This window comes from Protopterus annectens, chromosome 1.part0, assembly GCF_019279795.1.
Source record: "Protopterus annectens isolate FY-2018-M chromosome 1.part0, PAN1.0, whole genome shotgun sequence".
Lineage (NCBI taxonomy): Eukaryota > Metazoa > Chordata > Ceratodontiformes > Protopteridae > Protopterus > Protopterus annectens.
Window position 1 is genome coordinate 731,758,855 of NC_056725.1, and position 144,179 is coordinate 731,903,033.

A 144,179-nucleotide genomic window follows, 5' to 3' on the forward strand; every position below is an offset into this window, starting at 1 on the left:
GTAGGATCTAGTGTCTGTAGGTCCCCAATGTCTTTGTTTATGAGCTCCATGATGATCCTCTCCATAGACTTGCAGACTAAGCTAGTCAGGCTTATGGGGCTATAGTTTCCAGGGTCCGTAGAGGCTCCATCTTTGTGGAGTGGGACCACTGTTGCTGTACGCCATTCTGTGGGCACATATCCTGTAGTGAGGCTGAGATTGTATAGCTGTTTTATTTGAGGGATTAGTTCCTCTTGTAGTTCATGTAGGATGCAACCTGGGACACCATCTGGTCCCATGGAAGCAGTGTTTTTTGCTTTGGAGAGGGCAGCCTTCACCTAAGCATCTGAGATGTTTGGGAGGCAGCCCTCTGCTGGGATAGATACTTACTCTTTTGGGGGGGAGGGGGTGGAGAAGTTTGCACTGAACCTGTCTGCCAGGATATTGGCAATGTCTGTGGGTTCAGTGTATTTTTTGTTGTTTAGAATCAACTCAGAACAAGTCTGGGAGTTGCATCCCAGGTTTCTAACATAACTGAAAAAAGCCTTATGATTGTCTTTGGTGTCCTGTGCAATTTTTCTCTCGAAGCTGGCCTTGGAGGATTTTATGAGGGATCGTAATTTTTTGCTTGTACTGATCAGAGATGCCTTCCCTATTAGGGATTTTGCTCTATCATGTAGTAGCTTCCTCCTTCTGTTGTACAGTTTATTTATGGCAGGGGTCCACCAGACTGGATGCCTGCCTTTGGATGATTGGGTCTTGGTTTTGTTTGGGATAGCATGATCCATGCATTCCTGGAGATGTCCATAGAATGCATTTATATAGGATTCTGCAGTTTGGGCTGTAGTTTCCACTGGCCCTGGGGCCTTGAAGGATTCCACTTCAGTTTTGAGAAGTGAGAAGTTCGCTTTTGAGAAGTTTTTCACTGTGGTTTTCTGGGCTGGGGGTGGGGTCGGGATGTGGACATCCAGTGAAATTAATGATATACTTCTGGTGTGGAGCATAGAGTCCCCATGTTGGTAATGATCAGGTCTAGTATGTTGTCCCCTCTTGTGGGAGTGGTGACTAGTTGTTCCATAGCATTTGAGTTTATAATTTCCAGGAATCTTTGGGTAAGGTGCTGGGGCTTGAGTAGTGCTTCCAGTCAATGTTTGGGTAGTTGAAGTCACCCAATATAATGGTGTTCGTAGAGCTCTTCATGTTCTCCAATGTTTTCAGGAAAGCCAAATGGGATTCCTGACTTTGAGAGGGTGGTCTGTAGGATGCTGTAAACTGAAAAGCAGTCTTGCCCACTGTTAGTTGCACATGGATGGTCTCCGATACTTAGTGCAATGCCACTAACCTGGAGGTGTGGATATCCTTGATAAATGACCGACCATGCTCACCTCAGAACCTTCACTCCTACAATTCAAAAAAAGCTTAAACCCCATCTCAATACTCTCTGGCAATGTCCCTGTTCCAAACCTGATTAACCACTATCATTTACCCTTCTCTTACCTTACTATCCTTAACCGCTTTTTAACAAGGCGCCTCGCCTTTGTAACTGACCTATGTTTTTTTTTTTATATGCTGCTGTTATTTTTTCCCAAGATGTAATGTATCTTTATATTGTGTTTAGAACTCAACTATCTTCCTTTTTTGCATTAACAATGTTCATATGTCTGTTATGTACCTGGAGCTTTTCTCCCCGGGCCTCCGCTGAAAATGGACATGTATCCAGTCGGACTCTCCCGGTTAACAAATGTAAAATAAAAAAAAAATAAATAAAATAAATATGGAAACTCCCCCTCCTTTTGTGGTTTGGTCCAGGTTTTGGGGCCGAAGCGCATGATATGAAGTATAGCCTGGTAGTGCTGGGGTGCTCTCTGGAGCCTTGAACCAGGTTTCTGTCACTGCACAGATATCGATGTTCTCCATACTGAGAAGAGCTTTGAGTGCGTGCATCTTGAGGTTAAGACTTCTGGCGTTTAGCAGCATTACCCTTAGTTTCTTGTTCCTTGTGCTGTCTATGGGGGTGGGTTTGACTTTTGAGCCTTGCCTAAAAAAGGCACTATGGTGGTGGCAAGAGCCTTTGCCAATATACAAAAGCCCAGTGTCGCCAGCTGCAAGCCGTCCCTAGCGAGCTAACGTGGCTTGTCGAGCATGTCATCCCAGGCTGACAGACACTGGATCCCCTTTGAATGACACCAAAATTTTAGCCAATTGTTAAAATCGATCATTTTGTCTTTGTACTGTGGCATCATTCTAGGTGAGGGTAAGATGCTGCCCAAGGTCAGGGTCATACCAGCCTGGGCTACATGATCAGAGAGCTCCTGTATGTCTCTTTTCATGTAGTCCAGGGAGGTACGTGTCAGGTCATTCACACCAGCATGTACAATGACTGAGTCATATTTGTATTTGCTTTGGAGTGACCTGAGTGCTTGCGTTATGTGTCGGATCCTAGCACCCGACAGGCAGCTCACTGTGACCTTCTCTTTTTTCAGCCTGGTGAGCGGGACGTCAGTGTGTCTGACAATAGAGTCACCTATAACAAGAGTATCAGGTGTGTTATTCAGCCTTAAGGGCTGTGGCTGCTTGGCACACTGACTTTGTGGGTTATGTGTTGTATGTGTTTTGTTTTGAGGTAGCGTTTGCTTGGATGTCTGCTTTGGAGGTCTCTGTTGCTTAGGTAGATTTTTATTTAGAGCCTCCGAGTATGTTTTTGTGTATTTATGTGTTTGGTTCGCTGATGTGGTGGGGCTATGTGATACTGGAATTGTGTTGTGTGAGGTTACCTTCTCCTCCTGACTGGTTACACCAGTTTTGAGATGAGAGAGCTCAGCCTCCAGTTTGGCTAAATAGTTGCATCTCTCACATATATTTGAACCTGTTTGGAGGAGGGAGAGGGTTGTTCGTGTACATGAGACAGTTGTAACATTGCCTCAAAATTCCCATATTCACCAGCTGGACTGGAGAGGAAACCATTATATATACACCCACACACATATATATATATATATATATATATATATATATATATATATATATATATATATAAAACAGAGAGAGAGGAAAAGATAGTGAGGTATTTATATAAAGGCCTTTTTGCATAGGAACACCACAGATAGTAAAATTATACACAAACATCAACGATGCTGCACCACAAGGAAGGGCCATGGCTTCATCCAAAGGAAAGGGTACAGAATATGAAATTTTGACTATTTTGCAAACTGTCGCAAACATTTTTCCAGCAGATTATTCCACATAAGATTCTAAAAAAAGCCATTACATATTCCCTAAAAGGATATTACCCATGTTCCTCAGCCAAACTCTACTCACAATACAGTCACATCCATGCCCAATACAGGCATTGATAACCCCATGATTGCCTTCACTTGTTGCAACCATCCATCTGGATGCAAACCAATCCATTCACCACCCATGTTGCTGCCATTTCTGCTTTGCAGCATAGCTCAGTGAAATACCCTACCAATGGAATTGGTCCCCACTGTCAGTGTCACTCCAATATATTATACATACGAAAACATATATATATTTATTACAGATACCCCGGCACTATATGCACAAATTGTATGTAGATATATATATATATATATATATATATATATATATATATTTGTATGTATATATATATATATATATATATATATATATATATATATATATATATAAAACAGAGAGAGGAAAAGATAGAGGTATTTATATAAAAGCCTTTTTGCATAGGGACACCACACATAGTAGGATTATACACAGACTTCATCGATGCTGCACCCCAAAGAAGGTCCATGGCATCATCCAAAGGAAAGGGTACAGAATGTAAAATTTTTACTTTAAACAACTTCAAAGTACAGTCAAGACAGCAAATGCACAAATTGCCCTTGGCAACAGCAATGCACAAAGACACAACATCATAATGCATTCTTCCATGAGAAGGACAGATCAGTTATGCAGATAAGAGCGCTTTCATGTGTCTCAGCATCTACAGGTGGCTAACCTGTGAAGCAAGATAAATAACAAAGACTGATGCTCAGAACAGGAAAGGGTAAGCTGAGCAAACAGGCATCATGCTGAGAAGGTGAGTTGACTATGCAGACATCACGACTCCTCAGTATAACTTCAACTCACTACTCATCCACAAAAAAATAAGGAGGTCTTATGCATATTCATGTGAACTGTAAGTGAGAACTGATTAGCACATTCACAGGAATCAAAACAATAGCATCAGATGAGACATGAGAAGTACCACAGATGAAAGCATATTTTTAAAATAAAAACACAGATTTATTTTCAAGTCATACTTGGTTCACAATACATTATTTTCCACAGGCCTACATAACAGCCATGTTTCCCACAAGGACATGTGACATTGTTCTGAGATCCAGAAGTGATCTCTAGGTAAACTACTTTTTTGGGATGTTATTTTTTTCACAATGGGTAAAGAGAACTAGTCATATAAGCACTCCCAAAGAGAAGTGTTTAAGGACAGTAGGGAACACAGGGGTTATATCCCTGGATGTGGAATATGGTACTTTACAAGACTAATCTCTTAACACTGAGTCACTCTCAAGCAAGTTGTGTGAAACAATCGGTTGCCAAAAACCCCCTCATTGCAAAAACTGCTTCAACCCTACTCTAGCAACAGGTCTCTCCATTCTAGTACTAAATTCTTTCTTAAAGTACCGACAGTCAATAATGCACCAGGGGGATCACTCTACTCCAACTACTTGTCCAAAATATAGAACTCACTACCTGCCCACATATCCTCCATTTCTTCCTTAACACAGTTTAAAAAAAATCAGTAAAACTGACCTCAATACTACTTGGCTATATTCCAGTTCTAACCCAGGATACTCCCCACCTGCCCAATACTCAGATAGCTACCTTCCTTCATTTTGTTTTTCTGATATTAATATTCCATGCGTTATAGTACTTGTGACTTCTTTATTCATCTGTATGTACATAAACGTTTTAACTATGTATCATCCAGAATATGATGTATTTTCAGTTACCAGCATAATTATAATTATTTCATGTATATTTTTTAAATCTATTGTGCACTGTTACAATTACCTATGGAGGTTTGCTCCCCGGGCTTCCACTGAAAAAGGACATGCTTGCAGTGGACTTTCCCAGTTAACAAATGTAAAATAAAATAAATAAATATTCAAAATAGGAGAAGCCACCTCATGCAGTTGACTCATCATGAGTGATGGACCCCAGGGATCATTTCCGCGGTGGTTGGAATATACTTTTCTGAAATGCAGGCCAAAACCAGTGGGCTATGGCTCACCAAGTTTGCAGATATCAGGAAGCTGCGCACTGTCAACAATGCCCCTAGTGATGTCGACATCTTCCTAGACGGTCTTCCTCAAACAAATAACTGGTGCTAGAAACATGATCTCAAACTGAATGCCCAAAAATGCATCATTGTACCCACACATTTGCACATTGATTACAAGGTGATAAGTACACAGTTAGTTATGAGGAACTTGGTCACCAGCTTGACAGCAAACTGACTTTTTGACCACCATATTGCCTCCATTGTACGGACAGCTTTCCACATGGCCCTCCTTATTAGGAAGAGTATCTCATGCAGGAACAAGGAGGTCATAATGTCCCTGTAATCTTCCCTTATAAGAACCATTATTGAGTACAACGCCCCTTTCGGCATGTACCTCAGAAAGCACATGCAGCAGTTGGGGAGACCACAGCGGTTACTGACCAGGAAAATTCAGGGTCTGAAACACCTCACATATACAGATAGGCTAAAAGCACTGTCCCACTACTTAGTCTCATACATACTCCTCAGAGGTGACCTCTGTGTGGCATACCAAGCAATCTGACCAGCCTGCCTTGATGGTACTGCTGCATATCCGCAAGTCAAGCTCCACTCGGGTAAACCATATGTGTGATCTCAACCTGCTCTTTGACATCAATAGGACTTGTTTGCCTGACAGATTTGTGTGCCACAGACTCCCCCTTCTATGGAATAGGCTCCCTCTTCATGTAAAGCAGAGTGCCTCATTAATCCCTTTTTTAAGCACAACCGAGATAACTGAGATAATGTGATGGGGATCAGAAAATACACCCTGGGATTCCACCTGTGTCCCTGCTGACCAGGGCCATCGGGTGCTGACATTTGATAAATTCTTGCCTATGGCCCAATAGGTTAGTAACTTCCTATGATCCTAAATATAAAGAACTGTTAATTTGTAATAAAAATACAGCAATCAAGACCTTCCACTTACAATAGGTTGTAATACTTCTGCATATCCTAGCGGAGCTATTATTAAACACATATTATGTTCTCAGGTGAGGAAAAACATTTTGGTTATGCTTCTAGAGTGCTCTTTCCCAGCTGACAGGAAGTAGTCACAAATTAGAGACTCTTGCTATGATTTCTGCAATAAAGACATTTTTTTCATAACCCGATGAATAGAAATTTAATGTTAGTGATGGATTATAATCCATAGTTAATATTGTTTGCTTTTCTCAAGTTTTTGCCCACAGCGGCTACAGCACATATGCAGAGATGGGAAGTTATCTTATGTTAAATTATTATAAAATAGAGTACAGAGTGTTGAAATCACACATTAATGTGGATGACCTGTCAGGGATTCCTTTACCAGAAATTACTGATGAACTAACTGAAGGATTGTATAGGGAAGTCCATAAGTACTCTTACAGATGAGCCTTTTCAAGGAAATGTAGCAAAAGCAAAAATGATATCCGGAGTGATAAAGAACAACAAGGACATGTTCAGAATACTACATTCTGTGACTGAAGGATGGCTTCATATGGCAGATGCCACTTGAAATGTGCTTGTAACACAAGTGCTTAACAAATGTAAAATAAATGTAAAATAAATAATAAATAAAATTGTACAAGAGAGAAGATATGAAATCAATTCCATGGAGACTGAATCAAAAAACAGTGCTAGAGGATTTATTATTTTTAGACTCTTTAGTGTTGTGAAAATTAAGTCTTGGCACAAAAAGTTTATCTGGTAGCCAAAGTTACATAACAGTGGTGTAATTAGAAGGCATCTGAGGGTTACTGTTATGTCACTAAACTTAGTTTGCTCAGAAAACCAACTCATGCACATACCTTCCCTACTGTCTTGGTTCAGATGTAAGGCTAGACTTGAATGTGAGTTGATATGTCTGATAATCATACCTCTGAACTGTACAGTATTTTGCTGAATGTCCAATTTTTTTGCCCTATATTTTTGGTCATTTTTTGATATAGTTGTAGTTTTCCGGCCAATTAGTGGCAAATCATTAAGGACTGAGATTTTCTGGCAAATTACATTAGAAAATAAATGACAGATATTTGAGTGTCAGACTTCATACCCTTCATAAAATTTATGCCAATGTAAAATCTGTTTTTGTATCATCTTTCTAAGCTTATAAAAGCAATACTTAAAGTCACTATTTCTGTGGCTTTGTCCCACTTTTATTAATGACTTTGTCCAGAATTCATCCTGTAAGAGGTTGAAAGGCATGCTGTTAATGACACTAAGTCTGCTCCAAACACATACCAAAATATTCAGCAGCTGTACATTCAGTCTTGTGTCCAGTATCTAACTGCCTCTTTGGATACTGTATGTCCTGCTAATCATGAAACAGAACATTACCAGCATACCAGGATAGTGACAGAAGGCGGCCTGTGTCAATATTGGTGCTAGTTCCTATTAGCGGTCTCTGTCCTACCCAGTACACATGCCTTCCTCCATGTGACCTTGCCATCTATGAACCATCTCAACGGAGTCTATAATTGCTGCTGATAGTATGATCCATGGCCCACTGCCATCAATGTGGAACAGTATTTCTTTAAATCAACCTCATATTATTCCCTTGCAGTGTCATACATCACTTTTGCCCCTCTGTCTTTACTCTCCAGCTACATTCCACCCTTATGACTCCTGATAATACAATACACATATAAAATATTCCCGTGTCCCATCTGTTTGTTTATGCTGTTTTTTTTTTTTTTTAGCACTTCCCCTATCCATTGGTAACTCTTCAAGAATACATAAGTTGACCAAGTCTTTTCATAATATGGCTGACACATGTAAATACAGTACTTCAGATGTGCCCTTACCACCTGTCCAGGGAGAGAATAGTTCAGTATCTGTATAGGCATCCATACCTCAACATAAAGATAAGCATCTCAGCATTCTGTCGGAGCTGCCTATTAACCTTTCACACTGGTCTGCATGCTTTAGCCTTTGTTTGTAATGCACAGTCCCTGTTAAACTATACTGCATGATTTAACGTATGATAAAGTACACCACCAGTGCCTTTTCACACAGTACTGTGTACTTTAGCCTAGAGCTGTAAAGCTAAGCTTATAATTTGCTATTACTATCTATGCAGTGAATTGGAATAGAAGACAAGTTTATGGATTATGACATATTAAAAATATGTCTTATTTGTATACACAATCCAATATATAGAGATGGGAAAACCTAAAGTAAGCAGCGATTAAGGTTACTAACTTCCAAATGCAAAGACAAAATTAAGACCGAGTTTCACAACTGTAGCACTGAAGTCAAATTTTAATTGTAAAAGATCCTGCAGTAACTGATATAGTGTTCCTAGAAAAGTCTGCATGTTGGCACTCCTCCTTCAGATTATTCACTGCTCTCTCTACAAATACGTGCAGAAAGACATACAGATAACAAGGAAACTGTGCAGACATACAGAGCAAGAAAAATCAACAGGACATGCATATGCCCTAAATCAGTCCAGAAAATGACAAAAGTCCAATAAAATTTAGCAGGAATACACACTGCAACACAACTTGCTTAGCAACCACCTGAGCTCCAAGTCGACCCCTCAACATTCAGAAACAATTAACAAGGTCATGGAGCACCAAGGTACAAGACTCAGTTTTCACCCTTACAAAAATGCATACTATTTATCCATCTATTCTTGATCACAGCACTTCTGCGGTTTCCATACAGAACCCCAACCTAATAGCATCTGCTTTCAGATTCCAATGCATTTCTGTAGAGTAACTACAAAGCTCAAGCAGGGAAACAAAATAATGGCACTAACCTACTAACTACCTACCAACATCTATGACTTATAGCAGCTGCAGGATCAATGGATGTCTAATGACCCTTATGCACAAGAACCACAAAGTAGCATAAATCAGAAAGACTCACTGTCAATTTCCCTGTTTAAGAGTGTTGACTTATCAGCTCCGTGCAACAAATTTCAACTAGACGATATTGGGAACAGTACAGATGAAGGGCATGTCATGCACTTTGAAAAACTACACAAATGTATCATTTGCCTTATAAGGATACATAACTTGTTCAAATAATGAAGAGGGCATTCCGGCTACAAGTGTGTATTTGACACTTGTAACTGCTACAGCTACTACTACTCTCGAAAATAATTGCCCGCACACTTTAAACTCTGGGAAACCTCCTTATATGTAATATAGAAAAAAAATCAATAAACGATTGAAACATTAGGCAGCGGCACATTTTCACTCATGCATCATTGGTTAAAACAGAAAGAAATTGTCAGAAATTATATATAATATTGCCACGATCGTAGCTCCATAACAGAGTGGCTACTGAAACAGCGCTATCTCAAATCGGCAACCTGTGCATCGGAGGTGTTACTAAGCAGAATACCAGCACATAACCTCTTCAAAGTTTAATTAGTCACAGCAAGACAATGCCCAAAGTTTACTTTGCTTGCAGACTCAGACATTTATAGGTTCATAGGTGTGTACTAGGCTAATGGCCCTGGAGCCTTTACAAGCCTAACCCATAGGATTACCCAGGCATCGTGCCACCCGACCTTAGTTCCTAGTGCCTCTGTCAAGTAGAGCCACTGGAGTGATCCCTGGGGTGAATTTTCTATTTCCCATCCACTCATCAAGACTTCTCTTGAAGAGGGCCAGTGAGGTTCTCTGCTAGAGGTGTATGGGAAGTCTATTCCATAGCATGGGTAGTCTTTGTGTTATGAACCTGTCCCTCAAGCATGTTCCTTCTCCAGTTCACATGCCTGCATCACACTCCCTCATTAAAGCTTATCCCCTAAGCATTATATAGTTAATACTTATATTAAAGAATTTCCATACAGACCCATATCACCTTTAATATTTCTTGTTGCTTTTCAGGAAAATTTTTAGCTGTGAAAAAAAGAAAAAATGCAAGTCCACTACACCTTGAGTGCAACTTGAACATCCTCTGTATGGAAACAGCAACAGATATCAATACAAAACTAAAACCACAGCAGCAAAGAATCTAAAGAACATAAGGAAAATGCAGGACTGTTATTTAAACAGTTTCACAATTAACCTGCAATTTAAAGTGAAAAAAAAATCCAGTATTGCTAAACATCTCACCTACCAATCATGCCAGGCTGTTCACCAACCACCCAGTGGTACCAAAGAAGTCACGCACACAGTGATGTGACACTGTATCTTATGGTACACAGCTTTTGACCAAAACACTAAAAAAGCTGTGTCAACATGACTAAATTCTAGTACGACACACTAGCAAACAGCTGAACAACACAAAAGTATACACAATTCTCAAATCACCTTAAGTAACTTTTACTGCTTTATTTACGGTAGATACCTACTGCCTATTAGATATCTGCCAGCACTGGCTCTTCAAATGGTACTACCACAGACACAAAGTGTTTTGCAGACCTATTTTTAGCTCCTGCAAACCCATTGTATGTAGGTTATTTTTAACACATTTTGCTACTAATCTATGTCATCGCAGCCTTCTCCATATATTATTAGACATCACACACCAATAATTCCACCAGACACTGAAGACGTTTCTAGTGCGGCTTTTTTTCACCATCCATACGCCAAGCATATGTTTTATTCATTTACATAGCCCAATACTGTTCTATATAGCGTAATCTGCTAAGTAAATGTTTACACTCATACATGTCAGTAAAAGAAAACTGATGGCAGTAATACAAACTGTAATACACATGCCCAAAGCAACTTTTTTACAGAAAAAACTCTTTAAAATTAGAGAGAGACCAATACAGGCTGCTACACAACTAATGAAGATTGACAGCTGGCAAGCAAGGTAATGCCGTTACTTTGCAACCCTTTTAAATAAGACATCATGCACAAGAGCATCTTGATTAAAATATTAAGCCATTGCATCGCTCTGGCACGTCCAGCTAGTTCCTGGGTACAGCTACATAATGACAAGACTAAACAATTCAATTTACAAGCAACACTGTGCACTCTGATGCATTCTAGGTCCAGAATTTCCGAACCTCACTAAACCAAGGCTATGACCATGCAAACACCTCGCAAACCTTTCACAACCCCAGGAACCATCATTGCTTTTCTCATACAAGCAAATCTTCAGTCTCAAGTCTTAAAAACCCATTCGCCATCATTTTACAGGTAACTGACTGTATTCTGCAACCACAAACCACATACAAAAGTAAAAAAAAAATAGATTTTTTGAAACCCGGAATTGCTACCCACTATTAGGTGCAAATGGTAATACACACTAAGCTTCAAATGTCAGCTGCATTTACACTCAACTCAGCCCGCCTTATTTGGTGAAAGGTATAGCCTCTCTCTATAATATGAAAATAACCGTGTTTGATCTGGGCTATGCTTAAGTAAACAAAACTTCTAAACAACAGACATCTACAGCAGCAAACTATTGTGATGACTTAACGCGATGAATTAGCAACAGTTTAAAAACCTTATCAACTAGAATTAAATTAAAATGTAAAAATGAGTGAGGACATCGATAAATATAAGATATAGCAGCTGGTTAATTCACATACCTGAATTAAAGAAAAGTAAATACAACCGCAGCTGCAAACGTAAATCCTCTGCTTGGGAAGGACTAGTGCGTCAAAAAAACAGATGCTTCCAGCAACTCGATAAAGAAGAAAAGTTCCTAAGCGTTGTACAACTTTTTTATTCCAGGCACAGGAGGAGTTGAACTAAACGTCATGCATATTTAATTAAAATGGGCGTGTTTTTTTGTTTCGTGGAGGAGGGCTGTCGTAGATACAGACTGAAAACAGAGGGCGTTATTAGTAATCCCTTACAGCACCCACACTGTGTATATGGTGGCGCGAGACTGTTTTTAGGCAGGAAGATGGAACCCAGTAACGGAACTGCGGATAGTAGGATGTCCGAAAATGTAAAAATTAGACTTCCTAAGTGCAGTATGGCTGTTTAGTGATGCAAATATCAACTGATAGGGGAGAAAGAGATGAGGAAAATGAGGAAATTTAGAGACAAGCACGTAGTGGTCCTTTAAAAACCCCATGCACAAATTGTAAAGAGTGCTGAATTAACGTTGAGTGGTAGGATTGGTTGTTATTGTAATGAATTAAAGTATTTAAGTTCTGTTGCTGTTTGAATGAACTGTCTGATGAAGCAATGGTTACCACTGTGAAAGCGCTCACCATTTTGTATTGAAAAGAAGATTTTACTTTGTCATGGTTCAGCTTCTTTATTCCCGCTACCTTCCTACTGGGCACCTGTGTTCCAAGATTTCAAAAGACATGAAAAATTGAAAGAAATTAGAATGGTGGGTGAAATGAAAATAGAGAAAAAGAAACATTTTACAGAGGCAAGAATAAATATAAACTTGTCTTTTCCTGATACTATGGAAGAAATTAAAGGAGGGAGAATTATATCAGTATGTATGGATAATGAAAATATGTGGGTAATAGTAAGAGTAAATGCTAAGCAAAGTAAAGGCTTACATAAACTGAATAGGGTATGTTAGAGAAGAATATGATGGAGACAAAAGGTTGTGGAAAGAATGGTACTATATGTATGAAAATACGACTAAGTGATAGGTTTAATATAAAAAGAAAACACTGGACCCCACCCAGTTTGGGTTCATGAAGGGACGATTTTGTCTCCTGAAACTGACCGACTTCTTCGAATCAGTCTCCAGAGCTGTGGACGAGGGTAAGGTGGTTCACAAAGCCTATCTGGACCTCGCCAAGGCCTCCGACACCATCCCCCACTCTGGAATCATAGATAAACTTAGTAAGCTGGGCATAAATCCCTACGTCACTCGATGGGTTGCCAACTGGCTTACGGACAGAATCCAGACTGATAAAAGTAGCAGACTCCAAATCCAGCTCCAGACAAGTGTAGTACCTCAGGGTTCAGTCCTGGGACTGCTCTTGTTTGGAATCTACTTCTCTGAAGTACAGGCCAACACAAAGAGAGACTGGCTAACAAAGTTCGCAGATGACTGCAAACTGGGAGCCATTATTGAATCCCCACATGATGTGGACATTCTACAAAAGGGCCTTACAGAATCAGATGCCTGGTGCCATAGCCATGGGCTCAAGCTTAATGCCAAGAAATGTATAGTTATCCCCTTTGGTAAAAAACATGTACCCATGAATTACCACATAGGTGGCAGCACATTAAACACCGAAAGTGTGATGAGACTTAGGGACACAGGTAGACAGTGGTCTCACCTTCAATAACCACATCACCACAGCAGTCAGGAAATCCTTCTATGTGGCACACCTCATCACTAAGGGCTTTTCATCCAGAAAAAAGGTCATTGTCCCACTGTACTTCTCCCTCATTAGACCCATTATACAGTACAACACCCCATTTGGTATGCACCTCACAAGACATCTGCAACAGCTGGAAAGGCCACAGAAATACCTCACTAAAAGTATCACGGGCCTAAAGCAGATGCCCTATGCTGACCATCTAAAAAACTCCAGCTATACTCTTGTGGCACATTGTCTACTCAGAGGTGATCTCTGCTTAACATACAAGGCCATGTCAAACCCTGAGCTGTTGGACCTACTCCACTTAAAGAAATCCCAATCCCTCAGAGCCACACACTCTAGGGATCTAAACCTTGTTATCACAATGAACAAAACATGCTGGAGGGATAGGTTCCTGACCCAGAGACTCCCCATACTCTGGAATAGACTGCCCATACATGTCAAGCAGAGTGCCTCTTTGGTCCTCTTCAAAAGGAAAATGCACACACCACACCATGATAAGGTATAAAACTTTACTGATGTATCTGGTCCCTCGGCTTGTGCTTTCAAGGAATACATTTTTACATCAAGCAGCCATTTTTATATATCATGATTTTGTTAATTACTTAATACATAAACTTCAATTAACTTCTGAAATCAATTACAAAATCATTGCAACATATTACATTAAAGTGCCCGGGGCAAATATATAATAAATTCCTAATATATTTATATTTAATATCAACCCATATTTTCAACATTTGATACAACTCCATTCCTAGCAGATATCTGGAAATACATAAATTACATACACATGAAATAAATATTTCAGTGTAAAATACTCTCAATACATGTGTTACGTTGTATCAAACATTCACATAAATAAATATAAATACATAACCTGTTATGTTTATAGCTATAAGTATATCATTTTATGTGAATAAATGTAACATTTTAATACTTAGTGCTTGAAACTGGCCCAAAATTAAATATACAACTGAAAAATGCATACGCTGACATATCATGAATGTTATGTGTAGACAATTATATAAACATGTCTTGAGCAGCTAAGAGTGAGACATGAATTCAAAAATTGTGGTCATTTACATCTAATTCCACATTTAATCCTCTAGGATGCAATGTCCTAAAGTTAATAATGCATTTTGTCTCCAAATGTAATAATTTACTAACCTACACATCCCCTTTCTGTGATTTGGGTTTGGCCAATGCACTGAAAAAGAGAGATTCATCTGAACCACCATGGGATTGAATAAAGTGTACCGCCACTGGGTTCTCCACCCTACCCTTCTAATGTCACCCATGTGCTCCATAATTCTTTTCTAGACAGCTCTTTTGGTCTGTTTGATATACCATTGGACTGTGGAACAACCACATCCTATGATATAAATGACTCCCCTTGATTCACAAGTATACATATCCCTGGCTTTATAAATCTTGCCATTAATGTTAACCCCATCCAAATTCTTAATTTTTCTACATGTAATACATTTTACACAGGGAAACTTCCCATCCTACATTGTTTGTTTTGCAATTTACCAATCGATAAAACAGTTCTTTTAAATTCTTTGACCTGCTGTAGGAAAAGGTTACCCTCTCTGGAAAAATGTCCCCATATTTTTCATTACTAAGGACAACTGCCCAATACCTATATAACCAGATCTCTTAAGATATCTGAAAATGGGGCACATCTGTTGACAAAGTGTGCTTCTTCCTAAAAACTGTCATCCCTCTGGTGGCTCTGTCTACCCCGACTACTGGTTTGTGAATTAGCCCCAACTTACCTTTAACTCTGCTTTCCGCAGACATCTTCTTGGTATCCCCTTCTTGCAAGTTTGTCCCTATCTTTATTGAATTCACACATCAACTCATGGTTATTTGAGGTATTATTTGCCGTTCGTAGGAACTCTCCATATGGCAATGATGCCAATAGGTGGAGGGTGGTGCATATTGTCAGTGGTCAAACAGTTGACCACTATGTCCTTCATATAAGGTTTATATACCACTGTGATATCCTCGTCCACAAAAAATTCCAGGTTTAGATATTGTATGACCGTCCTGCTAGTTTTAAAGGTGACCCCAAGACCGAACTGATTATTTTGCAACATTTGTATGAAGTCTTCAAACTCTTCCATCTTGCCCCTACAGATGAAAATGATATCTTATATGCATCTTTTAAAAAACAGTACCCTGTATTTATAAAATTCCATGTTGTACAGTTTAACTTTGTCAAAATAATCCATAAACAAAACCGCATAGATGGGAGCATAAGCCGCCCCCATCGCAGTCCCTTCCCTGTGCAGGCAGTGGTTATTATCAAACACAAAACAATTATGTGTTAGTGAAAACTCTTGCATACCAATCAAAAAATCAGTCCTTGGGCCCTCCCCAAGCATGTTTCTTACTGCCTTCAAACCCCATTCTTATTTTATGTTCGTATATAAAGATTTTGCATCTACTCTGGCCCAATAAAACTCATGGGACCATTCCAGGCCCCCAACATTTTGGCCAGCATTTTCCCATTTTTAATGTGGGAATTAACTTTGCTCAAATGACCTTTTAGATAGAAATCCAGAAATATGCCTACATTTTTAAGGAAGGCCCCTTTGCCTGAAACAATCTGTCTCCCTGGTGGGTTTTCAATGCTCTTCAAAAGGAACCTTGATGATTGGATGGGAGATAGGAAATTCACCCTGGGGATCAGGTCAGTCGCCCTGCTAGACAGGGGTCCAGGGAAGTAAATATTGTGGGAAGAAATATCCAAGGAATTGTTATGGCTATGCTTGTATAGGCCCTAGGGCCGATAGCCTAGTACCAAGCTATGAACCTATAAGATTAAAAGCTTTATTCAGCAGTAGAGATGGTATTTTTTTTTTTAAAGAAAATGAAGTTTAATAGAGACTTCGCAGCTATCATGGCTTTGATAGATGATGGCAATGAAAATTACGAGAATTATATGACTAGAATGAAATATATAGAATTTCTTAAGGAGACAATTTGTGGTACAAGGGACAAAAGAAGAGGTATCACTTTTTCTAGGCCAAATGTTAAAAGGTACAAGATTATAACAGAGGGAATAATGGCACTGGAAGGAAAATAGTTAAAAGACTATAAGCAGTAGAACAAGAAGTTAAAACATCCGTAAAAAAGTATCAGGATAGGCAGAAAAAAAAGAAAAGGTTTGGGAGACTGGATCTTCATTAGAAATGGAAAATGGAGATAAATAATAAAAGAAACGGAAAAGGAGCTTAAATCCTGATGAAAGTTCAGTTCCTGGGCCTGATGACAGTGATTACAAGTGCTATGAAAAATGGATGAAGAGCAGAAGTATTAGTCTTGGCTTTAGAAATAAAAGTGCCAAAACAAAGTTCTAATAAGTGCATTCTTTAAGGATACAGCATGTTTTTTTTTTTTTTGTGGCTTGAGAGAGAACGCATACGGGATCATTTGGAATCATCTGCTATAGAAAAGCAAATCTGCTAAGGTCAGAATATGACAGCAGTTTAAGTATGATTATTGATGACCGGTTGAAGAGTAAAAGCAATATTCCAAGGAGGAAGACAAAAGGGGGGGGTCTCTTAAGTTGTGTTTTTTGCATTAATAATGTCTCAGCTGGGGTGCCTTTTGTGTGGAGTCTGCATGTCCCCCATGTGGTTGCTTGGGTTTACTCCGGGTGCTCCGGTTTCCTCCCACATCCCAAAGACATGCTGTAGGTGGATTGGACACTCTAAATTGGCCCTAGGTGTGAGTGTGTGCGTGTGTGTGCCTTCTGTGGAAGATTGGGTGCCGGGCTGGCAACTCAACACTGTAAAACTCCACTGCCAATCATGAGCGGACAGGTGATCTGCTGTGGCAACCCCCTAACCAGGAAAACACCTAAAGAAGAAGAAGAAGAAGAATGCAGTAATACGCATATGAGGAAATGGAGAAAGGAAAATAGAAATCTGAAGGAAAACTATAATACCTTTATTTTATATGCAGATAAATGTGGTTATTGAAGCAAAAATGTATGGATAATAGAGGTGGCTGAAAAAGTAGAGGAATGGTGTGGCTAAGTATTAATTGGGAACAAAAGTAAAGAACTTAAAGTGGTTAAGGAGGGTTTTATTTCAATAAAGAGCTGGAGATACTGGGAATAACATTTGTAGAATATGAAATTATAAAAAAGCAATGGCAAAGTATGTTTAGAAGAAATACTTGAAATAAGTAAATGATGGAAGTTTTTAAAATAACCCCATTTACCTAGAATAATTGTATTTATTTAGAATCATTTGTTACATTTCCCGGAGGCTTGGAAAAAGAGTTGTTACAGATGGTGATTAATATTATATGGGAATTGAGGTTAAATCCACTCGAGAGGGATAATATATAATAGAGAAAATGGGCTTGACATTTGAAAACTAGATTGTCTCGCTAGCATCCTTTTTATGTCGTAGATAAAGGTATAACAAAAAAGGAAAATGTGGTCAGAAAAAATCATGGTAAAACAGTATGTGGATACTTGAGGGAACTTGAAAGGGAAGTGTTAAGGAGATTTGATTAATGGGTGGACAAGATTTTATACGCAGACTAATGATTAGAAGTTACCAGTGAAGTGATGTATAAAACAATAGGTAACAGAAAATGTATAAAATGCAGTACATTATAAGAAATGGAACATATTTGTGAGTGATTAAAATACAATTTTATGCAAGCATTAGAAGGGGTTAAAGTTGAAGTTGTTTGTGGTTATAAAAAAGGATGAAAGAATGCAAGATATAAATAATGTATGATAAGGTTTTCAAATTTGTCAAGCAAGACCTAAAGAATGAGTTTTGCTGGGTCTCTTATTTTAAGTATTATATGGGTAAAACTTTAGTTATGGCAAAAGGTGGGGGTGGAGGGTAAAAAAAAAAAAAGGAAGATAACTTGTGTTGAAAATTTTAATTTTATTCTCATTTTTGATGAAATTCTAGTTCTGATCTCTACATGGGAAATCATAAATATTTAAGATATGGAGTTCTATGTATGAGAGGATAACTGGGTAATTTTAATAAAGAAACCAATACACTCTCTGATAAATGCTCTGGGATCTTTTAAATTCACCTGCCTACCACCTATTCAACCAGATGGTACCTCTGTGTCCTCTCAAAGGCAACACACTAATGACTACAGCATCCTTTTAATATACAGTACCACAGTGTCACTAATAGAAAATTTAACCAAACACCTGTAGTGGAAACAGAAAGCAATCTTCTGATCTTTCAGTACCAATGGCACACATGCAATCTTTTGGGCCACTAACATTGCAATACCTTTAAACCACTCCCTCTTGCAAAAAAAAAAAGAATTGCTTAAAATTGCTTAAATTATTGCAAGTCTCACAGTGCCTAAGCAAAGTATCACTATTGTTTTTAGTTTTTATTGCATAAACGTGTTCACTGATTCATTTCATACCTGGCTTCCCATATTAAAATGCACCCTGTCATGCAAGACGATCAATGAACTACCCCATTTCTAGTACAAGGAACCTACCACTTCTCCCTACTTTGGATTTTTAGTTTATTTTGTCTTATTTTAGGTGTTATACTGCTCAGTGGAGTGGAAGTAGTTAGTTTTTTTGGAAGAGATTTAGGAAATATGTGCAGTGTGATGTGTAGTTAGTTTTTTTGGAAGAGATTTAGGAAATATGTACAGTATGATGTGTATGTAACAGTGACAGAGTATAGAAGATTGTTAGGTGCTGTAGGAGGACATCACTGATACTGCAGAATTGTGGATAAAAACTGATGGGATTTTAAACATAGCCAAGGGGTTATGTATAACAAATACATGTATAAAATGTAGAACTTGTGCTGTATAATAATTTAGACATTTACAATGCAATATAGTGCAGCTGTTTGAAAAGTTCTTACAAACTTGTAGGAAAATGATTTTGAGTGGTAACAATTGGAAGTTGGATTCCTTACTCTGTCTTTAAAGCATTGACTTTTGTAACTATTTATGAGGTGTTGTACTATTGTTTTCCAGCATACAGAATAAAATGTTATTTCAGATGTTACGAGGGAAGGAATTTCAATGCAGCAGGGAGGTCACATTTAGAAAAATCTATAACATTGAGATAACTATGATAAAATGGAGGTCTGCTTAGTGAGGTGCTCTCTAAGAACAGTTCATTGCAGAGCAGTGTTAGGGCTTAATTTTAGTCAGAAATAAGACAAGTCTCCACATGGATCAGTTTGAAGAGTAAAGGATTAAGAAGCAGAGCAGCTGATGGAGTGACTGCGGGTTATTGCGATTTCTGAAAAGACCAGCACCGATGATGTCCTTTCATATCACTGTGGCAGTATTCATAACCTAAGGGATCTGCCAAGAATAGCTCAACATCTGCTCAGTATTCCAAAGCCTTTAGTACTTATTGGTGCCATAAGTCACACACATGCTCCCCATGCAATACGTACATGTGATGAATGGTCCCTACGCAAGGTGTAGGGCGTAAAAGTGATATATAGATGCACACACTCTGAATTTCTTTGCTGCCTGAATGAATGCCATCATTAAATGTTGGTCTAAACACCATTCTGTTGTGCTGGTTACCAAACCATGTTTCAGTTTCTTCGTATCTTTCTTTTTTATTTTATGCTGTTGTGTTCTTGCCATCCTGAAAGGGAAAATGTTAGTGTGGAAGGCAGATTCCCCACAAAGACCATAGTGTCTTTTCAGTTTGGGTGCTTCTCATTAGCATATGTACTGTTCTGTCTGTCAGGCTTTTGTTCCCAAGACCCTATGTAGTCATCTCTCCTCTTTAACTATTTACCTCAAAAAACAGTGTCTTAAGCTGTTGGCTCAAAGTGCTTTGCCGCAATTTTCCCATCCCAAGGGTCAGCTATCTGCCAGGAAAGAGGCCAAAAAACTTGGGTCTGATGTGGCTGCTGTCTAGCCTCCCCAGGACATCTCTGAGGTTAGTGAAAGCCCGGAGAAATGTCTGGTGATTACCTTGGATTCCTCTGCTGTAATTTTGTTGGAGGTTGGCATAGATCCAATGTCTTGCATCTGCTCCTGACACTGAGTGATTATTTCTGAGACCAAAGGGGATTCTGCAAATCTTAAGGGAAGAGATTCTGCTATGCTTATTGAATGTTGCCAATGGTCTGACCCTCTGGGGGTGTTTCATGTGGACGTCCTGCAGAAAAGGAAACAAAAAAGCACATTTTCTCTGTAAAGGATTCCCAACTTGAATGTCAGGCTTTTACTCAGGTTTATTTAATGATTTAATAGTTTTAAAGCCTCTTCATGAGTTGTTTGTGTCTGCCCATCCATGCTCTTCCACTCTTCTTAAAAGACCCAGGGAACTAGATTCTTCAGATGAGGATAGAGATTCTGGGGAAAAGTCCCAGGATTACTCTTCTCAAAGTCTTCACCTGGGGACTGCGGTTCAGAGGAAGAGGATTCTGTTAGTCCAGATTCCCATATGGAGGAAGTTCTTATCTTCTTTGCAGACTAGCTGTTCAGGTCTGGGATCTGGCTCTCCAGTATTAAGCGGTTCTTCAGGCAGTTTACATTCCCTCGGAACACAATCAAGTGGCAAACTCTGAGCAGTGACGTAAACAAACTCACGAATGGATGCATCACAGAGATGTGTTCCTGGACACTGCCTACTGGTGGGGTATTCCTCGTATAGATCTTTTTGCTTCCACTCTGAGCAGGCAACTTCCTCTATTCAGTTCCACAGCCCCAAGTCCTCTGGCTTAGAAAGTGGATACGCTCTCTTCTTTAGAAGGGGATGTTTATGTACATCATCTTTCCTCTTCCTTTCTTAACATGAGTCCTACACAAGATCAGGCAGGACTCTCCGAAAATCTTGCATGTGACTCTGTTTTGGCCCGAAGATCAGTGGTTCCCTCTATTTCCTCACTTGGTCAAGGGCAATCACCACAAGTTACTGCACTGGGTGGATTTCTCACTCAAGACCAGCATTCTCTTATCAATCCTCACTTGTTCACTCTTCAACCAATGCTGTGGGTGATAGGGTTTTAATTCCTTTCAGGCACCTCTTTTCTGAGGACTTGCTTTGGGTTCTACAGCAGGCCAGGAAATCCACTACTTGGAAATCGTATATTTCCAAATGGAAAAGATTTTCTTTCTGGTGCCTGTCTCACCATCAGGATCCCCTATCTGTGGAGGTTCCCCTTGCTCTCTCCCTCCTCTGGCCTGTAGACTTGAGGTCAAGCAATTTCTTAGTCATCCTTCATATCAAGCCTCCTAGGAAGTCTATTTCAGCTTCCTGGGACCTCGATTTTATACTTGAAAAACTGACTCCTTTTGATCCTCCTTCAGCTTTCTTGCAACATTTTACTTGGAAGACTGTTCTTTTGGCTTTCCCTTCAGCCAAGAGTGTGTCTGATCTTCAGACACTTATGGGAGTTCTTCCTTTCTTAGTTTCCCCCAGACACAGGGCATCTCTTTGTATTATCCATTCTTTTATGCCCAGGGTGGTCAATGAGTTGTCCCGTAATCCGTCTATTCATCATCTCCTTTGTTTCTCCTCCACAGTCTGCCAGTGTGCAGGTTCTTCACACCTTGGAATTGTATAGACAGCTCAGATATTATTCAGGTAAAACTAAAGTTATTCATTAAACTGAGGAGCTTTGTTTCCTTTCGTCCAAGGTCTTTGGGTTTGGCTATTTCTAAAGAACCATCTCTTCCTGGATTTCTAAGACTATTTCTTTTCCTGCTAAATGTCTTTCCTCATCAGTAAAGACTCAATCTATCAGGACTGTTGACTCCTCTGGTGCTTTTTTTCAAGGGGATGGATACTAATTTCATCCTTGAGGCCTACCTGGTCCTCTGTTCATACTTTTCACTGATCATTACAAGTTGGATGTTATTTCTAGGGCCAGAGCTGATTTTGCTAGGGCTATCCTGCATGGCTCATCTGTGCTGTCCTTCTCCAGGCTACCTCTTGAGCTTTCGTACTCTTTTAGGTTTTGAATATGGAAGGACATAGTAATGTGTAAAATCGTACTGTAACACTAGATGATATTGTCTTCACTGTTTCAGTATTTGCTCCCTCACTCCTGCCCCCTCTTCTCTAGCTTTATTCTTTCTTGCCCTCCTTGCCGAGGGGCTCTTCTCCTTTTTTCATTCTGGCTGCACATGTTTTTCCTTGTCCCTAGGGATGTTCTGTTACTCCTGGAGCTTTTCCAGTTCATAGTGTATGCGTCTGTATGTCACCTTTATGCTCTATGCCTTGTATGGAGAGTTTACATGTGATGTACGGTGCTTATAAGTCTAAGACTTTGTTATACTGGGTGGACGCCGGGCTATCCTTGGCAGAAATCCCTTAGGATATGAATGCAGCAGCAGTGAAGAGAAGGTCATCTACTGTTATGATAAGATTTTACACAACTGCACCATCTTTAGGGTTAGATAATGAGAGAAACACACAACATGTGCTGCCTGTAGTTTGTATGAGATGGGCATTTCACCCGGGACTGAGGAAAATCAAACGTAATGCACATTTCAGTCTTGTAGCTTTCTAGTTTGGGTACGAAGTCTGATTCATTTATAATAGAAATTACTTTGTATATTTTGTTGGAGCAAGTTCTAAGGGAGAAAATTGGCCATTATTGGGTATGAATATCCATGTACTAATGAAACTCATTCTGCCTAGCTCTGCTAATGGGAAGGAGTTTTTAATTGTTTATGTTGGGGTTGGTTTATGTCTTTGTGCACCGGCAAACAGGCTATTGTTTAACTATTTGTGTAGGTTGGAGAAATCTTTCTGAAGAGCTTCTTGTACTTGAAAGTCTGCATTTTGCAGGACTGAATAGTAGCATGACCCTTTACCCACATTATGAACTGGATGTTTTGGAGACTATGTATCAAATTGTCAGACAAAATGTGGAAAGATAATGTTCATAAATGTGACCCTGGGTAACTCCTGAAGAAAGTGGCACAGTGCTAAAGATGGCGGCTCCCACAGTAATTTGGAAGTTGCAGTTTGTAGTTTCGTGATGTGGAACTATTTTTGGCTGATTTTGGCCAATTTTTGGCTTGCTATACTACCACACAGTAGGTCAGCTGATTACAGTACATCTTCTCAGTCACTAGGTCTGCCTACTATTTCTGGACTCCCCAGTCTTGTACTGCAGTAGGATCAGCACCTGTGAGGAGAGCAACATGTCCGAGGAGAAGAGTTGTACTGCTGCTGCTGCTGTAGGAGTATTCTTCTGTTTATCCCCATCCCTGAATGTTGAGTTAGATGTGCAATTGACATTATAGCTGGACTGTTCCTCACTTTCACAAGGGGCTGGTATCAGCAGAATACCCCACCCACCCACCTCTAAGCATCACATCAATGTGTACTCAAAGTATGCATGCCCCTCCCATCTTCTCCTGCTCAAGACTAGTACACTGATCTTCCTCTGCCAATGCCATAGCCACCCAAGTCACTAAATGAACTGAAGTTGACCAAGACATAGTGAGGACCTTATCATTCTACATCAATGTGCTGGCTAATTCTAACCTTATTTTAGGAGAATTTGATGGTTTATTGAGTCAGAAGCCCATTTTATGTCCATCTAAAATTTCTCTTTTTTTTTTTTTTTTTAAGGAAGTCTTTTTGCAAGTTATTTACTGTGCAGCCAGTGGTGCTGCGGTAGCGTTGTCACCTCACAGTAAGACGTTGTCACCTCACAGTAAGATGTTGTCCTGTTCGATTCTCAGCGAAAGCGTCTTCTGTGTGGAGACCTGCGTGAATGGGCGTACCTTCGTTGAAGGTTGTACGTCAGGGCTGGCAACTCTGTACATAAAAATCTACTGCCAATCATTAGCGGACCAGAGTTCTGCTGTGGCGACCCCTAACCGGGAAAAGCTGAAAGATACAACAACATTTACAGTGCAGCCAGTTATGCGGTAAATGGCATTAAGGTGATTTTATCCATCCTGAGGATGTGATAGTGCAGTTATTTTATGTGAGCTATCAGTGTATTGTAGACAATCTTTTTTTATTTATACATATATATATATATATATATATATATGTATATAATTTTTTTGTTAAGCTGAAATTAATTGTTGGGAGATTGGGAGAAGGTTGGAAAGACCAGTTGGCATAATTGTTAAGGTCTTTGCCTCCCATACATAAGGTATAAGGTTTGATCCTGACCTCTGACCAATGCCCGTTTAGAGTTTGCGTGTTCTCCTTGTGTATTCTTGGGGTTCCTCCCACGTCTGAAAAACATGCCAAGTGTTTCCATCTCAAACTCACCAATGAATGGAGCTGTGGGCAGCAGCACAGACTCTACATGGTGCCTATGGGGAAATAGTTGTACAGACCAACCGCTTTGGGCATCTGCTGTGGTGAGCAGTATCCTCAAGATAGGAGAACACAGATCACAGACAGCATACTGTGGCAGGGCTAGCCACTTGATGGTGTAAAAATATGGCTGTAGGTGATTCGGTCATCTGGACTAATGTCGCCAAAAATGGGCATGGGTAGTTACGGGTGATAAGTGGGTTGACGACCCGGCCTACTCGGACCTATGCCAGGGACCCAAACTAATAGTGGGAAGGGTATGTGTGCCCCTATTGGCCAGTGTGTGCCTGCCATAAAGCCCAGCAGCCCTGGGTCAGTAAGTTACTGGCTAGCCAGTGTCTAGTTGCCCAGCCTGGGTTACCTCTGTTGAGCGAAAGGTGGACCTAAAACCAGCCAACCATGAATTGAGAATTGCTATGCTTAATGTAGGTTCACTGACAGGATGCAGCTTGGAAGTGGATGACATGATGATATGGAGGAGGCTGGACATTTTATGTATCCAAGAAACATGATAGAAGGGCAGTATAGAAAAGCCACTTGGCTTGGGATCCAGACTCTACTACTCACGAGGGGGACAGACTAGAAATTATGTAGGAGTTGTAGTGAGAGGCTTCAGAAGGCAGTGAGGGATATCATCCAAATTAATGACAGACTCATGGCAATCAGACTGCAGTGCAATGATGGGGCAGTATTCATAATCTCAGCCTGTGCCCCACAGAAGGGTTATGATAGTGAGGAAAAAAAAGTGCATTCAGACAGCAATTGCAGGACCTGCTAGATAAAGCAGGACAATATGAAATAGTGTTGATAATGGGTGACTTGAATGTACATATTGGGACAGAACAGGATACGAGGACTGTCTGGGTTCAGATGGGTGGGGCAACAGGAATAAAGGAGGAGAATCCATTCTAGACTTCATTCTGGCAAATGGCTTAATAGTAGCCAACACATAGTTCAGAAAGAGAGTCACAAGATCACATACAAGAGTAGCCAACATGCAGCTCAGGTAGACTTCCTCCTAGTAAGGAAAAGACACTGGGGTAGAATCCATGATTGCGAAGTCATCCCCAGTAATCCCATCATGACACACAGCAAACATGGGCTACAGCACAAACCACTAGTTGCTACAATCAGCTGCAACCAGTGGTCAGAGAAGGCTCTAAGGTCAATAGAGACCAGACGGAAGACCTGGAAGTTGACTGCAGAGAAAATACAGCAGTTCAAGGAATTACTCAGGGCTCTAGCACCCCAAGAAGAGGAGGAAATAGGTGGAGTTGAACAAGAATGGCAGTTTTTAAAAACACCATGTGCTAGGACTAAAGAAAAGATATGGGGCCAAGCCAGGTATGGAAATAAAGTAGATAAAGAAAGTTGGTGGTGGAATACAGAAGTCCAGGAAGTCATCAAAAGAAAGGCATGCAGGAAGAAGTGGGAGATAGAAAAGACTGACCAGGCTAGGAAGGACTACTGGTTGGCTAGCAAAGAAGCTAAGAAAGAAGTTGCAATAGCAAAGAATAGGGCATTGGAGGCAGTCTACCAACTTCTAGAAAGTGACTTGGTAAGATGCACAAAGAAACTATATCAGGTTGAAGGCAAAAATAGAAAGATAAAGAAGATAGTCAGACACTCTTCATAAGGGATGCCAGCAACAACCTGCTAACCAGTCCACAGGACATCAAAGGCAGATGGAAGTAGTATTTCCAGCAGCATCTGAATGAAGAAATCCCCACAGAAGCTGTACTGCCCCAGACTCAGCCTACGATGAGAGAAGAGGAGGAGTCCACCCTAGAAGAAGTAAGAACAGCACTAAGGAAGATGAAGTCAGGGAAAGCAGCAGGCTCAGATGAGGCACAGCAGACATGATCAAAATGCTGGGTGAGATAGGGGAGAAATGTGTCATGAGGGTACTCATAGCAGTGTGGAGAGTAAGGTGTATTCCAGATGACTGGAGAAATAAACATACTAGTGCCAGTGTACAAGAGCAAAGGGGACATCCACAACTGTGGGCAGTACAGAGGCATCAAACTCCTATCACATTGCATGAAAATTCTGGAGAGGGTGAGTGATAAACGGATACGCAGAGTAGTAGAATGCAAGATTGGAGATGAGCAGTTTGGATTCAGATCAGGATGCAGTGCAGTTGACCAGATGTTTGGAGCAAGACATACTTGAGAAGAAGCTAGAGATGAGAGAGTCCAACTGGGGATTCCTAGACTTGGAGAAAGCAAATGACAAGGTCCCAAGAAAGCCGATCTGGGCAGTACTGCGGTGGTTTGAAGTCCCAGAAACATTGGTAGAATTAGTGCAGGCTATGTGCAAAGACCGAATGACTCAAGTACGAACAGTGTTCGGCCTCCCAGAAGGGTTCCAAGTAAGAGTGGGTGTACACCAGGGTTCAGCTCTGAGCCCACTGCTGTTCATACTGGTCATGGATTACATTAGCAAACAGATTGCAGGGGACAGATCAACAAAGTTGCTGTATGCAGACAATGTGGCATTACAGGCAGACTGAGCAAGAACTTCGGCAAAGGATAGGATAATGGAATACAAAACTGAAGGCACGTGGGATGAAACAAAGCACAGATAAGACAGTGGAATGGCAGCAAATTGGAAAAATCAGAAGAAGCTGTGAATAGAGATAGAAGGGAAGATAGTGGAACAGGTAAATAGCTTCAAGTATCTGAAAGGGGTAGTTGAGGAGAAAGGAAGTCTGAATGAAGAGCCCCGGGCCTCTACTGAAAATGGAAATATCTCCAGCTAGACTAGCCCGGTCAACAAATGTAAAATAAAATAAATAAAATAAATAAGAGGTCAAAGGTAGAATCAGAGGGGCTGCAGCCAACTGGCATAGTCAGGTGTAGACTATGACAGATGAACACCAAAGAAGCTGAAAAGTAAGGTGTACAAGATAGTGGTGTGACCAGTACTACTGTATGGTACAGAAACCTGGGCAGTAAAGGCAGAACAGTTGAAGCTAGAGGTGATGAAAATGAAGTGCCTGAGAAGGGTCGTAGGATGCACACCGTGGGACAGAAGAAGAAATGAGGACATAAGAGCAGAAGCCAAAGTAGCTCCAATTGCAGAAAATATCAGAGAACAGATTAATGGTGGTTTGGACACGTGCAGAAAACCAGAAGACAATCTGGTCAGGAAGATTTGGGACAGACAGGAAGAAGGTAAGAGGAAGTGAGGACATCCAGCAAAGAGGTGGATGGATTGTGTGAAAGAAGATTTGCGACAGTCAGGCATGAGTGTGGCACTGAATTGATAGAGTTGGTGACAGTTAACACGATACCCCGACCCCATGTAGAAAAATGTGAAAAAGGGGGCTGATGATGATGGGAGAAGGTTGGAAACTCTCATGGGCTTTTGTACTGGGAATGTTTGAAAGGAAAAGTACGTTTGAAGTATATTTTGAAGAAAGTTAGCTGATTCCTGTTATTAGTGAGACACCACTCAACCTGTTAGTGCAAGAAATTTGGATAAAGTCAAAAATTAATGTGGGGGCAAAGGCCCAAAAATAATACATTTTAAATATTGCTCTTATGAGCTTAGAAAGTTGCTACAATAACTGGTTTAGCATTAGCATGCATTTTCTGAAGGATAAGTATAAAACTCAAATGTCTGTTATGATTCAGTTATTACTGTCCTCGGTGATCTTTCAGAAAACCACAAATTTTATAAGCAGACCAAAAATCTGAAGCAAAAATCTAGATAGTTGCGATGTACGATTTGAGACGGATTGAAATGCGGGCCATTGGTCTATTAATGGTGTTATGTTGAAAAAGGATACTTGATAAACCAGAACTAGGGCAGATATTGGGATGTAACATTTACAATAGTGTTCTTACTGTGATATACAAGGTTTCCATAAAATGGGATGTTCTGGTACTGTAGCTGTGGGACTGCAGCTGTTGGTGAGCTGCTTAACTGAGAATAGTTACTTGATAGTTGTGATAGAGAGTATTTATTACTTCAGATATTTCTTTTACTGATTGGTTTACTGAAATAGTATTATTTGGTTGTCATATAGGAATGACTACTCATAAGTTCTGTTTTAGAATTGCAGAACATATTGCTTGTGCCAGAACTTCTGGTTTTAAGAATGCCTTGTTCAAGTACACATTAGAGTGCATGGGACCAGCTGAATTTTACTTTATGTAGTAGAGCACATCTTACATGGATAAACAAGAACTGAGGGGAACAAAATGGCAAATAGAGTTAAAAGCTGACTGTCCACCTGGGTCAAACGAGGCTATAAACATTAAATGTTTTTTATATCCCATTTGTTTTAAAAAAAAAAGTGTCACTGATGCAAACTTTTTTAAAGAGTAAGTTTCTTAGTTGTTGTTAAACTGTTATTTATAAACTATACATTTAAATTTTAAATGTTTTCAATCAATAATTTAAATGATTTAATGGTGTTATGAATTTTTTTCTATTTAATTGTTTGAGGGTTTATTGCATTTTATTCTAATAGTCTTGGTTAGTGGAAGGACAAGAGCACTAAATTAATCTTTTTGTCAGCAAAGTGGAGTGTTTTTAAAACTATTTCAGTCCTTGATTTTAGGCTTTGTTGCTCAATAGATGAGGTTAATGCTTCTACAGCCATCCTTATCGGGTCAAATGGCATACTAAAATGGAAGGCTGGGTTTACAGAAATACATTATGGAGTTCCCTGCATTCAAGTATTCAATGCATTTGAGATTTCTGTGTTTATGCAGATGTTTTACACTTATGATGATGAGCATTCCCAACATTTTGCTGTCCATAGTGGTTAAATTTGAGGTATGAAACACAATGCACATGCATTATTGCTAGGATAAATTTTAGTAAACAGATATTTGCTGAGTTTGTTACTGTTAAGTTATCTAAACACGTATTTTTTTTTTTTTTAATTTTAGAGGCTTCTTGTGCTGAAGATCAGCCCTTAGTCTGCAGTAGAAGTAAACTGTCAACAACAGGCCTCCTGATAGAAGATCTTACACAAGCTCTGGTAGATTTGGGTATGTGTCCAGAGAGGGAATACGCATATGACATGTTCTCTGCTATGATGGCAAGTATATAAACATTTCAAAGTTATTAGGAGTTTGTAGAATTGATTGTAATTACTTAAAATGTTGTACTTACAGTGGATACAAAAAGTGTACACACCCCTGTTGAAATGCCAGGTTTTTGTGATATAAAAATATGAGACCACAATAAATCATTTCAAAACTTTTCCCAACTTTAATGTGACTTGTAACCTGTACAATTCAACTGAAAACAAATATGTTAGGGGAAAAATATATAAAAAAACATACTATAAGCTGGTTGCATAAGTATGCACACACTTCAACTAATACTTTGTTGAAGCACCTTTTGCTTTAATTACAGCATTCAGGTCTTCTTCGGTACACACCTGCCATCAATTAGAGACTGATTAACCCCAAATAAAATTCAGCTGCCCTAGTAGGATTTTCCTGACATTTACTCAGTTGCCTGCTACAGAAAAAGCCATGGTTCGTAGAGAGCTTACAAAGCATCAAAGGGATCTCATTGTTGAAAGGTATCAGTCAGGAGACGGGTACAAAAAATTTCCATAGCATTGGTTATACCATGGAACACAGTGAAGACAGTCATCAAAAAGTGGAGAAAATATGGGACAACAATGATATTGCAAAGAACTGGACATCCCTCCAAAACTGATGAAATGACAAGATGCAAACTGGTCAGGGAGGCTGCCAAGAGATCTACGGCAATACTGAAGGAGCTGTAGGAATTTCTGGCAAGTACTAGCTGTGTACTACATGTGACAACAATCTCCTATATTCTCCATATGTCTGGGCTATGGGGTAGGGTTGCAAGACAGAAGCCTTTTCTTACACAGAAAAACATCCAGGCCCAGCTAAAATTTGCAAAACAATACATCAAGTCACCCAAAAGCATGAGGGAAAATGTGTTATGGTCTGATGAGAAAAAGGTTGAACGTTTTAGCCACAATTCCAAAAGGTACATTTGGCCAAAAAAACAACACTCTGCATAACCAAAAGAACACCATCCCCATGGTGAAGCATGGTGGTGGCAGTATCATGCTTTGGGGTTGCTTTTCTTCAGCTAGAACTGAGACTTTATTCAAGGTGGAGGGAACTACGAACCATTCCAAATATCAGTCACTTTTGGCCCAAAACCTTCAGGCATCTGCTAGAAAGCTGAAGATGAAGAGGAATTTCACCTTTCAACACAACAATGACCCCAAGTATACATCCAGATCAACAAAAGAATGGCTTCACCAGAAACTGATTAAAGTTTTGGAATGGCCCAGCCAGAGCCCATGCCTAATTCCAATAGAAAATCTGGGCAGGGCCGGCCTTAGCTGAAACGGCGCCCTAGGCGAAGTACTGCTGTGGGCGCCCCTTAAGCCCCGCCCAAACCATACTCTAGGAACACCCCTATTTGAGCCACGCCCACAGATGGGTCACGTCCACAAAAGCCACACCAGTTTTCAATGTTTAAATGTATGAAAAATCAGTCATACCGCAACAGACACCTTGTAGTGTAGTTAAGACTGCAATTGAGAAATTTATCATTAGAAAACAAGTAAAACTGCATTGCCCAACACAAAACAGCAAAAAAATGAGCGAGAGTTAAATATAGTATTTTTACCAAAATCATAAGTTAAAATCCCCACAAATACTCCTTAAAAAAAGCTGCACTAGCAATGCTTATGTTGCAATCAAATATATTTTAACAGTCTATTGATCTGTATTAAAAAATCAAGTACATCGTAAAATCAAAGCAGAATCTGTTCAGTTGCACATTATATGACTACTGCTGTTAGGCTTTACCCAGCCATTGTTTTCATTTCAGCATATTATTTTTATATATATATATTCAGCAGCTAAGTAAGGATTAAATAATAAAAAGTGACACTACTCTGATACACCTAAATTCACACAAAAGAAACAAACTCAGAAAATGTATCACTAGAAAACAAGTACAAGTGCATTACCCAACACAAAACAGCAAAAAAATAAGCAAGAGTTAAATATAGCATTTTTGACAAAATCAGAAGATAAAACCACCACAAATACTCCTTCAAAAAGCTGCACTAGTCTAGCAATGCTTATGTTGCTGTCAAATATGCTTTAACATTCTATTGATCATTCTATAACTGCCTTGAGTCTGTACAATGCATACCTGAAACTGCTCACCTTATTTGTGGACCCCAGTTATTGCATATTTCTTCCTTATTGTGAAAGCACATTAGATATTTGATTAACATTATAACATTTTTTTTTCTCTCGCTCTCTCTCTCTGCACCCTTTGCCATAAGGCTAACATGTTGGCCCCTCGTACTTCAGACTGCCTGCCACTTTGCAGTCATCTGCCAAGGCTGTCACGGGTCCATTTCTAGGCTTAATGTTGATAACACCCCTCATGCTTTGAACACTTTACTTGAAATCTGCAGAAGAAAGCCTTTATGATTCTATCACATGTACAAATGAATTAGGCATGATTTTAGAGAAAGCAAACAGCAGTAAAACACAGCAATGTTAAATGATATGTGTGTTTGTACTTACTTATATTTATGTGAAAGAAACAGCATTTTAACAGTGGGACAGAAATATGTGGAAATGGCTATGGTTCCAGCCATGATAATGCTGAATTATAGTCGCATGATCTACTGGACGTTGTTAGTAATGAAGCACAGACGTACTGCATTGACCAAAGCTTCCTGGTGAGCAGAAATCGCAGGAAGTAGAAAACAGGGTTCTGAGAGACCATAGGTTTAAAAAAAGTAATGTGATAACACATATCTGAACTGCAGCTAACTCAGGAAAATAAAGTTTGAAATTTGGTCCTCCTGATGCTGTTCATCTGATTGCAGAGTAAATGCCCATCTCAAACACCTCATACTACTTAGGTACCAAAGCTGTACTGCAGAGGTATCCACTGCCTGCTAGAGTTAAGGAGCAGTTCTGCATAATCACAGAGCTTAGATGTGTAGCATGGGTGTTAGCATATCCTTCTTAACCTCTGCCTCGCCTTGATCTTACCTGTCTGTCACTCTATAATCAGAGAAGCACAAGTTTATTCCTTCCAGAAATTAGGTAGATAATAGGCATCAACTGCTCATTTAGAGTTTTAATCTGGGAAATATCAAATGGCAAGCACACTTGCAAAATAACAAGTGCAAACAGAAGCAAATAGCACTAGTTTAAGGATACTGTTTAATAACTAAATTATTTGCAATAAATTTGTACAGTTCGGGGATCAAACCATGATTTCTGATATTAACTAGATAATTTAGAGGAATGCTGACATACTAAACAACTTCAGCTTCAATTTCACTTAAGTGCTTAATTACCTAAGTAGTTGCAAGCAAATCAAAGTGAAGTACAAGGCAATGGCAGGTTATATGCATATGGGTTACTTGAAAGTTTGAGCAATTAAAATACCTGCTGAAGAGTTTGAAAGTGAACTTTCTCAATGTTTTGATGCAGGAGATAAAGGTACAGTGGGGACTGTAGAATTTGTCTTTTCCTACTGTACGTAATAGGGGGTGTAGGGAGCTTTGCCAACCTACAGAAAAAACTTTTGTTTTATTAGAATCTCTCTGATTTGAGGTGTTTTGCTTTCAAATCTTTTAGATTCAATTTTTTTTTCTGTCTTAACATTCAAACTTTTTATAGTTCGAACATTGCAGATGTACTACTGCAGATGTTGCATCAATTAAACCAGTATTTTAAAAGTTAAGATAAAAGTCATACATTTAGCAATAACAGATCCGCGGTGGTGGTGCTGCGGTAGCGCTGTCGCCTCATAGTAAGACGCTGTCCGGTTCGATTCTCAGCTAGAGCGTCTTCTGTGTGGAGGCATGCGTGAATGGGCGTACCTTTGTTGAAGGTTGTGTGTCAGGGCTGGTAACTTGGCACGTAAAAATCAACTACCAATCATTAGCGGACTGGAGTTCGCTGTGGCGACCCCTAACCGGGAAAAGCCAAAAGAGACAAAAACAATGATGACAATTTTAGCTAAATTTAAGAATATAACGAGTAAGATCCTCATAGGTTCATACTAGGCTATCTGCCCTAAGGCATTTATAAGCCTAGCCCAAATTTTTGTGGCTTACTCCACCCCTTATATGAAAAAATACTGTGCCCATTAGTTTGTTGTGCCTCTGTCCAGCAGTGACACAGAGATGATTCCCGGGATAAACCTACGATCTCCCATCCACAGGTCAAGATTTCTCTTGAACAGAGCCAGCGAGGTGCTCTGCCTCACATGGACCGGGATTTTATTCCACAGCATAGGGAGTCTCTGAGTGATAAATCTATCCCTCCAGCATGTCCTATTTTTATCCGTGCTAAGGTTTAAGTCGCTTGCTCTAGTGGTTTTGGTGGATTTGGATTTTTTGAGGTGGAGCATGTCCATTAATTCTGGGTTGGACATGGCCTTGTATGTCCAACCCAGGCACATGTCACCTCTGAGCAGAAGGTATGCAACTGAATAGAGCTGGAGTTTCTTCAATCTGGCAGCATGTGACAGATTTTGGAGTCCCTTTATCCTTTTGGTGAGGAACTTTTGGGTCTCTCCAATTGCTGCAGATGTCGGGTGAGATGCATCCTGAATGGGGCATTGTACTCTATCATTGGTCTGATAAGTGAAGAGTACAGGGGAACAATGACCTCACTAGATCTGGATGTGAATCCCTTCATGATCAGGTGGGCAATGTAGAAGGTCTTTCTAACCACTTTAGCAAAGTGAGTGTCAAAAGAAAGGCCACTGTCAACCTGGGTCCCCAGGTCCCTGATAACCTCTTCTGTGCTTAGTGGATTGCCACCTATATGGTAGCTTGGGGTTACCTTGTTTTTCCCGAAGGGTATGACTATACATTTTTTGGCATTTAACTTCAGGCCATGGCTCTGGCACCAGCTATCTGTTTCCGTGAGTCCCTTCTGAAGGATATCCGTGTCCGATGCACTTTCCACTATGGCGCCCAGTTTGCAGTCGTCTGCAAACTTTGTCAGCCAAAGTCCTCCCATGTTGGCCTGTACTTCTGAGAAGTAGATGTCTCTAAAATGTCTCTAAAAAACTACAACCAGCAGCAAGTTCAAAAAAATAATTCTAGGTTTTAAGTCACTTTTAGGCAGCAAATAACCAGCAAACTAGTAAACAAAATAAAGTTAGCCAATCACCACATCAAGTCGTATAAAGCCTGAGCACTACCCATTGTACTGAAAGCAATACAGGATTAATTAAACTACATGCCTTGGATAAATTTGCAGGCTGTAAAGTTTTGGAGGGTTACTTCAGAAGCCCATACTAAACATTAACGAGGATAATTCAAACATTAAAAATAGTAATGAAATACAAAGGTCATGAAGGAGCCAAAAATGTTAAATATGCCCGAAAGTAACTTTGTCGTCTTACCATACTTCTCAACATCTTAGCACAAGGAATCTGGATAGACGGTCAGAAATAGGGACAGATTTTAAATTTTTCTGCTAAAATAACAGATTCTGTGTTGGTATATATTTGCTGGATATAAAATCTGAAACTCAAATGGTGTCATTATTTAGTGACTTTAGTCCTCAGTGATTTGCCAGAAAACACAAACCATATGAGGAACAGACCCAAAATAGGCAGAAATCTGGATATTACGTGACAATCTGGGCAATTAAGAGTTATGTGTGCTACTAGTTAAGAGTTATCTTGTTAAAGAAAGGCATTATTTATTTTCAGTTTGATGACCGGGGAGGTACTGACAAACATTATTAAAAGCTATAAAAACAGTATCAAAAAAGTGTTTTGCCCATTGTTGAAGACCATAATAAATCAAACAATATTACTCAATCATAAATAAATTTTCGTGACATTAATGAATATTCAAAAGGAGAGGCTTATCCCCCACCCTCTGAGGTGAATAAACTTATTAGTGGCTTGTCTGCGGAGAAACGATTACATGTATTGGACAATGGACTTAATGGGGAGGAGCCAGAAGACTTACAAGGTGATTTGAATGATCAATCACAAGTTGATTTGAATGATCAATCACAAACGCCAACGTTACGTCGTAGTGAAAGAATTAGGAATAGCAACCAGCAACATCAAAGTGAACAAGGTAATGGCCAGGGCAATAATGGAAATAATGTTAACAACCAGGATTTTTGGGGACACCAGTGAAACCAACAAGGCCAGTGGGGGAGCAACAGCAAGAGCCAGGGTACGCAACAGACATGCCAGAATCATCACAAGAGATGACTAGGGAAGTACAAAACTTGATAATAACTGTGAGTTCTTTGCAGGACTTTAAAATGTTTAATTACGCTGCTTTGGATGTTGATGCAAATATTGTGGATACTTTTGTTAAGGGGCTAACTTTTGTCCCTGATAGAAAAGTTGATCTTGCAAAGACTATTGTGGACCTTAAATTATTTGTTAGGAAGCTTAATTTGACATGTTTGATGAGGCCTAACTCTTCGCTTAATAATTGTTTTAGGATTTCAAGTTTGTTTAACTCACCCCTTCACGAAACTCTTGCTTTTTTTTGAACAAGTATGTGAAATGGATTTAAGGGCAACATTTGATAATAATTCAGCATTGTATAAACATAAAAAGCAGAGAAGTATAACACAAGATGAATTGGATTTCCTGCAGTTGTTAAAAATGTGCCATATTAGGGTCATGAAACCAGATAAAGGGGGAGGGGGGGTTGGTGTTCATGAACCAAGTAATGTATACTAACAAAATGCTTGAATATTTAAAAAGTGAAATGTATGAACATGTTAGTTTGAATGAACTTAATGGCGCATATAAAAAATCCATAACACTTTGAACGATCTGTTCTTAGAAGCAAGCATTACTATTGATATCTTAAAATACCTGACTATGCCAGCACCAGTAATACCAACTCTATTTAGGTCCCCCAAGATACACAATAATTTAAATGATCCAACTTTTTAGGCCCATAGTAGACGGCAGGGGGTCAATTACATATGCATGTGCGAAATATAGTGATAGTAAATTAAAGCCTTTCCTAAGAACTGAAACACAAAGTTGTGCTGACTCATGGGGATTTTTGGAAGGTATTAATAAATTGGAATACAACAATGATTTTATCTTCCTTACTGTGGATATAAGGGACCACTATACTGTAATCCCACAAACGTTAGGAATACAGTGGGTTAGAGAGTTCCTACGTCTTAAAGGAGCCAACAATTCGGACATTTATGTGATGGAAACTTTAGAATTGGTGCTATCAAACAATTTTATGTACTTTAATGGAAACCTTTACTTGCAAAAAACAGGGGTGGCCATGGGGTCACCCTGTGGGAGCAGCTTTGCAAATTGTGCAATGGCATTTTGGGAACGAGAGTTTCTTTTCAATAATAACATCTATAAGGACAATGTTGTATGGTTCACTAGGTACCAAGATGGCATGTTTTTTGTGTGGAAGGGCCAGACAGTTATGGTGGATGGATTTATTACAACCATTACTGACTTTACGGATTTTTTAGAATTCACATATCAGGTTGAAATGGATTCTATTAATTTTCTAGACATCCAGATAACTAAAGATAAAAATAATAATAGATATAAGACAACAATCTATAGGAAGCCCACCTACTCAAATGCATTTTTACATTTTACGAGCTGCCACCCATATCATCAAAAGAAAGCAGTAGTAAAAGGACAAATAGTAAGGGCAGCCAGAATGGTCTCTGCAGATAGTGACTACATGTTGGAATGTGCAAATTTAAAAGATATGTTTCTAAAAAGAGGTTACCCAGAGGTCTTTCTCATGCACATTTTTGATGGAGTTAACCTTAAAAGGGCTTCGGGTAATTTTAAACCTATTGTACAAAATGCCTATGAAGGTAACCATCGGGGGGGATGTTATGCAAAATCCTGCTGAAATAGACCATATGGGTACGCGACTAAGCACTGATAGAAATTTAACAACTAGTCTCCTGATTACATATTCTATAGATGTAGATTACATCAAGGATATAATACAGAAAAACTGGACTATAATCCTGGAGCATAATAGGATTAATAAAGTACTAGAAGCAGGACCACATTTTACATATAGAAGAGGACCAAATTTGAAAAGCCTTTTAGAAAGGCAAGAACATGAGCATACATCTAAAAATAGTTTGGGTAAATGTGGACACTGCCAGCAGTGCAAGTTCATAAAATTAGGAAACCAGGTTACTATTAGAAATAGGCAGTATGCAATAAGAGGTAAACATACTTGTGATTCCCAAGGAGTGGTTTATGTAGCATTATGCGAATTTTGCCCATCATTTTACATAGGTAAAATGGAAAGAAAGCTGAAGCAGAGGATATAAGAGCATCAATATAATATTCAAAGGGGAATTTTGACAAATGCCCTGGCTAAGCATATAGCTGAAAATCCAACACACAAGTTTGCATTCACAATAATACAACAAGTTGAGCCTGACCGAAGAGGGGGGGACCATGGCAATTAAGACTAGAGGAATGCAAATTGATGTGGCAAATTCACACATCAGCACATACTCCCCCTGGTTTGAATGAATACGCTTCTATAAAATGTATACTGAAGCTTAAAGCCCTTGCCAGATAAAAAATACATGTTTTATATTTTTAGTGTTACTAATTTAATAATAATTTTTAATTTAAGTTATTTATAGTAGCATAGGCTATGTACATACATAAATTGATGTTCCTATTGACATATTTGTGTTTAATGTATGAATTAATATTTTATTTTAGATAGTGAGAGTCCGCTTGAGGTGCTTATGAGGATATGAGTTTTGAGATCGGGTATAAATACAATTATATTTAAAAAAATGTTAGTAGTGTATAATGCAGTCTTATAATTTCATATATCCATTCATATTTTTGTAGTGTTTATGATTTTATGAGTTTATGATTGAGTAATATTGTTTGATTTATTATGGTCTTCAACAATGGGCAAAACACTTTTCTGATACTGTTTTTATAGCTTTTAATAATGTTTGTCAGTATTACTTTAAAATATGAAGCAGTCCCTACTAATTGTTTAATTGCATAATTGATTTTGAATGTGAGTATAAACTGAAGTCTTCTGTGTTGTTGAGTTGTCTGATGAAGTTGGGGTATATACCTCCACAAAAGCACTTACAATAAATAAGTTTGTGTGAAGTAAGAGCAATCATCCCAAAACTGTAAGTTAGAACAGGAAGAGCAGAATGGCTGATAGCTTGTTCCTAGACGTCAAGGTTGTTTTCAGTATTAGTCTTCTGAAATGTTACTTGTGGATTTTGTTTGGATTTGTTCATGTTTTACTGTCGATCCTTCATCAGTTCCCAGGTATTTCTATACTTCCTCCTGAAGTTCCTTTACATCACATTCCTGTCCCAAACTGATATTTTCCCGGTGCTGCATCTTTCCTGCTTTAAATTTTGCTTTCGACATTTATCAAAACCAGGTGACATTCTTGTATCATCTCAGAAAGTTTTGACCACTTGCAGTTGTGCTTTCACCTCCTTATTTGATGAACTATACAGTTTTAAATTATCCACAAAAAATGATGAGAGGTCTTTACACTATGTTTCTGAAAGCCAAACTATAGCCATGACCTATTCTCTTAAGTAAACAGCTTATTAGGTTAAAGGCAAGATAAAAGACCAGCAGTGATAGAATCACAATGGAATATCCCCTTTTGAATTTTTATCCCTGAGGTAAGTGTTCCTTTATCATGGCTCCTCTGCAGAATGGTTTGCCATTGTTTCATCGTAACTGTAATGTTATTGATCAATGTAGGGTGCATCTTGTACATCTGTAAGCACTCCTTTTGCCCATGAATGTGGGATGCTGTCAAATGCTTTGTTGTCCTTGCCATGCTTAGATTTTTCCCTTTTACAATTTTCCATTATGACTTTATTAAACAATAAATGATCCTTTTCTACATATGACTTTATTTTGGTACCCTTTTGTCCTATTGCCATGATTGAGTTTTCTTCTAAAGGACTGTCAACTCTTAAATAGGTTCATAGGTTTATTACGCCACCCCTTATATGAAAAAATACTGTGCCCATTAGTTTGTTGTGCCTCTGTCCAGCAGTGACACAGAGATGATTCCTGGGATAAACCTACGATCTGCCATCCACAGGTCAAGATTTCTCTTGAACAGAGCCAGCGAGGTGCTCTGCCTCACATGGACCGGGATTTTATTCCACAGCATAGGGAGTCTCTGAGTGATAAATATAGGTTCATAGGTTTATACTAGGCTATCTGCCCTAAGGCATTTATAAGCCTAGCCCAAAAAATAAATTCCCACTGTCAGTCTCAAACCCAGGACCTTGGTAACACTAGTCTGCATGACCTACCACTAAGCCATGACTCTCAATTCCAGAATATATACTTAATACATCGTTGGAAGGCAGGTTATTGGTCTATAGTTTTTAGAATTGCTTTCAGGTTTACTCTGTTAACCAGGATGATGTCTGTTTGGGATGTGCATATAAATAGTTCTTATTCAGGGCTAAATCTTCATGTAAAGATGTTACTAGTTTTAGGCAGAAGTTAGATACTGTATCTGGGCCTGGGGTTTTCCAGTTAGGGGATTTTCTTAATTTTGTTTCATTTTCTCTGGCTGTTCGTTCATATAACGTACATTTGAACTATTTGAACTTCTTACTGTTTCTTTTACTACTTCTATGCATTCAACCTCTTTATGTTCCATAGGGTCGTCTTGGATATTTTTCCAAAAATTGTCTGGCCGTTCTTCTTTTGATGGTGTTTCTATTAATTTTGCGTTGTTTCCCATTTCTCTATAAAACTTTTTTGGGTCATCAATGAATTGTTTATTCTGAATTTTCCTTTATATTTATTTGCATATATTTTAAGTTTTTCTGCCTGTGTTGAGATCTTCAGTTTATTGTTTGCACTAGTATCCTGGTCTGTCCTAATACCTTGTATTGCTTTCAGCATGTCTGCCTTTCCTAAGTATTTTTGTTGATCTGTTCCCTTGTCTGCATCCTTCTAACAGTGACACTGCTTGTCTTAATTGCATCATATAGCTTTCTCTACTGGATACTTCCATGATGGCATTTGATTTATTCCTTTCCTTTCCCTTATTGCCCTTTGGTTTTGTGTTAAGAGTTTATCTGTTATTAATTTAGCACAGTAATGTAGCCTATTTACTTCTATTATATCACATGAATTTCTGTTAATAGTCTTGATTAGTGTGTTTATATGTTTTATCAGACTTCAAACATTTTGGGTCTTACTGACTTTTCGTAATTTATTTCTTTCATCAGTCATAATATGTATACCCATCTTTATTAAATCAAGCAACTCTTCCCTTAGATCATTTTCTTCTAAACTGTGAGGGCACATTATTTTTTCCAGAAATACCTCTCAACCTCTTAGAAATCTGGGCAAAGGCTAAAAAAATGAGGAGACAAAGGCAGAAAATAGGGAAAATTTCAAACATTGCTCTTAAAAATGTAAAACGTTGCTCGAATACAGGATCTGTGTTTGAATACATTTTCTGAAGTTTCTGAAGTCTTGAAACTCAAATGCATTTTTCTATTTATTGATGTCAAGCCTCAGTGATTTCCCAGAAAACCACAAATTTTGAGGAACAGGCCAAAAGTATGGGGCAAAAATCTGAAGAGTTGCGAGGTATGATTCCAGAACATCTTCCTGCGACGCATTCCTTCCCCTCCCTTGCTGTTTAACTCCAAATGAACTTTTATACTGGTTTCCTACAGAAGGTGCCAGAGTATCTTCATGTGGCAAGTGATGAAAAGTTTCCCATTTTACCTGTTTCTCCCCATTCATGCTGTGATGCTACCAGAGTTGAATTTTCTACATTAAAGCCTTTGCTTCACAGGTAATCCATAACTTCAGTTTCTATTTCTTTAACATCTCCATTACTAATCTGTTCTACACCCCTTCTTTGTTTTCTTATTTGTATTGTGAAATTTTCCATATTCAGATGCTGCTGCCTGTATTTCTCTTCAAATATCTTTAATGCTGCTTTTTTTGTATTGATTAGTTTTGCTTTCTCCTTTGCACAGATATTGTACTATATTAAACCTCTCTTTCCCATGTCCATATTTGTTATTCAGATCTCCTGCTCTGCCTGTTTCTTAGTTTGGGGACTCATTGTTCCATCATGCTGTGGCTTAATCTGTTAGACTTTCTGTACAAAAGCCTTCACTTTACAGGTATTCCATAACTTCAGCTTCTATGTGTTTAACTTCTGCTTTACTAGTCTTCTGTTCTATGTCCCCCCTTTGTGATCTTATTTTTTGTATTTTAAAAGTTTCCATATCTGGGTTCCTCTGCCTGTGTTTTTCTTCAAATATCTTTGGAGCTGCTTATTGTATTGATTAGTTTGACTTTCTCCTTTGGTTCATAGGTGTTTACTAGGCTAATGACCCCAAGGGCTTTTTTTTAAGCCTAACCATAGCTTTAATTTCTCTATGGTTTGTTCATAAGTAACTGCAGTATTAGGCTAGACGACTTTGTGGATATTTTTTAAGTCAAGCTGATTTTCTTTGTTGAGAATCAAACCCTGTACTTTTGTCTGGGAGGCAGACACCTTAACCATTATGCCAATTCCTCTCATGTAAAGCCACCATTGCAGGAGGCACCTGGATTTGAACTGGAATCCTCTTGATCCGTCGGCAAATTCTCCACCATTAAGCGATATCCCCATTGCATAAGTATTGCATCATATCAGATCTCTTTTCTTTCCCATGTTCATGTTTCTTTTTTATACCTTTCAAAAATCTCTAGGTTTTGTTCTTTATATCTTTACATTTCCTTGGTCATGTCTTTTTCCAAATGGTCCAAAGTTTCTTGTTCTAGATACTGTTTTTCATGGATCTGTTGTACTAATGAACACAAATTTACATTTGAAGCTTTTGACAGGGTTTTTTTTGTGAAAATTTTCTTTTCTGTAATTTCTCTCTCAATCATTTTTTAATATCTTCTCTCTTGCAATCCTGGGCATCTTGCATAATAGTAAAAATACATAATTTCTTTCTCGTCCTCAGTAGTCCACTCTCATTTTATGGCCTATCAGTTTTTGTGATTTTTGTGGACTATTGTTACCTCCTACAACAGGGGGTGGTGGCCATCCTCCCCCTGGGCCGGGCCTAACCCCATTGTAGGAATGTTTCCCTGTCTTGATTCTAGACTGTCATTCTTTCCAGTTCTGGTACCAGTGTGCTTGTCAAGATTGGGCACTTTTTATACTTGTGCACCCAGCTGGGCTTTTTATTTTTTAAACTACTACTCTCCAGGATGTATGGTATATAAAATGCAATCTGTATACGAGTGTCGACTTGGTGAGATTTCATAAAAACAAGATCCACCTCACAAAGGTACTCGCCAACACCTGAGGGATGAATTCAGTTCCAGTGATGCTTCTCTCCTTTTTTTTTTTTTTTTTTTTTTGTTGCTGATTTCGATATCCCTCCATTTGGATCACAATTTAGAGCTGCTGCTGTTGTGCTAGTTCAGATTCAGTCTCACTTTTCTATATAATGCCATTCTGTCCTGGGCATAAAGAAAATGTATGATAACAGGAATATAGCAACAAGTTCTTGGGAAATCTGAGCAATACTGAAAATGTGTGCATCACAGTTTGTGGATATTTGTAGTGTGATTTACTATATCTGGTTATAGGACCTTTCTGTATTATAAGGGGCAACCAAAGACCTGTTTCACTGTGGCAGCTCTTATGAACATTTAATACAAACATGGCCTAAGAGAAAATGTGTTGAGTGAGGAAAGTTTGATCATACTATTTATAATAGTGAAAGATTCTGTAAAAAAATGCAAGTGTACTGAACATTTTAGCTTTGACTGCCCTCAAATTAAATTGTTAGACAAGCAACAGCCTTTACCTGTTTAGTACTTTGATATTTCTGCAGTATTTAATGTAACCATTGGTTAGGGTAGATATGCATAATTTTTGAGCAAAGGGGGTGACAAATGTGAACAAGTGATACATACAAATATTACAGATAATGAAAGTGACCAGGCAGACATGGCTTCTATAGAAAATGAGCTTAGTGACAACACTCGTAAAAAAAAAAAAAAAAAAAAAAAAAAAAGTTGCGAAAACTGAAGAGATGTAGCAAACAGTTTGCAAAAAAGTAGAAGGACTAATATAAGTGCTTCCCTAATGCTCTTACTTAAGAGTGAACCTGCATGCTACCCTAAAAATTATAGACCAATAACTTGCTTTCCGACGACGTATATACTCTACATGGAAATTGACACAGAGTTTATACTCATTTAGAAGAGAACTCAATTATGTCAGTAGAACAAAATGGCAATAAAAGAAAGTCATGCGGAACAAAGGATCATTTGTTAAAGTCATAATGGAGAACTGTAAAAAGGGGAAGAATCTAAGTATGGCATGGATTGACTACAAAAAAGTATTTGACGGTATCCCACATTCATGGATAAAAGAGTGCTTAAACTGTATAAGATACACCCTACACTGATTGACTACATTACAGTAACCATGAAACAATGATCACTTTCCAATTAAGCCATGATAAAGGAAGATCATTATCCCAGGGATAAAAATTCAAAGGGGGATATTCCAGGGTTATCGTTGCTATTCTGCATAGCCATTAATTCATTAAACTGTTTACTTAACAGCTTAGGCCATGGCTGTAATTTGGCTCCTAGAAAACAAAATCTAATGACTTCTTATCTTCTCTTTGTTGATGATTTAAAACTGTATAGCTCATCAGATGAGAAACTGAAAGCACAGCTGCAGGTTGTTGAAACTTTTTCAGATATTAGAATGTCATTTGGTCTTGATAAATGTGCAAAAGTAACCTTTAAAAAAGGAAAACTGCAGCACCAAGAAAACATCAGTTTGGGACAAGAATGTGATATAAAAGAACTTGAACAAGAGGGAGTCTATACATATTTGGGAATTGATGAAGGATCAGCAATAAAACATGAACAAATGTGAATAAAACTTGGTAAGGAATACTTTAGAAGACTAATCCTGAGAACAGCATTGACATCTAGGAACAAGAGCCAAGCTATAAATCAATTTGCTCTTCCTGTCCTAATGTACAGTTTTGGAGAGATTGACTGGCCCCAAAAAGTGTTGGATAGATTAGATATTAAAACAAGAAGGATTCTTCATGCTCACCAAATGATTTATAAAAATCAGTATATACCAAGATCATATATTCCCCATTCCGAAGGAGGGGTGGGCCTCCTTGAAACTGATTACATGTATAGATCTGCAATCATGGAACTCCACATGTATCTACTGACCTCACAAGATCCAAATGTAGTGAAAGTTTTGAAACATGAGAATAAATCTGAGATGACTTCTCTGCTTAATTTAGCAGAAGCATATTGATGTCAAGCAGGAATGGAAATCAAACCAGAAGTAGATAAAAACCAGGCAGCAACTGAATGTACAAAAAAAGAATATTAGGTGAAGGACCAGATGAGAACGCAAGAAATGTAGAAAAAACATAAATATAGTTGCAAGTGTAGAAAACATCTGGAAGAGTCTCATGTTGATCAAGAACAAACGCAGTAATGGTTAAGGAGAGGCAAATTCAAACCAAGAAATTATGGTTAATAATGAGGATTTACTGTCATTATTTCAAGCTTTTGAGCATACCTTGAATAATGTAGGATTGTACCCTAATATTGTGAAATGTAAAGGGATCGGGACCTCTTCTGCTTTTTTTCTAACATCGACTTTTATACAGATATTAGGTATATTATATGAAAATAAGGCAAAATACTTACATGGTATACTTATGGAATGAGTTATTAAACATGGTCAAAATATATTTAATAGCTGGCAAGCATTTTTCTTGTCCTACCAGAAGAAAGTGTACTTTTTGCATTCTGTTACTAAACCTTTTTTTCCATGGGGCTGTAGGCTGAATCGCATAATAAGAGGTACGTTGCATTGCAAACCAGCTGATAGTTGATTAGGTATATATAGCCCTGTTATGTTTCTTGCTTTGTTGCATTTATATTGGCTATTATGGAAAGTCTTATTTAAAGATACTGACATAACAGGGAGGGTATTATGGGTGTGACATAATAGATTTGCTGTAATATATGAAATACAGAATTTTCTAGGGAGACTGATGCTAGGTAAACTAGCAATTGAATGTTTAATGAGATGTAACATGAAAGAACAGAGGTTGTCATCTATGTCATTGTGAGAAAACTATGGCACATTTTCTTATTTCTTCTGAAAGGATGCAGCAGTTTTGGAATACTGTTATATCTTCTTTTTCACTTACTAAAGGTCAGACTGTATCCTTAGAAATAACGCATTATACATATCCCAACTTGTGAAAACAGAAGAAAATGATACAATTAGTGTCTGCTGTTTGGATACTTTGGCTGGTTACATGTGATGAACTACTATTTACCAGAAAGACTCATCCAGACTCTGCTACACTTTGCTGTGAAGCAAAGATTAGTTTGCTTTTATTTTTTGTATTTTGTATATTTTAAATACTGTAGTTTGTTTTCTTTACCTTGTGTTTTACTTGCATTCTGCTATAACAGCAAATTAAAACTTCAAAAGAGACCACAGCTCTCTCTCTCTTCTGAGTCAGGCAGAATTTTTTTCCCGCCCTCCAACCGAATTACAGTTGTCTTGTTAAACACCACTGTCTTTCTAGTTGCCTGCCTCTTATGTTAATCTGACTATATATCTCATTTCCTCTAGCTTTCACTGGCTTGTGTGAGTAAGCACAAAATTATCATTTTGTGAAATAACTCCCCTTCAACTATTTAAATTTATTGGCCATCCTACTGTAGTCCATAGTACCAGAATACAAAAGTGACCACCCCTTTCAATCCATCTTGCTGTTTTAAAAATAGTAACTCTCCACTAAACCTTAACTTTTTAAACAGGTAAAACTTAAGTTACCTACTTTCACATCTAACTTCTCTAATGCACACTGCAGTGTGCATTTTTTTCATCTTACTTTTAAGCATCCCTGTGACTAGCACTTTCTCTAATACCTGCTGGAAAGCACTAGGAAGCCTTAAATTGATATAAGCACTCAACTCTCCTTGTTAATAAGGAGAAATTAATAGTAGGCACTAAACAGCCTATAATTGCAAAGTACCTTGCTAAGATAAGGGAAAACAGCTCCTGTACTTTACAAAAAAAAAAAAAAAAAAAAGCTCCAAACCAGGCATGTCCAAGGGTCAACTTCCAGTGATTTCTCCTGTCCACCTGGTGAATCTGGGCATACTGGGGCAGTGCAGCAATTGCCTCATGTACACAGACAACCCTCTCCTCCTACCACCCAAAACTACAACCTGTGAGAGATGCACTTACATAGCCAAAATGGAAGCAAAGCTCTCTCCACCCAAGATTGTGCTAGACAGTCAAGAGGAGAAGGTTAATACCCACACTACACCTCAAGCAACACACAACCCTTCTAAACCCACACCACCAACACCCACATATAGCAACACTAAATCCACATATGCAGAGGCCCTTAACTGTAACCTGTCCTAGCAACAAGGACCTCTGAAGCTGAAACGCAAACAAACACCAATCACAATCAAAGTGTCACATAGTTCACAACACCAGTGTGCCACCCAGCAACAGCCCATAAGGCAAGACAATGTACCTAACACTTTAGTCATAGGGACTCTATAGTCCATCACACTGATGTCCCTCTCACCAGGTTGAACAAGGAGAAAATTACAGTCAGCTGCCCGTCGGGTTCCAGGATCCGCCACATAACGCATGCACTCAAGTCACTCCACAACAAGTACAAATATGACTCTGTCATTGTCCATGTTGGAGTGAATGACTTGAGACGTACCTCCCTGGACTACATGAAAAGAGACATGGAAGAGCTCTTGGATCATGTGGCCCAGGCAGGTATGACCCTAGCCCTGAGTAGCATCCTGCCTTCACCCAGAATGATACCATAATATAAGGACAAAATTATTGACTTCAACAATTGGCTAAGCTTCTGGTGTCATTCAAAGGGGATCCAGTATATGTCTGCCTTGGACGACATGATTGACAGACCACGATGCTTTGCCAGAGATGGTCTGCACCTCTCGCCCCTGGGATTCAGGTTACTGGCTAAGGCTCTTGCCACCCCTATAGTGCCTTTTTTAGGCAAAATGCAAAGGACAAAACCACCACCGTAACAGGTACAAACATGCAAAATCTGAAGATAATGCTACTCAATGCTAGAAGTCTAAACCTCAAAATGCACTCTCTCGAGGCACTCCTAAAAATGGAGAACATCGATATCTGTGCAGTAACTGAGACCTGGTTCAAGGCTCCAGAGAGCACCCCTGCAATACCAGGCTACAACTCTTACCACACTTTTTGTCCACCAAAGCAGGACTGAAAGACTAAAGGTGGAGGAGTGTCAATATTCACCAAGGATATTCACACCACCAGGCTAGTTGCCCAACACAATGCATCTGAAATTCTCCGGGTGCAACTAACACTAGGTAAGACTGCAATCCAAATTGTAGCTTGCAACAGATCCCCCACCATACCCCAAGATTCTCACTACACCTTTCTAAACATACTGGAAAATATTAAGATAGAACCAAACACCCTAATACTGGGTGATTTTAACTACCCTGCCATTAACTGGGAAAACTACTCATGTACCAACACCCTTTGCCCAACGGTTCTTGGAATTCATAAAATCCAACGCCCTGGATCAACTAATCCATAGTCCCACCAGGGGCTCCAATATCCTAGACCTGGTCATTACCAACATGGGAAATCAATGCTCCACACCTATGGTCACCCCCTCGTTAGTCAGGTCTGACCATAAGCTAATCACCCTTAACATCCACATCCCACCCCCCAGTAAGGAAACCTCCATAAAAAACTTCTCCAAAGCCAACTTCATGCTACTCAAGTCAGAAGTGACAAACTTCATGACACCCATACAGACGGGACCTGAAAGTTCAACTGCTGAATCCTGCACTAAGGCACTGTACGAGCACATCCACTCATGCATGAATCGTGACATCCCAAATAGAACCAAGATGCTCTCATCCAAAAAAAGGAAGCCAATCTCGTGGACCCTGCCATAAACAAACTTTACAACAAAAGGAAGAAACTGTTGCAGAAAAGAGGAAAATCCCAGGATGCAAAAAACTTCCTTACCAGCCTCCGTAAGAAACTGAGATCCCTCATAAAATCCTCCAAAGCTAGTTACGAAAATAAAATTGGCAAAGATTCCAAAGACAACCACAAGGCATTCTATAACTATGTCAAGAATCTAAATGGCAATGCTCAAATCTGCTCTGAGCTAAAACAGAATGGCATTAATTATACTGATCCCAAGGATATTGCCAATATCCTGGCAGATCGATTCAGTGCCAACTTCACCCTCCTCTCACCCCCTAAATGGCCTATCTCAATACCGTAAGATTGCCAAATTCCAGTAATAATGGCCACACAGGTAAAAAAATGCACTCTCCATAGCTAAGAATACAGCATCCATGGGACCAGATGACATCCCGGGCTGTGTACTACATGAACTACAATATGAACTGGCACCTCACCTAAGTTTCATGTTTAATCATAGCCTCACTTCAGGTTTCATGCCCACTGAGTGGCGCAGAGCTACAGTTATCCAACTCCACAAGGGGGGATCCACTTGGATCCCGGAAACTGCCGTCCCATCAGTCTGACAAGCCTTATCTGCAAGTCAATGGAGTGTATTATCATGGAACTTATAAACCAAGACATTGGCAACCTTCAAACACTGGACCCCACCCAGTTTGGGTTCGTGAAGGGCCGATCTTGTCTCCAGAACCTGATTGACTTCTTCGAATCAGTCTCCAGAGCCATGGACAAGGGTAAGGTGGTCCACACAGCCTATCTAGACCTTGCCAAGGCATTTGACACCATCCCCCACTCTGGAATCATAGATAAACTTACTAAGCTGGGCATTAATCCCTACGTCACCCAATGGGTTGCTAACTGGCTTACTGATAGAACCCACACTGTAAAACTAGCCGACTCCAAATCCAGCTCCAGACAATTGACAAGTGGAGTACCTCAGGGTTCAGTCCTGGGACCGCTCTTGTTTGGCATCTACTTCTCTGAAGTACAGGCCAACACTAAGGGACTCTGGATAACAAAGTTTGCAGATGACTGCAAACTGGGAGCCATTATTGAATCCCCAAATGATGTGGATACTCTACAAAAGGGCCTTACAGAAACAGAAGCTTGGCTCTAGAGCCATGGGCTCAAGCTCAATGCCAAGAAATGTATAGTTATCCCCTTTGGGAAAAAACATATATCCGTAAATTACCATATAGGTGGCAGTACACTAAACACCAAAAGTGTGATGAGACTTAAGGACACAGGTGGACAGTGGTCTCACCTTCGATAACCACATCGCCACAACTGTCAGGAAATCCTTCTATGTGGCACACCTCATCACTAAGGGCTTTTCATCCAGAAAAAAGGAGGTCATTGTCCCACTGTACTCATCCCTCATTAGACCCATTATAGAATACAACTCCCCATTTGGTATGTACTTCTCAAGACATCTGCAACAACTGGAAAGGCCGCAGAAATACCTCACTAAAAGAATCACAGGCCTAAAACAGATGCCCTACGCTGACCGCCTTAAAAAATCTCCAGCTGTACTCTGTCGCATATAGTCTACTCAGAGGCGATCTCTGCTTAACATACAAGGCCATGTCAAACCCAGAGCTGTTGGACATGCTACACTTAAAGAAATCCCAATCCCTCAGAGCCACACGCTCCAGAGATCTAAACCTTGTCATCACAATAAATAAAACATGCTGGAGGGATAGGTTCCTGACCCAGAGACTCCCCAGACTCTGGAATAGATTGCCCATACATGTCAACAAAGTGCCTCTTTGTCCCTCTTCAAAAGGAACCTTGACGATTGGATGGGAGAAAGGAAATTCACCCCGGGGATCACGTCAGTCAGCCTGCTAGACAGGGGTCCAGGGAAATAAATAGTGTGGGAAGAAATAGCCAGATAATTGTTATGGCTAGGCTTGTATAGGCCCTAGGGCTGATAGCCTAGTACCAACCTATGAACCTGTAAAACAAACAGTGAGACTACAAGAGTGGGACAATAGAGCTTACAATAGTTTATCTACTAACTGAAGTTTATTTTTTGGGATTGTACTTTTGTGATGTCTCTAATTGTTTTCTTCTATAAATAAAGCACCCTTACTATTTTTGATATGGGCCTTGGGATCTTTTACAGCCACCTGAGCTACCACCAACTCAAGCAGATTGGACCTCAGTTGAGCATGTTGTCAATGGATAGCACACTCAGAACAGCACCCCTGCAGTGTTGCAGTTGAATTGTCAAGAATCCAATCATCTGGAGTGGGAAAAGAACCCACAAACTTCTGGTCTTCCAGCACCTATCTGTTGAATCACTGATTCTGCTATTTACTTTTATTTTGAAGAATCGTGCATTACAAAAACAAGTCTATTTTGAAAGTAAACCATGTTTTCCTTTTTTATTCTTTTTAAACATATTTATAATATCCTGTAGAAAAATCTTAAATGCTTTTAAGCTCATTCTTAAGATAAAAAACCTTAATGATTGAAAGCAAGCATCATTGACTTTGGCATTTTTCTTGACTTTTTAAAGATATTAATTCTAGGTAGTTCTCCTAGATAGTAATTACTCCATTTCTTGTTTGTGTAACTTGTAATAATACTGTACATTTTTGTTGTTAATATGTATTACTGTTTAAAAATTGTATTAAAAGGTCTTTCAAAATATATTTATTGAAACTGGCAAGAGCAGTACATTAGAAATTTAATAGTTTCACCTTCTGTTCATTTACCCATAAAAGAAATAATAAAACTTGATTTGAACATTTAAATGCTCAACCAATTCATACTTCCATGTGCACTTTTAAAACACACACTTTGCTTCTAGCCCTCTCTTTAACAGAGTCACTCAGTGCCCCATTCTGCCACACTACTTTTTTTTTCCATTTTCATTAATAAACTACCATTTGATATCCCTCTCTCACCTTATGCTTATGATATGGTCTTATTTCACTCATACCTGATCTCTTCGGCCACATCGCAAAAACTACAAGCTGACTGCCTTCTTATCAAATGGCTTACAAATAAAAGGCTAATTCCAAACACTTCTGAAACTAAAGCAGTGCTATTGTGAGCTTCCATTGGTTGCAGCAGCATCAAAGAAAAAAGTCTCCACCATCCAAACTACAAGCAATTCCATATGCTGTTTCTTTACCCTCTTCCCTAAAACTGAGCATCTTTGAATCACACTTAACAAAGCTAATTTGTTACCTATTCAAAAACATGACAACCTGCTTCATGGATACCAACTTTACAAGGTCCTGACAGAACACTTATATCCTTCCACTTAAGATGACCCCCCCCCCCCAAAGTTACAAAGCAAGAATACATTTTGGGTTGTCAGTACTGTGGTCTTTTTTTTTTTTTTTTTTTTTTTTAGTTCTAATTGCTTTGTTATAAAATGAGGAGATACCATTTTTTGTATTTATTTTTTTTTTCGTCATTTATAGTGCTGATTATATAAATGACACTACTCATTTTACATATTAAAAAAAGTTATACCCTCACAGTACTGTGTTGATTTATTTTAAAGTTATTCACCTTCCTCAAACAGGAAAGAATAGTTTTCTCGTCTCATAAAAAAACAGTCATTTTATAGATGGTGCTGATAGTTTTTATTTTATTTGACACACACGGTAATTGTTGCTGCGGCTAATATTCGGTGCACTCAGTAATACTCGAAATGAAGCAGTCCAGTCCACTAACATACCATAATGCAGCCTCTGTTAACTGGAAATTCTCAGTGTCGTTTAAGATAGAAAAGAGAAAAGCACTGGATAAGAAAACTGTTAAGAATAGCTACACTGTTACCTGTACAGTTGTATTCCAAGATGGTTTATTCATTTAATTTGTGTTTGTTTACAGGGGAAGTCTAAAAGTCTAACTGGGCAAAAACATTTTTGGAGGAGGCCTGGGGAGAAAAGTTCCAGCAGATAAATTTAAGATACTCATGGTAAAACAAATTTTTACAAAGATATGTTGCATAGTTCTTAAAACATCTAGAAACAAATGTGTAATTGTTCTGCAGTGACAAGATTGAAAGATGAAACAGATATTTCAGTCATACACCTGACTGTTTTTGTGCACTTCCTCTCTGTTCTTACCACACCTTCACCAACAACTCGCAGCACTTCTTTCTTGCAAGACATCAATTCGTACATCCCACTTCTCCGCAACTTTACACCTGTTGCACTGGAGCCACACCCAAGCTCCTTCCCTGATGTTGCCACCAAGCACCAGACATTTCCTGGGTATACCTATATCATATACATATCCCTTATCAACTCACAATGAGCGATCGTGTCCTACCTATCAACCACTTACACCCAACCTATCATGCCCGGCCAAATTTTATTACTCTTTTCTATCCAGATTCTCATTCATGGCATCATGTCGTATCAAACTATATACATTATCCAAAAGATCACCAGCCACTACTTGAACTGTTCTCAAGCTATTTCCCAATACCACCCAATTTATTTAGCACCACCAACATCCACCTGTTCAACTACACCTATCGGAAAGTCACAAATCCACACATCAAATACAAAGCAAACACTACATCACACCTTTCCACAACGACCAATAATTCAGCTATATGGTGTCATTCATCATAACCCTGATCCCACTCAGAAATCTAAATCTAGCCCCTCCCCAAATTATTCTAACCCCAACACATCTACTCTCAGAAACAGCAATGACATGGGTTTAAAACTATTCATATTTGTATTAGAAGCTTGAGCAACAGTATCCATGACCACCTTGTCTGGTTTGCCCAGCACCCCCAGACATCATGGCTTAAACCCCATGTCAGAAATGAATAAATCCTTCCTACCATCTACATCATCTATGGGCATAGCATACCCAAACACAATAGAACTTTCTCCATACCATACCAAAATATCTAAACTGCTCATTTCCTTCCTTAAACTAAATAAGCATGAAACTTCTGCAAATTGCTTTATACATAGTATCATAGAAAATTACTAGGCTATTGACCCGGAGGTCATTTTAAGCCTAGCCGTTTGAACCCAATGTAATACCATAGAGGTAGTAGTCAATACCCGAGATTGCATTTATTGATTGCTGCCCATGTCCAGGAGGGTTGTGGGTGCTGTCCCTGCTTAGAATTTACGGTGCCCATCCACTCATCCAGGTTCCTTTTGAACAGTGTCATAGAAGTGCTCTGATTCAAATGAATTATTAGCCTGTTCGAAAGATGTGGCGATTGCTGGGAGATAAATCTTTCCCTCCAGCATGTCATACTTAAGTCGCAGGCCATATTTAGGTCCCTGGAATGGGTGTCATTAGACCCATTTGATTTACAGATGTGCAGTAAGTCCATTAGGTTTGGGTCTTGGGTTGCTCTGTAGGCCACGCACAAGTCTCCCTTAAGAAGTCTATGTAATACGGAGTACAGTGACAGGGATTTTAGTTGGTCCATACAAGGCACATGCTTGAGGCCCTTGATCTTCTTTGTTAGAAACCTCTGACATCAAATTGCTGTAGGTGCCTAGTATGATACCTACCGAATGGGGCATTATACTGAATTATGGGACAAATAATTGTCAGGAATAGACGGATTATAACTTGCTCTTGAGGTGATGCCTTTACTAATCAAGTGAGCATGTGGATGGAAAGCTTTCCTTACAATGGTAGACACGTGGTGGTGGAAGTTAAGGTCGAGGTCAACCTGTGATCCCAGGTCCCTTACCACTTCATGGGTACTTGGGTATTGTTATTGATTTGATAGTGTGATGGGACATTGTTTGTGCCAAAGGGAATGATGATGCATTTCTTAGCATTCAGTTTGAGACTGTGATTAATACACCAGTCATTGGTCTGTGTGAGACCCTCCTGGAGTATACTGACATCATTTTGGGATTCAATGATTGCATCTAGTTTGCAGTCGTCCGAAAACTTGGTCAGCCACAACCCTTTAGTTTTGACCTGAACTTCTGAGAATTATATACCAGAAAGTAGGGGGCCCAGCACTGACCCCTGTGGCACTCCGATGGTAACAGGTCTGCTGGTTGATGTGGAGTCACCCACTGTAATAGTGTGTCCAGTTTGTGAGCCAGTTGGCAACACAGCTTATAACATAAGGGTTTACATTCAATTTGCTAAGTTTATCAGTAATGCCTGAATGTGGGATTGTGTGCAAAGCCTTTGCCAAGTCGAGGTGTGCACAGATCTGGCCTCATCAGTGGTCTTGGTCACACTTTTAAAGAAATCCACCAGATTTAACAGGCAGGATCTGCCCTTCACAAAGCCAAATTGGATAGGATCCAGCGTTTTGGAGGTCACCTATGTCTATTTATGAGGTTCATAATGATACGTACCATGACCTTACAGATAAGGCTGGTAAAGCTTATGGGTTTGTAATACCCTAGTCTTTTGGTAGGCCAACTTTGTGGAGGGGAATAACTGTAGCTGTTCTCCATTCTGCAGGAACAAAGTCTGTGGTTTTGGCTATAATTGAAAAGGGTACTTAGTGGTGATGCCAGTTCATGTTTTAGCCTGTTTAGAAGACAGCGTGGGATGTCATCTGGACTCATAGAGGTTGTGTTCTTTGTCTTGGATATGGCTTTGAGGTCCTGCTGTTCAGATATGTAAGGTGGGGGAGTGGAGTTTGGGGGACAGTTTATTGCATGTTAGACGAGGATAAGGGAGTGAAATTGTCACCAAATGTATCCACTAGCGGGTTTGCTATCTCTGTGGTGTCTGTATGTGATACAGTTGGCCACCAGTTCTACACATGCTTGGGTCCTATCCTTTATGTTACATATATATCCTTGGCAGTACTTGCTAGGTCACTCTTAACTCATTAAATCCGAGTGATGTCTCCAGGTGCATCTGCAGTTAATTCCTACTGATGTCTGGAGGTGTCAATCATTCCAAAACTATGCTATGTACAAGGTCTTAAAAGAATTCCTATTAAAGCTTGCACAATGGCAAACTCAACTGCATTAATATTTGATCTGTCTAGTCCAGGTAAAGCGATATTAACTGCTGTTTTTATGATATTAATTATATAGATATAATTTTCACATTTTTCTAAATATTTCAACAACCAAGTAACACAGACAGAACTTATTAGCCTCATATGAAAGCTCTCAGATAGATGAATGAAATGCCGCTGACAGTATGTGTGTAACTTGAGTGGTTGCTGTGATATTGTAAGTAGTTTACAAAATTTTATAAATGCAATAGTTAGTCATCATCATCTTCTTTCGGCTGTTCCCGTTAGGGGTCGCCAGAGCAGATCACCTGTTTCCATTTCTTCCTGTCCTCTGCATCTTGCTCTGTCACACCAACCACCTGCATGTCCTCTCTCACCACATCCATAAACCTTATCTTAGGCCTTCCTCTTTTCCTGTTACCTTCATCCTTAGCATCTTTGTCCCCAATATACTCAGCATCCCTCCTCATCACATGTCCAAACCAACATAATCGTGCCTCTCTGGCTTTGTCTCCAAACCTTCCAACCTGGGCTGACCCTCTAATATACTTATTCCTAATCCTGTCCACCCTTGTCACACCCAGTGCAAATCTTAACATCTTTAATTCTGCCACATTCAGCTCAAACTCCTGCCTTTTTGTCAATGCCACTGTCTCCAACCCATATAACATAGCTGGTCTCACTGCCCTCTTGTAGACCTTCCCTTTCACTCTTACAGGTACTCGTCTGTCACAAATCACTCCTGACACTCTTCTCCACCTACTCCATCCTGCCCTGTACTCTCTTCTTCACCTCTCTTCCACACTCACCGTTACTCTGAACTATTGACCCCAAGTATTTAAACTCCTCCACCTTCGCCACCTCTACTCCTTGCATCCTCACCATTCCTCTATCCTCCCTCTCATTCACAAACATATATTCTTAGTCCTGCTGACCTTCATTCCTCTTCTCTCTAGAGCATATCTCCATCTCTCCAGGGTCTCCTCCACCTGTTCCCTACTCTCACTACAGATCACAATGTCATCTGCAAACATCTTAGTCCACGGGGACTTCTGTCTGATCTCGTCTGTCAACCTGTCCATCACCATTACAAATAAGAAAGGGCTCAGAGCTGATCCCTGATGTAACCCCACCTCCACCTTAAATGCATCCGTCACTCCCACCGCAGACCTCACCACTGTCACACTACCCTCGTACATATCCTGTACCACTCTTATATACTTCTCTGACACTCCCGACTTCCTCATACAATACCACAACTCCTCTCTAGGCACCCTGTCATATGCTTCCTCTAAGTCTACAAAAACACGACTTATAAAATTCAGTTTAAGGCCTAGAACCTAAACAATACCACCACTATAAAAATAGTTTGTGTTGAAGGGTTTGCCATTTATACTACTTTCATAACCCCTATGGTTTCAGAGATATGAACATTTGTTTGAAATGTGAGGACATAATTTGATTCTATTAAAAGGCTTAGGATCTGCCCATTGGAAGTTACAGTGCAAACTTCCTGAGCTCCATTGGAGTAAATGAGTTAAAGGAGCTGTTGTAGGACTCGACAAGTTGTCTAATTTGCCTGTTAAGGCTGAGGAAGGTGCTTTTCTATTGTTGAGTCCTGATTTGCGTTTATTATAGAGTTTGTTGATGCTGTAAGTCCACAATGGCAGCTTGATTTTACTTGGGGCTATGACTTTGATTCTGTCTGGTATAGCCAAGTTTATACACCTCTGCAAGTGATTGTACAGGGCTTTAGTGTAAGCTTCAGTGTAGTTAACACTTTCAAATTGGGGTAGGGCTTGGAATGCATTTATAGCTTCACCTAGAAGGATATGGTTTGCTTTGGTGAAGTTTTTTAGTCTGTTTTCACCCTTTGTGAGTTCTGGTGTTAGTGACAGTTCGAAAGAGGCTGATTTGTGGTCAGTTTTAACAAGTGAGGGTCCAACAGTTGCAGCATTGCTCCTGTTTGACATGTTGGTGAGGACCAGATCTAGAATGTTTGTTCCTCTTGTCGGGGTATGGACAATTTTCCCCAGGGCATTTGAATTCACAAAGTCAAGGAACTTTTGTGCTAGCGTGTTTGGGCTAGAGTAAGTTTCCCAGTTAATGGAGGGATAATTGAAATCCCACATAACCAGTGTGTTCAGTAAAGTTTGGTTCGTCTTCAGTTTAAGAAGGCTTTGTGGGTGTTGTGACCCATGGAGGGGCCTCTATAACTGGCTAAGACTTGAATGGGGTCTTACCCACCGTAAATTGGACCTGGAGTAACTCCATGGAGTTGTCCAGTCTAACCAGTTGTGAGATGAATTTCTCTCTAATAGACTGAAACTCCACCTCCATTGTTTTAAAGGTGTTGAAAGCATTGTACTGTTGCAGGGCTGTAGTATTCTCTAAGGCATTAAACCAGGCTTCTGTGACTGCACAGACATCTACATCTGCTAGTGATAGAAATTATTCCAGGGAGTGCAGTTTTTGGTTTAAGCTCCTTGCATTTAGGAGCACAATCCCTATTTCATTCTGATTGGTTAATTTCATGTCAGTAATGTTTTCAAGACCTTGCCTAAAAAAGGCACTATGGGGGTGGTAACAGCTTTTGCCAGCAGCTGAAAGCTTAGGGATGCCAGGTGCAAACAGTCTCTGGCAAAACAGCGATAATCATCAACCATGGCTTCCCAGGCAGACAGGAACTGGATCCCCTTGGAATGACACCAAAAACTAAGCCAGTTATTAAAATTAATCATTTTGTTTATACTGTGGCATCATTCTAGCTGAGGGTATGCTGCTCAAGGCTAGGGACATTACCTGCCAGGGGCACAGCTTGACCAAGTGTCTTCATATAGTCCAGTGAGTTATGACTCGGGTCATTCACACCAACATGAGTTATGACAGAGTCATACCGGCATTTGTTGCTGAGAGAAACTGAGTGCATCTGTGATTTAGTGAATCCTGGCACTGGACAGGCAGCTGACTGTGACTTACTCCTTGTCCAACCTGGCGGGAAGGATGTTTGTGTGTCTCACTACTGAGTCTCCAATGACAAGGAAACTTGTTTTTTGAGTGTTATGCCTTATGGGCTTGGTGGGTGAGAGACTGTTGTTGCTATGTGTTGCTGTGTATCCTGGGTGCTGTGCACACTGTGTTAGCTGTAGCAGACTTGTGATGTTCTTCGTTTTCCATTGCTGCAGTCCTTACTATTGGCTATAGTCCGCGTCCAGTCGGCCCGAATACCAGAGTATAAGGCTGACGTCGGTCATGTCGCCTTAGACTGACGTCAGTACGTCAGGGTACTAATGCGCATGACCGGCGTCATATCCTCAGTCTTTTTGCCGCATGGTCCGATGCAGAAGCAGTTTTGCGAGTGCAGGTTGGCGTTCTGAGATATTTCCGAAACCGGAGTTTCAGACCGAATCAGAGTTGGCTAAGTACCCGCTGGGGAACATTTTGGTTTTTCTTGCCTCAGTATTTAACCGGATGTCAGAAAAGTGAATAACTGTATTTCTTGTGGGAAACAGATACCGCATAAGGATTTCCATACTTTGTGTATACCTTGTTTAGGGCCTGAGCACGACGTTGTTGGTTGCCGCTCTTGTGCTAGGTTTAACAAACGCACTATTAAGAGGAGGTTAGACTGTGCCAGGTTAGTGTTTGGGAAACGTAATTATAAAATGCCGCCGGATGCTCCGACGCCGCCTGGCCCAAGAAGCGCAAGGACAAAACAGCTAAGCCTAGGGTTGAAGAACCGCAGTCCCAGACGGCGGTTCTTTAGGAGGCTCAGTGGAGCCAGAGGTTTTGCCAGGAGTTTCTATGGAGTCTCCGGCAGAAACTTTACTGTTACAGGATGTACCATCTCAGGAGGCAGGCCAGGCTGAGGGGCTTCTCAGGTAACTATTCTTCCCTCTCTTCCCAAAGTAGTTAGAGCCTCTCCTTCTGTTGCTAAACCTTCTTTTAGAGGTAGGCCAAGTTCAGCTTCAGTGGGGGCTTCTCCTAGCTTTTCGGGTTCTGTACCTAAGAAACATATGCTTAAAATGGCAGAAGATTTGATTACTATGATTAGAGGTTCTATGGGCCCTCCTGATAAGAGGCCTAGGGTGGAACCAGAGTTTGCCAGTTTTGAACAGGGTTCTGAGGCTTCTGAGTCTTCTGGAAGATTTGCAGGAGTATCCTCCTTATTCTGATTCTGATGTGGATGATGCCACTCCTTCGGCTTCTCCTCCTGAGGATTTTTCATTTTCAGAGACTCTGCATTCCATGAGGGAGCACTTTAAATGGGAAGGCCAGGATTACTCTGATTCCAGGAAGAGGCTTAGGGAATTCTTGTTTTTACCCCAGCATAGGCCCTTAGCTATACCTCCTGTGTTGCCTGTGGTAGAAGATGTTTTTGCAGAAGCTTCCCTGAACCCTGATTCTTTGCCTCCTGCTCCTGTTAAACCTGATAGGTACTATAGGGTGCCCGAAGCTCATAAGTATTTGTTTAAGAGTCCTAGGGCGGACCCAGAAACTGTTTCTCAGGGGCCTAAAGGTGTTAAAGCCTCTGTGGTTAAAAATCCTGTTCCCACTGACAAAGAGGCGAGGGCTTTGGATAGGTGGGGTAAGAAACTGTATACTTCTTCCACTCTAGCCATGAGAGCGTTGAATTGTCAGTTTCACATGCTGAAATATCAAAATTATCTCCTTTCACAATTGAAATCTAAGGTGGATGCTTTGGCGGAAGGTATTGAGTGTAAAGAGTTGCTGGATTTGGTTTATGTGTCTGAACAAGTGGGCAAGCATTCTTTGCAATGTGGCTTTGATGCTGTGCAGGCCTCCTCGAGGGTGGCTGCCACTAGTTCTGTTCTTCGCAGGCATGCCTGGTTGAGGGATCAGAATTTAGCTGAGCATGTTAAGACAAGGATTTTGGATGCACCTTTACAGTCTGATGTGTTGTTTGGTTCACCTGTGGAAGCAGTTTTAAAGAAAATGGAGGACAAAGCTAAGTCTATGCAAACTGTTAAGGATTTTTTGCAGGTACAGCCACCGAAGTTTAGTAGAAATTGGCCTGCTAAGGGGTGGACGTATCCTGCTTATGACTCCCAGTCTAGGGGTAGGTCTAGACGTGGTAGGGGCAGGGCTCAAGGTTCTTTTAGGCCTAGAACAGGGAGTTCACCTGCTCAGACTTCTGGTGAGGGCAGGGGTCAGTCCTTTCGTAAACAGACCCAATGACCTGCCTTTTCAGCTGCCAGTAGATTCTCGTCTGGCAGCTCCTTTAGGAGGACGGCTGTCTCTTTTCAAAGAAAATTGGGATTTAATTACTCAAGACAGATGGGTGTTGGACATCATTCACCACGGTTACAGGTTTTATTTCCATACAATGCCCCTTTCCATGGCATGCCAGACGTTCCTCCTCCACAAAGAAAAGAGGCTCACAAGCAAGTTTCTCAGTTACTCCAAATGGGGCCATTCAGCCAGTCCCTGTATCAGAAAGGGGCCTGGGATTTTATTCCCGCATGTTCCTAGTACCAAAGAAGGGGAACACGTGGAGACCAATTTTGGATTTATCTCTCCTCAACACTTATCTGGACATTCCCAAGTTCAAGATGTTGACGTTACAACAGCTTTTACCTCTGCTGGGCAAAGATCACTGGATGGTAACTTTAGATCTCAAGGAAGCTTACCTTCATGTGCCTGTCAGGCTAAGTTGCAGGAAGTATCTGCGTTTCGAGCTGGAGATTCTCATTATCAGTTCTCTGCATTGCCCTTTGGCTTATCTACTGCCCAGAGTATTCACAAAGATTCTGGCTCCAGTGATAGCTTACTTCAGGCTACAAGGAATTCAAATCTATCCTTACTTAGACGACTGCCTGCTTTTGGCTCAAGAAAAGGAAGACCTTCTACAGCATCTGGAATATGTTATAGCAGTGCTAAGATGCCTAGGGTATTCTGTGAACGAAATAAAGTCCAGTCTAGTACCCTCTCAAGACATGTGCTTTCTGGGTGTGAGACTGAATACAGCAGCCCAGATGGCCTTTTTAACCCCGGACAAACAGATGAGTCTATCACTTTACTTCCATCAACTATCTCATCAGTCCGTGCTGACTGCAGGGACAGTCCTTCAAGCATTAGGGTTCATGGCATCTTGTATTCTGGTGCTTCCCAATGCCAAACTGCATATGAGGAAGTTACAATGGTATCTCAAAAATGTATGGACACAGCACTGCCAGGATTTGGACACTGTCATTCACTTAATACCTTGCCTTCAAAGAGAATTTTTGTGGTGGGCTCAGGAATGTCACCTAAACAAGGGACTCTCTGTGACCCGGCCAGAGGCAAGTCAGATTTTAACGACAGATGCCTCAGACATTGCTTGGGGAGCTCATCTAAACGGACAGTGGATACAAGACAAGTGGCCTGCCAGACTACAGCATCTACATATCAACATGAAGGAGATGTTAGCAGTCCAGTTCGCATTACTGGCTTTCAAGGAGTTACTTCTTCCAGGACAGGTGTTGATTCTAACAGACAACACTACTGTCATGTGGTACATCAACAAGCAAGGGGGAACACATTCTTATCCTCTATGCAGGCAAGCAATGATTTTATGGGAGACTGCGCTAAGCTTGCAACTAACTCTTCAGGCAAGGTTTCTGCCAGGAGCACAGAACTCCTTAGCAGATGTGTTAAGCAGACAAATCATGGATCCCCACGAGTGGAAACTGGATCTTCATGTATTTCAGAAATTGACAGTGTCATGGGGAACTCCAGACATAGATCTGTTCGCTTCTCCACTAAACCACCAGCTGCCAAAGTATTGCACAAAGGGGTTTCATCACACAGCTTGGAAGGTGGATGCTCTGTCTTTCAGTTGGGAAAACCTTCATGTGTATGCCTTTTTGTCAATGCCACTGTCTCCAACCCATATAACATAGCTGGTCTCACTGCCCTCTTGTAGACCTTCCCTTTCACTCTTACAGGTACTCGTCTGTCACAAATCACTCCTGACACTCTTCTCCACCTACTCCATCCTGCCCTGTACTCTCTTCTTCACCTCTCTTCCACACTCACCGTTACTCTGAACTATTGACCCCAAGTATTTAAACTCCTCCACCTTCGCCACCTCTACTCCTTGCATCCTCACCATTCTTCTATCCTCCCTCTCAATCACACACATATATTCTGTCTTAGTCCTGCTGACCTTCATTCCTCTTCTCTCTAGAGCATATCTCCATCTCTCCAGGGTCTCCTCCACCTGTTCCCTACTCTCACTACAGATCACAATGTCATCTGCAAACATCTTAGTCCACGGGGACTTCTGTCTGATCTCGTCTGTCAACCTGTCCATCACCATTACAAATAAGAAAGGGCTCAGAGCTGATCCCTGATGTAACCCCACCTCCACCTTAAATGCATCCGTCACTCCCACCGCAGACCTCACCACTGTCACACTACCCTCGTACATATCCTGTACCACTCTTATATACTTCTCTGACACTCCCGACTTCCTCATACAATACCACAACTCCTCTCTAGGCACCCTGTCATATGCTTCCTCTAAGTCTACAAAAACACGACTTATAAAATTCAGTTTAAGGCCTAGAACCTAAACAATACCACCACTATAAAAATAGTTTGTGTTGAAGGGTTTGCCATTTATACTACTTTCATAACCCCTATGGTTTCAGAGATATGAACATTTGTTTGAAATGTGAGGACATAATTTGATTCTATTAAAAGGCTTAGGATCTGCCCATTGGAAGTTACAGTGCAAACTTCCTGAGCTCCATTGGAGTAAATGAGTTAAAGGAGCTGTTGTAGGACTCGACAAGTTGTCTAATTTGCCTGTTAAGGCTGAGGAAGGTGCTTTTCTATTGTTGAGTCCTGATTTGCGTTTATTATAGAGTTTGTTGATGCTGTAAGTCCACAATGGCAGCTTGATTTTACTTGGGGCTATGACTTTGATTCTGTCTGGTATAGCCAAGTTTATACACCTCTGCAAGTGATTGTACAGGGCTTTAGTGTAAGCTTCAGTGTAGTTAACACTTTCAGATTGGGGTAGGGCTTGGAATGCATTTATAGCTTCACCTAGAAGGATATGGTTTGCTTTGGTGAAGTTTTTTAGTCTGTTTTCACCCTTTGTGAGTTCTGGTGTTAGTGACAGTTCGAAAGAGGCTGATTTGTGGTCAGTTTTAACAAGTGAGGGTCCAACAGTTGCAGCATTGCTCCTGTTTGACATGTTGGTGAGGACCAGATCTAGAATGTTTGTTCCTCTTGTCGGGGTATGGACAATTTTCCCCAGGGCATTTGAATTCACAAAGTCAAGGAACTTTTGTGCTAGCGTGTTTGGGCTAGAGTAAGTTTCCCAGTTAATGGAGGGATAATTGAAATCCCACATAACCAGTGTGTTCAGTAAAGTTTGGTTCGTCTTCAGTTTAAGAAGGCTTTGTGGGTGTTGTGACCCATGGAGGGCCTCTATAACTGGCTAAGACTTGAATGGGGTCTTACCCACCGTAAATTGGACCTGAGTAACTCCATGGAGTTGTCCAGTCTAACCAGTTGTGAGATGAATTTCTCTCTAATAGACTGAAACTCCACCTCCATTGTTTTAAAGGTGTTGAAAGCATTGTACTGTTGCAGGGCTGTAGTATTCTCTAAGGCATTAAACCAGGCTTCTGTGACTGCACAGACATCTACATCTGCTAGTGATAGAAATTATTCCAGGGAGTGCAGTTTTTGGTTTAAGCTCCTTGCATTTAGGAGCACAATCCCTATTTCATTCTGATTGGTTAATTTCATGTCAGTAATGTTTTCAAGACCTTGCCTAAAAAGGCACTATGGGGGTGGTAACAGCTTTTGCCAGCAGCTGAAAGCTTAGGGATGCCAGGTGCAAACAGTCTCTGGCAAAACAGCGATAATCATCAACCATGGCTTCCCAGGCAGACAGGAACTGGATCCCCTTGGAATGACACCAAAAACTAAGCCAGTTATTAAAATCAATCATTTTGTTTATACTGTGGCATCATTCTAGCTGAGGGTATGCTGCTCAAGGCTAGGGACATTACCTGCCAGGGGCACAGCTTGACCATGTGTCTTCATATAGTCCAGTGAGTTATGACTCGGGTCATTCACACCAACATGAGTTATGACAGAGTCATACCGGCATTTGTTGCTGAGAGAAACTGAGTGCATCTGTGATTTAGTGAATCCTGGCACTGGACAGGCAGCTGACTGTGACTTACTCCTTGTCCAACCTGGCGGGAAGGATGTTTGTGTGTCTCACTACTGAGTCTCCAATGACAAGGAAACTTGTTTTTTGAGTGTTATGCCTTATGGGCTTGGTGGGTGAGAGACTGCTGTTGCTATGTGTTGCTGTGTATCCTGGGTGCTGTGCACACTGTGTTAGCTGTAGCAGACTTGTGTTTTGGAGATCTCTGGTGTTTTTGATAAGTTTTTCGAGAGAACCTCTGCATATGTGGATTTATGTATTTGATGCGTACGTATGTGTATTAGTGGTAATGTGCGAGTATGTAGTGGCAGGTGAGTTGACAACCTTCTCCTTGTTACTGTTTAGAGTGACAGAGAGCATGGATTCTAGATTCTTGGTGTAAATAAATCCCTCGCATTCTGTAGTACAGTCTGTTATTAGTAGAGGGTTGTCTGTGTACATAAGGAAATTACTACACTGCCTCAAGAGACCTAAGTCAACAAGGCTAGTCCAACTGTCCAAAATGGTAAGTTCAAGACTGTTGTCACTAGGGCTGGCTTTTCAGAAATGACAAATAAACTATCAGAGAGGAGCTCAGTGAATGGATATTTCTGCCTAGGCTTTAAGGGAATATTTGTTGACTTTAACTTTCTGGCTTTGGCACACAATGGCACGGTAGTGCTCAGTGATGTGCAAACAAGCAGAAACCTGCTCAGATATAGGGCCTAAATACCAAAAGCTAAAACCTGAAAAAAAAAAACTGGTCTTAACATTCGTATAGCTGAAGAAATCCTGTCCTGTGTTTCACTGAATATCCCACATGTTGTCATCATCCTAGGTAACCTAGCATAGACTAGTGCACTATTCCCTTTGAGACAGATATCGACTACTGAGCTGTCGACAGACCAATTGCTATACTAATCCACACTTGAAAATCCTGGAGAAACATAACTCAAGTCCTCTCAACACCTACTTGATAACAAACTGCTATCTGCAACCCAACATGGCTTCCACCCTAATCACAGTACCAGCACAGATGCTAAGTATGCCACCCCCATCCAATGCATTGATGACTTCAGGCTGATCTGTTCACCCCCTTCCATACCAAGACTTTCAACAGATCACCCGGATGTCCTCTTTAGAAACCTGGATCAGTAACTGTCAGCTAATTCTAAGTCCTAATAACTAAATTAGTTCTATTCTCCTCCAAATTATATACCTTCAAGAAATCACAACTAACAATTACATCCCAAAATAATACAAGAATCAAAATTGCTACCAAACAACAAACTACTAGGTATCACTATTGATGACAGCTTAACGTTTAATATCCATATCCAACTAGCCATAAAAAAAAAAAAAATTAAAAAATAAAGAATTATGGCTTTTGTACAGTGCAATTTGTCACTAACTTGGCCAGCAAAAGTCTAGACTCAGCCTGCTTCCTCCCGCCTCCTAAACCTAGACAATTCTCACCAGCCTATACGCTGCAATAAGAACAAAATTCAAACAGTATTACAATAGACTAGTCAAATTCAACACAATGTAGCTCCATCAAACCCATCACTGTGTATCCCTAAACTGGTCTGAGCTAAATGACCTCATCCATGCTCAACTAGCAGTTACCCACAAACTAATGTATCAACCTAGTAAATGCACAGATTTAATCAATCTCTCGCAACTATACTCACTAGATCATTTGTGTCAAAGTAAAAACTGTGTCTTTAGCCATAAGCAAACCATGTAATTCAGCTGAAGCTGTCTATATTCCAACTGTTATCTCAAAAATCTGGAATTCTGTCCCACTCTAAAATACATTGTGAAAGCCACATTTCTGTCATATGTGAGCTAAAACTGTGCCTACAAAATCCTGGCCATGTCCTTGCTCACCTCCTGGATGATCCTGAACAAGATTAACTACAATGTAATTGCCCTAATGTATACTGCAGGATTTTCTTATCACCCTTTCTCTGTTGTACTTCTGTCAAGGCTTCATCTTCTCTCTCTCCTGTTGATCCCCCTTACTTCCCAATCAATAACCTACCAAAAATTCACAGAATTTCTCCTTCCTGTACTACCTTTAATTTGCATTTCATCCTTGTCTTCTGTTGCCTCCTTAACGACCTGTTAGATTAAAAACTAATCATATACCTCATCTTGCAACAAGCCTTTTCTTACACTACTTACTTTTAAAACAGTATGGTAGTGTTATTTGTCCGACGAAGCCTGCAAAACTGCATTAATTAATTACTGTTAAAGAATTCTTCCTCTTCTCTAGTAAATGCCATTCAAATGTAGATTCTCCAAATTTCCTCACCATCAAATTGCACACACACACGCAAAAATAAATTATATGTTACAAAGAAACACACGTAGGTTACACACAGGAGGTATATTTAATAGAAAAAATAGGAACAAAACGTAGTAAGCGCTTACACAGACTTATTCCGCTTCATCAGACTAGTCCGATGAAGCAGAATAAGTCCGTGACAGTGCTTACTAGGTTTTGTTCCTATTTTGTCTATTAAATATACCTGCTGTGTTTAACCTACGTGTGTTTCTTTGCTACATTTTGGACTTTTTGTTCGTTGGTTACTTTATCCAGCACAGAGGGATTTTTCCCTGTTTATAAATTGTATGTTAGCTCTTCAAATGATTATTATTTTTATTGCATGTAAAAATCAGTGTTTCTCTGCTTTTCTCTTGTGAATATTATTTCATGTGTATTTGAATAATAGTGCTTTACTGTGTAATGTAACGGCAATGTTCCTTTGTATCACAAGGGAATTTTTCTCCCTAGGCCTGTGCTGAAAATACGGTCCTCACCCAGTTGGAATAAATATACCACTTCTGTGGTGTTATACATGGTATTAAATGTAAAGTATAAAATACTTAGTATAGACGGTTCAAATGCTATATATGTGACAAGCAGGCATTATGTATTACTTGGAGACAAGGAGGGTTTAGAGTACAGATGTTATGAATAAATAAACTTCACATAAGGAGTGTGAAACATTAGTCAGTAGGTGGATAGTATTGAAAGCTTTAAAAGGGACGAGAGGCATTGTATAGCTAATTAGTCAAGGATAGTGTGGGTAAGAAAACTAGGGTTCTAGCTGGAGTAGATAGAACCTGATTAGTAGAGTGGTGGATAGTATTTAAAGGAGATGGATAAAATGGGAAGGTCAGAAAGAAATTGAAATATAAAATGAGAATTAAGGTAGGAAAGAAATTGTGAAAATGTGTTGTTTTTAGTAGGCTAGCTGTCCTTGTGGGTCATTTTAAGCCTAGCCAATTTCCCTCAAAGGTAATAAACCCTGTACCTTCAGTTTGTGAGGTAAAAACCTTAACCATTATGCTAATCAATGGTCTGTTTTAGGCATGTTGGGATGGTGTTCGAGTTTAGATATGTAATGGGAGTATAGTGAGTCACCTGATAAGTTATTTGATTTTGTTGTGATCACCAAGAGCTTACTTGTTGAGTTAAGGTCTTTACCTGTAGGAAAGTGTTGCAGGGTATCTCTTAGTAGTGGGCATTTTTCTTGTATATGTATAAGATATTGTGTGCAGTAATAACTTGAGTATGTGAAATAGTTGGGCTGCTCAGGCTAGTTTTGTTGTTTCAGGACCCTGCAATGATTGCTATATGCAGGGTTGGCAGCAAATTTGGCTATTGTATTGTAACAGGTGGAAAGTTTAGCTGTAAATGTAATGTATACGCATGTAAGAACAGGTGAGGCATATAGTAGGGATGGAAGAAAGTAGGTAGATGCTAGTGATTGTCTAGCATCATCTGTAAGGTAGTGTTTGGTTCTATAGGGGGACCTGAGTTTCTGGACCATTTTTTTTAATGGTTTGCAATATGTGTTTGTTAAATTTGATGTTATTGTTAATTAGGACACCAAGAACTTTTGTTGGTTTGCCAAATAAGTTCCATTCCCTGGTGTCTTTGTTTACAATCTGCAAAAATTATTCCTGAACATATTTGTAAATCATTTCTTTACTAATGTTGCAGAATTAATATTATTTCATTCTGTTTCTGGTAAGTTTATAACCCCAACGACTATTTCAAATTCATGTGGTTTCATACAGGAAATGTATGAATTCACTAGCAGTTGACTTTAGTGGTCTATACACACCAACAGTTGTAATCTGTTCTAGGACTGCCTTTGTTGTCACAGTTGCACAATCCACAGTATTGCTGTTATCAAGCATGAAATATTTGCAGGTCTCATAACAGTCTTTAATCATTATCCTTAAACCTTTTTCGAATGTCTGTTACATTAAAAGCATCTTTGTCCTGGCAGAATCTATTTCCAGTCATTGCTCTTTAGCCATGTTTCATAATCAACAACATCAGTCTTGTATGAAGATATCAAATGTTCCAGTTAAACATTAGTAACAATTTTTTTTTAATTACTTTATTACTAAGTGTTTGGCAGTGGACACAGAGGATTAATGCTATGAGCTGTAGTTCTCTGACATGGGGTTTCATTCCCACAGGCCTTATTTGCCTACTGTGTAATTTTGAGCAAGTTACTTAATTAGATATTGTTCCAGGTTCACCCCTGAAAAAGGACTCAATATCCAGTGGGAGTAACTGGTTCACAAATGGGTATTATATAATGGTAACATTAGCAACCAGCACAGATGAATCAAATTTTGCTGTCTCTGAAATGCTAATTTTCTGACATGTTGGACAAATATTGCAATTTATCGGCTAAAGAAATTTTCTTCCCTTGTTTTGACAAGAGAATTCCATCCTGTTTAAATGTGTGCCCAAAATTAGGTTTGGACGATGTTCTTCTTGTTTCACTGTTGCAGGCATTACATTTGGGTTATCTGCCTGCAGGTAGTCCTCAATCGGCCTGAATACCAGAGTCTTGGGAATTTCTGCATCGGATGCTGTCACTTCTTCCATGACGTCAGGTTGTCAGGGGTATAAACCATGCAGCCGACACTATTACATCAGCTTTTCTTGTTGTGCAGTGTCCGAAGCAGAAGCAGTTTGCAAGTGCCGGTCGGCCGCCTCCTGAAATTTTTGTTTTTCGAGTTTCAGACCTGAGATCTTCTAAAAGATAAGTACCCCATTGGGGATTCTTTTTTCTTGCTGTAACCGATGTCAGAAAACGTTAATTGTCTTGACTGTGGAAAGCAAATACCTCACAGAGATTTTCATTCTTACTGCATCACCTGTTTAAGCTCAGACCATGACGTTCCTCACTGTCGGTTTTGTGCCTTGTTCAACGCCTGAACTATTAGTCGTCAAGCTATTTTTGTCGCTAAATTCTTTTGCTGTCGTTCTCCGTGTTCCAGAATGGCTTAGATAAGCCATCCGACTACCGATCTTCTGAAAAAACATAAGGATAAAGACCGAGAAAGACCACACAGGTCCAAAACTGTCAACGACACTTCTGTTAAGCTAGTCAACAGTCCACTGGTATTCAGTGAGGCGCTTTCGCAGCCCCTGATACCCACTTCTACAGATTCACAGGCCTCTACTGAGACCCATTCGGAGTCCGGTATAGCACGAGATGCTTCTTCGACTATGGAACCTGCAGATGTCTCTACCTTGGATGGGTCCGGAGCCGCTGTGCAGACACCAGTTTCTAAGGGTGTATTCAGGCCTTCTGATTTTCATATTAAACTGACAATTTCATTTCAAACCAAAAATACCGAATTTCTCAGGCCCAGAGTTCGCACTACGCCTAGGAAACCGACCAAAGTGCTTTCTCAGGCCCACATGCCTCAGAAACAAATGCTTAGAATGGCTGAAGATCTTATTACTTTAATTAGGGGAAGCCAGCCTTCCCCCTCAAAAAGACCTAGAACTGATTTTCCTTCTAATTCTTCAGATCATAAATCTGTTGACTCTGATCCTTCTGATTACCAGGACATACCCTTATCTACCTATGAGGATTCTGATGCAGAGGATTCCATTCCCTCTGCTTCCCCACAAGAAGATTTTTCTTTTGGTGAAACCCTGCATACCCTTAGAGAGCATTTCCACTGGGAGTGCCAGGAACTACCCACAGTCCAAAAAGCGACTCAGGGAATTTTTAAACTTGCCTCAGAACAGGCTTCTAGCTATCCCTCCTGTTCTGGAAATTGTAGATGATGTCTTCTTGGAATCCAGCCTTACCCTTGATACTTTGCCTCCAGCTCCCAGGAAACCTGACTGGTACTACAGAGTACCTGACTCCCACAAATTCCTCTTTAAGAATCTTACTGTGGATCCAGATACCATTTCCCAGGGACCTAAAGGCATTAAGGCTACAACAGCCAAATACCCTACCCCTTCAGACAGGGACTCTAGGGCTTTAGACAGATGGGGTAAGAAGGTATACACCTCTGCTACTCTTGCCATCAGGGCTTTAAATTGCCAGTTTCATATGTTAAAGTATCAGCAACATATTATGGAGCTAATTAAACAGAAAATGATGTTGATTCCTGATTGTGCAGAACATAAAGATTTACAAGAGTTAATGCATTCTGCTAAACAAGTTGGAAAACATACTTTGCAATGTGGTTTTGATGCCATGGAAGCAGCTTGCAGGGATGCTGTCACTGGGTCTGTTCTTAGAAGGAATGCTTGGCTTGAGGAACAAATCTTGCCAGACCATGTCAAACCAAAATTACTAGATGCACCATTAAACCAAGAATGCCTGTTTGGCAATAAAGCAGAAGTCGTCCTCAAAAAGATGGAGGAAAAAGCTAAATCTATGCAAACTGTTAAAGATTTCCTACAGGTACAGTCACCTAAATTCTGTAGGCATTGGCCTTCTAAAAACTGGTCCTTTCCAGTCCCTCCCAGACCTTTTCAGTCCAAACCCCCAGGGGCAGCAGACCACCAAGAGTACAGTCTCAGGGTATGCATAGATCTAAGCAATGGAGTGCTCCCACCTCTAAAACAGGGAGTAGTAAGCCACCATCCTATGGTAGAATCTCGCAATGACTTATCCTTAACTCTTCCAAGCCTTGCCAAAATTCTTGCACCCTTAGGAGGAAAACTTGCCCTGCATGGTAAAAACTGGGAGTACATCACCCAGGACAGATAGGTTTTGAACATTGTATCCCAGGGATACAAAGTCTACTTCCACTCACTGCCAACCCAAGCAGATGGCCAGACCTCTCCGCAAACCACTAGGCAGAAGCCCAAAAGCAAGTACTTTCTCTTCGCAGTATCAAGGCTATTTAACCTGTCCCAGCAGAGCAAAGGGGACAAGGTTTTTACTCCAGACTGTTTCTGGTACCCAGAAAAGAAAACTCTTGGTGCCCTATCCTGCATCTGTCTATTCTCAACATCTTCCTGGTGGTTCCAAGGTTCAAAATGTTTACTCTCCAACAGCTGCTTCCTGTGCTAGCCAAGGACTCCTGGCTAGCCACCCCAGACTTAAAAGAAGCTTATCTGCACAACCGGACAGTCAGAAATTGCTACTCCAGCACCTGACATTTGAAAAGAGACTTCTAACTTCACTGGGTTACACTATCAATGGAAAGAAATCACATCAGGTACCCAGCCAACAGATTGTATTCCTGGGAGCAAGCTTGAACTCAACTTCCCAGATGGCATTCCTCACTCCAGAAAAACAAATTTATTTGACAAACTACTTCAATCTACTGGCCACCAAAACCCAGCTATCTGCAAGGAAAAATACTGCAAGCCCTAGGGTTCATGGCCTCTTGCATTCTACTAATTCTGTATGCAAGACTGCATATGAGGAAACTTCAATGGTACTTAAAAGGTCTCTGGTGTCAACATTCTCAGGACCTGGAAACAATGATTTGTGTCATTCCTTGCCTAAGGGCAGAGTTCCTTTGGTGGGCAGAGGCCTGCTACCACAGCAAAGGACTCCCTTTCACTCAACCCCCTGCTGCCCAAACCCTAACAGACTCATCAGACTATGCATGGGGGGCTCACATGGCAGGACCATGTATTCAAGGCAAATAGAGTCCAACGCAAATGCACCTGCATATCAATCAGAAAGACATGTTAGCTGTACAGAATGCTCTGACAGCCTTCAAATGCCTTATTCTTCCAGGGCAACTATTGAAAAGGACAGACAACACCACAGTTATGTGGTACATAAAGAAGCAGGGGGGAACCCATTCCTACCCACTCTGCAGGTTAGCCATGGCTCTGTGGAACACAGCCTTGCGCAATCAAGTGCACCTGCAAGCTCAATTCTTGTCAAGTAAACTAAATTCACTGGCAGATGACAAGCAGAAATCTAATGGACCCACACGAGTGGAAACTGGAACCCAAATTATTCAAGCTTGTGATCCACAGGTGTGGGGCACGAGAGGTGGACCTCTTTGCTTCCCCTCAGAACTATCAATTGAGCAAATATTGCACCAGAACTTCCCACAGCTAAGCATGGAAAGTGGGTGCTCTGCCCTTTACATGGGAGAACCTCTCAATCTATGCCTTTCCCCCTCTGCCCCTCCTCTCAAAGGTTCTACTAAAGATCAAACAGGACAAGCCAAGAACAATCATGATTGCACCAGACTGGCCACGCCAGCACTGGTACCCACTTTTGCACAGTCTGACAGTACTGCCACCATGGCACCTGTCTCAGACCCCCTCCCTGCTGTCCCAGCAGAAGGGCCAGATTTTGCATCCTCCGCTACAAACCCTGAACCTAGCAGCCTGGCTCATCCCCTGAACTCATCACCAGCAACCCTCAATAAACAGGTGCTGGATATCATCCTTGAGGTAAGGAGACCTAGTACTAGAAAATCCTATTCAGAAAAGTGGAAAAGATACTGTTCTTGGAAACAGTCACAAGGAATGGACACAACTGTGCCCGTTTTACCTCACATACTAGATTACTTAACAGAAATGCTCCACAAATGCCTGTCCTTCTCTTCAGTTAAGATTCATGCCTCTGCCATCTCAGCTCATTATAATACTGAGCCACCCCTCTTCTCTCATCCTCTTGTCAAATAGTTCCTGAGAGGAGCCAAATATTTAAGACCCCCCCCAGGAGAGCTCCCACTCCAGCCTGGGACTTTAACTTTGTATTGGAAAAACTCACGCTTCCACCCTTTGAACCTGGCGCTTGAGCAGAGTTAAAATTCCTCTCCTGGAAAACAGCTTTACTTCTAGCCATCACTTTAACAAGAAGAGTGTCTGAATTGCAGGCCCTTATGGCCTTGGAACCCTTCATTATCTTCCATGCGGACAGGGTTTCCTTCAGGACTAACCCATCATTTATGGCCAAGGTGGTATCTAGTGTGGTTTTAAACCAGTCCATTCATTTGCCAACCATTTTCCCCAATCCTCAGAATAAAGGGGAAAGGATCCTGCACTCCCTGGATATGCACAGGCAGCTTAGGTTCTTTATGGACAGGGCTAAACCTTTCAGAAAATCTGACCAGGTGCTAGTCAGCTTTGCTACAGGGGCAGAGGGCAAGGCCATTTCAAAGCAAACCATTTCTAAATGGATAGCATCCTGTATCCATTTCTGCTGCAAACACCATGGGAAACCTTCCCACAGGGGATCAGAACACATTCCACTAGGGCTATATCAAGTTCTATAGCATTTCTCAGGGGAGATCCTACCAGGGACGTCCTGAAAGCTGCAACCTGGAGCTCTGTACACACCTTCACCAAGCATTACCACTTACCTATCTTTTCTAAATCCAGAGCTGGATTTGCCACAGTAGTCTTACAGGGCCTGCTTGCCAGCCCTAATGTTTCTTGCTTGCCTCCACACATCGACATCTTTGGAAATCACCCCACATGTGATGATTGCAACAGTGAAACACGAAGAACATAGTACAGTTGTGTACATTTACCATAAATGTAGATGTTGGAGTATATTCACTGCTGCAGTCCTGGTTGCCCTCCCTCCAGCCCCTTGACTTCTCTATAATTTTACTTATTCTTCTTTGTTTGGCCATATCTTATAACATTGGTATTTACTTTCTTCTGGGAGTGTTCCACACCATGTAATTGCTTCCTATTGTGGAGGCTCCTGATATCTGGGGCAAGAAAAACTGATGTAATAGCGTCGGCTGCATGTTTTATACCCATGACAACCTGACGTCATGGAAGAAGCAACAGCATCCGATGCAGAAATCCCAAGACTCTGGTATTCTGGCTGACTGAGGGCTACCTGCAGGCAGATAACCCAAGTGTGATGACTGCAATAAGTGAATACACTCGAACATCTACATTTATGGTAAGTGTACACAACTCTACTTTCTGCATATTTTCACTTTTTAATATGGGCCATTTTTTCATGTAGGAATTTTCCCAAAAATGTTTACACTCATGCTTACCTGACTCTCCTTTCTATCTGTGATTTGTAAGAAATATGTCTTAACAATGCAAGCTATATTATCTAAGAGGGCAGTACTTTTCCTACTAACTGTTAATGAGTCCTTGAAGATGACAGTATTTGAACCAACATGAATTAAAGCAGTAAGCAGTTCCATACTTCCTAACATTAACGTATTATAAAGACCTACTCATATCCTGTATTTTTGCTGCTGGAAATTTTTGCTGCTGGAAAGTATGTCACTATTCAATGTTCGTTATCCTCTCTGAAAATGTAAATATCAGTTTCTCTAATTATACTATCTTCAATTATTAGTATATAATTTCTGACCAGATCTGAAGAATCTCCCTCGTCTAATTCTGTAATGTCTGTTCTTTAAATTGCTATAAAATAATGATCATCACAATTATTTCTTAATTTCATTGTTTCAGTGGTTATTTAATTTGCAAGTATGAAATTCTCATGTAGCGCTCTCTGTAAAGCCACATCCTGAGCCATGCTGTCAATTTCAGTCTTTCTCCTTTTTTTTTTCTTACAGTAGCATTAACTATCTTTAATCCTTCCAAGTTCAAATTTCTTCATTTTAGCTTGCCACCTGCCTCTTTTTTTCTCCCTTTTTTGTTGGAAAATTTCTGTAGACTAACATTCCTTGTAATCTCTGCATCTCATAAGGAAGGAGCGTCCTTTTTATTACATATTCTGTTTGTATTCTAGACAATAATCAATGTTTCTTCAGTTATTGGTTGTGAACTTCCTCCTTCTTTCTTTTTCTTCTACATGCTGTTGAATCCTAACATTTCTGAATACTTGTATCCTGAATTCCATAGGTTCCATAAGAAGGATCGGTGATCTTTACTGGCTGAGGATACTACCTTTCCTAAATGTGTTCTGTTTGCCCTTTGACTAATATTATTCATCTCATCAACCCACATATTACTATACGTAACAACACTTTTCCAAGCTGCGCCAGCTGCACAAACGCAATTATCTTCAGTAGGTCTAGCGAGTTGCTGCTAACATTGCATGAGCAACACAAGTTTCCAGCATTTTGTTTCGTTTTATGTGCATATAAACACACAACATTTAGTGCACTGGGCAAAATACCTATACTTCAGCAAATCCATTCTCACCTACAAATAGACATTCAAAAAGGCTATTGAAGGGTAGTCCCTGAAACAACTCAAGTACAAACCTTTTCCATTATCTTTCATCTACAGGAGAAACATGATTTGTTTATTATTACTAATGGCAGAAAATTGTACTACATGAACATAATTCAAGAACCATACCAGCTACCATTTTGCCAGCGACTAAATACTATTAATGATCCTAATTTTCATATGCTGTTCAGGGAGGCAAGTAAACAGATTCCTTCATTTGATTTATTTTCTGAACAAGCCAGTATGTTTTTGAAGATTTTAGAATATATTCAGTCAGTAAAAATAACAGTCATAGATAATAGACAAGACTGTTGATTTCATTGTACGGTTTCAGAAGTTGGGACAGAGGTTGAAATCTTTTATACCAGGGTAGATAAACATTTTGGTGTGACAGACATAGTAACTTTTCCAGGAATATTTATATTAAGAATTCATTCTTCCAGGGGCATTAAGTGGATCTGTGAAAAAAGTATGGCTCTCCTTTCAGCTGTTCTTGTTATGGGTCGCCACAGCAGATCATGTGTTTTCATTTCTTCCTGTCCTCTGCATCTTGCTCTGTCACATGAACCCACCTGCATATCATCTTTCACCACATCCATAACCCTTATCTTAGGCCTTCCACTTACTTGGCAGCTCCACCCTTGGCATCCTTTTCCCAATATACCCAGCGTCGCTCCTCATCACATGTCCAAACCAATGCAATCTCGCCTCTCTGGCTTTGTCTCCAAACCATCCAACCTAAGCTGACCCTCTAATATAGTGATTCCTAATCCTGTCCATTCTCATCACACCCATTGCAAATCTTAACATCTTTAACTCTGTCACCTCCAGCTCTGACTTCTGCCTTTTTGTCAACATCACCGTCTCCAACCTGTATAACATAGCTGGTCTCACTTCGCTTTCACTCTTACTGGTACCCGTCTGTCACAAATCACTCCTGACACTCTTGTCCACCCATTCCACCCTGCCTGCACACTCTTCTTCACCTCTCTTTCACACTCACCATTACTCTGAACTGTTGATCCCAAATATTTAAACTCACCTTTGCCAGCTCTACTCCCTGCTTCCTCACTATTCCTCTATCCTTCCACTCATTCACACATATATTCTGTCTTAATCCTGCTGCTGACCTTCATTCCTCTCCTCTCTAGAGATATCTCCACCTGTCCAGGGTCTCCTCAACCTGTTCCCTACTTTCACTACAGATCACAATGTCATCTTCAAACATAGTCCATGACTTAGGACTCCTGTCTGGTGTCATCTGTCAACCTGTCCATCACCATTGCAAATAAGAAAGGGGACAGAGCTGATCCTTGATGTAATTCCACCTTAAACGCATCCGTCACTCCTACCGCAGACCTCACCACTATCACACTGCCCTCGTACATTTCTTGTACCACTCTTACATACTTCTCGGCCACTCCTGACTTCCTCCTGCGATACCACAACTCCTCTCTAGGCACCCTGTCATATGATTTCTCGTAGGTCCACAAAGATACAGTGCAACTCCTTCTGACCTTCTCCTTACTTCTCCAGTGGAGTCTCCCAAGGTTTGCTAATGGGGCCTCTTCAGTCTGGCTCTGCTTCTCAGAAATAAAAGCCAGTACCAAAGGGCTCTTGCTAACTCAGTTTGCACATGACTACAAGCTGGGAGAAGTGATCAAATCTGCAAATGACTCAGCCATCCCCCTAGGTAGGCTTTTGCCAAACAAATAATTAGGGCCAGACTTGTTGACTAAACCTAAATGCCAAAAATGCATTATCATCATCTTTGGAATGTCAGCTCCACTGGGGGAACTACCGCATTGACAACACATTGACCCAGTAGTTCCAGATTTGAGAACTTATGAGAACAGTGACCTAAGTATGTGTCCACTGTGGTAAGGAGGTCCTTCTGTACTGTACATCTCATAAACAAGGGGATTGCTTCTAGATCCAGGGATGTCATTGTCTGCCCATTTCTCAGCCCTCATTAGGCCAGTGATTGATTATAATACCCCATCTGAAGTTGTTAATCTTCTTCCTATTCATCACTGATGGGTTCGGTACCGAGTCGGCCTAATACCAAGCTTGCATGCACCAAACACTCTTGCGCTAAACTGCTACCCACAATGCCCTTCTCTGTTACCTCAGATCTCATTTGACACACAGCCATATAGCAGTGTTTCACCGAGCTCTCCAGCTAAGTATTTTTTCAAAATTTATAGTATTTTGTGAGTTTTGTCCTCTCAAACGCTTCTATTTCTTGATATATTATTCAGCTCTACCCACCAGTATCCCTTTTCTTGTATCATCATTGGTAAACCGCCTGTTTATCCTTGTGGTATTCTGAATGCCATTGTTGGTATTTCCCCTCTCTCTTTCTTTCCTTACTTGGTTGGTTGTTGTTTCGCCGGCTCCTTCTTCAGATCTGAGGGTGACTCCCACCCCAGCTTTACTTGAGGCTCCATCCCCGGGAGTGGGCTACGTGGAGTGGGGTGCGACTCCGGTTCCGAGATTGTTTTCCTTGGTTCTGGGCTCCCATTCCTCTATAGGTGGGCCTGCCTTCCGGATGATGGAGAGGGTGCTTGCTTCGGGAAGCAATCCTCCTATGTCTGACCTTCCCCCTGCTCCTTCTGAGCTGCAGCTTTCACAGGCCACCCCCCCCAGGACAACGAGAGCACAAGCCTTAGGAAACCCCTGTACAGGGTAACACCATTTCTGAGTCTTCTTCAGATGCTCCCACTGAAGAACCCCCTCAGAAACAGATTTTTAAGAAGAAACACATGGAGTCCCCAGAGGAGTCTCTTACTGAAGATTCCGACTAAGATGATGGGGAAGGGTCCCCACGGTCACCCCTGATGACGTCTCCTTTGGAGACATCCTGGAAATTTTGAGGCAGTGGGGTGACTGGAAGCCCTCCAATCCTTTCTCAGAGGAATTCGTATTCCTGCAGGCCTTCCACTATTGGCCCGCTACTTCTTGGGTGACCCACCCCTCGCCAATGAGTTAGTCAAGTTCATCATGCAACGGGCATGTAAGACCCTGATACCATTGAGGCCTGGAGATCAGACAAAATTCTCTCCCCTCCAGATGATCAGCCCCATTGGTCTAGAGGCTTACCAGTAGACTCCATGGTGGTGGCGGCTGCCATGAAAAAGGACCTTGCGGAGGAAAGTCCTGCTGTCCACCCACCCAACAGAGTCCCGGGCGGTAGACCGATTAGGAAAGCAAGTTTTTGCTTCAGCAACCTTTGCTGTTAGGTCTCTGAACTTTTTGGCGCATTTTACAAGGCTCCAAAGAGATCTCATCACTGAACTCTCTGGAACCCTTGCGGGTCAAGTTTTGGATTGGGCACATGATAAAGTTGCTTCCCAACTTGCAACCCTAGAGTCGATTTCCAACTCGTCCATGAGGTTGCTGTCCCATGCAACTGAAGGGGTGGCTAGAGCTGCGGTGCAGGTGTAGTTATGAGACGTCATGCCTGGATGCACATTTGTGACCTTGCGGACTCCTTCAAGTCTTCCTTTTTAAATGTCCCTATTGAACCGTCAGCTTTGTTTGGTTCTAAAGTGAAGGAGACATTAGCCAGGTGTGAGCAGGATGGAAAAACCTTGTCTGTCATTGGCCTACATTTTTCCCATCATCAGCGCTCCTTTTCCAGGAACCAGAGGAGTGGAAAGATGTGGCACAAGAAATCTCAAGGCATTTTCCATAGTGCACGTGGTGAGGACTCCCCCAGAGGCAGAGGGGGTTCCAATAATGGAAGATGCCCCTTTCAGGGCACTGGGGGTCCCAAAATCAGGACTCCAGGGATTCTTTCTCTGGATGACCGTATCCACACTCCTGAAGCATTGCCTGATTGCTTTTGTGTGGGAGCAGTTGGGGCTCATTTCTCACTGCACCAAGCTGCCTGGCACTCTTATTACAAATGATCAGTGGGTGCAGAGAATAATTTTCAGAGGGTACTACATCCCTCTAATCTCTTATCCAAGACCCCAAAATCCCTTCCCGATGTTCCACCTAGTCAAAGGGAAGAGGCAGCTTCAGAATAGCAAAGCTGTGTATAAAACGAGGCATCCAACAAGTCCTCCCAGACCAGTGTGGATCCAGGTTTTACTCGAGATTCTTTTTGGTGCCAAAAAAGACCGGACACTGGAGACCCATTCTGGATCTTAGCCAACTAAACAAGTCAGTAGTTCAGGCCAAATTCGCCTTGGTCATGATACAATCCATTCTCCCATTTCTTTGGGAGGGTGTGTGGATGTGCTCGATAGACCTCCTGGGTGCGTATTACCACATCAAAATAGACAAGTGCTCCAGGAGTCTCCTTCACTTCCTGCTGGGAGCCAATCATTACCAATTCAGAGCCCTGCCATTCAGTCTCTCAACTGCTCCCAGAGTGTTCACGAAATGCCTAGCAGTGGTGACAACTCATCTGAGACTTAAGGGATTCCAGGTGTTTCCATATCTAGATGATTGTCTCCTCTCTACCCCCACCAAGCGCCTACTGGTCAGGGCCCTCCACTACACTCTAGCACTAGTGGAGTTCCTAGGCATCACCATACACTGGGAAAAATCCAACCTTCATCGCACCCAGCAATTGGAATTTATAGGGGCAGTATTAAACACTCAAACAAGCCAAGTCTCTCTTCCTCCTCACAGACTTCAGAGATTAAGGTTACAAGTACAAGTGATACTCTGTCAAAGGAAGGCATCTGCAAGGGAAGTTCTACATGCTCTGGGGTCTGTGGTGGCAGCCGTTCCAATTGTTCCCCTGGCCAGATTGCATATGAGACTATTACAATGGCTCCTTTTGTCCCAGTGGGTATCCAATCTTCATCCCCTGAGTTCACAGATCCTCATCACCAACTCCTGCAAACAAGATCTCCTTTGTGGATGAGAACAGATGAAAATCATTGGTGTTGTCCCTTCCAGACTCCCCAAACCAATGCCACAGTGACCACGGATGCTTCCCTGATAGGGTGGGGGGGCCACTTCAAGGGAAAGATAGTCCAAGGCACGTGGTCCAGCCTAGAAGTCAACTTGCATATCAATGTCCTGGAGTTAAGAGCGGTGCTGTTAGCATTGCAGGTACTTCACCCGCTCCTTCCATCGGGAACGATTGCAATCCATTCGGACAATATGTCCATCATCTGTTACATAGGGAGGGACCAAATCCTACCCCCTATGCCACGAGGCCATGAGAATTTGGCATTGGGTGATAGCTTCCAACCACTTTCTCATCACAACGCATATCCTGGGGAGCTCCAACGTGACTGTGGACAAGCTGAGTAGATGCATCCTCCGTCCACATGAGTGGTCTCTCAACCTGAATGTGATGGCAGAAATCTTCAGCCATTGGGGCCAGCCTTGCTGTGATCTTTTCACCTCCTCCTCAAACAAAAAATGCAGCAGCTACTTTGCCCTCTTTCCCTCAGACGGGGCATCACAGAGAGACACACACTGACTTACGATTGGCCCACGGGTCTCCTCGATGCTTATCCTCCGACACCTCTGATAGCTCTATTTCTAAGGAAAGCTATTCGGTTGAGATGGAAGGTAATCCTCATTGCCCCTTTTTGGCCTCGTCAAGTGTGTTTTCCCTTCCTCAGACCTCACCTGTTATAACCTCCTTGGATCCTGGATACTCTTCAGGACCTAATATCTCACCCACAAGGGCCGACTCCCCCAAATCTATCCACACTCAAGCTCACAGCTTGGCTTCTCCACTTCAGTTAGTTGCCAGGCAGGAAATCCTCTCCTCATCTGTCCAAGATATTATTCTGGCCTCCCATAAACCATCCACCAGAAAACTTTACAGAGACAAATGGAAAAGATTTGCTATCTGGTCACATAATCGGATGCTAAATCCTTTTTCAACCCCTACAGCTGCTATTCTTCACTATCTTTCTGAGTTGTTTGACAATGGGGCATCAACTTCCACCATTTGAGTCCATTTAGCAGCTATTTCCAATTTCCATAACAGTTCGGATGGTGTCCCTCTTATTTCCACCTGACTTTGCAAGACTTTTCTCAAGGGAATTTTCCATAGCAGACCTCCTATCAGGCAGGCGGTGGAGGCATGAAATCTCTCCCGGGTTCTCCAGTCTCTCTCTCTCTACCCCCCTTTGAGCTGGCTGCGACATGTGATCTAAAATTCCTGTCATGGAAATCTTTGTTTTTGGTGGCGGTCACTTCAGCCAGATGTATATCTGAATTTACAAGCCCGTACCTGATCTTCCATAAGGACAGAGTATCACTTCCTAATAATCCATCTTTTCTCCCCAAGGTGGTTTCTGACTTCTCTATTAATCAGTCCATTGAGCTCCCTGTATTTTTTTCCAAATTAATCAAACAAGGGAGAATACTGTTTGCATTTACTGGACATTCATAGATAACTGCATTTCTACCTGGACAGAACTAAGTCCTTTCACAAGTTGGACCAACTTTTCATTTCCTTTTCTGGTCCCAGAGTGGTGTGCGCTGTATCTAAAGTCACTTTGCCAAAATGGCTCAGAGATTGCATTACCTTCTCATATTCTCTTATGAATGAACCCAAGCCTGCTCAAATCAAAGCTCATTCAGCTAGGGCTATAACAGCTTCTGTTGCCTTCCACTCCAGGGCTTCCATTGATGACATCTGTGCAGCAGCCATTTGGGCTAAACCCCATAGCTTCATCAAGCATTACAAATTGGATCTAGTCTCCAGAGGAAGAGCGGCCTTCGGCACAATGGTTTTCAGGAATGTTCTTCTATAAGGGCCACACAAATTCTCCAAGTAGCTTGGGATTCTGTCCCATCAGTGATAAACAGGAAGATGATTAACAGCTTCAAATAAAGAAGTTATGTCTTACCAAAACGTTCCATCTGAGTTGTTGATCTTCTTCCAGTCATCACACCCTCCCACCGTCCCCTACCAAAGGCTCCTGACAGATGATCTGGGTCCTTGTGGTGTTTCAGGGTTTTCTGCGCAGAGATGGCCTCTGTCTTTCCTGTTTCTTTTATATGTTGCATGCAAACTCGATATGAGGTAACTGGGAGAAGGACATTGTGGGTAGCAGCTTTGCTCGAGAGTTTTTGGTGATGCAAGCTTGGTATTAGGCTGATTCGGTTGTGAGGCCTCAGAACCGAACCCATCAGTGATGACTGGAAGATCAACAACTCAGATGGAACATAATGGTAAGACATAACTTCTTTTTTGGCATGTATCTGTCCACACACACACAAAACTACTGGAATGCCCAGAGAGATAACTTGCAAAAGGAATATAAGGCTTAATCTCAAATACTTATCATTTTATTGGGTCTCTTACAGCCTGCTAAGAGTGACCTGTCTAACATACCAAACATCCTACAGTCCATTATTGATGGACTTGCTTCACATCTGCAAGTGTTAGTATCAGAATACCCTACTAATATCAGTTAATTGGAACCAGACTTCACTAAAGAGCCTCAGCCTTTTCAGGAAGCCTATGACTCTTTCTCACTTACTTCCTATTAACAAACTTGCCATAATTTTCTACCCTAATAATAAAGCCGGTTTCAGTTATATTACTAAGCACATTTGTCAAAGTTAGCATTGTTTTATTGTCTTCTACCATCTGTGATGATGTTCCTTAAATAGTCATCCTTGGGGCCACACTCATCTTTCTCCCATCTCCACACAGTTCTGTATGATGCCGTCATACTAAGGTCAGTACCTCTCTCCCCAGAATAACCTTACCAATAGTAAATGGTATCTAGCAATAAAAACTATTGCAAAATCTCCCAAAAATGAAGGTCCTGTTATGTGGCATATAAATACAAGATTACACAAACTAGCTCCAAGATGTCACCCTTTCAGCAGATTACACACAATGACAGCATATACATTCAGACACCTTGGGATAGGTTGCCTTATCTTAATGTCTGTTTCTCATCTCATTTTAACTTCATAATACAACTAGCTAGTCAATTAAAAATATTATAGCATCTCCAGTTTCTTATATGTAGAAGCAAGATCCACAATAGGGACCCCCATCATTCAGTCTCACAATGTAAATACAATGTAATAATGTTTCTTAAGCAAAGACTGCAGCATAATTTACTCTGTCAGAGAAGTGGTTTCTCATCTCCTTCACAGAATATCTCTGCAAACAACTTAAAATGACTATTTAGTTAACTATTTCTTTGACAGATAAAACCACAGAGTTTAAATCACAGGAAATATTGAAAAGAACCTTGATGGACAGACTCAAACAAATAAAGAAAAACAATATCTAAACTAAGTTTCTCTATACTCCTGACTGAATCTAGGAGAATTAGTATTCCCTAATAACTTGATAGAACAAGGCACAATGAAATACGTGAGCAGTCTTTTTAGTCAGGTTCCCCAAAACAGAATACTTCCTCCTCAGATTGTAAAATATAATATTCAAGATGGCTTGCAGAATGACCGCATCTGGTCACCTGACTCTAGGTTCTCACACTAACCCCCTCTGAAGCTGATATAGGAATTTAATACAGATGGCCACAATACACATCTTAGATGTTTATGGCAATTCCTGGGGCTTCCCCTCTTTTTATTGAGCTAATGAACAAAGGCTTCTTCCAGACCCACCGTCTCCAGTTCTGTTCATCACTGTGGAGTGACATTTTAATGATTTAACAGCTCATTTACAATTCCCTTATTTTTCTTAAAGTAACCTAGCTGGTTAACTTTTGCTATCCCAGTGTTGTCTATTAAAACATATAGATTTGATTCAGTTACATTAATACATGTAAGTTTCTTTTCATTCCAGTAGGGTGCACTGTTGATGCATTTTAACACAAGTAAACCTCACAAATAGATTTTCAGGACAAGCATATGTACAAATCACAGTCCAAACAGATGCGTGAAAATCCAACGGCAATAAAATGAAAGTAAGGTACTCAAAAAATTAGATTACTCTTGTAAAAGCGAACATAATATTTATTTAAACGAGTAAGCGCTTTCGCCAAAGGCTTCTTCAGACTCTTGTATCAAAAGCAACTACCAAAAAAAACACTTTTAAAACCATCTAAGACATACCATTCGTCAGAATTAGTCACTTGTTGCTTTGACTTAAAGGTACAAGAACTAGTACATTTAAAATCACAAAAGTGAATCTGTTACTCTTAAAAACATTAACATAAGTTGCTAGATATAGTAAATCGAACATGATGTACATACATAAGAGTTCAAAGCATCAATATTCCATATCACACCAAAGTGTACTGACCATTGAGCATGAACCCTGTATGTAGTTATATTCGCTAGAATAACAGCGTTTTCACGACACTCTTATGCCATGAATTTTAAAACAGCAGTTCAAGGTACACATACTAATACATTTAAAATCACAAACGTGAACCTGTTACTCTTAAAAATATTCACGTACGTTGCTACATACAGTAGATCGAGCATAAAATATGTATATAAGATTTCAAGATATCAATGCCCCAATTCAGACCAAAGTGTACTAAACATTAAGCACAGATCCTGTATGTTATTGCATTCGCTAGAGTATCAGCGTTTCCAGGACTTTCTTATGCCATCAGTTTTAAAAAACAACAACGGTTGTGCAAGTATCGCACTTATTTAATAGTTCATAACTGACCTGAATGACAATTCTTTTGTATGTAATTGACACTAACCACACGATTTCTCTACATTTAAGAGATTAGTACATGGAAATTCCCACTTATTTCGCAAAGACACCTCCCTGCGTATATTCACCTGACTGATCACAGATCGCACAGTACGTTGAAACGTACGTACGTGCTGCTTACTTCATGAAAAACCCATAGAACCATCGGTGCTGATTCTTTGTGAGTCTACAGCACTAGAGTACGTGATATATATACTTATGTTCCACATCCTGGAAGCGCCATATATAAATACAATTTCAGTGAAGTATGTAAGGGTGCGCTTTAAACATCATGACCTAAATATAATATAATACCAATATATAGCGTGTTGTGAAAGCTAATAGAACAGATAGAAACTAAAATAGGTACTGCTTCCAAGTATATAATATAATATGTATACATATATCTACTTATATATATATATATATATATATGTACAAAAATATAAGCTAATAGAACAGATAGAAACTAAAATAGGTACTGCTTCCAAGTATATAATATAATATGTATACATATATCTACTTATATATATATATATATGTACAAAAATATACACAATATATAATAAAATTTAAAAAAATATATATAAAAAGAAATAGTTGTATATATCGAATTAAATAAATTCACTAAGATAAAAACTTCCTAGTGGCTTAACACCCATAGGTGTATAAAGGTGCCTTTAGACCTTAATTTCAAAACAAACTAAAGACAACTCTGACTATCAGGTAAAACCTCATATACAGTAGTATATTTCTTCATGAACTAAAAAAATAAACAACATTCATTATAAACAAACTAATAGTCAATAGCCAAGAAGAACTTTATAAATTGGTGGTCCTCTTCACATCTATGTGGTATCCACTAATAGGCTATCAGATGCTTTGAAAGCCAAGTGTATTTGGTTGGAGATCTCTTCATCTCCGTAACCTTCTACTTTTTAAAAATGGCTTTAGTTGTACTTTATCATTTAGGCCAGGTGGTCTGTCGGACCTCATTCTTATGATCCATCTTGTTTCTTGTTCTAATGTTCTATTTATTAAATCACCACCTCTAAAGCCTTCAAACACACATTGAATAATGCAAAACTTGAAGGTATGATCTGTGCCTGCCAATCTATTGTGTCTGGCCAGGGCATTAGTTTCAGTACCCACTCTAATGTGATATAAATGTTCCCTAACCCGTTCCTTAAGAGATCTATTAGTTTTCCCTATGTAAAAACAACTACAACCTATGCAGGTCGCTATGTATATTACATTCTTGCTTCCACAATTTGTGTTAGTTTTAAAACTATAAATGCGTCCTGTAATAGGATGTTCAAAGATGGTTTCCTTATTGATGTAGGTACATTGGTTACAGTGACCGCATGGAACCGTGTTCCTATTATCTATCAACCTACTCTTTGACCGATATCTTGGTCTGCATAAAATACTCTTTAAATTGGGGAGGTTTTTAAAAGTTATACATGGTGCTGGGCCTACTATCTCACTAACGTCCCTGTCTGATTTCAGAATTCCCCAATGTCTGTTCATGGATTTTTTCACTTCCAAGTCCATCTTACTAAAAGTAAGGTTAGCTCTAACATCAGTTTCTGAGGATTTCAAACTATTTATCATTACTTCTTGCTCCATAAAGTAAGGTCTCGCAGTACTTGTCCTTAGATCCTCCACTATCTTAATAGTGTCTGATATTTCTTTTTCATTATACCCTCTTTCTAAGAATCGCTCCTTCATATCCTTTATTCCTGCATCATAATTTTCTTGTTGTGGATTCAATCTAGATACTCTCATAAATTGTCCTTTGAGGACATTTTGGAAAACATGTCCAGGGTGCATACTTTGTCTGTGTAGTAGGTTATTCCTTTGACACTCTTTCCTGTAAATTGTTGTATTAATCATTCCATTAGTCATCCTAAATACTTCCACATCCAAGAATGATAGATTACTAGCCGAAAAGTTTACAGTGAACTTTAAGAAGTCCGTGGTGTTATCTAAATAGGAAACAAATTCTAATAAAGAGGACTCATCTCCCTTCCATATAAAAAAGAGATCATCCACAAAACGGCAATACATCGCAACACATTTTGTGTAAGAGGGGTTCCCAAAAAAATAGGTATCTTCCCATCTAGCCATAACTAGGTTGGCGTAGCTATTTGCACAAGATGTGCCCATAGCTACGCCATCCCTCTGTAAGTAAATGACTTCCTGAAATGCAAAGGCATTGTTAGTCAGTATGGTCTCAAGTAATAATGCTATGAGATCAATCCTCTTATCCGAGAAATCTGAGTGTGCTTTCAAATATTCCGTAACCAGTCTAATACCAGTGTCATTGGGGATCACAGTAAACAAACTAACTACATCTAGTGTCACAAATAAATACTGTTGCTGTTCATCCAGCGATCGAGTTTGGGAATATAAGTCCAAAAGGAATTGCTTACTATCTTTCAAAATTTTCTTATTATCATTCACCAATGGTCTTAATATACTTTCTAAATAAATAGAAAGAGGTTCGGTTATCCACCCCTGACCTGCAACAATGGGTCTAAACGGTGGATCTTTACTATTCTTATGGACTTTGGGAAGGCCCTGTATAATCGGAATGGTAGGATTTTTCACCTTTAGATATTCATAAAGTTCTTGTGTTATGTCTTGCGACATCACTAAGTCATCTAAGGTACTATAGACACTAAAAACCATCTCATTTAAATTATTTTTAGTAAGTCTGGTGTATGTATTTGTGTCTTCAAGCATCTGGGACATTTTTTCAGCATAGTATGTATAGTCCATGATGACCACAGGGCCTCCCTTATCTGCTGGTCTTATTATTATAGAACTATCATCTCTCAGAGACTGTAGCGCCTGCCTTTGTTTGTAATTCAAATTACGTCCATGTTTAGGTGGTACTCTCTTCTGATAACATTTATACACGTCATCTTCCACTACATTCCCAAACACTTCTATAGTTGGGTGCAGTTGAGGGACATATGTGCTGTTAGGCCGATGTTTATTCATCTCCGTACTGTTATTAAATTGACCAAAATCTAGTCTTAGCTGTAAGTTACGAATATACATTTTAGTTTCTAGTATGGTATCTACTAAATCACTACTTTTTGTAGGGATGAAGCCTAGACCTTTGCTTAATACCTGCTCTTCGTATTCATTTAATACCCTTCCAGATAAATTCATGATTAATGGTTTTGTCTCCCCCACATTTTCTTTATTGTGGGGCCTTGTTGCTCCTGCTCGTCTATTGAACCTTTCCTCTTCTGTCTCCCCCTGCTGGTTGACCTTCTTTTGTCCAAAAAATGATTTTGGGCTATGGGGAGGGGGGCAGGAAATCTGTTCGAATTTGCAATCACACTATTTGTTTTTGGTCTGACAACTGCTGCACCTGATCTCTGTACATCAGTAATGCAGCCTGTCAGACTCTCCCCTAATGCAATCTCATTTTCTCTACCATTACTTGGTGTCCGGGAGGGACTACAAGTGTCTATCTCTAACACTTTGGGTCCTGTAGTCTGTTGTACAGGCCCTATATTCTTACTGGTATCTAAAATATCAGAACTTTCACTCTGTTTATCAACTGAGGTCTGTTTATTTGCTAGCCTACTATCTATAATATTACTGTGTGTGTGTCTGTCAGTATTATTTACAGGTGTGGTTAAAGTAGCACTCCCGTAACTTCTACCTGTTATACCTGAGGGCCTTTGGGGCACCCTTAAGTCATAGTTAGGATGTGCATTCGAAGTCATGTCCCTAGGCCACGTGAAAACATTGTTATTTTTAAAATCCCGTAGGTCCCTAGTAATTTTAACTTTTTTCTGGTCTAACATTCGTTTCTCTAAGAACAATACATCCTCTATAACCTTTCTAAGTTTTCCCATACATATTTCATTATCAACATATTTACATTCATAGTCTTTAAATAAATTGTTAACATTCAATCTCAGTCTTTCTTCTTCAGGCAAATGAAACTCGATTAAGAGTTTCATGTAGCTGAAGCTCAGCTCTAAGTTGAGCTGTTGCCAACGATATAGAAGGTCTGGCAATGAAGTACCAGATGTTGGCATCTTCAAAACTCGTAGTCCACGAGGTATAATTCTCTTATTTAAACACACTTCAAAATAATGTCTCTGAACTTGTAATTTAATTAATTTAGTGAACACAGTTTCCAGTTCATGTAGATCTTTAGAAATGTCCCAGTCACTCACATCTAACTGATTATCAGTCCTTCCATCAACAACTGGATTAAAGTCCATTAGTGAGTTAGTACTCCCAGAAACACAAGTCTTAAATCTGTCCAGAACACTTGAAGTATGCTCCAAAACGTGTGGTACATAAGGCAGTTCAATGTTAACATTACTTTCATTCGCCATCCTCACCTCCTGCAGCGCTGACAATATTAATAATAATCACACAAATCCCAATGCAGAGCTGCTATCAGTCGGTGGGAGTATGTAAGCACAGTCCAAGGCAGATGCGTGAAAATAGCCAATCTCCCGACACTATAATTTAAATGGATTTTTGTCCTGATGGATGTATTATTAACACGATTATCAACTCATGAAATAGACTTGTCTGAAACAATCGCAAATGATTAATCAGTTTAGTAACAATGAACAGGTCAGGGGTACGACTTGACTTCAGAAAGTAGTACAAGGGAGACCAGTAAAGTTTTAAATCAAAGCATGCTTAGTGGTCAGTGACTGCGAGGACTGCACTCTTTGGAACACAAGTCATTCGGTACTGAAATCTTACAGGTATTGACCTGAAGCAGAATGTAATTTGTCAAGGATGATAATATTGTTCAAATTACTGGGACCAACGTGAAACTGCAGATTTCTGAAGCATATTACAGAAGGGATCTAAGCTAGGGATCAAAATTCAATCTGGGCAGTGGAGACTTTTCACTCTACAAACAAAAGCAGTATTGCCTTTGTGAGGCTTTTAACGAGACACCTTTTACCACGTCTATTTAGTACACTCGACCCTTGATGAATTTTTAGAAGTTATTTAGATGGGTATAGTGCTAGGCAGACAAAGTGTTTACAGACCGTTAAATCCTATGGAAATATTGCGGACTGTTTCCAAGTGTCCCAGAAATCTTTAAGTACCAAATCCACACAGTATTGAGGCGAAAATCTCCTCCAGCCCAAAATCATTTTGGACAAAAGCACCACAGAGAAAGGTTCAAGACAAGGAAAATAGACTGTAGACAACGATGATGAAATTTTTGGAACCTCGGATGTTAGACTAACTATTAGAATGCAAAATGAATGAAGACATGCAGAATAGAAATCTAACTGACTGGAGTTTTGGCATTAAGCGGGAAACCCAATGGCTTTCAAGCGTAAGGGGTAAAGGGGTTTAAAATTTCCCTCCGGGGTTTGAATTTACAAAATCGGGGTCTTTGGGGGCATTTGGGGGTTTTCTTACAAGGGGCAAAAAGGGGAAAACCCCCCTATACAGCTTTAAATTCTTTAATTAAAACCCAAAACCTGAAAAAATTCAAGGGAATGTTGTTGTGGAAAAAATTAAAAACCCCAAAAATTTTAAAAATTTTTGGCTTTTCCTGATATTTTTTTCCCGATTTAAAAACCCTTTTTTTTTTTTCCCCCTTTTTTAAAAGGCCCAGGTTTAAAAAAAACCTAGACCAGTGTTAAGAATAGTGGTCATTAAGAGAATTGAGCCGTGCCGCTATTGAAATTTGCAAAAACCTGGCTAATAAACCCTCTTCCTGAGGACTAGAATTTAACGTTTGAAAATAAAAAGTATTTGTTTATGAGGAAAATTTAAAGGTATAAGATGTTAGGAAGAGTTGACATAAAGTTACTCAACCATTACAGAGACCATATCTAACCCTTGACTTCGAAACTATAGATCAATGCACTGGGTATAGAATGTGTGCAAACTTCAGTATGTGGGAACCTATGTTTTGGGATCCTCTAAAAAAATGTTGGATTCCTTTTGGTCTGTTAGAGACGGATCTTTTGACAGTTCCTGAAAGTACGACACTTATACTTAAATTTAAGGAATGCTATTTGACGGGAAGTATTGGATGCAATGTGTACAAATTTCAGAATTCTGAAACCTGATTCCTGCACACAGACCTGATATTTCCAAAGGTCCCGGAAAGTGAAGGTCAATGAACGACACTGGCAACATTTAGAAAGCATGAGGAATTCTCTAAGTCAAGTATAGCGGAACAATAACGACACATTAACTAATAGAAAAGGAAAGATGCACTTGGAAAAATGATGTAAACCTATTTAACCCTAACATGCTGTATCTACCTTTTCTGTATGACTGGGTGAATCCAGAAGAGCTTTGATTCAAATTCCAGGCGTAAAGGATGTACCCAATCCACGTGACTTTCAAATTCATTAAGAATTTTAGCAGAATCGGCAAGGGGTATGGAATCTACGGTTCTGCAGTCTTACAGCCCTTACTGAATAATTAACAAAATTATTTATGGAAATGAATTGATAGTGTATCTAGAACAAATTTAAGCGGATATTCATAGGACCGCATGTATATTCTAATAAATCATTTATCCCATTGGTCGGTTGGAAATCAACCATTTGTTTGAAATAATGGCAGACAATAATTGCATTACGGACATTCAAGTTGCATTTTTCAAGCGAAAGGTCTTAGTGGTGTTTTATTACTTGGTCAGAATGGGTTATGAAATTCGAAACACCTTGCCAAAGGGCAAGACATGACCTTTAAATTGTGAAGATAAGGGTGTCACAAGCACTGGCTATTAACAGTTCTGATGCCTATTCTGCCAAATGTGTGGCACACATGTTTTTGGCTAAGCATAGTTTCTTAATTGATTGCTATTTTGCTCAAGAAATTCAGTATGAATTTTCTTACGGTCAATTGCTAGTGTATTTAAGGTAATGTCCATAAAACCTATGGGTAATCCACAGAAGTTTTAAGTCTTTAAATTCATTATTTGTATTCTTTAATATTTAAATAGTTAAGGATTGACATATAATACTGGTGAATTTAAATTACTGGAGCAGTGAATTTAATGCGATTTGGGTAATGACAATATGGGATTGAATAAATTTAGTGGTGAATATAGGGGTTTGAATTTAACTGAAACTCAAGGTTTTTGGGAAATTCTGTAAAGGTGATGAAAACTTCCTTTAAATTCTTAAAAACCGGTGAAAGGGTAATTAAAAAAAGGTTAACCAAATATACACGAGGTTTATAAGACCGCAGGGGGTGTATAGGGACTAATACATGTGAAATGCCATGGAAACACCCGACTTACTAAAATAATTTAAATGAAGGTTATCTAACGATGACAGTGTGGTCATGAATATTGAAAATCCCCCTTCCCAAAGTCCAATAGAAGATCCGTTTAACCCTTGAGGTCGAGGGAATTTGTTTTGAAAGGTGATATTAATTTTGAAGATGAATCAATTTATGTGGTTCCTAAACTGGTTGTTGACCGCCAATGTTGATTGGTTTGTTTTGTGACTGATTTGCTAATGGCGCTCTCGAATTTCTCGGATAGGATTGATCTCGCGTTGGAGACATGCCTTTGCATTCAGGTCCAAGGATGCTTGGGCACAGGGGCAAATCTGGCAACCAAAGGCGGGAAGATCTTTTGGGAACTGTGAAAATGTGGTGGTGGATGATGGAAGGAGATAGTCCTCTTTGTTTGTTTCCTTTTTTAGGCTCACAATTCATTGGTATCTGTCTTCCGGTTTAATTGAATGATAATGGAATGTTTTACAGGAAATGTCGAACCTACACCGGCCCCTGATTTTTTCTTCGAAATTTATGGTATCTGGTAAAAAATATGCAAGGATATGAAGGGCGTTAGAAGGGGAAATATCAAACCCATTAGATAGTGGATCTAGGACGGTACTCTGCTGGAGCGAAAAAATGTTGAAATCCTCGCGATGTTAGAGCTAACACTTGAGTAAGATGGACTTGAATGAAAACATGGGTGGAATTCTGAAATCAGAGTGGCACCGCCATGAACTAAAACTCCCAAAGTATTTTATGCAGCCCAGATATCGGTCAAAGGTTGATAGATAATAGGAACTAGCGTCCTGTAATACCATCAAAGAACCATCGAATCTTACGGGGCATTATAGTTTAAAACTAACGCAAATTGAACAGAATGTATATACGCGACCTGCATGGGTATTTTTTACATGGAGCCTAAGGGGTTAACATTTATATCACTGAGCAATTTTGCCTGGCCAGTTGGTCACTTCAAGTTTGCGTTATTCAATGTGTGTTTAAAGGGCTTTGAGGTGGTGATTTAATAAATGGGAACATTGAAGAAACAAGATGGATCATGAATGAGGTCCGACCACCTGCCCAAATGATAAGTACAACTAAAGCCATTTTTAAAAGTGAAGGTTACGGAGATGAAGAGATCTCAAATACAGGCTTTCAGCATCTGATGCCAAGTGGATACCACATAGAGGGAAGGACCCCAATTTAAAGTTCTTCTTGAACTATTAGTTTGTTTATAATGAATGTTGTTATTTTTAGTTCATGAAGAAATATACTACTGTATATGGGTTTTACCTGATAGTCGGGGTTGTCTTTAGTTGTTTTAAAATTAGGTCAAAGGCACTTTAAACACCTATGGGTGTTAAGCCACTAGGAAGTTTTATCTTAGTGAATTTTTTTAAATTTAAAACAACTATTTCTTTTATATATATTTTTAAATTTTATTATATATTGTATATTTTGTACATATATATATATAATTGAATATGTATACATATTATTATATACTTGGAAGCAGTCCCTATTTTAGTTTCTATCTGTTCTATTAGCTTATATTTTGTACATATATATATATATATATAATAGAGATATGTATACATATTATATTATATACTTGGAAGCAGTACCTATTTTAGTTTCTATCTGTTCTATAGCTTTCAACCGCTATATTTGGTATTATATTATATTTAGGTCATGATGTTTAAAGCGCACCATACTTCACTGAATTGTATTTATATATGGCTTCGGGATGTGGAACTAAGTTATATATCACGTCTCTAGTGCTGTAGACTCACAAGAATCAGCACCGATGGTTCTATGGGTTTTCGAAAGCAGCCGTGCGCTTTCAACGTACTGCGATCTGTGATCAGTCAGGTGAATGCGGGGAGGTGTCTTATAAGTGGGAATTTCCATGTTAATCTCTTAAATGTAGAAATCGTGGTTAGTGTCAATTACATACAAAATTGTCATTCAGGTCAGTTATGAACTATTAAATAAGTGCGATACTTGCACAACCGTGTTGTTTTAAAACTAAAAAAAAAAAAAAAAAAAAAAAAAAAAAAAAAAAAAAAAAAAAAAAAAAAAATTTTTTTCTTTTTTTTTTTTTTTTTTTTTTTTTTTTTTTTTTTTTTTTTTTTTTTTTTTTTAACTCTTGGACTCTGTATTTACATATCTAGCACTTTGTTAAGTTTTTAAGAAAATTATTTGGATTTTAAATGACTATCTGTACCTTAATCAAAGCAACAAGTGACAATCTGAATTATTCTAATTTTTTTTTTTTTTTTTTTTTTGTTTTTTTTTTTTTTTTTTTTTTTTTTTTTTTTTTTTTTTTTTTTTTTTTTTTTTTTTTTTTTTTTTGTTTTTTTTTTTTTTTTTTTTTTTTTTTTTTTTTTTTTTTTTTTTTTTTTTTTTTTTGTTTTTTTTTTTTTTTTTTTTTTTTTTATTTTTTTTTTTGTTTTTTTTTTTTTATTCTTTTTTTTTTTTTTTTTTTTTTTTTTTTTTTTTTTTTTTTTTTTTTTTTTTTTTTTTTTTTTTTTTTGGTTAAAAGTTAAATGCTGATCATTAGAGTTACAAAGCGCTACTTAAATTATGTTGCTTTCAATTCTTTTTATATTTATTCTTTAAAACCCAAAACCGGGGGTTTTGGGTTTTATGGGGAATGATAAAGGGTTAAAATTCCCCCGAAAATTTATGAAAATAAGATGGTTTGAATTAAAAAATTGTGAAAAGGGGAGGTGAAATGAACAAAACCCCAAAAAAGGTTTTTTATGGGCGAACGGCAAAATTGAAAAAAAGGGAAATTTTGTTGGGTTACATGAAAACCCCCGCTTGAGGGCTTTTTGGGTTTAAAACTAAGAAAGGAAATTTTTAAAATCCCCTTGCAAGTTGTTTAATGGAAGTTAGAAATTATACACGAATGGTTGATGCCTGGCAAGGTTTGTGTTGAATTAAAGGGTTTGCGTTATTCAATGTGTGTTGAAGCTTTGAAGGTTTATTTAATAATGAACTTGAACATGATGGATCAGACATCTTAAATAAATTTAAATGACATTTTTAAAAGTGAAGGTGAATGAAGATTTGATACTAATACTGAACCAGTGGATACCAAGTAAGTCCATTATTCTTTTGACTGAATATTGTTATAATAATGTTTATATATATTGAATTAATATATTTGAGTCTTTTACCGTAGTCTTTCTTGTTTTTGATTACAAACGCTATTTATTTTTTGGTAAGAGTTTATTATCTTACTAATTTATTTATATATATTTCTTATATATTTAATTATTATATGTCATATTGATATATAATGAATCAGACATGTTATATGCTGGAAGCAGACTATGTTTCTACGTGACGCTTTCACTATATTGTATCAGTCAGGTGAATATACGCAGGGAAGTCTCTTTGCGAAATGAGTGGGATTTTCCATGTACTAATCTCTTAAATGTAGAGAAATCGTGTGGTCAGTGTCAATTACACACAAAAGAATTGTCATTCAGGTCAGTTATGAACTATTAAATAAGTGCGATACTCGCAGAACCGTTGTTTTTAAAACTGATGGCATAAGAAAATCCTGGCAACGCTGATACTCTAGCGAATGCAATAACATACAGGATCTGTGCTTAATGCTTAATACACTTTGGTCTGAAATGGGGGCATTGATATCTCGAAATCTTATATACATATGTTATGCTCGATCTACTGTATGTAGTAACGTACGTGATTATTTTTAAGAGTAACAGGTTCACGGTTGTGATTTTAATTGTATTAGTATGTGTATCTTGAACTGCTGGTTTAAAATTCATGGCATAAGAATGTCGTGAATACACTGTTATTCTAGCGTATATAACTACATACGAGGTTCATGCTCAATGGTCAGTACACTTTGGTGTGAGATGGGATATTGATGCTTTGAACTTTTATGTATGTACATCATGTTCGATTTACTATATCTAGCAACTTATGTTAATGTTTTTAAGAGTAACAGATTTTAAATGTACTAGTTCTTGTACCTTTAAGTCAAAGCAACAGGTGACTAATTTTGACGAATGGTATGTCTTAGATGGTTTTAAAAGTGTTTTTTTGGTAGTTGCTTTTGATACAAGAGTCTGAAGAAGCCTTTGGCGAAAGCGCTTACTCGTTTAAATAAATATTATGTTCGCTTTTACAAGAGTAATCTAATTTTTTGAGTACCTTACTTTCATTTTATTGCCGTTGGATTTTCACGCATCTGTTTGGACTGTGCTTACATTATTTATAGCGTGATATCCTACTTCGACTGATAGCAGCTCTGCATTGGGTTTTGTGTGATATGTACAAATCAGTTTGATATGCAAATGACATATAATTATTTACACAATTCCAGCTAGCTGTGCTGACACAAGTCATACATCTACTGCCCTACTTCTCCTGGCATGGCTGGCAGTACCTCCTATTGTCACACCCCTCAAAAAACTTTTCTGACCCATGCTTAAGGCCAATAAGGAGATTGAGACTCCTGGTGCAGGGTCATGTTGCTGATGATTGTTGCCCTAACTTCTCCCTATCCTCTTGTTTCATTAACTCTGGAAACAAGTGTGGAATAGAGACATGCTGGCATATTATCCTGCCTTTGCATTAAATCAGCCAGTTCCCCTGCCCCTTCCCCCTTTAGGATAACATCCCTCTGCATGTCTCTAACCTCTGCTAGAGATTTACTGCAAGGTGCATTCAGGCACTCTCACTGTTTGTAGGATAAGCAGACTCCCTCTTTATAGGATGGGCATATGCCCATCCTTCCCTGCCATCCAATGCATGCTCCTTCTTTGTAAGATGGGCATCTGGGAATATGTCTTTTGATGCTTAAACACAATGGGTTACAGATTATATTTTAGATACTATGAAAAGTCTATGGCACTGTTTGCTTACATGTAGTTAAATGGCCCTGCTTCATACATAGCAGTATTGAATGTGTCTAGGCTGCTTACTTTTCACAGCTTTGTTCATTACAACAATTACTGAAGAAAATGAGAACTATATTGCTGCTTTTATCTGAAATAAAATACAAGTTCTTAATTATGGAAGCTTTGTCTTTTATAAACAAAAGATATTTTTCAAACTGTGTAAAAAAAAATAAGGAAATACTGGCTTATAAAAACAAGGCACTTATTGAGGGCCATTAATGGTGATTTGAGATGTTGGTTTTAAAAACCCTGTATACATTAAAATTAAATTGTCAAGTTAACATTTTCATTACATCATTATAATCAAGTAATGAGACAAAATTTAATAGAGAATATTAAATATTGGCTTAATTTACTCTTGCTTGGTAGAAATTTAAATAACTTAATTTTTTCAAAAGTCATATTTATGCAATGACCAATTTAAGCTCTGCATAGATGCTAAGACCTTAAAAGATGAAAGATAGTGGTATGTGTTCAGTGAAAGATGGTTGCGCAAGATTCTTAACAGATGACAGCAAATTTTTCTCGTAAAAAAATAAGACCCCTGAGAGTATTTTATATAATGGGTCAATGTTTTGCATATACTCTTACAGGGCAGTTATCCACTTTTTCATTTTTCAGAATTTTAAGTGAAGTATTTGTTGAAATGCAATTTCTTTTGGTACGTCAACATGGCTACACAGAGCTTTTTTAAAATTTCTATAAATTTACAGAAATCATTAGAAAGAAATAGTGATGACAGGCAAAAAGTCCATGCAGGGCTCCTACAGCTGGGCTTCACATCTGTACATTTCCTTGGACAGCAGTGCACATCAACATATGGAGCCATTTTGTATGCAAACCAAGACAAGCAGCACTTCTGTGCAGCTAGTTTCACTACAGAGTACATATATGAACAGAGCATGCTACTATGGATGTAGGCATATCCGAATGGTGAAACTTGAAAGACAAGCAGCACTTCTGTGCAGCTAGTTTCACTACAGAGTACATATATGAACAGAGCATGCTACTATTCGGCATATCCGAATGGTGAAACTTGTTCTAAATAAAATTATGGCAGAAATAATGAGCAAAAGACACACCATATATAAATCTATTTTTTCATCAGGTGAAATGTGTACTAATGATACGTCAGTGGGGGAAGGTGGATTGAGGTACGTTACCTCTTACAATATCATGAAACCTTTAGTGAAGGGTATTATTAATAAATATTGGATGGTATTAATGGCATCAGAAGAAGTTAGAGCAATGCTTTGTATATAGAAACATGAAGACATTGAAAAGCACATTATGTTATAAGGATTTTAATATAAATATACAAAACTTATATAATATAACATGAAGGGGCACGTTTCCCTGTCACAACTATAGTTGTTGTGGAGATGTTATATCTAACAATATTTACACTAATAATATACAAGGAAATAATGTTTTCAAACATCCATTGATAGATAAGGTTTTTAACTTTCACGTATCAGCCACTTGTTTGACTAATAATGTTGTTTATCTTGCCACCTGTACTGCCTGTCCCTCCTTCTATGTTGGAAAAACAACTAGAAGGTTAAAGGAACGTATAACAGAACACAAATCGGAAATAAGAAGGGCCAATGTGAATAATGCCCTGTATAAACATATATATGCCTGTGGGTCAAATCATAACTTTGAATTTAGGGTTATTGATATTGTTCAGGCATCTGATAGGGGTGGAGATACTGGTAACACCTTGGAAATAAGAGAGCTTGAATGGATCATTAGATTAATAGCAGATGTTTCACCAGGCCTTAATAGTGCTGTTTCCTTAAAACCTATTTTAACTAAAATACAACGTACAAAATTTAAGTAGTTTTTGACTATTGCTATATGCACTTAAAGGTTTTTGTATATTGTAACTTATAATAATGCTATTATATTTGTATATGTATATGGGTTAAAATGTTTAAAAATGTCTACAATGTTTTAAATTGTTTGATCGTGTGACTGTGGGCTGCTGGTCAGGTGATTGTAATGGGCTCCTATGTAAATTGCTTTTAAAATGGACCTATTTGTAACATTGAGAAAGGGTGTTTAACAAGAAAGCTTTGTTTTGTATAAAGGTTTTTTGTTCAACTGTGCTCAACTGTGGTTTTTCAAAACTTGTACACAGACATGCATGACAGTATCCATGGACTTGGCTGCATTCCACATGGTATGAAGCTTGTGAGAACTGGAAAGGTGAAGTTCTACCTAGACCAATGCTTATCAAAACTTAAGCAGGCGGTGCATGTAGCTACTATACTGTAAATACTGGCATGTCCCTCAGCAGGACAAAGAGATCATTCCTACTGGAAGCGGGAAGAGTTATGTGTTTGGTATTCAAATTTATGCTAATCACATGTCTCGATTTTTGGTTTGATGTACCTACTTTTAAGGGCCCTTAATGTCTGCTGTATCAGTAGCACAACAGGCAGCACACTCACCTTTGGTGCAGAAGGCTATAAGTGAGTCTACCCTGACAATGAAGTGAATATATTTAAAACAAAGGTTAGCTACTTTTATGAATAGAATTAACAATGGTTAGCAATTAATCCATCCTGCTTCTTTCAGTAGGCAGCACAGAAGTACAACTGTACTATGTTCTTCATACAGGACCACACTGCTACTTCTAGAAAAATTATAGAATGCAGTGCTTTCTAAAAAGCCACAGATGAAGCTAAGGCCCTGGTGAAATGAGCCTTGACCTACCTGGAATAGTTTTGTTGTGGTGGGGTATAACCAGAGACAGCCATTAAGAAACAGTCTGAACTGACACAGGTTTTCCCTGTTTTATGAAAAAGAACAGCAAATCAGAGATACTGTATGCTAGCATATACGTTGTTTATGGACATCCAAGGTAAGAAGTGTCCTATCTCCCTCATATTAGGTTATCTAAGGAAGAGAGAGAGATGGCTTAACTAAGCTAAAGGAACTCTGGGATACCATTATATGCACAAAAAAAGTTCTAAAGGATACAATACATTGTGGAAAATGAGATAAGGTTGATTATAAGAGTTAACTCATGCTACCTATAGAAGGTCAGTGCAATTAACACTATATTCCATGTCAGGAAGAATTAGATCTACTAACAACATTAACTTTAATAGTTTAACTAAATTTAACTAAATTTAACTAAATTAAAATTAAATTAATTTAATTTAAAATTAATTAAATTGAAATTATATTAGTTAACTAATTTAACTAAATTTAATTAAATTAAGATTAACTAATAACATTTTCATGAAACTACTGAAAGAGGCGGATCCATGGGCAGACTTGCTGAAATTGCTAAAAGATGAACCTTGACCGAGGGGAAAGACAAGGACATAGGATATTAACTCACAAAAATAATGTAGAACCAGAGGGAACTAGTACTGAATGGGTTCTGGTTCTTTTTTTCACACCAAATGGAAAACCTTTTCCCCTTTATTAAATGATTTTCAAGCAGAAGTATTTATTGCCTCATTTTATACTTGCTGCACATCTCATAAAAAAAGATGCCAAAAAGTTATAAAAATTCTAAGATCCAGGCAGTCTGTTATGGTTATTGGTTGTGATGCATCAAACACCCCAAGTCTTGAGTGGGTCAATCCAGTCTGTTAAGAGCTTCTGGTAATCACTCTTGGCCATCCTAAAGAAGGGAGAAACCACTGTTTGCCTTGGTCAGAAGGCAGTCACCAGAATAATCCTTGCCGAGTCCTTCTGAATTCTCGGAACCAAAATTTGAGTAATAGTGAAGAGTGGAGGCAACATCCCTATTTGATTTTTTTTTGTTTGTTACACAGATGGCTAAAAACATGGAAGACCCCCCCTAACACAGTTTTCATTCATGATGGGCTGTCCTGCTCCTACTAAGCTTGTTTGCCACACAGTTTTGCTTTGGCAAGTATGTGAGATGACTGCAGAATGAGACTGTGCTGAAAAGCTATATATACTACGTTACCATGACCTTTGAGGGTAAGAACTTGTTTCCCTTTGGCTGTTTATGTACCACATTATTATGGTGGTTGTAAACACCTGGAAGGGTCCCAGGGACCAAAAAAGAGAGAGTTGAGAACATTTATAAGTGTCAATATTTATATTATTTTTATGTATTTTGGTCTGTCTCGTCTGTAACAAGGACCTTGTATTTTTATCCTTGTTGCCACTACTCCACAACTTAAGTTTGAGGCGTCACTAGTGGCTGAATGTGTTGGTGCTAAAAGGGAGAATGGGAAAATTGCATTTTGAAAAATATTGTCCCATGCAAAAAATCTCCCTATCCACAAACCACAAAACTATAAACTGAATTCTCAGAGGATGTAGAAGTTGACCATGCAAAGGATGTGTACCAATGAAGTCTAGCAACAAGTATCACGAGAACTGCAGATGCCATGAGACCCATAATCCCAAGGAATTTCCTTGCTGTGAGACCATAGTCTAACTAGAAAAACTCCAGAATAGAATTGAATTCAGATGATCATCTACTTCTAGAAGGAAAGTTCTTTGAACTGAAGTGTCCTAAAGATACCCCAGGAAAATAATTGTGTGAAAATTAGTCAAAAAAGATATCTTAGAATCCCAGTCTGTATAGGAGATACTTTACCCAAGTCAGAGATTCCTGAGACTTTGAAAAGCAGTCTGAAAAGAAAAGATAGTTGTCTAAGTATGGAAATGTATGAATACATGTCCTTTGTATAGACAACGTCTACATCTTCTGAGAATTCAGTTTATAGTTTTGTGGTTTGTGAATAGGGAGTTTTTTTTTGCTTGAGACACCATATTTTTCAAGATATAATGTACAAGACTTTGTATTCTCACTGTATATAATTGATATGTTATAATCTTGATGTACTATGTGATTGTTGCCTTATTGTGGAGCTTTTCTCCCTGGGCCTCCACTGAAAAAGGACTTGTGTCCAGTCAGACCTTCCTGGTAAACTTAATGTTGACAAAATAAATAAAATTTAAAAAATGCCTTTCGGTCTGCAGTAGGTTTTCACAGTAGCTAGAGACTTTGTATACATCTTTAAAGCTGCAGTGTCTGCTTTTCCAGTCACCCTTGCTGCCGAGTTCTGAAGTTCAAAAGTACTACTCATTTTAATAACATCACTGGAGACTGTGCTTAAAACCCCACCCTCTGCATCATCTATCATCCCAGTCCTGTTTTGGTTCCCTGTAAAATTAAATAAGTTACTCTTTGCTTCCTATAAATACTTTGTTCCATCCGTCATTATAGCTTGTCCTCCTTGTCTACATTATTTCATTTTCACTTGGGATTTATTAATACGAATACAAATTAAATACAATATATGACTTTTGTCTGTAACTGCTAAGTGGGGATGGGTATTCTCTGTAGAAAGTAATTCATCCACTTGTTTTTCTCTGTTTAAATAGCTACTGTCTGCCTTTTCAGGACTTGTGTTTATTTGCAAGATTAATATGAGTTGTGGGAAGCAACTTTGGAATACTTTTAATCTATGGTTGTTTGCATGGAAGCTGAAAAATCTGAAACTGATTATACAACCATTTTTTTTAATCATTCTAATTGTCTGAGGTGCACACAGTACTGGGGTAAAACTGTATCTTGAAAGTAACTGACCTGCTGTTCTGCTAACTAAATGAATTTGAGTAACATAAAAACAGTGACATATGACTTCTTTTTGCTTATCATCCTCACTTTGCAGGATTACTGGGATTTGTGTGAAGGATCTTGAAATACTTTATTGTGAGGCTAATGTTTTGATCGACCAAACCTGAAGTACAAGGCATAACTTAATGAAAAGAATCCACAACATTTTCATGTAGGTTTAAGAGTGGCTTTGAATGATGGATGGTGAGGGGAATGCCTAAATGCAACATGGGGGCTAGTTTCCCCTGTATCACCACCATCTATATACAAGCTCGACTGTTACTAACATATTTTAAGAAAACTGCAGACCTGTGGTGGGGGGTACAGGGGGAGTGTGGGATGTCTCAATGGTCTTTACTGCCTGTCTTTACCCAAAATTTTGCTAAATACAATATATGGCTATCATTTTAGATATAATTGCTAGGGGCTATCTGTACAAAGTAAATAACCCACTTGTTTTCTCAGTTTAAGCAGTCCTTATCTGGCTTTGCAGGACTAGTGTGCATTTCCTGGATTACTAAGATTTATGTGAAGCAACTTGGAATATTTTAATGTGTGACCACACTTTCCATGGGATAATGTTGAAATACAAGGCAATACATGGCCATCATATTTAATTTTAACTGGTAGTAGGGGTTGGAGCTGTTTATAGAAAGTAACTGACCCTATTGCAGTTTTTCTCAGTTTAAAGTGTCTCTTTCTGCCTTTAAAGGACTAGTGTGCATTTGGAGAATTAATGTGATTTGGGTGGAGTAACTTCTGACATTTTATTGTAGCAACTGTTTGCATGGAAGCTCACAGAAATGAAATACAAACTATGGCTATCATTTTTTTATCACTAATATCTAAATTGCATACAGAAGTGATTACAACTGCTGAGTGGATGTTTGATCTGTCTGTTGAAAATGGTCAATGACTGTTCTTTGCTTCTGGCTAACGGGACGAGTGTGTATTTATGTGAAGAAAGATCGACTACTTATGTGAACGTCTGAGATATGCACAGACAAAGTCAATGAAATTGTTGATTGTCTGTACAGGAAAAGAACTATTTGCTTGCTGTTGATAGGTGAATGCAAATGTAAGAGCTCTGAGAGGCCATTTTAAGCCTAGCTAATAACCTGAGGTCTTAATTAAACCCTATACTTTGTATCTCTGAGGTGAAGACGTTAACCATTATGACAAAACCACTCACTAAAATTAACACTTTAACCAAACATAATCACAATGCTTTTTTTCATGGGTTAGTACTAGGCTAGCTGCTGATGTGGACCACTTTGTCTAGTCATTTTCCCTCAACAGTGATAATCACTCCCTGTACTTTCTGTATGTGAGGTCAGCTCTCTTTTGCGCATTATTCTGGAATTGTAGGAATAATGGGAAATGAGTAAAGCAATCTGGAATACGTTCATCTGTGGCAACTGTTTGTGTGCAGCAAAGGTGAGCTACCTTACATGACCATTCTATCAGTCAGATGTCTGAACTGTACCATGATATGTCTGTAATAGTCTGGAGGGGATGGAGCTGTTTGATAGAAAGCATTTGACTGTTGTGATTTGTTCAGTTTAAAGTACATTTCAAAAACAAGGCATGAAATGCATTGCAGAACATCCAGCCTTTCAGAGCTTCTGGGAGTATGATGGCCACCACTCCAAGGCTGTATAATTGGATTTTGACACAGGCTTAGCAGCACATGTCCTAAAATCCACCTAGCCCAAAACCAGCACAACCTAGAGGTGTGCACTGGAGGCCACTGTACTTTATGGGGGTCTGGTGGTGATATCCTTATTTCTTTAATTTTCTTCACAAACCTCAGAAATGTGTACAGCTCACTATAGATTGAGATAGGTACAGTGTGGTCATTATTTCAAGTTTAAGTGCCTTAGCCCAAGCATTGTACAAATAATATTCAAAGATTTTCATAAAAAACATAAATACAGACAGCTATATTAAAAGAAATTAGTCCGTGGTTGTATCCACTAATTCAAACAAATGTGTTTTTAGGCCCCTCTTAAAAAAAAACCTACTCATGTAGGTATGTCCTAGATCCAGCCAGGAAAGTAGTTCCATAAGAAAGGACCTTGATATCTAAAGGAACAGTGGTCAGAAAAATCAAGGTTATAGCATGGAACAATTAAGGAGGCCTTAAAAACTAGAGTGCACAAGGTGAGTTGGATTCTAGATGTGTAAAATGTGCCATAGGTATGGTGGGACAAAGTCATGAAGTGAAAGATAAACCATGACAAGAACCTTCTAAACAATGTGTTGTCTTAATGTAAGCCAGTGTAAGTTTCTGAGCATCAAGGTAATGTGATGTGTCTTGTAATGCCTTAAAGTAAACCAACAGCAGAATTTTTAGCCAATTATAGTCAGGCAATCACTGAATCAAGGAAGCTAAAATGTAGAACATTACATCAATCTAGGAGAGATAATACCAAGGCCTGAACGACAGAAGGAAAGTCACTGGGAGGAATAAGGGCTTGATAAGGCTGATGTTCTGCAGGTGGATTTGATGACATTTGAAATGTGCTATGTGTCAGCAGCTGTCATCAAAAATCACACCAAGATCATGCATGTTTGACACAAAAATAAACTTATCACCATGGTAAAAAAATATTTGATTGTGAAAAATGGGAGGGAATAGTTCCTCAAAGTAGCAAGGATAGTCAAAGCCACTGTCTTAGAGGTGTTGATTTTAAGTTATTACTGATCAATCACAAGACCTTATTTTTAGTTATGTTCATAATCTCAAAAGCACAATGTAACAATGCACTAAGCTGATTGTGAATGATGTTACCTAGACATAGGCTGAAGATTTATGTCTTTTTATATTTATTAACATTTGATTACTAAGAAAGGCTGACTGGGTAGGAGCCCATTCTCAGTGGAGACCTGAGAAGAAAAGCTCCAAAGTATTGCAAAACATTTTAAGAACAATAATTTTACTATCTTCAAAAATAATAAAAAAAAACATTTTAAATTATACCAACGCAGACATAATATGAAAACATTGGTTAAGAAAAAATAAGCAATAGATGCAATATAGAATGCAGGAAATCAAAATAGGGAACTTACTTCCACAGAGACGAGTCACTAGTGGAGTCCCCCAAGGTTCTGTACTGGGACTTCTCTTGCTTGGCATCTACTTCTCTGAAGTAAAATCCAGTACCAAAGGGTTCTGGCTGACCAAGTCTGTGGGTGACTGCAAGCTAGGAGCAGTCATTGAATCCCTGAATGACTTGGCCATCTGGCAGGAAGGTCTGTCTCAAATAAATAATCCGTGCCAAAATCATGGGCTGAAACAAAATGGCAAAAAGTGCATTATCGTATCCTTTGGGAAGTTGTTTATCCCAGGGAACTACCAAGATTGATCATATGCCCCTAAGAGATTACCTAGTTATTTGGGAACATGCAGGCAGTGACCTAAATTTCAGCCAATGTGTGTCCATTGTCAGAAGAAAGTTCTTCTGTATTGCAAATGGATTCTAAGTATAATGCTATAATTATCACCTTTTACTCAACCATCATTAGGCCAGTTATGGACTATAATGCCTGTTTGGCATATATCTGTCCAGACCAGGCAACAGCTGGAATACCCACAGAAATACCTTAAGAGATAGCATACAAAGTCTAAATATGTTCCATATGCACAGATCTCAACCCTGGCACTACACTCTACATCCTTCAGACTGCTAGAAGGTGACCTGTATCTGGCATATAGGACATCCTCTGACCCAATGCTGATAGGTATACTACATATCAGAAAGTCAATCTAGGAATCTAAACATCTTCAACATAACAGTTTGGCCTTACTGGTATATCTCATACAGGATACCACTGCTCTGGAACAGACTCCCCATCCATGTAAAACAAAGCTCATGCTGTCAATATTGAAGCACAACTTCTATGGATAAGAAACAGAAAATGTATCCCAGGACTGCTCCGTGTGCTAATGGACAGAGATGTACCTAAATGCTTTATCCCAATCATGGGGCCCTCAAGTTATCTATGGTATGATCTACAGTTATTCTCACTGGGGGTAATATATAATTATCAGCCATAGGATGGGCAAGACCAATATAACACTGAATGGGATAGGTTAATTCAAGCACCAAAATGGAAACTGGCTGGGCTTAAAAAAGCCTGCAAAGGCAGCTAACCTAGTACTTACTTATGAACCTATGATGATACAATTGTGAATATATTCCAGATTTTAAGAGCAGTAAATAATAGCAGAGACAGATTCCTGAGAGAAGAATTGCTAAAACTGAGAGCTGTCAGCATAACAGTGATATTGCAGACCTCTCAAATAACGTCACCAGCAGGAATAAGTAGAGAGAAAACAACAGTGAGCCAAGGATGGAAGCCCTTTGGTACCCCTCAAACCAAAGGATGAGAGGAGGAGGAATTGAGCCCTCAAACCACCCTCTGGGCACCACATGATAAATGAGTCACAGTCTAGGGCTGTGCCAGAGGTTCCAAACAATCTAAAAGAAAAGAACAATACACCAAGTCAAATATTGATGAGAGATCAGCAAGGACCAAAACTTTGTAATAACACTGATCCCTCACAAGTAGGAGATGTTAAAAACTCTGAGCTATATCAATATTGTGTCTAGCCCTGAAGTCAGACTGGAATGCTTCTACAAATGCCTGACAGCTGTTTAAAAACTCCAGTTGAATGTAAACCACTTTTCAAGAATCTTTCCCAAAAACAGAAGATTTCAGATATGACAGTTGTTAGGATCATCGAGATCCCTGCCAGCCTTTTTAAAGATTGGGATAACAAATGCATCTTTTAGAGAAGAGATAAATACCCCAAACCTAATATAGGTAGTGATGATCTCATAGATCAGTGATCCAACAGTTACTAGAGACCCCCCCACAAAGCTAGACAAGCATGGGTGCAGAAAATTAGTAGTGGTATATGCACTGGAGATCAAAGTGTATAAGTCAGTTATGTTTCTTTTTCTTTAACTTTTCTTGTAGACTTCATAGCTATACAGAAAGTCAATATAGCTTGTTATAGGAGCAGTGTTTGGTCTGGGTAACAAGTTGAAAACATTGCTGTAATAATTTGTTTCACTTTCCTTGATTAAACATCAGATGTCTGTATTTGTTTTTCATTTTCATTACAATCGAACATCAAATGTGTATACGTCTATGTTTTGTGGGAGTGTAAAAATGAATGGTGTTTCTATATGTCTACATGTCTGTTAGCAACAAGTTGAAATGCGTTCTGTTTTTTTTTTTTCCAGTTTTCCCCAGTTTGGCAGATACTGTCTGTCTTTTGGGTTGGGGTGTGGAGACATGCTTTGTAAGACTGGAGCAACTTGAAATAAATATGACTGTACCATTTGTGACTTCACTTTTATCCCAGCCTAACACTGGGGTGCCCAAAAAGTAACTATTTAGAGAGGCAGGTACAAGTCCCATATATGGTTTATGTATCCTTGCAAATATTTTTCTTCAGTTTATTGTGAACTACTATTTTGTTTTGAGCATTAAACTTTTAATATAACTTATTTCTTCCTTGAAATAAAAAATGGTTGATTTTTTCCCCTCATAATTTTTGTTCTAGCCATCACTAGCTCTAAGTGTTGGGGGGGGGGACCTCTAAAATGCACATCAGAGTATTTAAAACATTCATGGCTTGTGGTGGCCTATCCTCCTCCAGACAACCAACTTCATGCATTTTTTCCTCTAAGTGTAGTCTTGGTCAATTATGGTGTGTTAAAAAGGATGCAGGAAACCGCAGAGTTGAATAAGACTGTAGTTTTCCTCAATCTGGATTTTTCAGGTCATTATTACAGCAGTCAGGTTGCTTAAAAGATCTATGGCATACACCTCAGAGCATGTGGGACTCTATGGATTTTGGGGGCCTAGCAGCCCCCAGACCCCGAACTTAATACAGTTATCCTCAACAGTTATCAGAGTGCTGTCTTGCTTAGTTAGCATGTATTAAATTGAGTGCAAAAAATGAAAGAGTAAGAGAAACTGAGAAAAAGAAGACAAAAATATTGGATGATGTGAGTAGTCCAAAATTCTGAGTCCAGAGGGCACTGAGTGATGTGTGTGTGTATGTACTCACACTTGTAGAGGGGGCACCATGAAGCCTACAGCACCAGTTCAGCTTAGGCTGGTCATTAATGTTGATATGTGTGATGCTGTGTTGTCAGAATTACATGAAACCTAGACAGTTAGTTGGGTAAGTCAGTGATTATTTTAACTATGTATGAAATGTATATACATCAGTAGATTACACAGTGGAAGAACTTTGTCATGCATGGAGTCCTGCTCTGTTGGACTACTTGCTATCACATTGTAATGATGAGAGAAATCATCATAGGTGATAGGAAGTGTGGGATCACTGTTGTGTGACTGGCAATAGAACTATAGCCTAGTTGTCAGGATAGTGCATTTTTATTGAATAGAATATTTGCCTGTTGTGGGATATGTGCTTGTATAGTTAGTCACACATTATTGTACAGTCAGACATTATGTAAAGCTTGTTGATCACTATTGTCATATTGGCTGTTCAAGGGTGGCAGTGCTGCCTACACATATGTCTGTCAGTGCTATGGCTTCTCTCAACTGTATAATGACAAGTTATGTGATATCATGCTTAAGCCTTGCCTTGCAGAAGTGGTTACTAGTGTTGTCAGTACCATTCATGGACCTGGTCGTGGATAGTGGTTTGCTAGCATGTGGTGGTACCAAGATGAAAGGAGTGTGCAAATGTGAAATAACATGTTGCTTATCTATTATGATAGGAATAGTAAACCATATTTATAGCTTTCATTGGTTCAGCATATGAATGGTTCAACTTAGGAATGTTACTCTTTTCTTGTGTAAGCATTTTCATTTGTTTTTTTGGTTCATGCTAGCAGTAGTGTGGCAAGAGTGATGCAAATGGTTCATGTACCCAGGGCGCAACCTGTTAGAGGGTGCAATCCGAGTGCTGTACTGGCATTTCAGAAATGCTGGTACAGAAAGCAACTTTTTGTGGTGTTGCTGGTAGGGAGCTTAAACTTGTGCTTAAACTGACATAAGCAGTCTATTTGAGAGTTTCCTTTTATTTTGCTCTTCCAGTGAAGAGCTGGTAGGGAAGGGTGTGTGTGCTTTAAACTGCTGTGAGTAGTCTGTTGGAGCATTTATTTTGCCCTTCAGTATGAATGAGAGGGTGGAGCACTAGTTCACAGATGCTAGGTGAGCCAGCTGTGCCTCTGTATGCTGGAATGTAACTTGTTTTAATGATAATGGTAACCATCAGCCACAAGAGTATGTCTAATTGTCACTATTTGTTCCACTTTAGCCAAAACGGAGCGAAAAAGGATTTTAGTTTCTGTTACATACCATTATTTCACCCTTGCAGCTGTGATAATATTATTTGTATGTTGAAATTTCATCAGCACTTGCCTGCCTTGTCTGTGTTCAGTTGCAGGGAATTATGGAATCATATTCACAGACTTGCCATCTTGAGTCACATAGTAATAGAGATGTATCCTTTGACTGTCTTGTTTGCTTTTGCACCAGATACAAATGAACAGCTGTCTTCAGTCTTGACCAATGAGTATAAAATGGTGTAAAAGGTATAAAGATTGGCAGACCAACCTACGCACCCTGGTTTGCAGCATTGTCAGTAAGAATAAGAATCGGTATGTGTAATATAAACTTAATATTTACATAATGTAGAAGTTAGCACTACTGATTCATGGTAGCAAAATTGTTAGATGTCGCATTTCAGGAGAAAGCATGCATTTATGATGCATGTTTAAGCTGAGCATAAAATTGCCACAAACTAGGCTGATTACATGAGTAAAAAATTCTGCTATTTCATCAGCGCTGCTCAATGTTAAACTTTGATTGCAACTGTAATGAGGCCTTAATTGTGCTAAATTTGACTTATAAATGGAATAATATGAATATCATGATAGAAGTTCATGACAAGTAAGCTCTATTATTGCATGTTAATTTGCAGAGATCTTTATGAAAGGGAAGGTCTACAAGAGGGGTAGTGAGACCAGCTATGTTGTATGGACTGGAGATGGTGGCATTGACAAAAAGGCAGGAGTCAAAGCTGGAAGTGGCAGAGTTAAAGATGTTAAGATTTGCACTGGGTGTGACAAGGATGGACAGGATTAGGAATAAGTATATTAGAGGGTCAGCTCAGGTTGGATGGTTTGGAGACAAAGTCAGAGAAGCGATATTGCATTGGTTTGGACATGTGTTGAGGAGAGATGGTGGGTATATTGGGAAAAGGATGCCAAGGATGGAGCTGCCAGGTAAGAGGAAAAGAGGAAGGCCTAAGATAAGGTTTATGGACGTGGTGAGAGAGGATGTGCAGGCGGTTGGTGTGAATGAGCAATATGCAGAGGACAGGAAGAAATGGAAACAGATGATCCGCTGTGGCGACCCCTAATGGGAACAGCTGAAAGAGAAGAAAATATTTACAGAGATCTTTATCTGGGGGTGTGATAAATATGTGGTAACCATTGCTAAAATAAATGTCAAAGAGGAGGTGGTAAACAGCGACAGTTTTGAAAACACTAGAATAAACCTACAATCTGGTGTTGATGTTTGTGAAGCTGTGGTATCAAAATAACACAAAACAGCCAATTGCTTTGAAAAGGGAGTTATTGAGAAATAATTTTATCATAAGAGGTATTCCAGAGAGCTTTGATAATCCACAACTTATTCCAAATATAAAAGAAATGCTAAGTTCTCTTCTGACTAATAAAGATCTCCTGGATGAGATAGTGATTGCAAGAGCCCACAGAGCTATAAAGCGTACACAAACAAGTGATCTTCCAAGACAAATCTACATCAGACTGCTTAATTCAGCACATGTTCAACAGATACTGTCAGCTTATAAAGTTAAAAAGAATGTTACATGGAGAGCACATAAAATTATGATTACTTAAGATCTTCCTTTAGAAATTAAACAAAATCGACAGAAATTCAGTAAATACTGCGCTTAACCTCATTGAAAATAAGATTTGTTTCCAAGTGAAATATTCTACAACTTTAACATTTTATTACAAAGAAAAAAAAATATTCCTGGAAAGACCTGACCAGGCAAAATCCACCTTTCTGCATCTCTTCAAAGTAAATCCTGCCTGAGACAACTCTCTTCATATCTTTTGATCCAAAAACATTTGGAAGGCTAAACAAGTGCTACAGCTCCAAAGGAACTACAGGACAGAAGAATATACCACTCTTATGGGAAACTTCAAGCAAAAGGATGTGGAATGTGTTCTAAATAACTCTGCTTACCTGCCTGTAAAGAAAATGTTTTTGCTACACTGTAATACTTAAGGTACTGTCTTTTAATAATTGCATTCTACATTTAAAGGCTGGAAAGCTGCCTAACACTGACTGCATAGAGAAATGACTTTAAAGTGTATTTACAGCTTACAAAAAAAGGAGAGTTAAACTACATTTAAAAAATGGGATATAACCTTTGATGTAATAGTTTAAGTAGTGTAAATACTAGACATTAGTGGTTTCAGTTAAAATGTATAATCATTATTCTACTGGCATAATCATTGAGTTGCTTTTAAGTGTGTCTATGAGCAAGATACAAAAACATTTCTCCTTTTTTTTCTCTCTGTTCAGTAGATGGCACTGGTTAATTAATAATATGAGTTCACAATGATGTGCTGGTATGGCTTTTGCTAGTGCAGTGTTAAATGAAGTTTCCAATACATTTTAAAAAAACACAGTTAGTTGTTAGCAAAAATAATGCAAATATTGTTGAGCTTTAAAGTGCTGCTGCCTTTAAATGTTTAAAATGTATAATCATTCTTCTGGAAATAACCATTGAGTTACTTTTAAATGTGTCTATGAGCAAGGTACAAAAGCATTTCTCTTTTTTTTTTCTCTCTCTTTGTTCAGTAGATGGCACTGGTTAATTATTAATATGAGTTCACAATGATGTGCTGGTATGGCTTTTGCCAGTGCAGGGTTAAATGAAGTTTTCAATACATTTTAAAGAACCACAGTTAGTTGCTGTTAGCAAGAATAAGGCAAATGTTGAATTTTAAAGTGCTGTTTTCTTTAAATGTTTCAAATGTATAATCATCATTCTACTGGCATAACCATTGAGTTACTTTTAAATGTGTCTATGAGCAAGGTACAAAACATTTCTCTCTTTTTTTTTCCCCCTGTTTGTCCAGTAGATGGCACTGGTTAATTAATAATATATGAGTTCACAATGATCTGCTTGTATGGCTTGTGTGTGCAGTGTTAAACAAAGTTTCCAATACATTTTAAAGAACCACAGTTAGTTGCTGTTAGCAAGAATAATGCAAATGTTGTTGAATTTTCAAGTGCTGCCTTCTCTAAATGTTCATATATTGTACTTGTCTTTTGAAAATATTGTTTTGTAAGCTCTTTAATAACTCTTGAAATGTTAAGAATTATAATATGTTGCTGTTACTACAAAACGTTTTATAAAAGCTACCTTTCTCTTTCTCTCTATACAATATCTAAGGGTACAATTAACATACTATTTTAAGAAGTCTGAAAATGAATATGCAGTACATAAATAAAAGGAACGGGATGGGCACAGTCTGTTAGCTGATGACTGTTCGTATTTGGAACAGTATGGGTATTATTGACATCCCTCTAATAAATATTTACTCCTTGTTGCTAAAAATAATAGTTTCTTTTAGTTTCTTAACTCATGCACATTTACTAATGCAGAGGGATGGGTTGTTAGGCATCTATTTAGAGTTTAGGAGTATAGAAGTCACAACATTTATTCTTAAGATAAATACACTAACAGACAAAGTTTATAACTGTATTTTTGAGTATCAACTAATAAGAAACTTCAACAATACTAATAAAAAATGATAACTATAGACTCTTGGAATGTTAAAGGGATGGTAGATAAAACGAAAAGAAATGCAATCATGCGCCTCACATACCAAACTAAGGCTGATATAACTTTCTTGCAAGAAACTCACTTAGATGGCCAACTTTGGGTTAGGGAAAGGAAAAGAAAATGGGTTAAAACAATAGTTGCTGCAAATTATAGTTCTTTGTCCAGGGGAGTGGCCATTATAGTAAATAAATCCTTCCAAGGAGAGATTACTTCCTATGAAGCTGACTCAAAGGGAAGATGGGTATTACTTACTACTGAATATCATACTTTGAACAAACCATTACTCTTTCTTAATATATATAGCCCCTGCTCAAATCAATAGCTCTTCATTTATAAAATCTTTAATATATTAGCCAAATACCCAAATCATCTGTTTATTGTAGGTGGAGACTGGAATGCTTTACTAAATCTAGATAAGGATAGATAGAATAATAAAAACAGACAGTCACAATCTATCACTACAGCACTTGAAGAATTACAAAATACATTTGAACTAGTTGAACCTTATGTTAAATTTCAATATGATAAAACAATATCAAGATTCACTTTCTTTTCAGCCACTCATAAAACTTGGTCCAGGATAGATGCTTTTCTAATTTTCCTTGCTTTCCTTTCTAACAAATTAAATTATGCTGTATCACCTAGAACTCTTTCAGATCATTCCAAAATTAGACTTTTAATAAACTTTCAAGACCATAAACAAAATATTTCCTATCTCAATACCTGGATGTTAAATCCTAAAATTATACAAAACCAAGAAACAACACAAGAAATTCAGAATGTGCTAGCCCAACTCCAAAATGCTTTTATATCCACTCAAATTCCATATGACATACAATGGGCATATACCAAGGCGGCCATCAGGGGTATTATTATTCAAAAATCTGCATTGCTAAAAAAAAAAACAATCTTAAGAATGAACTAGAGTATCAAATAAGCACTGCAGAATTAGAACTTCAGGAAAAATATTCTAAAGAACTTGAGGAAAAAATAATTGATTGGCAAAAACAATTACACAAACACTATTTAGAAAATATATCCTCCTTAGAATTAAGGTCAATATATCAATACTCAGAATGGGCTCAAACACCATCAAAATTCCTAGCTAGACTAATTAGCATAAAAAGTGGACCTCCTAGGATCAAAAAAATAAAATGTGAAGGACAGGAGAAATATAAAGACCAAGATATAGTGGACACTTTTGAACATATAAGAAATTATACAATATACCCATATCACCATCTGACAGATTTGAGGATTTTATACATAATATATACTTTCCACAAATTACAGAAGATCAAAGGAAACTCTTAAAATCACTGTTACAATTAAAAGAGATAAAAGCTGCAATAAACAAGCTAAAACTAGGTAAATTCCCTGGGCCTGATGGATACACATCTGATTTTTATAAGCTATTCATGGACCCTATCTCCAAAGTTTTATTAAAAGTTTTCAACTATATAATAAAATATGGTATAACAAACAAATACTTAAAAACTCCAAGACTGTGTTGATTCCTAAACTGCATTCTGACCCAACAGATCCAGCAAATTATAGACCAATAGCCCTCATAAACACTGATCTTAAGATATTAGCCCATGTTGTAGCAAATAGACTTAAGAATATACTCCCCTCTATTATTTCCCACAACAAATGGGCTTTATGACAAACAGACAAACAAGTGACAATACCCTCCTCTTAGATACCATTGTAAGACTACTTAATAGTGATAAATGACCCAGATATGCCCTTACAGTAGATGCAACCAAAGCTTTTGATAAAGTAAACTTACACTTTCTCTTTAATATACTGCCTTTATATGGGTTTTCTCAAGAATTCATTAAAATGATCCAGGTTCTGTATCAGAAAGCTTCTACCACTATACAGGTAAACAAACGTATTACTAATCCTATACTCTTATCCAATGGTACAAGGCAAGGATGTCCTCTTTCGCCATACCTATTTAATCTTTATCTAGAGCCCCTCCTTCTGTTTTTCACAAAAAAACTTTCATCATATTCCCAGAATCCACAATACCACCCTTATATACTCGGCCTTTGCGATGACTTAAATATATACTTCCAACTCCCCACTATTGACCTCCCAAAAATACTTAAAGCTATTGATGAGTTCTCACTAGTTTCAAACTATAACTTAAATTTAAACAAGTCTCACATATTTCCCCTCAATCCTATAGGTCATAAAGAATTGTACTTTCCCATGAGTGAGATCAAAATAAACTATCAGATAAAATATCTAGGAATACTATTTACTTCGGACTTCAAAGATATTATAAACAATAACCTAAGTACATGGACTAGTATTCAAAATGATATTGATAGATAAAAGAACATCAATATGTCTCTACTGTCAAAAGCTAGTGTTGTCAAAATGAATTTTCTACCAAGAATACTCTTTCAATTAAATGCTACTTTTTCAAATATTCCCCAAAACTTCTTCCTTGCCATGGAAAAAGCTATATCAAGATTCTTATGGTATCCCAGATCTACCAGAATTAAATATGAAAAACTTGTACTCGCCAAAGATAAGGGGGGATAGGGGTTGCCTGATTTTAAGTTTTATTATAGTATAATTTCTATCTACAGAATAATACAAATAATAAATTATGACTCGTATATAAATACTTGGTCACCCCAGTGGACCAAAATCTGGTATGAACAGTTGAAATCCCTTGGCTATAATGTCATATCCCTACCATTCTTGAATTTAAACCAGACTAGCATATACACAAAGAATCTACACCCACTAATTAAAAACATGATTCTTACAACATAGAAACTATTTAAATCATTGCAATTAGCTGAAGCTTTTGCCCTTATACAACCATTACACCTAAATCCTAATCTACTAATAAATAATAAACCCGTAAATCTAACAAACAACCCCTTGATAAAAGACTACACAATATGGGATATATATCAATAGAAAGACTCTAACACGGGGCAAATGAGACTTGAACTCAAACTTCCTAAGAAATATAGTATTATCCTTAACCAACTTCACCATCTTATAAATGCTAAATTCTCACAAATACACACTGACTTACAGAACATAAATTTAGTTAAATTAATACTTGAAAAATCTTATGATTAAAGGGAAAACTATTTCTAGGACTTATAAAATTGTAATGAGCGCAAAACATCAGAATTCTTTATTATTTTCAAACTATTGGCAAACGAAAAATCAATCACTGACTGAAGAAAATAAGAAACTAGCCATTGAAAATACATTTTCATTCCTTTCAAGAAGCTGTTATATACAGATATTATAGTAAATAACAATCTATATTATATCTCATCTAAATTAAATAAATTCAATCCTAACTCTTCGCCTATATGTCCCCATTGTCCGGCTCATACAGCTGATATTTTGCATGTCATGTGGAACTGTACTAAGATACACAACTTATGGTGTTCCTTGAGAGTAAGATTAGAGAAGATGGGATATGAAAAATCAACTCTTACATGGGAGACAGCTATATTGCACATTTACATCAATCAACTTCCAAAAATATTAAAACATGTCTTTATTACGACGTGTGCCCTTATTAAATTCTTTATTACAGAGAATTAGAAGTTCATGTCACCAATTACATGGGAACATTTTAGCAATCTTGCTACCAAATATATCACATCTCACAAATTAGTTTATTCAAAAACAAAAAACAAACGCTATTACCAAAAATATTGGGGTTACTTACTAGATATAATTCTTGACAAATAAAATTTGCCCACAAATTGACATGAAAAGCTAACCTTTTAATAAGAAATGAATGTAGTATAACCAGTTTTCTTGCATCTTCCCCCTTCTCTTAGTATATGTGTATCTAGATATTTTCCCTAACCATACTATAAATGGTTGAATTTCTATCTTTACTTTCTATATAGACTATCCCAATTCCACTATCCCTTATGAGACCAAATGAACATAATTCTCATACTCTACTTGACGATGTAGTGACTTCTAGTGTATATATATATATATATATATTGTGCATGTGTGTGTGTGTGTATATATATATATATATATATATATATATATCTATGTATATATATCTAATGTATAATTTTCTCGGATTGAGATTGTTGATATGTATTTGTATTGTTTATTTATGTTTTTGAGTTGTTGTACTGTTGTTATTATTTGGAAAAAAAGAAAATTGAAATAGAGATTTTGGAAAAAAAAGGCACTAAAGTTATGAACCAGCTCAACCTTTACTAGTAAATCTAAATACAACCCTAGCTGAGTTGCTACATATGGGGCCAAAACACTAGGCAGCATTCAATCCAGCAGATTGGCTTCTTTTTCATGCCCCACCACCTTCACATGCAAAAGTAGTGTGAAGCGGAACCTTGTGTATCTATCCGATGGGGAAGTATATATAATTCTGAACATTTTTTTTTTTTTTACCTTCACTGCAAAATTAAGAGCCACAACCCTCAGCTCCCTGGGTGTCATTAGCAGTAAGAAACCAGAAAACAATGTGATCCTCATGTCTGACACTTCCTTGTCATTTCATTACAGTTATAAGCTACTAGGTAAATACACATGAAGTCAGCTATAAAGACCACAGTCAAATTCTCTCCAAATAATACCTGATCTGCCTGCTACTATAATTAATAGGATTATTTCTTATCTGTAGAAATTCATGCATCATACTACGCTTTTGGTCACTTTCAATTATCAGTTTCAACTACCAGAAGTAGCAATCACTTTTGAGTTAGACTGAGGGATGAATGCATAGATGAAACTATGTAGAAAGAGAGATAACACTGACCTTCTCTGTAATACTCTTTGAGGGGGGGTGATTTAATGAAAGCCATAATTTGGACCCCAGTGCTTCCCACAAATCTGCATGAACAGCAGAGAAGGAAAAGTAAACAAAAGTGCCTTGCAAGACAGCTCCCATGGCAACTGCAGATGGATCCCATCCTCTGCCATGCACCTAGGAAAAGGAGTCTTGGGATTGGTGTAGGACGTCGGGTGAACCTGGCAAGACAGGTGTCCACTTTCCCATTAGTGGAGGCAAAGGAGGAGGGAGGGGCTTTTTCTACAAGTTTGGAGGGGGCACACACTAGTTCGTGTAGTCTCAAACCCCCTATTCCTCACCCTGTTTAGTAAAACTAAATCAACATTGCTGATTTGCTTTTGTTTACTCTGTTGCTAAGGCTACTGCCCAGCACTTTTTCAGGAGGATTGAGTTTCACAGGGATGAGTCTCTTACTTACAGGAGTGAGACACTTGAGTTCAAATTGGTACTTCATCCAGCAGTACTGCTGCTTTTATAGCTGCATAGTTGAAAGGTTCGCTTATTTAATTTACTGCACTCATTTTAATGAGAAGACCAGCAAATTACCTTTACAGCAAAGAAGCTCTAAAAAGGAGTCTGGGAAGATGACATTTAAATGTCAATGTTTATATGTTGGAATAACCGAAATGCAATTTTTGTGTAGTGCACTAGTACTGCTACCCTGGGAATGGAACTGTAGGACAAGGAAGGAGTCAGAGGAGGGAATTATTTTGCTGTAATGTTTGTCTTGCAAAAAGTATTTCAGTTACAGAATCACAGTATCACATTTTTCTGCAGCAATATCTGAAGATATTTGCATTTTCTATGTCCCTCCCTTTACCCAAAACAGATGATAATCTGGTGTGGAGACAGATGTGTTTCTTTGTCAGTTCATTCTAAGTCTTTAAAAACACTATGTGCACCATCTAAGCAGAGATTGGTAAGAGCAGTCAGTTCCAGAACAGTAGTCCACCGCATCGCCATAAACAACTTTTCTATTTAAAGCTGCCCCACTCTCTGATAAGCAAGTTGTAAATTAAAAAAAAAAAATCAGGATTTGAAGGGGCCACTTGGGAATTTGTGGCACCCCACTATTTTGCCCTCAAAACTGGGAAATACCAAGGAATTCAGTACGGTTAAGAGGTATGCTCTGGTTTATATAGCATTCACAATCAAATCAAGTTGCATCACTTCCTGTGGAATTCATCATATTACATCACTTCCTGTTAAAAATAAACTAATTTATAAAATGCTTTTACAAACAATAAGATTACAAAATGTTTATAAATATTGAGAAAAAGTTCCTTATGTTAGTCGTATGTATGTAGGTATGTTTTAACTGCATATCTTTCTTCTTTCGGCTTTTCCCGGTTAGGGGCCCCCACAGCTGAACTCCAGTCCGCTAATGATTGGCAGTAAATTTTTTATGGGTGCCGAGGTACCAGCTCGATGCACAACCTTCAACAAAGGCATGCCCATTCTACGCATGGCTTTCAAATGCCACTCGACCGAGGGGAGGACATGCAGACTCCACACAGAAGGCGCTCCAGCCGAGAATCGAATGGGAGAACCTCTTGCTGTGAGGCAACAACGCTACCGCTGCACCACTGCGGCTTTATGTTTTAACTGCATATACTGGGTTGAAAATGCATTACATTAAATAGAACAAATAGCATACTTTGGTCACAATCTGTCACTTCTCATTCCCAGTACTGCCCCTATTGATTTATTTAAATCTGGAGGAGCGGAAGCCCCCAATCTTAGTTGCCAATAAAGTTCATGATATTCTATTTTAGTTTCCCCATTTGGGTTTCTTAGGCACACAAAACAGAAAGGTACTGTTTTCACATGCCTTACTATGTTTATATAAGTCATTAGTCTCTACCTTGTTTTTGATATCGTATAGATGCTCATACTCACTTTTTTAATAACCTTTCAGTTTTCCCACAAAAAAATGATGGCCAAATTTTACAACAAGTGATGTAAACTCCTCTACTCATGAAATTGTAGTAATACATCACTTCCAGTTAAAAATAAACAAATTTCCTGCCATTCGGGCCAAATTTAATTTGTTCTTTACTACCAGTGTTAGGGCATTGCTTACATGCCCCACATTTAAATAAACCAGAGGAATGTTTCATTCTGTTTATTCTGGCAAAGTCTGCTTTGATGGATAAAAGCACTAAACAGATTTATTAAACCATTTTTCAACACAGATTTTTTTTTTCTGATTCTGAATTGTGAGTACAGCTGTTGTCATTGTACTGTTCATTTCAGTAGAATTCACTTGAGTATTTTTTTTTTATCCTGTTGGTTCTGCTTGTGTGGTTACTTTTAAAATTATCAAAAAAGGATCAGTGACATGGGTGTTGGTATGCTCCCCTTTTCAGTACCATAAGCTGTCATACTTACTACTACTGTCATTTCTTGTTTCCCAGTGTATGACTGGGAGCATGCAAATATGTATATGTCCACAGCAATACATGTGGGTATAAGTGTGTATGTACATTATATCTATATCTGTCTATCTATCTATATATATATATATATATATATATATATATATATATATATATATATATATATATATATATATCATTTGTGTTTGCATCATTGTAGAGAGGGAGGAAACAGATATAGAGACAGATTTATATTGCCACACATATATACACAAAGATATATCTTTATGTATATATTTAGACATACAACTATATATATATATATATATATATATATATATATGTATATGTATATGTATATAGGGTCTGCACTGCTGTGGTGGTGCTGCAGTAGCGTTGTCGCTTCACAGTAAGATGTCCTGTTTGATTCTCAGCTAGAGCGTCTTCTGTGTGGAGACATGCATGAATGGGCGTACCTTCATTGAAGGTTGTGCGTCAGGCCCAGCAACTCGGCATGTAAAAATCTACTGCCAATCATTAGCGGACCGGAGTTCTGCTGTGGCGACCCCTAACCAGGAAAAGCCGAAAGACACAAACAAACATGTATATAGGGTCTATATCACATCGTCAAATTTGTATAAGTTTGAATGATGCAATATTGAACCCAAAAGTCTGAAACCACACAATAACGAACACACAACAGTGATTTTTTTTTCCCTAGGGAAAAAAATTGCTGTTCCCTAAAAAAAAAAAAAAAAAACAAAAAACCCCCCTTAAACTAAAGGCTGTACCCCCTACCCACTTACTTAAATATACAAACTCTGAGATTGCACCACAGTGGAGGAAATAGCAATGCCCCAAAAACAGCCCACCGATTTTTTTCCCCTGGGAAAAAAATCGATGTGTCGTGGCTTTGCTATTTTTGCGTTTTGGACTTTTGGGTTCGATATTACATCATTCGAACTTATACAAGTTCGACAATGTGATATACACACAGACACACACACACAAAGCAAGATAGATATAGATATATAGTGGCAAACATGTTTGTTTATTTTCATACAAGCAACTGGCTAAGTAGTCTGGTCATTACAACGGTTTCAGGCACAAAAGGGGTCCCTTAGAGCAGATGAAGGAGAATTACAATAGTAACAATGAATATACTACCAAACCAATTATTTGCATTGCACACACAGTTTCAACAAAATAAATGCATTATCAGGTATGCAGAATTGATAGACATTTAAGAATGCCTTCAATTGCAAGTCAGTCGGAGTCTGTGGTTTTTCAGTCCACATGAACATAAACACAGATTATATGTTAAAAACATACATATGCAGAAATGTAGCTGGTTCAACCAGTGCTCTGGGCCAGTGCGCCCCCCCCAGGAAATAAAAAGCATTTCATTGTAATAAACTGATCCTTCTACTGGCTTAGTGTAAAAAAAAATAAAGTACCCTTGCAATTAATTACCCACTGTAATATTCTAAGAACAGTACTGAAATATATATGGGCAAAATGTATTGATTGTATTTGCTACAGCTTTCCAAAGCTAGTCAGTGTAACTGAACTGCAGTCAAACATTTGGGAACGGTATGAAAGCTCAAAACATTTTGCTGCAGTGCACTGAAGAAAAAAGTAAGCAAAGAAATTCAGGATGATGGACTCTGTATTCGAGAAATAGTGTGATTTTTGAAGGAATGTATATAGCATCAGCTAATGAGAAAATGCCTACTTTGTGGATCAGATTCAGTTGCAAAGCTGCCTGACATTTATTTATTTATTTATTGAAATTTGATTAACGGGAAAGTTCAACTGTGTAATATTCAGATTTCAGCTGAGGCCCAGAGAGAAAAGCTACAAAGCATTTCAAAACATTTTAAAGAAATTGTACCCTCACTTCATATGACAGTTATTGTTTGTATTAGACATACTTTTAAGTTCTCTACAAACTGTCTAAAATTGTCTAAGTATTAAATGATTATCATATAACTTGTGTTCATTCTTAACCAATATTTTTATATTGTCTAATTTATTATCTGAACTGCAGATGTTTTTGTTTTATTTTTAAAGATTGAAATTGTAATAATGTGAAGCTTTTCTCCCTGGGCCTCCTCTGAAAATGGGCTTTTATCCAGTTCGATGTTCCAGGTAATCAAATGTCAATAAACAAACAATTTTACAGTCTTTAAAAATAATAAAAAAGACTGTGCTTTTAAGTTATATCAAATTAGACATATGAAAACACTGGTTAAGAATAGATAAAAGTTATACGACAATGATTTAATAGAGAAATTTTATGTGGTTTATAGAGAAATTAAAGGTAAGCTAGCATAATACAAACAGGAATTGCAATACAAAGTGAGAGAAAAGCAGGTTTATGATATATTTAGAGAGAAAGCCAAGGAAGACAAATTCATAAACGTAAGGAAGTGAAGAAGGGGAGAGTAAGGAGATGAAAGGTGTTGATAGGTATTGGTCCACATTTAGGGAAATGCTTTATTCTGGTGTTGAGCAAGAACAGAGTCAGCTTTTGGGTAGGAATTCTTTCAGAGTGGTTTTGAAGGATTGGGGGAGTGTATTGACTTGATAGAGATAAGGCATTCCAGGCCTTAACAAATATTATGAGTACTGTCCAGTAGATCTGATAGGTTTGTGGACAGACAGAAGTTTTTGGTCATTTGATTGTAATGGCTTACTAGGAATATAGTTGTGTAGAACGTTATTTAGTGCTGGACAAGCAGATGGATTCTGGATAATTTTATAGGTGGTAAGATGCTGACTATATTTTATTTGATGTGGCAGTTCTGACCAATATACACCTTTTACTGATGTGCTGTGGTAGATTCTGAAAGAGGTATTTGCTGCAAATTTAGTGTAACTATGTTATTTCACTGTTCAAGTATTGATTTTTGTGATGCTTGAAGGTTAGCAAGGATAACAGCACCATAAAGAAGTGTGGGAAGTAGAAAAGTAGTGGCAAGTGTAGCTTTAGTTGCTTCAGTGAGAATGTTTTTGGCTTTATAAAGCAGCCATAGTTTTTGATAAGTTTTTCATATACAATTTTGTATGGCAGGTCGATTTTAAAATCATCATTCGCTACCATCCCTAATAATTTGTAATGAGGAGTGACTTCAGTCTTTGTGTTATCGAGTGAGAGGGATTTTGAGAAAAGCAGTAGTATTTTTTAAAAGGTTGAGCATGAGTTGTGAGTTACAAAGCCACTTTTCAATTGCTGTTAAAGCTTCCTGAATTTTTTTGAGATGTGCCATGTCAGATGTGCACGAGTGTGGAGTCATGTGCATACTTTATTAGAGAGGCTGTGTTATGTGGATGTGTGGTCGGTGTTGGTGGGAATGTAAGAGGAGGGGACCAAGGATAGAGCCTTGTGGTGCACTGGTGGTGACTGAGAGGTATGGAGAGATAGTGGAGTGCTATTTTATTGATTTGATGCTTATTAGACTGGTAGCATTTGAACCATAGAAGGGTGTGCTGACAGAGACTTAATGAGAACGTTTAAAGTAGAAGTTTGCTGTGACAAATTGTCAAAGGCTTTAGACTAGTCTAGAAATAAGGAGATTAGTTTGCCATTATTGACTGCACCTGTATAGGTTAGAAGTGCAAAGTTAGTATTGTGGGAAGGATGGAAGATGGTTCATCCTGCAGGAGATAGTTTAGCGATTGTCTTTTGAATGCATTTCTCAAGTATTTTGGAGAGAGGGAATAATATTGCTATAGGTCTGAAGTTAGTAGTGTCTGTTTAATTTCCTTTTTTCTGCAGAGTATAATGTGACTTTTTCCAGAGAAAAGGAATGTGGGATTCCTAGGATTGACCTATTATGAGGATTGAGACAGCGTAGGCAATGCTATCGGCTGCTATTTTATGGTACTCACTTGGAAGGTCATCAATTTTATATAGGATATAGGTTCATTGGTGTGTACTAGGCTAATGGCCTTGGAGCCTTTACAAGCCTAGCCCATAGGATTACCTTGGCATTGTGCCACCCAATCTTAGTTCCCTGTGCTTCTGTGAATTTTCTATTTCCTATCCACTCCTCAGGATATCTCTTGAAGGGCCAGTGAGGTGCTCTGCTTGACATGTATGGGAAGTCTATTCCATAGCATGGGCAGTCTCTGGGTTATGAACCTGTCCCTCCAGCTTGTTCTGTTAATTGTGGTAATGAGGTTGAGGTATCTAAAGTGTGTAGTGTGGAGAGATTGGGAATTCTTTAGATGTAACATTTCTAACAGAGCTGGGTCAGACATGGCTTTGTAAGTCAAGCAGAGAGCACTTCTAGGTAAGCGATATGAGACAGAGAATAGTTGGAGTTTTTTTTAGTCTGTCCATATAGGACAAGTGTTTAAGGCCTAAGATCCTCTTTGCAAAGTATTTTTGTGGCCTGTCCAGTTGTTGTAGGTATCTAGTGAGGTGCATGCCAAATGAGGCATTGTACTTGATGATTGGCCTAAGGAGGGAAGAGTAGAGGGAGACAATTCTTTCTTCTGCACAGGTTTGAAGGTGAAAGTGTATGTGATGATACATGGTTGTTGGGCAGGATTAGGATTAGATCCTGCAGAATCCTTGCTTAGAGATGCAATAATATCTATAAAATAAGAGTTGAATTGAATTGCTGTTTTGAATGATGAGCTATTGTAAGAGGTGTTAGGGATGAATTTATGGCTGGGATGCAAATTTTTTTAATGGCTGCTCAGATTTTTTTAAGATTGTGCTTACTATTATTCTGAAAGTTATATATTTTTGTCTTCATTTTAATGTACATTTTAGTTTGATTGAGAAGCATTCTGAAGTTTTCAAACTTATCAACCCCCCCTTTCCCCCATTTGTCTGCATGGGGTCAGGGTATTGTGTTTAGTGTCATCATGTCTCTCGATTCAATGCCACAATCCTGCCTTCTTCAACACTCATGCCTGACTGCCACAGATCTATCACACAGTCCATCCACATCTTTGCTGGATGTCTTTGTTTCCTCTTACCTTCTTTCTGTCTCTCTCAAGTCATCTTCACCGGATTGTCTTCTGCTTTTCTGCAAGTGTCCGACACTCTGTAATCTGTTCACTTTGACCTTTTCTGCAATTGGAGCTACTTTGGCTTCTGCTCTTATATCCTCATTTCTTCATCTGACCCACAATGTGTATCCTACCATCCTTCTCAAGCACTTAATTTCCATCACGTCTAACTTCCTCATCTGCTAAATGCCCAATTGTCAGTAACATACAGTAGTATTGGTCAAACTACTGACTTGTACACCTTACTTTTCAGCTTCTTTGGCATTCTTCTGTCATTCACTATACCTAAGACTGTCAGTTGGCTGTAGCCCCCCTGATTCTAGCTTTGACCTCTTCATTCAGATTTTTCTTCTCCTCAACCATCCCTCCCAGGTACTTGAAGCTATAAACCTATTCCACTATCTTCCCTTCTATTTAAATTCTCAGCTTCTTGTGGGGACATCATTACCCCTTTCTCATCTATGCTTGGTTTCATCCCACATGCCTTCAGTTTTGCATGCTATTCCCCCCTATCCTTTGCTGAAGTTCTTGTTCAGAGTCTGCCTGTAATGCCACATCATCTACATACAGCAACTTTGTTGACCTGTCCCCTCTGATCTGTTTGCTAATGTAGCCCATCACCAGTATGAACAGCAATGTGAGCTCAGAACTGAACCCTGGTGCTCACACACCCCCACTGGGAAAACCCCTCTGTGAGACTGAACACTTGAGTCATTGGGTCCTTGTACATAGCCTGCACTAATTCTACTAATGTTTCTGGGACTTTAAACCACTGCAGTACTACCCAAGTCAGCTTTCTTGGGTCCCTGTCATATGCTTTCTCCAAGTCTAGGAATTTCCAGCTGGACTCTTTCCTCATCTCTAGCTTCTTCTCAAGTATCTGTCTCATTGTAAACATCGGGTCAGTTGTGCTGCATCCTGATCTGAATCCTAACTGCTCATCTCCCATCTTACTTTCTACTACTCTGAGTATCCGTTTATCAATCACCCTCCCCAGAACTTTCATGCAATGTGACAGGAGTTTGATGCCTCTGTACTGCCCACAGTTGTGGATTTCCCCTTTTTTTGTTGTACACTGGCACAAGTCTGCTTATTCCCAGTCATCTGGGATACACCTTTCTCTCCAAGTTTTCAAGATATTGTGGTTTGTTTTTTTCCATTCTTTTTCTCTGTCCTGTATTTGCATTCTACTCTTTTTGGATAGCTAAATTGCATTATTTGTTTTTAGAACCTTTCTTCTAGGAGGCACAAGGCAATTCGGCATATTCAGAAGTTGTATTGAGTTAATTTACTGCATCATCTAAGGGGAGGATTTTTAGGAGGTTCCAGTTAATAGATGATAGGGTAGTAATGAACATTTTGGGTTAAACGTGGAAAGGTTGTACATTCTATAAACATGCTGTTAGTGGATGTGATTTCATCCTCAGGTTAAATTATAATAAGGAACAATCTTTACTAATCTAGTAACTAATTTTTAAAGAAAAGATGCAAAATAGTTTTTTCCTAGAATATTTAGACATTTGCCATTGAAAAGGTTTCTTTGCAAGGCACAACTATCCAAAGCAGTGTTATCATGAGAAATGAGGCAAAATGTGTATAATTATAAAAATTTATAACCAGGAGTGCAAGTCCCAGAGAAACTCTCTCTGGGACTTGCACTCCTGGTTATAAGTTTGTGGTTCTTTGGAGAGCTTTCCGCATATTTTGTGGTTTATTATAATTATAAAAATGCACTTAAGGACTATACACAAACTAAGCAACCTTAATGCAGACTATATGATGAATAATTACCAGTGAAAGGGAAAAGGTATGCAACAACAACAAGCATGAAGAAACATACTACTCCCTAGACTTGAGTAATTAGTAGATACAGTTTTACAAAGCAAGTGCATAGTAAAGTAGACCTCAGTTTACTGTTGCAGAAGTTCCAGGTCTAAGTAACACTAGATAGCATCTCTGGCAGAGTAAAACCCATTCAACTAACCAAATAGCCCATGGCTGTGGGAAGGAATATACAACATGACAAACTTCAATTGTAAACTCTTAACTCTTCCTATAACAACCCATCCCAACTGAAGTTTGTGTAATCTGATCTGTAGTACACTTAAGCCTGTCTGAATACCCTGTCTCTGGGTGCACGTGACATGCACAGTACTAAAGTGAAACAGTCAGCAAAAATCTAAGCTAATGCCCCTTTAAATCAGTGGATAATGCAGAGAAACTATTAAGGTAATCCATACTTGGAAATCTTTAGAAATGTCTGACATGTGGATCTAGGAATGTGAAGAAATGCATCTTTTGAAAGACTAAGGTTATCAAAAAACTCAGAAAAACCAAACTTGGTAAATGAATAAAAACCCTTCTAAAAGAGGAGGAAGGGTTTCTTACACCCCCCCCCCGTGAGAGTATATGGACCATGATAGGAGGGAAAGGAAGAATTAAGTCTGGCGAGTGAGGAGAATCCCTCAAAAAAGAGGGAGAGACTCTCATTGCCAAAAGTAACCTTTTTAACACCTTTACTAAAATATCATGTAAAACATATGCACACGTACATTAATAGAAAGTATACTATATTAGCTTTTTTCTGCTTTCAACCATTATACATTTTGATCTGGTGTTGTCTGTTCCAACTGGGTTCAACCTGTGGGATGTGAGATCTGACCATGGCCGATTCTAAAGCCTTTAGCTCGTCTTGGCTCTGACTTTCTTGCCCATAACTTCCCACTCTTCCATCAGCTCCCCATATCTAGTTTGCTGCCATTCGGGGTTTCAGTTTGATCCTTGGCTCTATGTGGTACTTCGGGTTTTCAAGATTAGTGCTATGACTGATGAGGTTTCCATTTCCCTTACCCTTACTTTAGCGCAAAATCCTTTCACGATAGTTTAGATAGTTTTTCTGAGTAGTCTGAGGTAGTTTTTTCTAGGTAAGCAGCTAGAACCCTTTTCTATGGTGTCTTTCCTGCTCTTCTTTCCCTTGTAGTGTCATTTTTTGTGTGTGTATGTTTTACGGGTCTTCCTATGGGTAAGAGGTTTAAAAAGTGCATCTTCTGTGGGCACAAGCTGCTTTCACAGGATGCACAGCTTAACTGTGTTTACTGCCTATGTCTAGAGCATTTTGACTCCAATTGTTCCATCTCTGAAAGCTTTTGCTCTCGTGCCCTTAAGTGCAAAATCAAGCTCATCTTTAAGGGGACCTTATTGTCCAGCTCTTCTGCTGTTTCTCATGCCTTTCCTTGGATCCCAAGATAGAGTCTGAGCAGCCTCAATGGCTAGACTCCAGGTACACCAGGAGGGAGTATAAAAGATCTTTCTTGGTTTCCACCTTGAGAAGACTCCACTGGGTTCCCTGGGTCCAAAGTTCCCTTGGCTTTTGGCCTCCCTAGGTACTTCAGCACTGGTTTTGGCTCTGACATCTCAGAGCTGATCACCTTTGGCACCAAAAGCTTTTTGAAGACTTCTCCCGTTCTGAGCATACCCAGTCCTTTTCTGGTAAAAGTCACCTTCGGGCAGGGTAGCATATCCCTTTTCCTCTGGTACTTTTCCTTGCTATCCAGAGTCCTCCCCAACTCTATCCCGGTTCAGACCTTCTCCAGGTCAGATCTGACAGGTGGTGTCATATTTATGGAGACCCTTGAAGCTGTCCTTGGTGGTCTCATCTGTCTGGTCATCGAGGTCAGTGGATAGTTTCAAACAGGTGGAATTGGAGCAGCTGATGTAGTCCTTTTTGCATTAGGGCTTATCCCCTCGGGTCCAACAGTCTGGGACCCTCAGCTCCATCTTCTGGATTTCTTACCAGGCCCCCTCTAATCCGAGGTCTTCAGGAATGGTGTAGTTTCCACCCTTTGGGTTGGATCTAACAGCCTGATTATCTTTGGATCTGTCTTGCTCCTTGGTAGGCTCAACACCAACTTGCTAGGGGCTCTTGGCACCTCGGAGCTGTAGTGTCAATGCTGGAGTTTTGGGGTCAACAGTTCCTGTTTCGGTCTTGGATAGCTCAGCTTCGATTTCAGTGTCTGGTCTGGGCATGGCTCCTTCGGGTTCAGGATTGTCCTCATTACCTACAGGTTCCAGAACCCTCTGATCCGAGGGGCCCTCTTCTGGCTCAGCTTTTGACTTTGTGGAGAAAATTATTTCGGAAAGAAAGGTTGAATGCCACCAATTAGTACCCTTCTCATTTTCCATTCGTTCCTCTGATTGGTCATCAGCATACCTCTCAACTGTCCAGATATTTGCATAATTTCCAGATATTTGACTCATATTTTTGGTTGTTTTTCATAATATTTGGTTTTCTGGCAAATCACTGAGGACTGAAGTCAGAAAATAATGAAAGACTGAGCTTTATACTTTATAACCTTCATAAAATTCATGTTAATGCAAAGCCTGTTGTTCTGTTAACTTCCAAAGTTTGTAAGATCAGTATTTTAAAGTGTCCCTATTTTTGGTTCTTTGCCCCCATGTTATTTGTGGCTTTGTTTAGATGTCTTGCAGTAAGAAGTTGAGAGGTATGGTCATCAGGCTGCATGAACTGGCCTCCAGACTTGCCTATTGGAGGGGTTACCCCATTCTTCTTCCTCTTCTCCAGCTTTCTTGGGGCAAAAGATTTTGATGAAGAGAAACTTAAGAGTAAGCTCTTGGATTCTCAGGAGAAATCCCTCATCAAATATACTGACCTTGAAAGAGAGGACTCCCCTAGGTCCCCGTGTGATGATGCCTCTTTTGGCAACCTATTGGAGTTGCTTTGCCAGTGTATGGGCTGGACCACTGAAACCCCCTTTCCGGAAGAGTCAATTTTTCTGGAGGCTTTTTGTGTAGGTTCATCCAGGCCCTGGGTGGTGCCCCCTACAGACGTTCGCATAGACAACTTATTCCATAGAGCGTGGAAGGAGCCTGAAACAGTAGAAACAATCCTTTGAAATTGGACAAAGTTCTCCCCCTCAAAGACAGGCCTCATTGGAGCAAGGGTCCAGCCGGCCATGCCAGGAGATTTCTGAAGAGAGCTGCTTGAGCTATACCCCTGAACAGGGAGTCTGGGGCACTGGATTGATTAGGAAAGTGATCCTGTGCTTTTTCCACCTTTACTTTTAGGGCACTTAATTACTTATCACATTTGACAAGACTTTGATGAGATTTTGTCTCAGAAGTCTTAAGCATCCTCAAGATGCAGCAGTCTCTGGATACCCAGAAGAAGCTGGAAACTGTCTATTCTGATTTCCATCACCAAAGTTTCTATGAGAATCATTTTGAATGCCACTGATGGAGCATCCAGATCAGCTGGGTCTGGTATTGGGTTAAGGTGTCATGCCTGGATGTGGCTGTGCAACTTTACAGACTGCTTCAAAACATCCCTTTTCAGTGCCTCTTTTGATGTGACCTCCGTCTTTTAACCCAAGGTTAAGAACATGTTGACAAGGACAGAACAGGATGGGAAGACACTGTTCACTGTCAGAGTTTGCTTTTCCATCCCCAGCTTTCCTTCTCTAGGAATCAAATAGGGAAAGCAGCTCTATTTCAGGCAGTCAGTTTTCTTCCCAGGATACTCATCTGGAGGGTTCTTCCCTAGGACAGGAGGAATCATAACGGACACTGTACTAGGGGCAGAGATGGATCACAGAATCAGAGTTTCCACATGCCTTTTCAGCAGTCCTGAAGGATTGCCCGATTGCTCTCCTCTAGAGGCAGTCAAGGATGATCTAGCTTTCCACCCCAAAGCTTAGGAGGCCATCACTGCAGACAGAGTGTTGAGAGTCATATCCAGAGGTTTATTACCCCTTTACAGAATTGTCAAAAGGTCTACCAAAATGTCTCCCTGATGTTCCACCCCTTCAGAGATGTTTCTTAGTGGCAGAGATCCAAAAGCTGCACACAAATTGAGTCATTCAAGAGGTCCCACCAGACTAGGTAGGATTTGGGTCTATTCTAGATTCTTTTTAGTGCCAAAGACATAGGGCCTCAGACTGGTATTAGACCTGAGCAAGTTGAGCCAATGTATCAAAAGACCAAGTTCTGGTTACTCACAATGCAGACCATATTGCCTCTTCTGAGGATGGATGATTGAATGTACTCGATAGGCCTCAAGGAGACACCTACCAAACTATAAAAATAGTCATTCTTGGAAGGTTCCTTTGCATCTGGCTGGGAACCAGTCACTATCAGTTCATGGCCCTACCTTTGGTCTCACCACATAGTCCCCCCCGGTGTTTACCAAATGCATGGCAGTTATCACGGCCTGGCCTCAGCAGGGTTTTCAGGTCTTTCTTTACCTGGAAGATTGGCTTCTCACTGCCCCCACAAAGGCATCGTTGAGCTCAGCCCAAGGATTCCTTGCTCCAGCTATGCAAGAATTTAGGCATCACAGTCAATTACCCTACATCGAGCCTTCAGCCTATACAAGTCTTAGAATTCATAAAATGTCATCTGGACAGGGTCTATCAGATTGCCAGGTTCCCAATTTTCAGTCTTCAAGCTCAGGCCCTGTCAGTGATTTCAGTTCCCAAACCTCTGTCTCACAAAATAGGACTGCTCTCTAGCCAGGTATCACATGAGGGCCCTGCAATGGACAATGGATGTGCAGTGGGACACCTTACAAATCCATTGGATTTCCCAATACATCTGAGTGTAAGACAGTCAAATTCAGTGGTGGTTACATTTTATTTATTTATTTATTTTTATTTGCAGTTTGATTACCGGGGAAGTCCACTGGGTTGAATTGACCCATTTTCAGTGGAGGTCCGGGGAGAAAAACTCCAAGATGCATTATACAATTTAGATACAACTGATAGTTAATATTAAAGATAATATTATGTAGAATAGTTACTCATAAATGCATTCAATATCATACATAGTTAACAAATTCATTAAGCTTGAAGGTAGGGATCATACAGTTACATTTGAGGAAAACAGATATGTGTTAGGTGTGGAAACAGTTTATATACAAACCTTTTAAGAAAATGTAAACACGCTTTACATACACCCATCAACAGTAGAATGCTATTTACAATATTTACAAGGTTGGGCTGTGTGAGGGTAGCTGTAGGAGTTGTTGAGAGCTTAGAGAGAAGCTATAGAAATTGTTGAGAGCTTAGATAGGCTGATAGGAAGATAACTATGAGAGTTGTAGAGCTTGGGAACCAGAGAGAGAACCCCCTTTGATTAGGTTGGGTGAAGGCAGGTACATTTCCATTTAGTGGACAAGTGTTTGAATAGTTGGGTTTGAAGTTTTCTGAGTTTGTTATGGTTCTTAATGTGGAGGGAAGGGAATTCCATTTTTTGCCAAGTGAGAAAGATAGGAGAAAATGGCCAGCAGGACGTTTAGGTTTATGGATAGTAATTAAGTTCTGATTTTCAGTTCTGAGAGCTCTGTTGGGTGTATAAGGGGTAAGGATGTTAGTTAGACCGGGACATTTTGTTGGGTGAAATATGAGTCTATGTGCAGTAGTGAGTTGGAGATAGTCTAGGTAGTTTGGGAGTTCAAGCCAATTCAGGGATTGTAGGGTTAGGCAGTGATGGGTGGTATTTTTAGATTTAGAGGCAAATTTAGAGATTTTGTTGTAACAAGTTTCTAGTTTAGAGGTGATAGAGTAGGACAGGTTGGGTTAGGAGAGGGGCTCCATATAATAAGTAAGGAAAAAAGGAAAAAGATATGTCGAGGCCAGAGTTTGCCTGGTAGAGTTGGAGAGAAAGCAATTATTCCTATACAGCATACCTAGCTTTTGGTGGGTTTTCTTAATATTTTGTTGAATATGAATATCAAACTTGGTGTTCATCTACAGTAATGCCAAGTAGTTTGGCAGAGGGGACCACTTCTATAGGTGAGTTGGTTTAACTATAGACTTTGACGTTGTTTTTATCATAGGAGAGGGTCTTTGTGGGAGGGAATAGTAGACTCTTTGATTTATTTGCATTGAGAGAGAGAGGAGATTTTGGCGCATCCAGTTTTCAGTTGTTGAGAAGGCAGTTTGGGTTTTAGCAATTCAGAGAGGTTTGAGGCAGAGCAGACTAAGGTTGAATTGTCTGCGTATTGAATTATTTTAGCATCAGGAATAGCAGTGTGAAAGTTATTGAAGTTATTAAAAAGCATTGGCCCAAGAATGGATCCCTGTGGTAAGCCAGTTGGGGTAAATAGGAAGGAAGAGATGGAGTTCTTCCATTTGACTGCCTGTGATCTGCCAGATAGATAGCTGGAGAACCAGGATAAAGCATTATGTGAGAGATTAAAGTCTGAGAGATGACAGAGAAGGTGCTTGTGGGAAATAGTATCAAAGGCTTTAGACAGAGAGAGTAAAACAGTAGAAACTTAAGTGTCCTGAATCTCGGGCACGATTGACAGTTTCTAGGAAAGAGAGTAGAGCAGTTATTGTGCTATGGCCTGGATGGAAGCCATGCTGGGTAGGACTGAGAAGATTGTTTTGGGTCAGGAAAGGCATAAGTTGGAGGTGGATGCATTTTTCTAGGATTTTGGAGATTGGTGAGAGCAAAGCAATGGGGTGAAAGTTTGAGATGCTGGTATTTTTGCCTCCTTTATGAAGAGGAAGAATATAATATGAGCACCAGAGTTTGGGGATGTATGATTCTTTTATAGATCTGTTAATGATGCTGATTGGGAGAGCAATGACTTCAGCATTGTAGGAAGGAAGAGGGAATATTGTCGGGAGTGTTAGAGCAAGGTTTAAGTTTGAACAAAAGTTTTTTTACAAAGTTAGAGGAGATGGGTTTGAGTTCAAATAGATGAGGTGAGTTAGAAGGGGGAGAGTGTAGAGCAGTTGGGTTATTATTGGGAAATGTCTTGGTGAGGATAGTAATAGTTTCTATGAAAAATGAGTTAAATTCAGAGCCTAGTTCGAGGTTAGATTTACTTGGGTCAGGACAGGGATTTTCCTTGGAGCCTGGATTGAGGAGCGAGTTTGAGCTCCAGAATTTTTTGGGTTTTTATTGTTATTGGACTGAAGTTTGATATAATAGTATTTTTTGTCTTTGGTGATTAGTTGTTTTGCACAGTTGCAGAGCTGTTTATATTGGAGCAAGGTATTGGCCAGTTTATTGTTTTGGTAAAGCTTCCATAGTTTGTCTCTGTGGTGCATAATCTGTTTTGTCTCTTTGGATAGCCAAGGAGCAGTTTTAGTTTTTATCCTTTTGTTTCTTAGTGGGGTTAGGGAGTTTAAAGTATCAAGGAAGACAGAGTTGAAGTATTCTATAGCCTTGTCAAGAGGAAGGATGTTTAGAATTTGCCAGTTCATTTGTTTGAAAGTATTTGAGAAAGTAGTTGGGTTGAAGCTACTGAGGTTATGAGTTTGAATGTATTGATGCTAGTGTGGGGAGGAACTATTTGAGTGATTCATAAAGGCTGGGAGGTGGTCACTAAAGATATCAGGAATTGTGCCAGAATTGGTTATTTTGTTTGGATCTGAGACTAGGATCCAATCTATAGATCCGGGAGGGTTTATTTTGTTAGGCTGAGTGATGGAGAGGATTATTTGAGTGAAGTTATAGAGGTTAATGCATAGTGTGGGAGAGGAGCAATTGATTTTATTCCAGTCAATATTCACATCACCAAGGATATAAGTTTCATAGTTAATTTCAGTAGAGGCCCACAGGAGAATATTTTCAAGTGTAGAGATATTGTTACCAGGTGAGATATATAGGGCAATGATGCAGATATTTTTATGTTTATTTAGTTTTAGAATTCCAGCAGTTAGTTCAGTGTTCTGGAATTGAGGAAATGGAATTTGGAGGGGAATTAAGGTAAGAAGGTTGGAGTAGACTAGGGCAGTGCCTCCACCTTTTTTATTTAGTCGGTCATTTCTGAGACAATGAAATCCTGGGGTCAGAATCTCAGAGTTGGAGATAAAGGGCTTCAGCCAGGTTTCGGAGATGGCTAAGATATCTAGTTGGTTATGGCTTAACCAAGCTTGAAATTGATGTACTTTGTTGTTTAGAGTTTGTGCAGTAATTGTAAAAATCTTTAGGGTGTTGAGATAGGAGGAAGAGGGTAAGGGATGTTGCTAATGAAGGATGTAGGACCAGGGTTAGGATGGATATCACTAGCTTGGACAAGGTTGTTGAAGGAGATATCCTTTAGCCATATTGGTCTGTCAGGCATGAATTTTGGTAGATTGGAGCAGGTGACAGTATCTTGACTTTAGAGGAGAAGAGTTTAGGATGAAATAGGTGCAGTGGGTTGAGCTGAATGAGAGAAGAGGAGATGGAGTGGAAATGGGAGTAAGAGTGAGGGGGAAGGTGGGTTTGTATGGCAGTTGTCTTTGTAGGTGGTATTGGACAAGCATAGGTGGAATATGAGGTAGCATAGTATAAGGGAAGTAGGAACAGAAAGAGGAGGCTGAGGGACTGGAGGGTGTGATAACATGAGGAGAGCATATTGGAGCAAAGAGAGAGTGGTATGAGTGGTTGGGAAAATAGAGAAGGCTATGAAAAAGAAAGGGTTTAAAAACTGATGGAGGTATTCTAGAAATTTAAGGAAAGAAGAGGGGACTATAATTATTGGGTGGAGTACTGATTACGGAGTTAAAGGACTCATTAGTTCTACAAGGGAGACTGTAATTTCCTTCCTTTGGCCATGGTCATCACTGATGACTCCCTCCTGGGGTGGGGTGGCATTTGAAGGGAGGACTCAAGGGTACTGATCTTCTGCAGAGGCTAATGTTCACATCAGCGTTTTGGAGATGAAAGCAGTCCTACTAGAGTTGCAGACTTTCAGAGCATCCTTCCCAGAGGTGTGATGGTGGTTCAAACTGACAACATGTGGGTTGTTTGGTACCTTAGCAAACAGGGGGAATCATGTTCTTATCCTTTCTAAGAGGCCATGAGGGTCTGGCAATGGGTAATCTGCTGTCAACTGTTTCTGGTGCTAATACATATCCTGGGAAAGTCCAATATTCTGACTGACAGCCACAGCAGGAGCAGTCTATTGCCCCACATGTGGCCTCTGAATACAGCAGCTTTTTGGTACTGGGGCACTTTGTGTTGCAACCTGTTTGCATTGCCATCCAGCACCTAGTGCAACAGAATTTTTGCCCCTATCCCCCCCTCTGGGACAGGCACCCAGATACACTTTGACATTTGCTTGACCTCTGGGCCTCCTTTACACATACCCCCCAGTTCCCTGTCATTGTGATGTTCCTTCAGAAAGTAGCCTTCATGAGACTTAGCATCCCATTTTGGCCTTACCAGGTGTGGTTTCCCTTCCTATGATCTCTTCTAAAACACCCCTGTTGGGTTCTGGATCTCATTCCAGATATTTTTCTCTCATCCAGAGGGGCTGGATCCTCCCCCCCCATCTCCAGTCACTCAAGTTGTCCATATGGTTAGTCCAGTTCTCTTGATGGCCAGGAATCCCAAGCTTTTGCAGGAAGGAATCCATTAGAAAAGTGTATACCAGTAAATAGAAGAGATTTGTTTTGTAGGTGGACACTTGGTTAGTTGAGCCTTTCTTGTTCCCCTTGGGGATCTCCAAATATAAACAATCAGTGGATTATGCTTACAGCAGAGTTAAATAAAGGTTGGCTGATCTGTTTCCAGTAGTTTGATATGTACTTCTTGGTTGTGCCTTCTTTGAATTAAGTTGGTTCCTGGTATGGTCTTGCGCACATTGGCTGGTTTTGGAGTATTTTTTAAATCTGCCAACTCATGCTCATTATGGTCACAAAACAGATATTCCCAGTTACCTCTTTCTTCCTTCACCACTTGCTATCTATCAGAGGAAAAATTCTTTGTGGTCTGCTTTGGGTTTAAAAATACATATGCAAACACTCTCAAGCAAAAATCCTAAACCTTCCAGACTCCGATATGTACTTTGTAGCCATGTGCGTCCTGCCATTATTTATTTAATTTATTTAATTATTTTTACATTTGTTAACCGGGTTAGTCTGTCTGGGTTCTTAGAAGCCCTTTTTCAGCAGAGACCCGAGGAGAAAAGCTCCCAAAAATGTTTTAAGTAAACAAATAGTAAGAACAAAGAAAACACAGATCACATTTTAGTTATACATACTTCTGAAGTAATTACATAACATGCAATAAAGGAATATACAGAATGGATGGAAATACAATACAATACATATATGGAAATGTTCACGTAGTATGGCAAGAAACTAAGCAGAAATATGGTAAGACTAAGGTCACTACATTGCTGAACCAAGGTACCAGGCATGAAGGAAGTAAATATACAGATAAAGTTGTGTGAACTTTGGAAGTTAATAAATAAAGAGCAGTAATAAGGGATTATGGGAAGTGAGTGTAACATGAGCTAAGTAGTATGGAATATGACGGGAACAAATGTGTAGGTAGTAGTAAGAGAGAGAGCTAGAAGTGATAGTTAAGTTAGGTTATCCCTGAATGTTTCTTGGGTATTGGTTTAGAACATGAACATATCCAATTTGATAGGAAAAAAGATTTAAGCTGTTTCTTGAAGACATTATTGTCTTTAAGTAGTCTAAGGGCAAAAGGGAATGTGTTCCAATTTTTTGCAACTGAGTGACTATTTTCCCAAAGGTTTTGTTTGACTTATGAACTTTCAAGAAAGTATTGATTAGTAGTACTTAGTGGGCAATGAGGAGTATAAAGTGTCAGAGAATTTGCAAGGGATGGGCAGGATTTAGGATTGTTTAGTATACTGTGGGCTATAAGGAGTTGGGATTGAGGCAGTAAATTGGAAAATTCAGGCCAGTGTAAAGCCTTTAATGAGAGGCAGTGATGGGATTTGTAAGGTTGGATTTGCAGCAAATCTGGCTACTTTGTTGTATGTGGTTTCTAGTTTGGATATTAGGTTACTCTGTAGATGAGTAAAAATAGGTGAAACATAGAGTAGGGATGGTAGAAGCAGGGATTGGGCAAGGGATGGCCTGGATGCACAGGGAAGAAAGCTTTTGTGACGGTAAAGCAGACCTAGTTTTTGGTGTTTTTTTTTTATTGAGCTATGAATGTGCTGTTTGAATTTAAGTTCAATTATTGCTCCAAGGAGTTTTGTTTGGGTGTCAACAGAAATTTTAGTTCCATTAAGGGATGTTACGGAAAAGTTCTGTTTTGCATGTTCCAGATTTTTAGGTAAGGAAAGTAGTAATTTAGTTTTGCTCCCATTTAGCTGGAGCTGGTTGGATTGTAGCCAGTTTTCAACTGAGTGGAGTGAGTTTGTGTAACTATGTTGTCAGCAGAGTTGATGGTCGAGTCATCAGCATACTGAATAAGATTGGATAAGGGGCAGGATGAGAAAAGGTAATTGGTAAATACATTGAAGAGGAGAGGGCCCAATATTGATCCTTGTGGGACCTCTGTCTTAACTGCTAAAAAGGGGGAGTAGGAAGAGTGCCATCTAACAGTCTGGTGTCTATTAGTGAGGTAATTACAGAACTAGGAGGTGGTGGAGTTTGAGAAGCCTAGGTTGGAGAGTTTATGGTGAAGAATGGTATGAGATATGGTGCTGAATGCTTTTGACAGGTCCAGAAAGAGGGCTGATGCTATTTTGCTATTATCCCTGACTTGAGCAATGTTATTAGCAAAGGATACAAGAGCAGTAGCTGTGCTATGTGTGGGCCGGAAGCCATGTTGAGTTGGTGTGAGTAGGTTTTCTTGTAGCAGATGCTTAAGTACTTGCTTATGGATACACTTTTTTCCAGTATTTTGGAGAGGAGACAGTATGGCAGTTGGTCTGAAATTGGTTGGCTCAGTGGAGTTTCCTCCTTTATGAAGAGGTACTACAAAAATATCTTCCAAATTTCAGGGACTTTGCCTTCTTTTATGGATCTATTAATCAGGATAGATATGGGGTAAGCTAGAGATGTAGCTGCATGTTTAAGGAATAATGGAGGAAGGTTATCAGCTGAGGGTGAACCAGGTTTTAGTTTAGTTAAGACCAACTTGATATAAGAGGTGGGAACAGGTGATAGTGAGAATGAGGGTGAGAGAGGTGAATCAGAGGTGAATGAATGATGTAGATGGATTGAAAGAGGTGCAGTTGGAGAAGTTAGTTACAGTTAAGTTTTCAATGGTTTCAATGAAGAACTTATTAAGGAGGGTTGCTATTTCCAGAGGAGTCTTGTCAGAATAAGGTGTGGGTGGGGTAGGAGTACCAGGCGAGAGAAGTTTATTGATAGAATTCCAGAATATTTTAGAATTACAGTTGGGATTGTTAAGTGAGGATTGGTAATAGGTCTTTTTATCAAGATTGATTTGTTTCTTAGCTTTGTTTCTATGTTCCCTGTAAGAGATAAGGGTGGACGAGGTATTATTGCCTTTCCAAGTTTTCCAAGCTTCATCTCTGGTCTTCGAGTGTAAGGGTCATTTTAGTTAGCCATGGGGCATATCTGAATTTGTTGCGAGTTTTATTATTGGGGGCAAGGGAGCTGAGGATGGATAGAAAGGTGTTGTTGAAGTGTAGGACTGCTTCATCGAGAGTGAGATTAGAGTAAAGGGCCAATTTACAGTAGAGAGGAGGTGATTTAGTGAGTCAGGAGAATAGCTAGATAGATCACGGGTCGCCTTATATTGTTGTGCTTTATGCAGGTGTTGAGTTTCTGTGAACTAGTAAAGGTAGGTGGTCACCTAATGTGTCTGGTAGAGTGGTTGGATTATGGTAATGTTGGGGGTGAGATACTAGTATTCAGTCAATAAGTGAACCAGTAAAGGAAAATTTATGAAGGTGGGTAGGAGAAGAGATGAGCTGTGTGAATCCATACAGGTTGAGAGAGGTAGAAGGTGATTCTTTATTGATCTGCAGCCAGTCAATATTGACATCTCCTAGTATGATGGTTTTATAAGGGATAGTTTTAGATATCCAGGATAGAAAGTGTTCTAAAATGGGGACATTATTTCCAGAAGGGATATAAATTGATGCAATGGCAGTTTTTTTATGGTGGCCAAGTTTAAAGTCAGCTAAAATTATCTCAGCTGGGAGAAAGTCAGATATGAGAAAAAAAATAGGGGAGAGAGGCAGTTAGAATACATGATTGTGACTCCCCCTCCTCTTTTTGAAAGTCTGTCATGCCTGAGGATATTGTAGCTAGGGAAAAGAATTTCAGAATTAGAAATGCTTGGTTTTTAACCAGGTTTCACATAAGGCAAGTATGTTTGGGTTATGTTGAGTGATCCAAGCATGAAGTGTTTTGGTTGTTTTAACTATACTTTGAATATTTATAGATGAGAGGGTGAGTCTTTTTTGGGGAATAGTATTAGTAATGTATGATGGAGAGGTGGAAGAGAGCACAGAGGTGGTAGTGGTATTGAAAGTATTTTGTGGAGAATTGTTAAGTCCTGGGTTGGGATGGACGTCTCCCGACAGTAACAGATTGGATAATATGAAATTGATTATTGGAGAGAATGAGTGCATGTGTGGATATTTGTTTTTGTGGTCGACATGCTGTTTAGGTGTAAGGACGTATTTGAATCTGTGTGTGGTAATGATGGTGAGGTTAGATAGGGAGGGGGAAATGTGAGTAAAGGTAGATGTGTTGTGGCTTGGAGATAAAGTGAGTGTGGGTGATTTGATGTGTATAACAGTAGTGCTTTGATAGCATGTGAGAACTGAGAGAAAGAGTAATGTAGCTGAAAGGAGAAGGAGAAATAGTATATTAAAAATAGTAGGCATATTAGTAATTAGAGTAGTGTGAGACAGATGAGTTTGTTAGTTCAGAGGGTGATGAAAGACTACAGGAATGGTGTAAGAGTGTGAGTACTAAGGGGTTGGGGATTTAAAGAGGTGTGGGTGTGTTGTATGATTGGCTAGTGAAGTGGGTGGAGGAGGTGCGGCTAACTATAAAGGAAATTGAGTCAGGGGTGGGCAGGAATAGGGGAGCGAAGTGAGCCCAAGCGATAGTGTGGGCGAATGGAGTGGGCTGCACAAAACCAGATGGAACTAGCCCAGGAAAATCAATCAGCCAGGTTACTTCAGGTATGGTAGTTTGCAGCACTTTTACTGTTTGTAAATAACTTCTGTGTCTCTGGGTTTGGTTGTTATTAACAAATGTGTAGGTTTTGCTCCAATTGGTTTCCCCGCTCAAATAAACTTTTTAAGTTGCTTCCAGTAAGGAGTAACAGTCACAACCTGTTTAATTTATTTAAAAAATGCTCAGTGAGACCTAAAAGCAAGTGGTGATTGATTTAGAAGTAATGCTGCCACCTAGTGGTATAGCTTGGAACCAAGTCTACACTGTGGGCAGGGGGGGGTTCGAGCCAGTTATCCCTGCAAGTGTACACTACCTTTACAGCAGATTAAAATATCCACATTCGCTATGTGGAGTGTTTGTTGCCTATATTAGTAAAAATAATTGATTCTTTCTGATGGTACGTACATTTACTTTTGAAACATTTATTCTCAAATGTTTAGGTTGATGCTTGATTAGAACAGCTTCAGGTTGCGATTGAGGGTACATCCTGTGGGTAAAGCTAATGGTGGAAAGTGTTCTGTAAGGGAAGAGACAATATAAGAAATATTAAGTGGCTGAAAGTAATGTACTGGACTTGGATAGAATATGAGGAGTTAGTTACACAATGCCTAATACCTTGTAGCTACTATGCTGAGTTTCAGACATTTAACAGAAGTACAAGGTTTGGAATTCAGTTAGCTTTTCTGTATGGTTGACAAGTAACAATGACAGCATTAAGAACTTGTACACAGTGGAGAGCCTTTCAAGAAATGAAAACCAATTTTCCTTCATTCCAGCAAAAATATACTGGCTTTTAAATTACTTTCTTATAATATAGTAACAACTGTAGTAGCTATGCAAGTGCTTGCAGGGTTCAGCTGTTACCGCACACTATATAATATGGAGTAACTCTCTCTCTCTCTACAAGACCAGGAAGCCTAGGGCATATTACTGGAGTAATAGGAGCATGCAAGATATCATTTTAAGGAGATGGAAGGCTGCACTGAGTGAAGGGGGGGGGGGGTGGACGACAGAACAGAGAACACTTTCTGTCGGCAGCCTTAACTCAGAGTCCCATTCACATCTGCTAATTTATTAAACAAGTATATGCTAGTAGCTAAAACATAGAGGCTGCAAATTATATTTATGTACTTATGAAAGCAGCAGTCACACATCAGGTATTATCTGACTAAAGCCAGTATTGCTAAATGTAGGCAGCTACCAGTAAAACATCGTAAACTACTAGTTCTCTAT